General features: G+C 42.1%; 1 protein-coding gene across 1 annotated transcript; it reads left to right on the forward strand.

Moving 5' to 3' along the window:
• The first annotated feature begins 11,273 nt into the window (after window positions 1–11,273).
• LOC124711804 (collagen alpha-1(III) chain-like) lies at window positions 11,274–74,037 on the forward strand. The gene is made up of 12 exons (XM_047242026.1): window positions 11,274–11,358; window positions 18,952–19,238; window positions 23,440–23,604; window positions 26,860–27,110; window positions 48,500–50,556; window positions 50,781–51,003; window positions 53,378–53,557; window positions 55,580–56,383; window positions 60,856–61,001; window positions 62,986–63,251; window positions 67,449–67,615; window positions 72,508–74,037. The coding sequence occupies exons 2-12, from the start codon at window positions 18,953–18,955 to the stop codon at window positions 72,781–72,783; spliced, it is 4,821 nt and encodes a 1,606-aa protein (XP_047097982.1). The 5' UTR covers window positions 11,274–11,358; window position 18,952; the 3' UTR covers window positions 72,784–74,037.
• The last annotated feature ends 70,142 nt before the right edge of the window (window positions 74,038–144,179 follow it).

Raw genomic sequence — 144,179 nt, forward strand, 5'->3', positions numbered from 1 at the left:
CGTATCTAATGCACTATACCTCAAAGAATCTAGTCCATGTGCACTATATATCGAATCACATCGTAAAACAAACATTTCAAGAACATGCAAGGAGAGGTAACCCTGTATAAGAAAAACTACGATCATACAAAGTGTCATGCATGTGCGCCGAGTATACATGGTCGACAGCTGAATGAGGACTGAGACTCGCGAGTAAACGTTACAGATGTTATGATCAGTCATCAGGTTTCTCTCTAATAGTAACGAAAAGGAATACATCGTATCGTATAAAGCATAAGTACAAATATACGTCGATGAAATTGGTTACTGTGCAATATATACAATTTTGCTATACAAGGAGTGATCCAAATAAGAGAAATTAAAAAGAACTTATAAATTTTTTAAATTAAAAAAATTGAAATATTTTAATTATTTGTAAAACATAAAAGAATATTTGTCATATAACGTATTTCTAATAATGAAGCTGTCCGCCTCGGTAGCTGAGTGGTCAGTGTGACGGAATGTTATGTCAAGGGGCCCGGGTTCGATTCCCGGCTGGGTGGCACATTTTATCCACTCAGGGACTGGGTGTTGTGTTGCCTGAATCATCATCACCTCATTCTCGTCGACACGCAAGTCGCCGAAGTGGCCTCAATTCAAAAGACTTGCACCAGGCGAACGGTCTACCCAACGGGACATTTCATTTCATTTCAATAATGAAGCTCAACATGTGGCATGTTCAAACTAAATACGAGGGTTGTCCAGGAAGTAAGTTCCGATCGGTCGCGAAATGGAAACCACAGTAATAACCAGAAAAATTTTATTTCCAACAGTAGGGTACACTTTCACCTACGTTTCTAAATAGTCGCCGCTCCAGCTTCGAGTTTTGTCGTAGTGTTGTGTCAACTTTCTAGTATCCTCGTCATAGAAAGCAGCAGGCCTGTGCTTTCGGCCAGTTATCTGCACTGGTCTGCAGCTCGTAGTCAGTGGAAAAATTGTGTCTTGATAGACAGCGGCTCTTGTGAGCAGAGATGAGAGTCAGGGGGAGCCAATTACGGACTGTACTGTGGGTGATCAAACACTTCTCATCTGAAACGCTGCAGGAGCGTCTTCATTGCCCCTGCAGTGTGCAGCCGAGAATTGTCAGGAAGAAGGAACTGCTCGACAGTTGTGTTATGTGGGCTGCATGTCACAGACGAAATCTCTAACTAAGCCCTCATACTTGACGGGAGACGCTATTCCCTACCCATCTTTACGTGCTCACTGCTCACTCAGAACTGAAAAGAGCGACGCGACACGATCGATGGGCATACTGGAGACATTGCCCAACACAACTGTGCATAGCTCTACCGGATTTTCCCAGTGGTTTCCATTTCGCGACCGATATCAACTTACTTTCTGGACAACCCTCGTATATCGACCAACAAGTTTCAAAATCACTTAAGGTTTAAAAGACAAGGAATGGATACAATATAGATGAATCACTTATTTTTATATACTTTTTTGGAAAGGCAACATAAAAAGAATCGACTGCTGTATTTCTAACGAACATATGTGAGTAATTTACATTACTTGCTACCGAGAGTGCAGTATGAAATCGAGATACAACGGAAATTATGTCAAGGTGAATTTATTAGGATGTAGACGCCGAAAGGGAAACAAAAAACTGTTCCACTTTTTGATACACGTACAAATCATTTTATCACTACTTTTACAAATGGAACCATACAAGCTGATACACACATCGTTCAATACCGAGCTCATAAGATACACCGAGATAAAAAAAAGTCATGGAATAACGAAATAAACGTGTACAGATGGCAGTAGTATCGCTTAAATACGGTATAAAAGGGCCACACAATGGCGGGCCTGTCATTTGTACTCAGATGACTTTCGCCGTGGTTATGGCCGCACGATGGCAAATAACAGATTTTAAACGTGGAATTGAGTTCGAGGTAGACGCATGGGACATTCCATTTTGGAAATCGTTAGGGAATTCAGTATTCCGAGATCCATAATGTCACGAGTTTACCGATAATACCAAATTTTAGGCATTACTTCTCACCACGGGCAAGGCAGCGGCCGACGACCTTCACCTAACGAGAGAGAACAGCGCCGTTGTCGGTGTTAACAGACAAGCAACATTACGTGAAATAACCTCAGAAGTCAATGTGAGACGTACAATGAACATAACAGCGTTGATAAATTTGGCATTAATGGGCTATGGCAGCAGACGACCGACGCAACGGCCTTTGGTAACAGCACGACATCCCCTACACTTCCTCTCCTGATCTCGTGACCATATCGGTTGGACCCTGGACGACTGGAACGCGTGATCTGGTCGATGAGTTCCGATTTCAGTTGGTAAGAGCTGATGGTGGGGTTCGAGTGTAGCGCAGGCGCCGCGAAACCAAGTTGTCAACAAGGGACTACGCAAGCATAATGGTGTGGGTTGTGTTCACGTGCAATAGACTAGGTCCTCTGGGAAAACTGAACCGTTCATTGACTGTAAATGGTTATCTTTCGTTACTTGGAGACCATTCGCAGCCATTCGTGGACTTTATGTTCCCAAATAACGATGGAATTTTTGTTGATGACAGTGCAAAATGTCATGGTTTCACAATTGTTCGCGATTGGTTTGAGAACATTCAGGCCAATTTGAGCGAATGATTTGTCCACCCAGATCGTCCGACCTGAATCCCATGGAACGTTTATGGGATGTGATCGAGAGGTCAATATGTGCACAAAATCTTTCACCGGCAGCACTTTCACAATTATGGACGGTCATACAGGCATAACGCTCATTGTTTCTGCAGGGGACTTTCAACGGCTTGTTGACTCAACGTCACATCAAGCTGTTCCACTATTCCGGGCAAAAGGAGGTCCGACACGATATTAAGAGCTATCCCATCACTTTTATCACCTGAGTCTACGGCTCGATGTTTAGGTACGAGCTTGGTAAACGAGGTCTATGTGCAATCAGAGCAAATAAACGGTAAAGAATATTTTAAGGAAGATATTAGAATCGAAAGCATAATACACACTAAAGCGTAAGTGCTGTATCATATACAGGCGAATTTTATATTAACTAGTAGTTTCCAGAAGCTCACCTAAGGAATAGGAGCAAGGATACATATACAATATGGACGGTATTGTGAAGTATAGGAACCGCCGTGATGAAAATTAACTGCTATATTCTCGACCACTATATGCAATCATTTATATTATATTCCACAAATAGCTTTGAGACCCGCTGGTCAAGGGAAGTCAGTATTCGGTTACGATTGTGGACGAGGCCGTAATCAGTTACTACTGGTTGCCTTTTACAATTACACACAATTTATTTTAAATCAGTAATTCCAGACTCAACAATAAATTTAAAAAATACTACACGTTATTAATGAAGTAATAAACAAGTGTAAATAATAGTGTTTTCAGTAAGTTACAATTTAGCAAATTACGATTAATTTCAGATGCAACAGATAATGTTTTAAAAGCAAGCCACTGTGATCTGGACAGAAGGCCTTACACGCCAGGAATAGCAATAAATTAAGAATTGTTTAAAACTCGCTGCAACTTACAAACTACAAGTATTGAAATATTAAGGGCAAGTCACCACAAACACCGCAGAAGGCATAAGACGCCAGGAACGGCAATAAACAAGGTTTTAAGGCTTACTGCTAAAATAAACATACCAAATAGGATTTTAAAGTAAATGATCACAATCGCGGCTGAAGGTCTTACACGCCAGGAACGGCAATAAAACAAAAAAATTTTGAAACCTGCTGTAAAACAGCAAATACAATAGCAAAAATTGATTAAAAAAAAAACAAGCAAATGATCCAGACGGTGCTCCAGGAATCGAGCTCTGAGAGGGTCCAGGAACAAAGTTTTCGCGAGCAATGAGATAGGCAGCCAAGAGTTGCATTCACTTCACAAGATGGTTACTCAGACTAGTGGCAGTCTAATGAACGACTAATGATAATCTGCTGAAGCTACTTGACGTCCGATCAACCAAATGCAACGATGGAACAATACGCCAAAGCAGAAACCGGTGGTCTGCACTACGTCCCCAGAAAATACTGTGTATAGAGCGCTCGGAACGAGAAGAGAACCACTACCAGATTTCCATCCGATTCCACAAACCCGAAAATCTGAACAAACAAGTCACAGTACAGAACACTAGACAAACTAACAGTAACTAAAACCCCACTCGATTTGAGTGCGAGGCAAAATCGAAATGTAACCAACCAGAATCAGCAACCACATGTCATTACGGAAACAATCGCAAGAAGAGCCAAAAAAAAGTGAGTTACATCAAATTCATTAGGCACACAAACCCTGTGACAACTCAGATGACGGATGGCAGAATGAAACAAATCTCTTCACTGCTTTATTAATTCACAGTTGAGTAACCGCACCGACTAATCACTGAGCCAAGTGCTTTTAACACAGTAGGGTCTTCAAGTACTAAGCGGTACACAGATTCATCAAACTGCACATGACGGCGCGATGATAATCTCTCACATCACATATGTACTACAGGCGCACACAGGTGACTGACTCCGCTCTACTTGGATTGAAATGCACTCGTCTTAAAGCTTGCTGGATCCGGTTTACGAGGTCGTGCACCCTCATGACCACAGCCATTCCATCCAGCAGTCGATGCATGCCGCCAGCCGTCCCGGCGTGTTCTCGCACTGCACGGACCTGGCTCATCCTGAGTCCCCAACCGAACTGCCACTCTCACACGACCCGGAAAAACAACGACGTCGCCCCAAAGATAGGGCAACAGTTACTACATGTCGATAACCGCCGCTGCTGCCACTAGCGGACAGGCAACGCTTGCGAAACAGAGTGGCGCCAGTCAACACGTGAATAAGACAACCAATCACAACCAAGCCAGATAAATGATACCGTCTGGCCTCCAACAGAGGGCGGAAACCTACAAACAGCCCCAATGCGAGCCACAGCACGGTTCAAGTTTACCATGAAATCCGGGTACTTCATAAAACTGTCGTTCGATGTCCAGGTACAGTTTAGTGAAAATTTAGACCTCTATGCTTTACAGATCCGAAGATGGCAACATAGTTTACCGAAATCTGTAATCTAAATAAATTGTCCACAAACTGATCATGGCTGTTTCAAGATTTTTGCTTCAGTTTTCATACTAATCCACCCGCACACTGACGCAATGGCAAATACGAACATATACAGGTGTCTCTCCAAAGATTCGTCACGCACATTCTCTCTGGCGCCACTGCAGATACTTGCAGTTTCGTTTTTGCAACGTGTAGCTGCAGTCAGCCGAAACAAATACTGCTCCAATCTTTAATGCGACGGACAGTGCCTATGGAAAGCGACAGTTTGTTTCCTGTTACAAGCAAATGATTTTTAAAGGGGAATTTTACGTGCCAATGCGACAGAGCTGTCCCACGTTTGTCTGGTGCGATATTCATCTTATCGACGGATAATAACAGGGAAAATAAAGAAGCAGGAACAGCCAGTACTCCAGAAGCGACGACACCGCCTTGGTCAGCGCTGAATGCTACCGCCATGCAAGAGCGCTGCTCATTCGTTGCTGGGGTACTGATTATTCTTCGTGTTTTACTGTTCTACTTAACAAATACCAGTAAAACGAAGCCGCGCGGGATTAGCCGAGGGGTTTAAGACGCTGCAGTCGTGGACTGTGCGGCTGATCCCGGCGGAGGTTCGAGTCCTCCCTCGGGCATGGGTGTGTGTCTTTGTCCTTCGGATAATTTAGGTTAAGTAGCGTGTAAGCTTAGGGACTGATGACCTTAGCAGTCAAGTCCTATAAGATTTCACACGCATTTGAACAGTAAAACGAATACCGCACTAGGCTAATCTGGCGGCGCTCTACTGAATAGGCCTGCAAAATTCCTATTTAAAAAACATTTTGTTTGTAACGGAAAACAAACCGACGCTTTCCGTCGAAGCTGGGCGTCGTATGAAAGACGTAAGCAGCAGGATTTGTTTGGGCTGATTCGAGCTACACATTAAAAAAACGAAATTGCAAGCATCTGCTGAAATACCAGAGAAAATTAGTCTGACGATCCCAGGAGAGACATCCGGTGTGCCGGCGGCGGTGGTCTCGCGGTTCTAGGCGCTCAGTCCGGAGCCGCGCGACTGCTACGATCGCAGGTTCGAATCCTGCCTCGGGCATGGATGTGTGTGATGTCCTTAGGTTACTTAGGTTTAAGTAGTTCTAAGTTCTAGGGGACTGATGACCACAGATGTTAAGTCCCATAGTGCTCAGAGCCATTTGAACATCCGGTGTAACATTGTAACTGCATAATCCCCACGGACGAGGGCCGCGTGTATTTCTGTGACCTAAAGGCAGATGAGCTAAGCAAGTAGTGGAAGCTTCTGGAATCACCACCGCCAAAAATTGGAAAACAGAACTATCACTGGACAAGATGATGCTGTGTGGTTTTTGGGAGTGCCATGTTGATCTGTTAACAGATGATGCTCGCAACGGGGAAACCGTCTTAGGAGTATACGACTGAAATATGGAAGGCTGTCAAGACGGAGCGCCCCGAGAAGCTGTCCAGCGGTGTGTTCTTCCTCCACGACAGAGACACAGCTCATTCTGATCAGAACCCAGTGACACATGCTGCTTCTTTGGGCTGTCAAATTTTGCCTCAACTCCATATTCTCCTGACATGGCACCCAGTGGCTTCTTCTTCTTTCCTCGGATGAAGACTTTACCGTTTGGCAGCTACGAGGCTATTCGTTTATTAAGTTCCGATCGGTCGCGAAATGGAAACCACAGTGAGAACCCGATGAATCTTTGCACTTACGTATTGGGCAGTGCCTCTAGTACGGCCGTCGATTCCATCACGCCGCTCTTTTCCTTTCAGAGCGCACTGTGAGCACATAAATACACCTAGAAATTAGGGTCTACCGAGAGGTATGGGTGTTTCCTGAGAGATTTCGCCTGATTCCAGGCACATAACGTCACTGCCTCCTGAAAATTCTCGGCCGCACACTGCAGGGGTAATTAAGACGTTCCTGCAGCATTGGCGGAAAGCACGGGCGGCTGTCTTCTATGACGAGGGTATTGGAAAATTAGTACGACGATACGACAAATCTCTAAGTCGGGACGGCGATTATGTAGAGAAGTTGCTGGAAGGTGTAGCTAATTGTTGCAAATAAAACATTTTTGATTTTCTCTGAGATTTCCATTTCGTGATCGGTCGGCCTTTAATAAACAAAGAGGCGTCGTATTCACAGAATGATGACGAGGTGAGCGAATCAGCACGTTTCCTGAACAGCCTAATGCAGACTTCTACAATTAAGGGTTGTTCCAAGTCATCCCGTGTTGGGAAATACAATGTGGGAAAAAATGAGTACACCCTTTTACAAGCTTTTAATTCACTTAAGATTTATTGTATCAACAGTGCATCCGGTGTCTATGAAATGATTACATTTCCAGATCAATAGAACAAGCTGTTTTGAGGTACCAGGTATCGGCTCATGCTGAAACATCCATATTAATAAATGGTGTAGCCTCCATGGGAGGCAACGCCGGCGCTGACTCTGGCATCAAGTCGATCATTCAGATGGCGAATACTGTCCTGGGATACGTTATTCCACGTCTGCTCGACCTGTTCACGTGTTTCTGTAGGAGTTGTTAGTTGACTAGTCGTACCTATCATTTCTCGACCCATCATATCCCACACGTGTTCCATCGGAGACTAGTCGGGAGATAGTGCTGAGCAGGGAAATTGCTGCACGTCTAGCAAAGCATGTTGTGTTTCACCGGCAGTAATATCAGAAATTGAGTTCGCCTTGATGCAAAACACCTTGTTATTCTTTTATTTCCTTATTATGCTAAACAAGTTTCGGTGACAAATATCACCATCATCAGTGGGGTTTTTTAATCTAAAACATGCAGAAAATAGCATGATTACACAAACACAGTAAAACATTATTACATTTTTACTATTTGTCTTTTGAAATATAGTTTTCTATGGATACTTTCATACTACCTTATTTACTGTATGTTACAGCATGTTTTAAGCCATTATTGGCGCTGTTTGCGGCATATTTTCTGTGCTCTTTTTTTTGTTACCGTTTTTTACTTAGCGAATATCATGTCATCTGCAACCATGTGAGTGGCTGTTAGTAAACAAATACTAAAACGTGAACTTCGTATGTCAGCAATATATACTTGGGGTTGTGGTAGTGTTGTGGAAACCGCCAAATAACTGATGATGGTGATATTTGTCGCCGAAACTCGTTTGGGATAATAAAGAAATAAACGCATAACAAGGTGTTTTGCATGAAGGCTGACTCAATTTCTGATATTACTGTTTCTCTATGCAAACATGGACCAAATGGAAGAGTTCCAAGATAAAATCATTGTTCACGATCAGTATATGGGTGAGCGTTATACTGTTGAAATAAGACATCATCTTTCCTGTAGCAAGAAAGGAAAAGGAACGGGTCTAACAACGTCCTGCACGTACCGAACGTTGGCTTGCGTTCCCTCCGGGCCGGCCGTGGTGGCTGAGCGGTTCTAGGCGCTTCAGTCCGGAACAGCGCGACTGCTACGGTCGCAGGTTCGAATCCTGCCTCTGGCATGGATGTGTGTGATGTCCTTAGGTTAGTTAGGTTTAAGTAGTTATAAGTTCTAGGGGACTGATGATCTCCGATGTTAAGTCCCATAGTGCTCAGAGCCATTTGAACCAGTTTTGTTCCCTCCGGAAACACCAAAAGCGAACGAGAGGTGTAGCTTATCGAACCCCAGGTCATAAAGCCTGGGATGGGGCTACTGTGTGTTGGATAAATGTGCCCTACGAGACAGCGCTCACCAATTCTACTCCGTATGTCCAAACGAAAACCATTTGTGTGCAGATAGAACCTGCTCTCATCTCTGAAGACCTGGCGCGCCATTCCATCTTCTAAGTGACCCTCTGACTGCACCAGACGAGCCGTGGACGTCCATGCTGTGGCGTGAGTGAAGATGGGCTAGAGGTGTGCGTGCCTGTATCCCCACTGCTAATAACCGGTTTTCAGCATTTAGTACTGACCTGTGCTGTGGTAACTGTACGATCTTCCACTGCCGCCTGTACAACACGACGCTCCTCGCGGGAGTATGTCCTGCGTGGACATCCAGAACCTGTGCTGTGGTAGCTGTACGATCTTCCACTGCCGCCTGTACAACACGACGCTCCTCGCGGGAGTATGTCTTGCGTGGACATCCAGAACCACGTCTATGGGTGTGAGAATGTTCGCATGACCTCTGATACCAGCATCGTTACACAACTAACACGACACCTCCAATTTGTGTGGCAGTTCTCCGAAAGGACCATCCTGCCACACCAAAAAAAAAAAAAAAAAAAAAAAAAAAAGGTTCAAATGGCTCTGAGCACTATGGGACTTAACATCTGACGTCCTCAGTCCCCTAGGACTTATAACTACTTAAACCTAACTAACCTAAGGACATCACACACATCCATGCCCAAGGCAGGATTCGAACCTGTGACCGTAGAGGTCGCGCGGTTGCGGACTGAAGCGCCTAGAACCGCTCGGCCACACCGGCCGGCCCTGCCACTCCGAAGGGCACAATCTGACCCCTTTCAAACTCGCTCAGTTGGCTGTAGAAAGTTCGAATGTGTCTCTGCAGCAAAGTTGCCCGCTTGCTTCATACTTTTGCACTGCACTGAGACGTCTGGCTGTGAGCATTCCCTATTAAAGGATAGACACAGATGGCACTCTGGTAGCTAAATCACTGCGCTATCCGTTGGTGGACGACGTTTAATCCATTACCAGTACACCTACATCCAGATGGAATATGCCGTCATCAGATCTACATTTATACTCCGCAAGCCACCCAACGGTGTGTGGCGGAGGGCACTTTACGTGCCACTGCCATTACCTCCCTTTCCTGTTCCAGTCGCGTGTGGTTCGCGGGAAGAACGACTTCCGGAAAGCCTCCGTGCGAGCTCGAATCTCTCTAATTTTACATTCGTGATCTCCTCGGGAGGTATAAGTAGGGGGAAGCAATATATTCGATACCTCATCCAGAAACGCACCCTCTCGAAACCTGAACAGCAAGCTACACCACGATTCAGAGCGCCTCTCTTGCAGAGTCTGCCACTTGAGTTTGCTAAACATCTCCGTAACGCTATCACGCTTACCAAATAACCATGTGGCGAAACGCGCCGCTCTTCTTTGGATCTTCTCTATCTCCTCCGTCAACCCGACCTGGTACGGATCCCACACTGATGAGCAATACTCAAGTATAGGTCGAACGAGTGTTTTGTAAGCCACCTCCTTTGTTGATGGACTGCATTTTCTAAGGACTCTCCCAATGAATCTCAACCTGGCACCCGCCTTACCAACAATTAATTTTATATGATCATTCCACTTCAAATCGTTCCGCACGCATACTCCCAGATATTTTACAGAAGTAACTGCTACCAGTGTTTGTTCCGCTATCATATAATCATACAATAAAGGATCCTTCTTTCTATGTATTCGGAATGCGTTACATTTGTCTATGTTAAGGGTCAGTTGCCACTCCCTGCACCAAGTGCCTATCCGCTGCAGATCTTCCTGCATTTCACCACACTTTTCTAATGCTGCAACTTCTCTGTGTACTACAGCATCATCCGCGAAAAGCCGCATGGAACTTGCGACACTATCTACTAGGTTATTTATACATATTGTGAAAAGCAACGGTCCCATAACACTCCCCTGTGGCTCGCCAGAGGTAACTTCAACGTCTGTAGACGTCTCTCCATTGAGAACAACATGCCGTTCACTGTTCAACAAGATGGTGGACAACACACACGCCCAGCAGTGATTTGGGAATCAAAATCGACATCCTGTTTCCAGATGTATTAACTTTTTCCCGGTAGTGTCTGTACCACATTCTAAGGTGAATATGTGGAGAAGGATACTTGCAAGTTACATAGTCGCAGTTTGATTTATTGAGATGGTAATTAAAAACTTATGATCTTGCCACATGGTGTATCTGCAACACACACCACACCTGCAAAGTGGTTCTGGACTACGTTGCTCAATTGTCAAGCAGTTCCAACACAGCGGGATGGCCCACAGTCCAGCTGAAGGAGGTCAGCCGTGAGTAAGACACAGCAGCAGCAGCAGCGGGCCTGGTCCTGGAGCTGGAACGTGCACGGGGGCGGCCGCAGGATTCCCGCGGGCCGCGGATGAGCGAGCGACGCTACGCGCTGCGGACGAGGCGGATCTTCGCCAAGGACGGCCGGCCGCGGGCCGCGCCGTATAAAAGCACGGCTCCGCCGGCGCCGCCTCAGTCGCTCTCGCACCGGAGCGGACAACACATACGTCCAGCAGTGCCAACGGACGGCTCCTCAGCGCGAGACACAGGTACGTGCCCAGGGACGTCCACTCCCATGCGCTGAGTGATCTTCTGCTTCGTGATCCACTTCATAACAGTTACTCTCACGAAGTAATGAGTGCTATCGACAGGGGACGTTATACTGACTCCATATTTTTAGATTTCCAGAATGCTATTGACACCGTTCCTCACAAGCGACTTCTAATTAAATTGCATGCCTATGGACTATCGTCTCGGTTATGTGACAGGATTCGTAATTTTCTGCCAGAAAGGTCACAGTTCGCAGTGACTGACGGAAACAGAGTAAAACAGAAGTAGTATCTGTTGTTCTCCAAGGAAATGTTATAGGCCCTCTCTTGTTCCTGATCTACAAAAACGATTTAGGAGACAATCTGACTAATCTTTTAGATTTTTTGCGGATGGTACCGTCATGTAAGGTCATCAAATGATCATAATAAATTGCAAAATGATTCGGAAAAGACATCTATATGGTGCAAAAAGTGGCAACTGACTCTAAAAAATTAAAAGAGTGAATTCATCCACATGAGCATTAAAAGGAATCCCCTAAATTTCAGTTACAGGATAAATCATACAAATCTAAAGGCTGTACACTCAGCTAAATACTTAGGGGTTACAATTACGAATAACTTAAATTGGAACGATCACATACACAACATTTTGGGCAAAGCTAACTAAAGATTGCGATTTATTGCCAGAATACTTGGAAAATGTAACAGGCCTACTAAACAGACTGCTTACACTACGCTTGTCCTCCCTCCTCTGGAATATTGCTGTGCGTGTGGGATCCACATCAGATAGAATTGACGGAGGGCATCGAAAAAGTTCATAAAAGGGCAGCTCGTACTGTACTGTCGCGAAATAAGATAGAGAGTGCCACAAATACGAAACACGAATTTGAGTGGTACTCATTAAAACGAAGGTTTTTTTCGCTGCGGCTAGACCTTCTCATGAAATTTCAATCATCAAATTTCTCCTCAGAGTGTGAAAATATTTTGCTGGCGGCCACCTACAGAGGGAGAAATGATCATCATGATAAAATAAGAGAAATTAGAGCTGGCACGGAAAGATTTAAGTGTTAGTTTTTGCCGCGCGCTGTACGAGAGTGGAACGATGGAGAAGTGGCTTAAAGGTGGTTCGATAAACCTCTGCCAGGCACTTAATTGTGAATTGCAGAGTAATCATGTCGATGTAGATGAAGCACGAAATGGTTAGTCACAACTGGCAACGGTAACTTTGAGCATCCTCTCTCATATCTGTTCTGTAATGGCTTCTAATCAACTTAGGCTTTCCGGAAAAAAATCTAGGAGAAACATTATGATTTTGGATACGCTTTTCACGAGTGTTCGAAAGAGCTACGAAAAATTCTGCACGACGGGGATTAATTGGAAATACCAATATTTAATATTTTCAGCCGCACAGAAAACAAACAATTTCTTTCGTGTGTGTATGCGTGCGCGCGTGTATGTGTGTGTGTGTGTGTGTGTGTGTGTGTGTGTGTGGGTGAGGGTGGGTGGGTGGGTGAGTGGGTGGGTGTATGTGTGTGTGTGCATAGCCATATTGTTATGGTGAATCTGCAATGATGAAAGACGAAGATAATCTCAACTACGAAAAAAGTTGCAGACGAATGAATGACTGAACTTAAGTCTAAACGGAAGACATCAGTTACATGAATGTGTGCTAAATTTTCTGAGACTTGATCGCTGTCATCACTCTGTTACCGGTTTCGTCTTTTACTTACCCGTTATTGATTTGCATATGAAAGACTGACAATCCCAGTTAATAGATATCTTACAGGTGTAACTGCTAAGGAGTTGGATCATTGCGACAAGTCGATCGCACAGAAATGTCACTTTTTTTCCCTTTTTGTATTAGCGATAACACAATACTTTCTGTCAATTGCTTTACACTATACTGTACGAAGCGGCAATACTCCAGATGTATGTTGCTTTCTGTGTTGCTTGATCTCCTGACCAGATGTATCAAACAGTACATCAACTCCAAAATGGTCCTCTGGCATTGGTTTCCAGTATGATACGTCACCATTTCCCGTAGTTTCAGTCTGAGGCGGTCTGTCTCTTCTTATTCATCATAGGAACGTATTGGATACACTCAGCTAGCTACGTCCATCACGTAGTCTTCTTTTTTCCTGTTTCACATTCATTCATCTACGATTATTTCACTGGGTTGTGTTTAGCGCCAGAGACGATAACACTCCGGAACACCTTTGCTTCGGAACGTAGTCCTACACTATACCATCCTCTGACATTAGTATGGTACCTTAGTGTTATTTCTGGTTAAAAGGAAGAATTACGGGGATTAAACGTACACATAAGTAAATATTCTTAAGCTTTACGAGAAATACTTAATTTGCAATTGCATACTAGCGTCTTCTTGTGCTTGCTACACGACAAGAAAGCTACGGAGCACGAGAAACTACGAAAATGTGTTGTTTTGCGTATAAATTAATATGCTATAATATTTGTGAAGCTAATAACATTCACGCGCCGTCAGCAGTAATATCCTATAAAACTAAAATATTTTACAATTTTCCTCAAAAAAATACTCCACGTACCAGTTTTTGGAGATAAAAAGCAATTTAATGTTGGAGAACAAGGATGCCAAACACATCCCATGAAAGATTAAATTAATTATGAATTGGAACGCGGCGTACCACCCTGAGAGGCAGATCTAATACAATTCGTTTTGGCATCTACTGGCGGTAGATGATCGGTAGATATCGTTACCTTATCGAAGACAGACTGCAAGAGCAACCGAAACAATGGATTTTTTGCACCATGACATTACGGTAACAATATATACTTTTCGTCAGAAATGATGGTGGAATTTTGTGCAAATATTCTAGCCCTGTTAACTACCTGACTTGTATGAAAACAGGGGATTTTGAGGTTTTCTGTCTCAACATTTTGTATTGGGTATCTATGTTTACATCTCTTCGCACTCTAGGCCAATGGGTGGTATAGATAACTACATAATAGGTCCTGTTAGTTGGGAAATAGTTTAATCTGTCTCATAGTTTTAGCTTCATATAACAGTAAAACGGCAAGATGTCTTTCAGTTGCGATGAAGCAGTTAATTTTCAAACAACATTGTTCGCTTTAGTGCCAGATAATTTACTGTACTGGACTCAATACGACATTTTACTGTATCTGCAAATGACTATTACTAAAAATGTTAAGCTACGTTCGAATCAGAGTGTTCAAGCCCGTATGACTCAGAAACACGGCCGAAATGCTATAGTTTCTGTATTAGCCTTCAGTTGCTTGTACCACTGGCCACCTCTGCCGTATTCTTCACAGTACGTGCAGTCATTGCAAACCGGAAATATGACGCTGGGATGACAGTCTGTCACTTCTTTACGAAGATTCGGATGGGAGCCATCACTGTTCCCAACACAGTTACTATACGCTTATACCTTGGCTTCTATCACCCACTGTCCCGACGTACGGGAATCTGACCGTAAATCTCTTGCCTGTCCGTTTCGCACCGTTGCTTTCTAGGACAGAAGTCAGCTGTTAGCATCTCTACAGTCTCTGGTTTCTAAAACTTGTTGCTACGCTTCATCAAGCTGGTTGTATCAGCGATTGATTCATTTGTATTGCAACGAATATGTGGAAACTACTCGCAACACACTAATTCTGCATTACCTCAGGTGTTAGGAAAACTTACATCTCCTCTTTGTCTATGGGCAAGTTACATGTACTCTGTTACGATAAATTTTGGTAACATGAACTTTTTATCGTATTAAGAATGCAATAATACAAAATTTGTAAGCCTAATTCTATATCTATTAGATAATTTTTCCCGAACGTCATACATAAATATCTACAAGGCTTTCAGTATTTCACTCTAACTGTTACTTAGAGACAACGCTTTTCAGTACTACTAAATATAATAAACTACTTGAAACAACAGACTAAAATCGACATTCTTAGGCCAACAGCTCTTACAGAGCTCTACATAATGTCTTCTTGATGCTCCCGAAGCTATTGTGCATTGGGAGGACAAGCATCACCCCGATACAGCAAAACATCCAACACTGTTTAAGAATGTTGTCAATGTGTCGCTGTCCTGGTAGGTGAAAGAGTTCGTTTGTGTTCACCTGTGGTAGAAACAGTACCCACTTGAAAAAACGTGCTATATTTACACAACGCTAATGTGATGAAGATGCAGGCTAATGGGAAACTAATAGAATCTTCAGGTCGATGGATTTGACTAACACCGTCAATTTCGACGACTCATTTCTCTTCGGCGATTCCGTGTTCGAGTTTTGCAATAGCTGAATGATCGATCTCATTATGATGAGAAATCAGCTTCTATTTGTCAACGACTTAACGAATTATCTAAATAATACGCGGATTGCTAGACTGGGTTTTGGACCAAGGCCTCTTTTCGATTTTTTTGAAGCTACAGGCGTTGAAACTTCCCGGTAGATTAAAACTGTGCTGTAACGAGACTCGAACTCACGGCCTTTGTCGTTCGCGGGCAAGTGCTCTGAGGACAAAGCTACTCAATCACAATCCCTCCTCACAGCTTTGCATATGCCAGTACCTCAGCTCATACCTTACTGAGGTACTGGCGGTAGTAAAGCTGTGAGGACGAGATCTGAGTTGTGCTTGGCTAGCTCAGTCGGTAGAGTATCTGCCTGTAAAAAGCAAAGGTCCCGAATTCGAGTGTCGGTCTGGCACACAGGTTTAACACAGGAAGAGTCATATAAGCGCACGCTCCGCTTCAAAATGAAAAATTTCAGTCTATAGACATTTTTCTGTAATCAGAAAGTGACATTTTTGAAAACGTATCCGCTGTGTGCAGCTGGTGCTAAACACGGTTGTTCAGTTATGACGTTTTTGCCTGACTTCATTCCGAAGTCATCTCGTATTACCACTATACTTCAGTTACTGAACGATGACATGAAGTCCAAAACGATTTTCCAAAGAGTCGAATGTAAATTTTTATTGCTTTAAACAACTATTGAGAGAATAAACAACTGTAATGCCACCCATTATCTACTGGTATCGCCTTTCCCATTTTTTTCTTTACGTCAGAGAATCCACAGTACAGCTTTCATTATTGCAGATGCACCGAATGGATTTCTGTAACGTAACGTGTCATACAACTATTTTCTAGATACAAGAAACATAAGAGCACAAATAAACGTGTTGCTGAAATTGTATGGGTCGTTTTATGACATAGCAAAACGAGAATAGCTCTTTCGCTACGAGATAAGAATCAATCGGCAAAGACTTATCAGTGGTTAGAATTATCACTCGAACTTCTGGTCTCTCCATTCTGAAATGTAACTTCGATCTGAGACTTCTACTTGGAATAGGCACGAAATATTTTATTTAGTTCACTGGCATTACACTTCAGATCAGTCATCGAAATGCTGCCTTTAAAGCTTGTCTATTCGTTTGTAATATGGAATGCAGAAGTTATTGCTGGATTCCTTTTCCTCGCAAGCCCAAACAACAGTCTGAGGTTACAGATTACTTCAGAACAGTATCAGGTAATCAAAACTTCGGGTCAGTAACCTTATGTGTTAGTTAGTTCGTCACAATTTCATGAAGACATGTTTGTGATATCGAAAATAGCACACACAGACGATTACTCAGTGCTAATGGAGTTCAGACCATACATCGGGCGAAGAAAGCACGGAGTGCTTCATGCAATCAAAACACGGGAGACATTAGTGCATGAAAAAATGCTTACCTGAAGAAGGAATTGATTATTGGGGCTTTTGCTTTGAAGCTCACTATTTACACCCATGTTTGTTTAGTAGTAAAATAGTATAAGGATGTCGCTCTTACCAGAAGACATGTTCATTGTTTTCCACTTTGGGGTTGGGATATTTCAGTTATGCATTAACATCAGTGGTTTTGTTTTATTTGCTTGGCAACAACTGGTTGTTTGCGTAGTTGTTTTCGTTGGGTGGAATAGATGTATTTTCTCTACAGTTAGTCATGTGAAGTTTCTTGTTAAATTGCTTTCGGACGTGCGTATATGTCGAAGTTTCCGCGGTCATTCTTGGGATTGTTCTCTTTCTGCTACAGTTGTCGGTGATTCTGTCGTGGTGACAGGCCTGCATGTTTCGTTATATACTACTTCATCATACACAGACATGCACTTTTCTGATATTCTCACAATGAAAACAACGATTACTTCAGAAATGCTTGACTTGGCATAGAAAGAAGTAGTACAAGTGGAAAACAACAGGGATGCACTAAAACTACAATATTTCCAAAAAATTATTCAAGTTGTTTCATGTAATCACTATGAAAAAACAACAAGTTAGCACCAGAGCTATTCGTTTTTTTAGGTCCGATCGGTCGCGAAATGGAAACGACAATGAAAATGAAAAATGTTTATTCGCAACAGTTACCTTCCAAATGCTTTTCTAGATACTCGCCGCTCCGACTTAGACAACTGTCCAGGTGTTGTATAGACTTTCCAATACCATCGTCATAGAAGGTTGCCGCCTGTGAATTCCGCCAATTCTCTACGCTGATTTACAGCTCTTTGTCTGTACCAGAATGTTGTCTTAATAGCCAGCGGTTCATGTGAACACAGCAAGCCAACTCCGAGCTTTATGACGGGGATCAAACACTTTCCCTCGACAACTCTGGAGGAGCATCTTTGTTGCCCGCTGTGATAAACCTTTTGCATCTCCTTTATGTTTTCGTCTTCTTTAAAGGCAAAGAGAGAAGATGTGTGTGGCCCAGAATTGTGATGAAGAAAGGAATGCATTACAGTTATGTTATGGGGGCTGCATGAAATCAGGGAAACTTCTCGACAGACACTAATACTTGGCAGGAGACATTATTTTCTAGGCATCTTTAATGGCTCACTGTGGACTCAGAAATGAAAAGACCGATGTGATGCTGTCGACGAGCATACAAGACACACTGCCCAATACATCTGTGCAAACCTTCATCCGATTTCCACTGCGGTTTTCATTTCGTGATCGATCGGACCTTAATAAACGAATAGCCCTCGTATATTACAGTTGAACAACAGAGAGAGAAAAACTCATTCCGGAAACAACCACTAGGGGTTGGCTAAGCCATTTCTCAGTGATATCCGTTCTTTCAGAGGTGCTTGCTCAGCTGGGGATATAGAAGAGTTTCTGTGAAGTTTGAAAAGTAAGAGAAAGGTACCGGTAGAACTGAAGCTGTGAGAGCGGTACGTGATTTTCACTTTGAGATTTTGGTTAGTAAAAACATTCTCCATGAAAGGCAAGTTCAGAGTTACAGTCTCCGGTAGGCACACAGCTTCAGCCGTCCAGAAAGTTTCAGAACAAAGTACACTACATTGCAGAGTGAAAATTACTTCTTAAGTCTTAAGACTAAAAAAGTGCGTACAAAATGCAATACCTTTTTTCCGAAAATAAGCGTTTTATATTATATATTTGTTGTGGTGGGTGAGACTGTTTTCAGGACTTCACTTCAGGATTATACTTCAGTTGCGTGTGTTCTAAATGTCCCATATAGAAAGCCAGTTTAAAATGTTAATTTCATTAAGCATTCAAGTACGTTAATGTAGGCGAGTAGTGTTTCGTGTTCTACAGCGTTGTATGTGTTTGGCAGGATGCGCGCTCTGCTACCCTTGCTGGTGGCAGTGGCCCTAGCGGCGGCCGCGGTGTCGGGGCAAGGCTACGGGCCGCCTCGCAAGTCGCACAAGAAGCCGGTCAGCAGCACCACGCCCGCGCCGCTGCCCTCCAGCCCTGCCCCCGTGCAGCCTCCTAGCGAGGACGAGCTCCAGCAGAACTTGCTGCCCTCTGACTTCGGCCTCAGCAGTAACAATGGTCGCTTCTGGTGGCAACAGGGGGCCTTCAGTGGCGCCACCGCCTCCTCTAATTCTGGATCCATAGCTGGTGAGCACTGTTACCCTTATGCAACCCTAGCACATCTGAACGTCCTAGAAGGCGCTACAATATGATGAGCATTGTAGGCTGACTTAATAATGTGGATGTACGTTACCCAACCCTGTTCGACTGGGAGACTTCAATGCTCGGTAGGAACAGAAACTCTGTACCGAGTGAGATGGAGGTTTCGATACTGACTCTCATTCGGGAGGAGAATGAACCAAATCCCCATCCGGCCATCCACATTTATGTTTTCTATGGTTTCGTGAAACCTCTAGAGGCAAATACTTGGATGGATCTTGCAAAGGGGCCACAGTCGATTCCCTCACTCGGTACTGACAGTTTACGCTCAACAACTTTGCGGTTAAAAGGCAAATTCGGGTAAATCAAATGAAGCTCGTAACCAATAATGAAAACTGAAATAGAATATTTTAATAACCATAACATATGAATGGAAGTATTCCACGTGATAAAATTCACGCTAGACAATAGCGACAATTTGACAGTAATGTGTGGGCTCAAACTGTAGGTGTCGTTTTCTCTAGCAGCACATATTACAGGCCCTATTAGAAGACCTTTATTCGTAACATCCTTCCAGACATGCTGCTGAATTATTTCTACAGACAGTAGGAAGCATGAGGTTTCTCCACAATAAGACTCCAGTACATTTCAATCACATTGTTCGAGGCGGATGATTGCTACCATGATAAATGGACGGGTGGGGTAGGGACAGTTCTATAGCCTGCACGTTTCCTCAAAAAAAAAATGGTTCAAATGGCTCTGAGCACTATGGGACTCAACTGCTGTGGTCATAAGTCCCCTAGAACTTAGAACTACTTAAACCTAACTAACCTAAGGACAGCACACAACACCCAGCCATCACGAGGCAGAGAAAATCCCTGACCCCGCCGGGAATCGAACCCGGGAACCCGGGCGTGGGAAGCGAGAACGCACGTTTCCTCGATCTGTCCTTTGGCGGGTAGGAGCATCTAAACAATTGGTTTATGCATTGGAAATTTCTACATGAGAAACATTTCGTTAACATATTATGAAAGTCTGTGAAACCATGCGATACCAAACCGTTTCATGTCAACGATTTTACACATACGATCGAAGACAGTTCTACAATCAAATCACAAGTAAAGCACGTCTTTGGCAGTTAGGTCTTCAATAGCGTTCGTAGCAGAAGGATATGTGGCGTCTGAATTTTATTAATGACAGAGGTTTACGAATGGGAGACAAGATCCTTTTTGTTAAATAGCGGCAAGAGGAAAATGTAATACATATAAATAATGAAAATATATTAAGCCATAGACCATTCATCAATCACTTGTGAAAACGTAAATATGTGCAGTTATATTTAGTTTAAGGACAACAGATTCCTATTACATAATATAAGTAGTTGCCACTTTTTACTCTAAAAGGATGATTGGAGAAGGTAGGAGGGGCAAGGGAAGAGACTAAAAAAGAGGAAGCAGGCTAGATACTTAACACACTTCTAATGTAACTGCCAGTGTTGCGCAGTACTGGAGAATATGATACACACAACAAATAAAGAACAGAATACGTACATCATGTTCGTAATTTAGCTTGTAATGGCTCTATGGGCTTTTAGTTTTGGATTGGTATTTTTCAGTTTAGATTATTTATCTATATTTTTTTCATTCATTTATACTCACGATTGAATAATAATGTCCATCAATGATGAGTATGCGTAGAGCAACATACTGTTAACGTCACTTACTTCACGCGCTTTTCATAAAAAAGGCACCAGTTTCGTAAAAGTCGTATTTACTGAGAGATGATCACACTAATTAAATGTTCAAATATTCGTGGGCGAGTGTTGAATGAAGTCCTTAGCGAGGAAGAAAAATGGAGAGAAATGAGATGTAAGTGTGGAAGGCTTGAGATTTCATCAGAAAAGGGAAATGTTGATAACATGTCGTCATTGTCATTATTTTAATTTAAATTGTCTAAGATTTAATGGACAATAATACGCCATTTTGATTGTAAAAGGTTATAAAGGGGAAAGCGGCTGGGACTGGCGGGATCAGCTGAATCGGTTCAGTTCAGATTTTTGTTGGTAATTTTCGTTCCATTACGTTCCTGGATTAGAATTTGTATGAAAACTGGAAATGATGAGCTTCAAAAGTTCTGAATGTATCTGTCTCTCCTGGAATGAATAAATGGGTAGTTTTACAAATTCTGAGTCAGATTATTTTCTTCAATTAAGGATCCAGGGTATATTAATTCAGCATTAAATTTAGATACATGTTTTTATTATAATCCTAACAATATACGTCTCATCGATGGCATGTAATGATATGATACATTTTGTATATAGATTGAAGCGGCGAGTGCAAATTTGTACCAAAGCGGGGAATCGAACCCCGATCTCGTGCCTACTAGGAAGGTGCGTTAGCCATTAAGTCACTTTAACACAGCTGTTCACACAGCTGCACGGATTACCCTGGCACGCCTCCCTCCTCGATCCAAATTCCCACTGCAGCACCAGTCTACTCTAAATTCCCCCTTACGCTCGAACAGAATTGCCGAGGCTCTCCATGTTCTGGCATGGCAACTCAGTATCGACCGTAAATGGGGGACCCAGCCTGAAACCCAGGTGCAGCAGGTACGAATACAAATGAAACGTCACAATATCAGCTTCTCTCGTACAGATTTGAGTATGAGAACTGCAAAGTGTCTGAGATTGTATCATTTCGTGTGATGGTATGTTTTCGGTTGTGTTGTCAACAAAATCACGACAGAATTAACAATATTTTAAAATTGAGTTGTGAGTAGGTTGGACGCAAAAATCGATCGAAAGTTATTTAGAAATTTCTTATTCCGCGGCCCAATCTGAATGAGTGTGACTTCTTGTACACTACTGGCCATTAAAATTGCTACACCACGAAGATGACGTGCTACAGACACGAAATTTAACCGACAGGAAGAAGATGCTGTGATACGCAAATGATTAGCTTTTCAGAGCATTCACACAAGGTTGGCGCCGGTGGCGACACCTACAACGTGCCGACATGAGGAAAGTTTCCAGCCGATTTCTCATACACAAACAGCAGTTGACCGGCGTTGCCTGGTCAAACGTTGTTGTGATGCCTCGTGTAAGGAGGAGAAATGCGTACCATCACGTTTCCGATTTTGACAAAGGTCGGATTGTAGCCTATCGCAATTGCGGTTTATCGTATCGCGACATTTCTGCTCGCATTGGTCGGGATCCTATGACTGTTAGCAGAATACGGAATTGGTGGGTTTAGGAGGGTAACGGATCGTGCAGCCACGTATCGATCCCTGAGTTAACAGATAGGGACGTTTGCAAGATAACAACCATCTTCACGAACAGTTCGACGACGTTTGCAGCAGCATGGACTATCAGCTCGGTGACCATTGCTGCGGTTACCCTTGACGCTGCAGCACAGACAGGAGCGCCTGCGATGTTGTACTCCAGGTTCTGTTTACAGCATCATGATGGTCGCATCCGTGTTTGGCGACATCGCGGTGAACGCACAATGGAAGCGTGTATTCGTCATCGCCATACTGGCGTATCACCCGGCGTGATGGTATGGGGTGCCATTGGTTACACGTCTCAGTCAGCTCTTGTTCGCGTTGTCGGAACTTTGTACAGTGAACGCTACATTTCAGATGTGTTACGACCCGTGGCTCTACCCGTCATTCGATCCCAGCAAAACCCTACATTTCAGCAGGATATTGCACGACCGCATGTTGCAGGTCCTGTACGGGCCTTTCTGGATACAGAAAATGCTCGACTGCTGCCTTGGCCAGCACATTCTCCAGACCTCTCACCAATTGAATACGTCTGGTCAATGGTGGCCGAGCAACTGTCTCGTCACAATACGCCAGTGACTACTCTTGATGAACTGTGGTATCGTGTTGAAGGTGCATGGGCAGCTGTACGTATACACGGCTTCCCAGCTCTGTTTGAATCAATGCCCGGGCGTATCAAGGCCGTTATTACGGCCAGAGGTGATTGTTATGTGTACTGATTTCTGTGGATCTATGTACCCAAATTGCGTGAAAATGTAATCACATGTCAATTCTAGTATAATATATTTGCCCAATGAATACCCGTTTTTCATCTGCATTTCTTCTTGGTGTAGCAATTTTAATGGCCAGTAGTGTAATAAGGAGATCGCCACAGACTGCTTACTGACGGCGCACCTTTCCTCTGCAGGACCAGGATGTGGGCCGGGCTCGGCGTGCTCGCGGCCAGGGCCGGCAGGCACCACGGGCCAGTACGGCGAGTCCTCGCTGCTGCTGCCGGGGTCGCGGCCAGCCTCCGGCTGCGGCGGTGCGTCGGGCGGCGCCTGCGCTCAACCCGGCTTCCCAGGTGCCCCAGGTCAGTACTCAGCGTCACACACAAAAACGAACACACACACACACCCCACCGCGAAGTTGGACGCCGCTTGCTGGCGTTGCGAGCATGTGACGCAGTGACGAAAGCGGAGCAGAGACGGAGGGGGGGTCACCCTAGCGAAGATATGGACCGCAAATGGGAAAATCGATTGAGATGAGCGATTTTGACAAAGGGCACAATATTGTTACGCAGAGCCTGTGAACGAGAATCTCAAAAACGGTGAAGCTGGTCGAATGTTCAAGTGGTACTGTTGTGAGAAAAGTAGAAGAACAGGTGCTAAATGGTTGGAAGTCCACGAATTTTCACATAATGTCGGGTTCGCAGGCTTGTCTGCTCTGTTAAGTAGGATAGATGGTGATCTGTGGCATGTCTGCCGAAATAACACAATGGTGGTGCACGCACGAGTGTTTCGGAGCACACCGTTCGTTGTAATTGTTGTACATGGAGCTCCGCAGGAGACCTACGTTTTCAAGTCGACCCAACGATATCGTCAATTACTATTGCAGTGAGCACGGGGCCATCGGATTCGACCGCCGATGAAGCCAAACGTGTCGGCTTTTCGGGTGAATCACCTATTTGCTACACTAGGGTGATGGTCGTCTCCACAAACGCCCCCATCGAAATGAACGGCGGGTCGAGATGTGCAGCGCTCCACATACGCAGGCTGCAGGGGGCAGTATTATAGTATGGGAGACATTCTCCTGCTCTTGGGTGGGACCTGTGATAGTAATCGAAGACACGCTTGTAGCTGAAAACCACCTACATCCCTTCATACTTGACGTCGCCGAAGGGGCAGTATAATTGTTCTTGTCTCGCAGCCAGAACCGTGCTACAGTGGTTTCAAGAGCATTGTAATGAACTCACGTTGATGACTCGACGACCAAACTCGCCTAGCCTTAGCGCCATGGAACCCATCTAGACCTCTAACGGTAACCATCAGCTCGTACGAAAATCAACAGCCCGTTATTTACGCAAATTACATGACCTGTGCGTAGACATCTAACGCCACATACCTCCACAAACCTACCAATAAAGTGTCTCATCCCTTATACGCAGAAACAACGATGCATTTCGTTCCAAAGACTGTCTCACAAGCTATTAAGCAGGTGCTCATAATGTTTTAGATCATCTATGCATATATTCATCACTGGAGACCCCTGCCTATAAAAATGCAATATCGACAACCCATTGAAACCACATTACCTACCTAAAACCGGTATTAATGGCATTTGTCAATCACTACGATAAACACGTTAGATGTCGCTGTTTCCACTTACACAGCCTAGGAAAACTCCAGGCAGTAGATACAAAGATGAGATGTGCTGGTTACTTGTTAACTGTCACGGCTCATCAATGACGGAATCCCAGACCAATTATAACACTTCGTCTCAGCTGAACAAAACAGAAGAGATGATGTGGTGCCAATCACATCGTCATAAATATTCCTCACAACTTGTCAAGAGTTGTTATCCTGTTGGAAACGGATCCACGAATGATTTGTGCCCAAGTTGTCACCTAGCGGCGTCTCCGTCAGTCATGAGATATCGACTGCTCCTTCGCCACGCATTATAGTCATACGAGTCGTCCCTTATTTTTTTGTAATATGATTTACCATACTTCTATTAGGTCGAATTCTCGGTCTTTTCTTATCACTTGGATTTCAGGAACGAATTTCTTTGATCCAACTCTATCCTGGCCGAGCGGTTCTAGGTGCTACAGTCTGGAACCGCGAGACCGCTATGGTAGCAGGTTCGAATCCTGCCTCGGGCATGGATGTGTGTGATGTCCTTAGGCGCGTTAGGTTTAAGTAGTTGTTAGTTCTAGGGGACTGATGACCTGAGAAGTTAAGTTCAAAATGTTCAAATGTGTGTGAAATCTTATGGGACTTAACTGCTTAGCACACTGGACTCGCATTCGGGAGGCCGACGGTTAAATCCCGTCTCCAGCCATCCTGATTTAGGTTTTCCGTGATTTCCCTAAATCGTTTCAGGCAAATGCCGGGATGGTTCCTTTGAAAGGGCACGGCCGATTTCCTTCCCAATCCTTCCCTAACCCGAGCTTGCGCTCCGTCTCTAATGACCTCGTTGTCGACGGGACGTTAAACACTAACCACCACCACCACCACCACTTAACTGCTAAGGTCATCAGTCCCTAAGCTTACACACTACTTAACCTAAAGTATCCTAAGGACGAACACACACACCCATGCCCAAGGGAGGACTCGAAGCTCCGCCGGGACCAGCCACACAGACCATGGCTGCAGCGCTTTAGACCGCTCGGCTAATCCCTCAGAAGTTAAGTCCCATAGTGCTCAGAGCCATTTGAACCAACTCTATCCACTGGCTTCATTACATACCATGACGATTTCAACTTCATTTTCATTCCAACCGTAATTACGGCTTCAACTCCACCCTGTTTCCTCATAAGTTTCTTTGATAAGTTGGTAACACGGCGTATACGTGGTAACATATACCTACTGTTATTGGACAAACCATCCATATTACGTAATGACTAATCTGTTTCGCGGTTTTAGTTACAGGCTGCCTATCTAATGGCTTCCAGCGGTAACAAATTGATTTCAAATATTCATTCAGCTGCTCACCAAATTTAAAATACTCCCATAATCTACTCATTAGGAGAGATAGTCTTGTTATAGATGAACAACGCAGTAAGACAACCATTATATTACGAATTGTGCGTATGTCTCGGTGCTCGAGTTACCCAGATTATATTCATGCTGTATTTGAGAATGAGAGCACTTCGCGACTTCCAGCAAAATTTGCAGATAATTTCAAATCTTTACGATACACTCAACAAAATCTAGTGAAAGTTACAAGTTTGTGTTACAAGTTATACTGTATTATCACTGTTCATGCAGTAAACCTTCATCAGACATGACGTTTTAATTTATGACGTCTTTGCTAGTAACTCCATCCGCAGCACATTTTGCAGACATTATCCACATTATCACTGAATGTACCTGCTGAACTATAACATCGTACTATACATGGTTCAGGAGATATGACGTCATAAACCTTGAGATGCGTCAAAAAATAGCTATTTCTTAAAACGGAGTGCAAATTTCCCAGATGGTACTCAGGAAGGCCATTGAGGCTGTTTTACACATGGAATTTCGATTCTTTAAAGGTTCTGAGGTTTGCTGGTGTTACTCTGTACAAATCAAGTACATATTGGAGCTACGCCGCCGCAGTACAACAGTTTTTCTTTGTTTATTAGGCACGACGGGAGCGTTTGGCGAGACGGGCCTTGGAGGCTACCCGCTGCCTGGCGCCCCCGGCACCACGGGGGCGCTGGGGGAGACCAGCCTGCAGGGCAACCCCTTCCTGAGCGGTCTCCTGCCAGGGGGCGGCTCTGCAGTCGGCGGCGGCACAGTCCCCTGCAAGACCAGGAGCGGACACGCCTGCGTCCAGAAGACCCTCTGCAGCAACGGCAAGGTGCTGCCTGGCGTCAAGATCAACAGCTACACGGTGAGTGCTTGCCACCATCTCAGTCTGCCCAGTCTCTTCCTCCATTATTCTCAGTCTTTACCCTTTCTGGCCCGACAGCTTGCCTCATTACTTCAAGAGGGAAAAGAGGAAAGAGCACTAAGTTTTAACTTCCAGCCGACGACGAGATCATTGGAGACGGAGCATTAACTCGAAAGGTGTGGGGGTTGTGAAAGAAATAGGCTGTGTCTTTTCCAAAGGAACCATCCTGGTTACCTTAAGACAAATAGGGAAACCACCACCCGCCAGGGTAACCGAGAGCGCTAACGCGCTGCTTCCTGGACTCGGCTAGGCGCGCCGGCCCCGGATCGAATCCGCCCGGCGGATTAACGACGACGGCCGGTGTGCCGGCCAGCCTGGATGTGGCTTTTAGGCGGTTTTCCACATCCTACTAGGTGAATATCGGACTGGTCCCCACGTCCCGCCTCATTTCCACCTCGCAGACAACTGAAACACATTCACACTTTTTCACGATTTACGCTAGATGCAGACAGCTGGGGTACACTACTTCCATCCCAGGGGGTATGGGGTGGCGGCGGAAAGGGCATCCAGCCACCCCTTAAAATTAACCATGGCAATTCCGTACTTCACCCTGCCGACCCTGTGCACAATGCGGGATAAAGGCGATAGCGAAAGAAAGAAATAGGGAAACCACCGAAAATCTGACGGGATTATGAGCTCCCAAATTCGAGTCGTGTGCCACCCATCTCAGTCAGGAACTGAAGGCGCTTCCTTTGTGTTCGTACTGTTCACTGCCGTTCACGGAATAGATATCCGTCACTGGTGTACTAAAGCGCCGCCAACACTGCATCGGCTGGCACTATACAGGGGCTGATGTCTGGCTCCACCTCTCTATGAAAAGCCTCGACTAGACTGCTGCGTTCCACGAGTCTCTGACAGATCTTCGACTTGCTTCCACACTGGGCGACATACTTACCTCAATCAGATGCCTGGTCGAATAAGGGAAGGTAAAAAAGGAAAGCGATACTTCTTAGTCTTCAGTACAACTTTTCCTGAGTTTGTGACCGCCCCTCCATGTAAAGCAACCTGACAACATGAATTGCATCGTCTCGACTGCCGACAGTAGCCGGCCTACAAGCCGACAGCGCTCTAGACGCTGCCACACCACATACCTGTCGAAGGCCCACACGCATTCTGTTGTTCCAACCGGCATCGAACACCGCGGTAGCAAAATACTACGTCACTGTGTTATTTTGGTCCACATTCGCCGAAACCATCCAACAGGATCATGCCACCCAATACGAAAATAGACGTCTCCGACAATTTGACTCTAGAAGCAGGGTCTAATAAGACCACGCAAGTTCTCATCACGGCACTAGCACAGTAGTAAATACATGCCCTGAGAAAGACCACTTGCAGCCGGGGCACAAACGTCGGTCTACATGACATGACGCCATCACATATCCAGAATAGGACGTCGAAAAATTATCTTTAAAACTTTAGACGGTAATAACTATAAAACAATATTGCATAGTAACAGCAGTTTTTCAACATGTGACAAAATAACTCGCAAACAAATAAAACTGTATGTGTCCAGAGAAGTTTTAAAGTCACAGACATCTAAAATGTACATATGCTGACTAAATCGACGAATGAAAATTTGTACCAAGGCCAGGATTCGAAGCCAGCTCTCCTCCTCACCAGCCTCATGCGCTAACCCGTACGCCAGACTGGCACAGTGGCTTATGCACAATTGCACGGATTACCCTAACATTTCTCCCTCCTCAGTCCAAATTCCCATTCACTCCTCGGCCAACTTGGTATTCCATCAAATTCGAACTGCATTGCAGAGGCTTTCCAACCGTATTGAAACAGCACTTCAGCAGCGAACGAAATGGAGGATCCTTCCTGAAACTCAGGCACAGCGCTTCAGACTGCATATATACTTCGATGTCTGAGACTTCGAAGAGTCTCTGGAACCATATAATTTCATTTGATTAAAATACTATGCCTGTGTTTCAGGCAGGATCCACAGTTTCTTTCGATGTTGAGGTGCTACATCAATACAGTTGGAGAGTCTCTGCAATGCAGTTCGAGTTTAGAGGGTATAACAAGTGGGATGAGAGGTGAATGGAAATTTGGATTGAGTAGGGAGGCGTGCTAGGGTAGTCCATAAAATATTGCAAAGCCACTGTGCCAGGGTGGCGTAATGGATAGCGCATCCGCTAATGAGCTGGAGATCTGGGTTCGAATCCCAGGCTTGGTACAAATTTTCATTCGTCGTTTCAACCTGCATATATGCATCAAAACTCATAAAGTTTTGTTTCCTTTTCCATACGTCAATGTGTGCACTGCTAATGACACGGACACCGTCCACTCTGTATTCCATTTCCCTCCATGCATGCTCCAGGAACGCCAAGGCAATATGTTCAAACGCAATCCGAATGTGTACCTTGAAGCCCGGTAGGTCCGTAGCTTGGTTGGCTACATCTGATCCTTTAGAAAACGCCACAGAAAGAAGTCTCTCGTGAGAGGCTATCGGGGCTGACCCGAGTGGGACTATCTCGTCCAGTCCATCGATCTGAAAACTTATCATTCATAAACTGGCAGAAAATTAGGGACCAGCAAAGTGGTGACCCATCCTGCTGAAACATGACGTCAGCTTGCAGGTGTTCCAAACGTAGCTCTGTAAACACTGGTGGAAAATAGTGGACTAATGATGCAATTGTCCATTACTTCGCACCACACACTGACCTTAGAACAGTCTCTTTCCATTTCACAAGTAATATGAGGACACTGTAATCACCATATGCGAACGGTATGATGATTCAGTTTGCGAAATACACAAAGAGTTCACTCATCGGAGAAACGAATGTTTTCCGAAAATTCGTAGATTCCGTAATCGTGACTGGCATGTCCACTGCATTCTGTTGGCGCCGATGTCTATCCATAGACTTTAATGCCAGAAGCAGCTGCACATTGTAGGTATAAAGACATAACATCTTATGCAAGACTGTGCACTGTCGATTATGGCATTTCCAACTCACTGGCAGGACTCCTTGAAAATGGAGTCTGAAAGATGTGTGTTCCCCGTTTATGGGGAACACGACCTGTTTACACAAATGACGTACGCCAAGCCCAAATAGGTGATTGGAATGGTGGTCCGAAAGTATCCTTGCACTTCTACATCTACATCTATACTACGCAAACTCTATTGAATTCATTTGGGTATAGAGCTTCGTCTCTAAGGACGAGGCTACACTCTGACATTTCTTCTGGGGCTTTTACATTTTCGTCAGAACTGTGGTACCTGGAAAGTAAATAAAAATACTTAATTAGTTATTTTGTCACATGTTGAAAACCAGTTCTTACTGTATAGTATCGTTTTGAAGTTATTTAAGATGTACATTTATGAAGCTAATGTATGGACACTCTGTATTACTGAAGTACTGGAAAGGACAACAGTCGCGGAAGCCTAGGATCACACGTAGATTCTCAGTTTTCACGAGACGTCGTAGTGAGACGCTGTAAGAGCTTCCGCGCATAGATAATGTAATGTGACCTTCACCGTTGGAAAGGGAAGAGCGAATACACTGGTGGCAGTCAGTGTGCCTTATCGCAGGCGCGAACAGCGTCGGCGTGCATCCAAACGGGCGCGTCAGATGCAAAACACGGCGGCTCGTTAGTCGGACTTAGCATTTGGGCTCCGTGCCGCGGGCTCCTTAATGAGGAAGCGCCGGGCCCTTGGCCGTGGCGGCACCTCTGGGAAACCCGGGCGACGCGGCGGGGCTCATTTGCCCCGCTCGGCACGCACGCGGCGCGCTTGGAGACTCACAACCAGCCAGCGCCGAGGTCAGGCCGTAATAACTGCCCGATGATACGGCTCCTCACCTGCAGCCAGCCAACTCCCCAGCTTGCGTAACGAGCAGCCAAGTCTTCCGCAGTTCCGCGCCGGAAGCAAAGTTGCCAGAAACTCCTCTAAGGACACATTAGTAATGTCTTTCACTTTGATAAAAAGTTCTAAATCCAAAACCATGTCGCGCGGGATTAGCCGAGTGGTCTTCGCCACTGCAGTCATGGACTGTGCGGCTCATCCCGGCGAAGGTTCGAGTCCTCCCTCGGGCATGGGTGTGTGTGTGTATGTTCAAAATGGCTCTGAGCACTATGGGACTTAACTTCTGAGGTCATCAGTCCCTAGAACGTAGAAATAATTAAACCTAACTAACCTAAGGACACCACACACATCCATGGGCGAGGCAGGATTCGAACCTGCGACCGCAGCGGTCGCGCGGTTCCATACTGTAGCACCTATAACCTCTCGGCCAAACCGGCCGGCTGTGTGTGTTTGTCCTTATGATAATTTAGGTTAAGTAGTGTGTAAGCTTAGGGACTAATGACCTTAGCAGTTAAGTCCCATAAGATTTCACACACATTTGAACATTTTTTTCCAAAACCATCGCCAGCACTAGAGCAGATATTGTGGTGCACTGATGCCAACATCGTTAAATCCCAAATATCTCTTCTGTGGGCCATGGAAAGAGTGCTTGTGATGCTACTGTTGGCTTTCCGTTGGTCGAGTGGGATCGTTTAGGTCAGTGACCCTCTTGGTGCTAGTCGAGAGAAGCAGGCTATATAGCAGCACCAAAATTCACCTTCTCTCTTCCTTTACATAATCGCTCATAACACAGCAGTACAGCGTGCAGTGATTCGCACGAAGCATATATGCGCTTGAAACACGTCGCATAAACTACTCTAATATTTCATTATGGTCCATGAACACTTTTGATATCGAAATCACAGGGAAATAATACTTTGAGGAGTCGCTGATGAGATCTTATGAGCCGTAGCACAACCTCATGTTGAGGAAGTATTGAAGAGGAATACAAATACGTCCTTTTCAAAGAAACCATCCCAAAATATGCCTTAAGTGGTTTTCGGACACTTTGGATCTCACTCCGGATGACCAGACGAGGATTTGAATCCCCCTAATCCCGAATGCGGGATCGATCTCTTACCCGCTTCACCACTACGCTCGATGAATGCTGATTACATCATCCGTGTTTGAACTATTGATTATCTGCCGTATGTTTCTTCTCTTGCGGCTAGAACACTGGAATCAGTATTAGCTATAAAATATTGCAAACGTGTTTTGTAATACACTGTACTGCACTTCCTGGCCATGAAAGGATTTCCTGACCTTGATCAAATAAGACATGTGCATTAACGTAATAGCTTGTTTACTAACTTCCAAAATGGTTCAAATCTCTCTGAGCACTATGGGACTTAACTTCTGAGGTCATCAGTCCCCTAGAACTTAGAACTACTTAAACCCAACTAACCTAAGGACATCACACACATCCATGCCCGAGGGAGGATTCGAACTGCGACCGTAGCGGTCGCGTGGTTCCAGACTGAAGCGCCTAGAACCGCTCGGCCACTCGGCACTAACTTCCAGCTTGCTGGAGTAGCTTGGGTCAGCAACTTCTGCGTGCACTAGAAATGTTCATTGCACATTTTTGACATCTCCGGAAATGTCATTTTCGACTATGTTATGATTATTTAAAAATGGGTCTCAGCCCGAAACTACTCAGCGAATAAATAAAAAGTAAAAATTTGCAACTTTGACTGGTTTTTCGTTCTAATGTAATAGCTTGTATTCACTAGTTGCGTCGTGTTACAGTTACGATTATAGCCGGCCTGTGTGGCCGTGCGGTTCTAGGCGCTTCAGTCTGGAACCGCGTGACCGCGACGGTCGCAGGTTCAATCCTGCATCGGGCATGGATGTCTGTGATGTCCTTAGGTTAGTTACGTTTAAGTAGTTCTAAGTTCTAGGGGACTGATGACCACAGATGTTAAGTCCTATAGTGCTCAGAGCTATTTGAACCATTTGAACAGTTACGATTATAGTTTTGATCAAACAGCACAGGGACGTTTTCCTTACACTCTTCAATCACGAAAAAGAATGATTCTCTGCTCTTCAAGCTTTGGTATCAGACCGCTCATTAAACTATGTAAACAAATTATAAAGCCAGTGACTGAGCATTTGCTGTAACAAATCTATTCTGATATCTGTCTACAGTAAAATTAACAATAGAAGAAACCTATTTTGCGCCACATAGAAAGATGCTACTTCTTCCTGCGAGATGGAGTTTGGGATTGGAGGGAGAATTCATCGCTAGTCACAGAACTATGCGAATCTTCATTTGGTGGAAGTCACAACAGTGGCATGCTTTCCAGCTACTAGGACAGGTCCTTTAGACCGACTTGAGGCACAACACTTGTGGAAGGCCGATGGTGGCTCACAAACGCCACAGCACTCAGGCAGATATTACCTTCGATTCCCCTTTCTCCACAAATAATTGCAAACCCTCGTTTACCAACTGATCTTACCTCAATATCATAGCTTCTCCAAAGCGCACGTTGTCTTCTAATGACCGGTCCGTTGTTAAAAAGAGAATGGTAATGCATTTACTGGAGAAGTACTGATAACTCCGAGTCATCGTGGCTCTAGAGTGCTACCATTAAATCTTCTAGCGATGTATGAAGGCCAGGATGTGTCAGTCTCAGACTGTAATTATCCCCAGCAATTGTCGATGGCTCACGGGCTTGAAGTGGAACTAATTTTAAATCATACCTCTCTTATAAAAACTTAGCTCCGTGGGCACGAAGACGTTCAGTACATTGTAACTCTAAACCTTAGTAAAATACGTTGAATGTTCTTCACCTCCGGATTGCTTGGATAGCACTTGATAAATTCCGCTTTGGGTAGCAATAATGTTGATAATTGTTTCGTTTAGCGTGTCTCCCGTGTTACATTATTGCATTTCTACTCCGTGTTTAATAGTTCCAGTCTGCAGTGAGTTTTCTATTGGACGGTTAGTTGGTGCGGATTCCATTTAAGTTTTTGATCGCTCGGTAGCCCAAGGCACTTGAGTATTTCAGTTATGTGAATCGAACGGTTTTCTATTGTGATGTCATCTTGTTAATTCGAAAATTTAGATTAATAAACTGATTGTATTTACGCAAATTAAATATTTCATTGCGGCAGATAAAACCTTAGTTCTATTGGCAGCACCACCGTAGAAATACTACTTTTGTAAATCACTTTCGGCATTAGTGAATAGTTATGATGGTTATTTCATAGAAATACGGCAAGACACATCTTCCTTAAGTTTATTTATGTCAAGAAGCGTTTAGAGTTTTCACCAGTCTTCAACTGATGCAGTACAGAACAAAAGGCTGGTTGCAGTAGTTTTTCAAGTCGTTTAGTACGCCTCAATAAAGCTTAGTCAACATTATTACCGATATATTAAGTATGATGGCTTCTCCGCCTTCTAATTCTAATACAACGTAATTGCTCAACGTCTATAGCTGCTTACACTTGTAGATAGACAGGAAAACAGTCACGCATTCTATTTACGATTCATAATGCACGCCGACAGTACATCTCCTGCAGGAGCGGAGCTGAAATGCCAAGGTTGCACGACAGGAGACGTTTATGTACGTCGTCATGTGTGGTCACTGCTTAAGGTAGCAGCGCACACTCACATGACCGCCAAGCTTGGCTTCCTCATATTTCTTCGTATTACCTTTTTGCAAGGACGTGTTGTTGAATCATCAGTTCACAGGCCATATCCACCAATACAGTAACTGCTTATGGCTATAAGTGATCAACGTTGCAGTTTTTCCTGGAGTGTCTACAAGCGGTTGGAGGCGACTGCAACTCCCAGAGTACTAACCCGGTAGAAGGTGTGTGAGACCACCTCGATCATCGTTTTCTACATGACTATCTGTACTCGATCTGTTGTGCCGTGTATTAGGCTTTCTTCCAGTTCCTTTTATAGATGTGGCGTGGGAAGATGAGTGTTTATACGAGACTGTCGGAGTTATTATTTGCATGGATTTATCTGCACGGTCAGATGGCTGAAGAATATTTTCTCTTCCGAAAGATTTCTTGAAGTTTTCTGGGTAGGTTCTAGTGCCGATGTGTGGTGCATTTGTTACAATGTCTGCCAGTCATACTTTCTAACATTTCTGTTACCCTCCCTCGCCAGTCAAACAAGCTTGTGACTATTTACACAGGCCTTTTTTGATGATGATGATGTTTGGTTTGTGGGGCGCCCAACTGCGCGGTCATCAGCGCCCATACCAAGTCCCAAGATTTTCACAATCCAATTTTTTACACAGCCACTGTCACGAATGATGATGATGATGATATGATGAAGACAACACAAACACCCAGTCGCCGGGCAGAGAAAATCCCCAACCCGGCCGGGAATCGCACCCAGGACACCGTGAGTCCTTGTTTGTATACTCTCAATGTCCACACAGGAATCCATACGCTTGAGGAGCATTCAACTACAGGCATTTCAAATGTTTGGTGTGCAATAACTGTTTTAGACTCACGGCAATTTCGCAGCATTTCGTCAGTGACTCAAAGCTAGCTGTTTGCTTTAACTACAGCTGAGCGTACGTGGTCTCTACAGTTCATACCGGGTGGTTATAATTAAAGTGCAGCTATTCACGGAGGTCCAGTGTGGACTGTAACTATCCACCGAAACTTGGTAGATATGATAATGCGTTAACGTGCAACCGATGGAAAAAATTAGCCAATTGTGGCCACCAGTTGCACATCGGGCACTATATAGCATCTTGTCGACGTCTCCATTGCTCCTATTGAACAAATAGTATAAGTGGCAGTTAATAATAATATCAATATTATGCCTTTCTCACTAATTTAACCTTTTCTTCCCACGTCCCGATCTAATGCCCTACATATGGAAGAATTTCTATACGTCTTTCTCGCATTCACAGCGCCAGATTTGCAGCTAGTAGCCAAAATTTGGACAATTTTTTTTTCCAGCGTAAATCCGTTCCGCGTTGACACATTAGAGTATCTACCAAGATTCACTGTCATGCGATAATTACAGCCCACACTACACCTCTGTGAGTGGCTTCACTCTAATTGTAACCACCAGGTGTAATAATAAATATTCCAATTGTAGTTGGTTTGCTGTTGGCTTCCTTCGACTGTTAAGAAGTGTCAAATGTGTTCCCGTGTCAGGTGGATGACCGTGATGAGAGCATACGCAGCCTAGTGTTGAGTTTTTGTTGGTATGGATGAATGGAAGGGAGAGGATGAAACCCCGTGCCAGCACATAGTCTACTCCTGTGGAAGGAAACTAGGGGCGTCACCGAACCTAACGTCCACATCCGACAGGAGGATCACCCTCAAGAGTGTCACATGCCCTCACTTGATGAGACACTGCAGAGAGGTTTGCAGTTTAATTCAGGACATTGGCGCAAATACTGGTGATTCGAAACTTTACCACCTCTCCTCCACTTCATCGAAATGAAAATTTCATTCAGTAGCAGAATTCGAACCGTCTTATCTCCAAGATACAGGCATGCATTAGTGACCGTTAATTTGTTTTTCTTTTATCTCATTTTGTTCGTTATTGTTCGTTGCATTTGTTCGGGGTGGACGTCTCCTGACGCCCTTTGAAGTTCAGTGTTTATCCATTCACTCAGTTTTTTTGTTACGTAGGGCAGCTAACCCTCTAACCGAATACCCTGAGCTACCGTGCTAACGCGACTTGGGCTACGGAAGCGGATTCTACTGCCCACATCTGCTCACTATATTTGTATGACATGACAGAGTGTAGCTGTGACTAATTAATCCTGTAATCAAATACGAGGGCTGGAACTTAAATAGTGGCAACTATTTATTCGCAACCGGGACAAAAGAGTTACATGTTTGCACCTGTTACTGTCCTTCAAAGTAGTCAACAGCGTTGTGTAGAACCCGTTGCCAGCGATGTGGAAGGCGTAGTATACCGCTATCAGAGCCTGTTCTGTTGATGGCACGAATGGAGCGGTCTGCAGCCTGTCGAATCTCTTGAACAGTTCTGAAGCGAATGCCACGAAGTGGTTGCTTCATCTCTGGAATGAAATCAAGGTCACAGGGACTTAAGTCCGGGGAGTATGGTGGGTGGTACAGTACTTCCCAGTCCCATCGACGGACCAGAGAAGCCACAGCTTGCGCTGTATGTGCCCGGGCATTGTCGTGCAAAATGACGGGTGGGTTGCGCAGAAAATGTCGCCGCTTCTTTCGCAAAGCTGGTCGCAGGTGATGCTCCAAAAACGAACAGTAGTACTGTGCATTGACGGTCTGCCGTGGAGGAACGTAATGCATTAGGATAACACCATCACAGTCGTACACGAGAATCACCATAACTTTAGACCGCTCGATTCGCACCATCCTGGCAAAGGGTTCTACACAACGCTGGTGACTACTTTGAACGGTAGTAACAGGTGAAAACTTGTAACACTATTTAAGTTCCAACCCACGTAATACTCCGCTTTAAAGCTCGACTTTACATGTCTCGACATTAAGAGATATTTGGAAGTTTTTGCACCAAGCTGAAATGGCTTTTCGAAATTTAACTGGATATTACGAAAATTTTTCCTGCGCGGATTCTGTGAAAAGTATAACGCTGCATCTATCTCTACCCACTAAGTCAGTAATGTATGCCAGACATATGGTGAACAGTAATGGTGCTGCTATACTTCCCCGCGTCACATCAGATTTTAATTCAAAATCTACAGATGAGCCTCCATCCAGCATAGCGCGCTATGTCCTGTCCGCCAAAACATTTTCGGTCCAGTACCAGATGTTCTCAGATATTCCATAGCAACGTGGTAGTTGCGAGAACTTCTGTCACCCATTCAACAGGCGTGATAGCACTGCAGACATCCGTGGCTCAAGATATTCGTGAAGACTTATCGGTATCTAAGACCAGCTAGCCTAGCTGTCGTTCAACAACACAAGCACAGTAAGTCGTCAGGGTATTTGGCAAGTCTTCTACGATGTTCAACGTGCAAAGCTGCGTGAGAATATAAAACCGCCAGGAAAGAAGGAAAACGAGACGACAGAAGATGGGAGCCGCTAGGTGAGTGGGAGGTGGGCGCCGCAGGAGTTGCCTCTGCGGTTGCTGGTCTTGGGCGTGTCGTGTGTGCAGAGGACAGGTCATCCTCTCGCAGACACATCCGGTTCGCCTACGCCGGCAGAGCTTCGCGCGAGCTCTGATGGCCCAACATAAAAACCGGATTGCCTCAAGAGCGCGGCGCCCCGCTCTGGGAAGATCCGCGTGCAAGGACGCCTCCCGCGACCCCACACCGGGCCAAGCGTGACGTCACCGCCGCCGTCGGGCTATTAGCGCCCCACGTAACAGCCTGACCGGTACCCGGTGCCCACACAGTCAACATCCGCGCCGCGACATCGACGCTATCCGCACCCATCCACAAACACCTCCATTCGTCTGCCGAATACGCATTTGGCCTAGCGTACTGTAAAGTGCATGCAGCACTGCTTGCGTCCTCGTGTCTTTATTTAGTGATACACAGACCATGAAGTTCTGTCATCTTTTCAAAAACTCATAAGTTGGAAACAATTAGAGATAGGGAATCGTGCAGGTGACGCCTGTATATAAGAAGGGTAGAAGGACGGATCCTCAAAATTACAGACCAATATCCTTAACATCGGTTTGTTGCAGGATTCTCGAACATATTCTCAGTTCGAATATAATGAATTTCCTTGAGACAGAGAAGTTGCTGTCCATGCATCAGCACGGCTTTAGAAAGCATCGCTCCTGCGAAACGCAACTAGCCCTTTTTTCACATGATGTCTTGCGAACCATGGATGAAGGGTATCAGACGGATGCCATATTCCTTGACCCCCGGAAAGCGTTTGACTCGGTGCCCCACTGCAGACTCCTAACTAAGGTACGTGCATATGGGATTGGTTCCCAAATATGTGAGTGGCTCGAAGACTTCTTAAGTAATAGAACCCAGTACGTTGTCCTCGATGGTGAGTGTTCATCGGAGGTGAGGGTATCATCTGGAGTGCCCCCAGGGAAGTGTGGTAGGTCCGCTGTTGTTTTCTATCTACATAAATGATCTTTTGGATAGGGTGGATAGCAATGTGCGGCTGTTTACTGATGATGCTGTGGTGTACGGGAAGGTGTCGTCGTTGAGTGACTATAGGAGGATACAAGATGACTTGGACAGGATTTCTGATTGGTGTAAAGAATGGCAGCTAACTCTAAATATAGATAAATGTAAATTAATGCAGATGAATAAAAAAAAGAAACCCGTAATGTTTGAATACTCCATTAGTAGTGTAGCGCATGACACAGTCACGTCGATTAAATATTTGGGGTAACATTGCAGAGCGATATGAAATGGGACAAGCATGTAATGGCAGTTGTGGGGAAGGCGGATAGTCGTCTTCGGTTCATTGGTAGAATTTTGGGAAGATGTGGTTCATCTGTAAAGGAGACCGCTTATAAAACACTAATACGACCTATTCTTGAGTGCTGCTCGAGCGTTTGGGATCCCTATCAGGTCGGATTGAGGGAGGACATAGAAGCAATTCAAGGGCGGCCTGCTAGATTTGTTACTGGTAGGTTTTATAATCACGCGAGTGTTACGGAAATGCTTCAGGAACTAGGGTGGGAGTCTCTGGAGGAAAGGAGGCGTTCTTTTAGTGAATCGCTACTGAGGAAATTTAGAGAACCAGCATTTGAGGCTTACTGCAGTACAATTTTACTGCCGCCAACTTATATTTCGCGGAAAGACCACGAAGATAAGAGAGATTAGGCCTCGTACAGAGGCATATAGGCAGTCATTTTTCCCTCGTTCTGTTTGGGAGTGGAACAGGAAGAGAAGATGCTAGTTGTGGTACGAGGTACCCTGCGCCACGCACCGTATGGTGGTTTGCGGAGTATGTATGTAGATGTAGATCGTGGTTTGCTGTAAAATATTTAGCAGCTCCCATAGTCTTTTTTTTCCGTTAGGCCAGAATTTCAGTATGCGCCCCATTCGACACTTCTCGAACATCAAGGCGATATTCGAATTCTGCCCTTGTACAGATCAGTATCAACAGCTCTGATTGCTTCACTGATTCGTTTACGTATGATAACAATGCCGTTGACTCGCGATGTCTACATACAATACTTAATGTAGCCTCACGAAAAGAAGTCTAATGGTATGACATCAGAAGAGCTTGGGGGCCATACGATGGGACTGTCACGACACAGCATGTCTCTTTCAAATTTTTGAACCACTTTATAATGCTTGTTTATGTCAGTGCTGCCCTCCCATACTAAAAATGGTTCAAATGGCTCTAGGGGACTTAACATCTGAGGTCATCAGTCATCTAGAACTCAGAACTACTTAAACCTAACTAACCTAAGGACATCACACACATCCATGCCCGAGGCAGGATTCAAACCTGCGACCGTAGCAGTCAAGCGGTTCTGGACTGAAGCGCCTAGAACCGCTCGGCCACCGCGACCGGACCTCCCAAACTAGTGTCGATACTTCTTCACTACCATCATCACAAATTTGGATTCTGCACACTATATGAAACATTGCGCATGCCCCTGGTCTGTCGTTATTTTGTTGCACTCCATATCAAATGTGCAACAAAAGGACAAAGGAAAAACACTTTGAGAGCTTTTACATGATTCACAACAGAATCACGATTCCCTATCACTAATAGTTCCCAAGATAAGACTGTTCGTAGTGATAATAGGCATTTTGGAGAACCTATACTACGTTCCTGACCACACCCGCTTTCTTCATGTAGCATACAATGAGGTAAAAAAGTCATGGGAAATCAGCTACTATTGTGTCGGACCTCGTTTTGCTAGGCGTAGTGAAGCAGCTCTTTGTGACATGGATTAGCAAGTCGTTGCAAGTCCCCTGCAGAAATACTGAGCTATGTTGCCTTATAGCTGTCCAGAATCGCGAAATTATTGCGGTGCTGGATTTTGTGCACGAACTAACCTCTAGATTGTGTCCCATTAACGTTCAGTGGGATTCATGTAGAGCGATGTGGGTGGTCGAACCATTGGCTCCAATTGTCCAGAATTTTCTTCAGACAACTGCGGCCTTGTGACATTGTGTTTTCGTCCACAAAATTTCCACTGTCTTTTGCTGCGAATAGTCTCGAAGTAGCCAAACGTATCAATTTACAGTCAATGATCGGTTCAGTTGGACCAGAGGACCCAGTCCATTCCGTGTAAACATAGTCCACCGCCAGCTTGCACAGTGCCTTCTTGACAACTTGGGTCCATGCCTTCGTGGGGTCTGCGCTACACTAGTATCCAACCATCGGCTCTTACCAAGTGAAATCGGGACGTCACCTAAGAGTATGTAGTGTGTGCTAGCTGCAACGTACTGTCAGCGCTCCGCAACCGCACTGCACAGTCTTTTGCGGAAAATTAGTTAGAAATCTTCAACTGAAAATGTTAATATTTTTAGGATAATGTACGCATGACTATTCATCGCTGGAAATGACAGAGAATTTGCATCAAATTTCGTGTATGTTAGTGCGCTTAAAGAACACAGTCGTTGTAACTCTCCTTTATTCAAGTACGTTCTGCGTGTTTTATTTACATGTCCTGTTCTATTCTTGTCTGCTGTGTGTTATTAGGAGCTTGTGCATAGTACTGTTGACATATAGTATTTACTATACGTTGTTAACAACTTCTTCTTTGTCTTGTGTGCAACCATGGGGTCGCCATGTCTTGTCAATTTTGATAATATTAGTGGCCAAATGCAATTCCTCACGCTACCACTTCCTCCAAGGCGGAATGTGTACCACATTTGTCAGCGACAAGAGTAAATCTCACGTGCAAGTATGGAAATGTTTTCTGAATGTTCGCGTAGGGCGTATTTGTGTCGGGACGTGGGCATGACTACGGCATTGACCTAGTGGGATAGGAAAACCACCTGAAAACCACATCCAGGCTGGCCGACACACCGGCTCTTGTCGCTAATCAACAGGCTGGATTCCATCCGGAGCCGGCGAGCCTCCCCGTGTGCCAGAAGCGGACGTTTTAACGCTCTCATCTATCCTAGTGGCGTCTACATTGTTAACAACGCTCGCTTAAAAATCGTTCGTTGATATATTCTCATTCCAAGCGACGTGGACCTCAAAGTGAAACAGTGATGATCATGTTAGACAGTTTTCCGCCTCTTTCAGCAATCTGAAGTACGAACGACGTGTCTTTACAGTACGTTTATCTACTGCATTTGAGCGCATTTCTGTGAAGTTTCTGTAATTTAATGTTCAACACGTTCAGATACGCCATTATGCTTATCGTCCCTCATCGAATGTCAGGCCTAAGCGTCCACCACAAAGTACAGCGTAGATCACATCAGGTTGCTCCCAAATGAGTGTCTTAATGTTTTACTGTATTGCGTAATCCTTTGGAACGTGTCGAAAAATTTGGTACTGGATGTGTTTCGTTATAAACTTGTAATACAACGAAATTTATTTTGTAATGTAAGCTGTAAGAGTTTACAAGCGATTTCGAGACAGTCTGCTCAAGCCAACGCTTCCAATGGGAGGCAACTTACAGTTCTACTTGTCGGTAAACCCTTGAGCTTCTCAACTAATAAAAACAAGAACACACTGGTCACTTGGTCACTGTCAGTGCATGGATAGGCTACATAAGTAATAATCCAAAACTTTAATTTCAGTTGTATGATTATCTTATCATTCATTAAAGGCAGGCTTGTGTTTAAATCAGTGAAACAAAATTTTATTAGACGTTATCTTCACATTTTATATGGAAGTAAAATAATGTGCTTAAAGAATATGAGTAGATATGGCTGAGTACTGGCCACACAGTTCATAAGTACTACGCGTGAGTTCCTATCCGTCCTGTTCCTGACTGCTACTTCTATGCATCATATTTAACATGTTCATTCTCCATTTTAGCTAGTCTCTCGTTATCGTAGTGCTAGTGCTGCCTGAGTACGCTACACAGACCGACTAAAATAGTTAAATTACCTTCGGAGGTCTGTAGAGGATTTAATGATAACTGTTCACAGTGCATCAGAGTGGCGGAGGGGAAGTCGAGACGAACAATTTGATCCAGGACACTTGTGGTCTACTAAGCCGGGAAACAACCTAAAACTGGACTACAAAAGCAACCTAAGTTACAGCGCATGGGTGCCACGTGAGCTGTTGAATATTCTCACTACATCATCACTTTTCGTTAACGTTAGTAAATTGACCTTTCCTGTGAACGTTAGTGAAAGAAAAATGACTTTTGAACACGTTATGCAAAGACGAATTACGTTTAGAATTCGATCTAAACTTAACCCTTACAGACGTAGTAAGAAAAAAAAAAGATTTAAGCGCTAGTTTTACGCTGTTAAAATTTACAAAATCGTGAGATAAAATATTCACAAACGTCAGTTATACAATTTGTAAGGGTACAGCTAAGATGGTGGCGTTAGAGGGCGTGAGGAAACTAAAAATATGTGTCGGCCCGCATGAGCTGTAGGTCAGGTAGATTTTGAAGGACAATTTTAGGTTGTCTCCTGGCGTGGTAGACCACATTGTTCGTGTCGAGTTCTTCGACACCACTGTGCTGTTCTGTTAACAGTTGCCGTCTACACTCTGTGTAGTCTACTCGTGACTGCTGGTAGTCAGTTTTTTCCTGTCGGACGGCGGTCGCTGGACAGCTATGTGGCAGGCAAGCATGCATTAGACTTGCTCGCTGACAATACACAGGAGCCGAAACTGGCCAATATCAAATACAAATAGCACTCACTGCGTTGGGCGGAATGATGTCCTTTCGTACATTTTATACGGGTGTGGTAACTAACAGAAGGAAGTACTCGAACTACTCATTTCAGGATCCTCTAGCGTGCAAAAAATTTCCACTGTATAGGGTTGGGATACCCTATACATGGTGCATTTTGGACTTGCGTTAAGGTAGAAATTGCTATGACATTATTGGTGGAGTGATTTGATTTCAGTATTCAGCTGATGTAATTTAGCGGTTATGGAAATTTAAATTAGGATACCTGAAGGGGTATTTCAACTCAGTCCTTCTGCAACATGAGTCTAGTGACCATTTCGACATCTCGCTCTGCAGAGTGCTGAAAGAAGGCTCTTTACCCTACTGAAGTCGGGTCTGCTTCCGCCCATTCGCTCGTGGTTTTTGCAGAGCCTCGCTAGCTTTCACCAGGGACTTTCTTGCGGCTTGAGTATTGTGCTGCTGCCTGCACGTGGTCGACGACCCGGCAGTACTATATCTGAAGCCTGCAGCGGACAGAAGGTGCAGCTTTTTCTGCGGGACACGTTTCTTCTCCCGCCGCAGTTTCGCGACAACGCCGCGCCCCTCAGCTGACCGCACGGGACGGCGGTTTTCTTGCCACAGCGACGTGTGCCGGCCGCTTCCGCCTGAGGGCCTCGCGGTCGGATGACTCGCAGGCACCTCCGTGACGTCACGTGCGTCCGGCCTGGCCTTCCGAGGCGCCGCCACCACAATGCGGCCGTAACCTTCAACGCACCGAACACGAGACTTCGTTTCCAATTTTAGCTTTTTACATTGTGCACCCGAGGTAGTGACCATCTACGAGGTGCGACAATAAAGTAGTGAGACTGATGTGAAAAAAAAAAAAATGTTGCTTACCGTTTTAGTCAAGTTTAGACCTGTCTCCTTCAAAGTAGTTCTCTTCTGATTGCACACACTTTTTCCAGCGCTTCTGCCATTGATGGTAACATTTCTGGAACTCATATTCTGTAATATCGTCCAAGACCCTCGTCACAGATTTTTGGACATCTTGTGTTAGTTGAAAATGCGGTCCCTTGACCGCCGTTTTGACTTTTGGAAAAAGAAAAAACTCGCACGGAGCGATATGTGGTAAATAAGGTGGCTGTGGTAGTACTGAAATTTGTTTTGAGGTTAAAAATTTATGTACTGACAGAGCAGTATGGGATGGAACATTACCGTGATGCAGAATCCAATTATTACTAGACGAACTGTTTCTCGATTGATGTTCATCTGCAATCATTTTCACGGATAATCTTCGATCAGACTGTACGAGTTCACGCACCCTGGACAAGTTGGCATTCGTCCGTGAGGTTGATGGTCGTCCACTGCGGTCTTCATCTTCAACATTCGTTCTGCCTTCGCTAAACAGTTTATGCCAACGAAAAACTTGAGCTCCTGACATAACCTCCTATCCAAAAGCCTTCTGAAGCTTACCGTAAGTTGTCGTCGCGTTTTCACCCAATTTCACACAAAAAGAAATGGCATACCGTTGCGCAATATTATGCGGTTCCATTTTCGTGACGAGAGACAGAAACACGTGTTAACTTATTACAGCACAACTCACAGCTGAGCAGTTGCATCGATGTGCCGCTTGGATTAGAAGCAGGTTATAGACCAAGGTCAAAGATATTGTGCATACGCAAGCCTGCAGGGTTGCCACATCTTGAAAAAAAAAATCAGTCTCATTACTTTATTGTCGCACCTCGTATGCAGTGATATTTATTTATGGTACAGCAAACAATTAAAGAATGTTCACACACAATTAGGCGTATTCACTAACATCTTCTCATTATCTGGCTGGCTCTTTTTAGATCATCAGTCAGAAGTACTTCAGCAAGGAAGGTAAAGGTAAGATGTAGTTGCGCGTCGGGCCCGAACGCTCGCTGTGTCGTCCTCGCCAATGGCGCCTTCGGAGGGGTCTCAAGTCAACACACCACTATCCCAGTCGTTGAGAAGTTTCTTGACCTCAGAACCGCTACTAATCGGTCGAGTAGCTCTTCCGTTGACCTCGAGAGACTGAATCCCACCAGGAAAAACACTGGTAGCACCGGAAATCGAACCCAGGTCCCCGCAGTGCAGACAGTCACGCTGACCAGTCAATTATGGGGGTGGACAATATGCAAAATAGCATTCATAAATTGAAGTCATTTGGATGAATTGTTCTCTTTAGAGGTGAGCAATGAGCTACGTATACTCGGTTCAAACTCGTTAGCAAGTCCTGTGACGCTGTATCGGACTCGCTGTCTCTGCGTGCCCATGGACTCGTGAGTCTCTGTCGCTGTCCACTCATAACCTGAGTTACGGGCGCAGATGGACTTCACTCACTCAGAAAAGAGAGCGAGTACACTGGTTCGCAAGTATAGTAGCGGACTCGCGACATTTCCGCTACATACGCAACCGTTCTGAAAAAAATTCCGCCATTAAACTGGAAATTACTATTCACTTATTTTATACCATCATTATTTCGGCTTTGCAGCCATCCTCAAGTGCAGGTTGAAATGTTACAAAATGTCCGACCTGTCTAAATGACAGAAGCAAGTTGTATGTCAAAACAACGACTCATTGGTTAGCAGTCAATGTTGATCTGTTTGTACATAAATTTATGTAGGTAAAACTGTTTCGAGTACTACTGTAAAATATATTTTAATATTTAATACCTATACAGAGAAGTCGAACAACTACGTTGACATATGCGCTCTTTCGAGGCGTTACCGAGTCTAAGACGACAGTGCCAGAAAACATGTCATGAGGACAAAGTGCAATCTCTCAGTGGTGATTAGCCCGTAAACACCAGTTGCCACGACCAAATGAATACAGAAATAACGCGCTTTTTGTGGTAGAAATACAACAGTGACGTTGCTCTGTGCCCAGTTTTCCCTTAACGCAGCACATACGTTTTCTCAATCTCGACGGGGAGCAATCGAGAATACAACCATTTTGTTGCCATTGGACGAAATTTGTATGGTTTTCGTCTGAAGCGTGCACTACAGCGTGAAACTTATTCGAGGAATCCCTCCTCTAATGGGACACATTTGCAGTCGAGTACTTCGCATCAATTACTTTCCGTCTTATACCCTCCATAGTCTTCCTAAACACAGCTACTTTACAGGTCGTCCGATCTGGACAATCGGTCATTTCACCTTGTCTGTGCTACTTTGCAGCAGCAAGATCTTGTACTCATCTTTCGCACTACCTATAATTCGCGACTAGCCTTACACTCCTGCATGCTTCAGTAAGACGCAACGAGTTGACGAGTCTGAAGCGATCGCAGCGCCACAGTTCTCATCCTCGTCAGACTCGTGGAACTACAGCGGGAACGAAGGAAGCACTGATGTAACAGCGCCGCCTAGATTTGTGAAGTATGCAACCCGAACAGTAGACTCATACTGCGATCTCTAAACCTTGTCTATGTTTAAAATCGTCAACTCGCATCGCTCTGTACCGTAAAGTAACACTTTCTCCGTCCATCTGCCTTCTCTGGCAGCGGCTGACATCTAGTACAACCAGTAAACCTCGACCCAGGGGTCTTTAAAGAATCGAACTCCGTTGTATAAAACTTCATAGCTGCCGAACTGTACATCGCACAGTGATATAATTTTGCAGCTACGTTTAGTGGTATGTGCGGATACTATCTGCAAAATCTGTTGCGAATAGAGTCTGTACTAAAGAAGTGATGCCTGATGCTGCAGTCCTACTGCATAAACAGCGAAAATAGTAAGCTATAATTTTTTTTCGTTTCATTATTTTGTTGTTTGGAGGACGGGGATGGGGGTGAGGAGGGGAGGCTGTCGGCGAGTAGAAGTTTCGTCAAGATTTGAAATCATGTGTAAAACCTGTTGGAAGTCGCTAAGAGCTCTTATTCTCAACTACTGCAAGAATATAACTGCGTAATTTGCGCTCTATGAGTTACACTGGCACACATAGATACTAACAGTAATACTTAGCGCAGATTGAAGTTGCCGTTTCTAATGATTGCCGGTCGAGGTCTCTGTAGCAATGAACACTGGTAAAAGGTAACTGAAAACACTGATCGTAAACGTAATTGGAAAAGGCGTGTTGAGATTGTAGTACATGCATGTTAAACATATACCCTTGTAAAATAGGATGGTTCTTACCAAAATAACGACGTTGTTCTCCTTTTTGTAAGTTAATATCCATCCCAAGTTTGCGTCTTCATTCATGTAAAAATATAGTCTTGCCTGAAACCAGATGAAACTTGTTGAAACATCCTATGTAATAGGAAATTATATCTGGAAATATACTGTTCCTATGTTACAGGTATAAATATGTAAAGTTATGTTTTCCACTCTCCCGCGTCTACTAGATAATAAACCAATAGTAATTCGTTGTGTCTTTGAGAAATACAACCAGTACTGATTACAATGCAACACAAAATGTTTGAAAATCTAAATTCACAGTTAATTCTTCTGGACTCTTATTTCCGTTCCTTGCCTTGATATTAAACCTAAATATAACAGTGGTTAAACACTGGACTCGCATTCGGAAGGACGACGGTTCAATCCCGCGTCCGGCCATCCTGATTTCGGTTTTCCGTGATTTCCCTATATCGCTCCAGGCAAATGCCGGGATGGTTCCTTTGAAAGGGCACGGCCGACTTCCTTCCCCGCCCTTCCCTAATCCGATGAGACCGATGACCTCGCTGTCCGGTCTCCGTCCCCAAACCAAACCAACCAACCAACCAAATATAACACTGCCTATCCCTTAATAATTCCGTACGTGTCCTGCACAAATATTCTGTTGTTGCAGATCCGTGACTGTAACGCCGCAACAGAAGTCTGCTGCCAGCTCCAGACGGAAGTATCAGGCGCAGGCACTGGTGGCACCTTCGTTGTAACAACGCCGCGACCTGGAGTTACGGCGACAACACCGGGCCTTGTTCACATACCGCCATCCACTCCCGGCGGCCTCGTCCACATTACACCTTCTCCTTTCCCTTCAGGTTCCACAGCCGTCCCAGAACATGGTCTGGTACACATTGCGCCTGGCCAGTACGGACCAATAAGCCCAGGCACTGGACATCCAGGTCAACCTGGTAAACCTGGCACCCCTGGAACTCCTGGACAACCTGGGCAGCCTGGTCTTCCTGGACACATTGGTTACCAGCCTGGGCAGCCAGGACAGCCTGGACAACCAGGAAAACCTGGGCTACCAGGTCAGCCTGGGCAACCTGGATACCCTGGTCAGCCAGGACAGCCTGGTCAGCCTGGGACGCATGGACAACCAGGACAACCTGGCCAGCCTGGATACCCAGCACAACCTGGACAGCCAGGATACCCTGGACAGCCTGGACAACCTGGGCAGCCAGGATACCCTGCACAACCTGGACAGCCAGGATACCCTGGACAACCTGGACAACCTGGAAAACCAGGGTACCCTGGACAACCTGGACAGCCTGGGCAGCCAGGATACCCTGCACAACCTGGACAACCAGGATACCCTGGGCAACCTGGACAACCTGGTCAACCTGGACAACCTGGACAACCTGGAAAACCAGGATACCCTGGACAAGCTGGACAACCAGGATACCCTGGTCAACCTGGACAGCCTGGACAACCTGGACAACCAGGATACCCTGCACAACCTGGACAGCCAGGATACCCTGGACAACCTGGGCAACCTGGAAAACCAGGATACCCTGCACAGCCTGGGCAGCCAGGATACCCTGGACAGCCTGGACAACCTGGTAAACCAGGATACCCTGGACAGCCTGGACAACCTGGACAACCAGGATACCCTGCACAACCTGGACAGCCAGGATACCCTGGACAGCCTGGACAACCTGGGCAGCCAGGATACCCTGCACAACCTGGACAGCCAGGATACCCTGGACAACCTGGAAAACCAGGGTACCCTGGACAACCTGGACAGCCTGGGCAGCCAGGATACCCTGCACAACCTGGACAACCAGGATACCCTGGGCAACCTGGACAACCTGGGCAACCTGGACAACCTGGAAAACCAGGATACCCTGGACAACCTGGACAACCAGGATACCCTGGTCAACCTGGACAGCCTGGACAACCTGGACAACCAGGATACCCTGCACAACCTGGACAGCCAGGATACCCTGGTCAACCTGGACAGCCTGGGCAACCTGGAAAACCAGGATACCCTGGACAGCCTGGACAACCTGGACAGCCAGGATACCCTGGTCAACCTGGACAGCCTGGGCAACCTGGAAAACCAGGATACCCTGGACAGCCCGGACAACCTGGACAGCCAGGATACCCTGCACAACCTGGACAGCCAGGATATCCTGGACAACCTGGGCAACCTGGACAGCCAGGCCAAACTGGCCACTCTGGATACTATCCAGGGCAGCCTGGAAAGCCTGGGCAACCTGGGACCCCTGGCCAGCCAGGTCTGCCTGGACAACCTGGATTACCTGGGACACCAGGGCAACCTGGGCAACCTGGACAGCCTGGCCAACCTGGCCACTCTGGATACTACCCAGGACAGCCTGGAAAGCCTGGACAACCTGGAACACCTGGCCAGCCTGGGCTTCCTGGACAGCCTGGACAACCTGGACAGCCTGGGAAACCTGGTCAGCCAGGCTACACCCCTGGTAAACCAGGCAGTGTGACCCCTGGAGGAATCCCCACTGGGCGTCCTGGACAACCTGTTGGAGTAGCTCCTGGCCAGCCTGGCTACATCCCTGGCCAGCCAGGCCAGTTTGGATTCATCACTGGCCCCACTGCCCAGCCGTCACAGCCCACCTATGTGTATGGTCAGCAGCCACAGCAACCTGGACAGGTTCTCGTCCCCGTCAGACCAACAGGGACCATAAACCGTCCCACTACCGGGTAAGTGATTTATGTTTTGACACAAGATGATGTAACAAGGAATAAGCTATTTTTAAAACATTTATAAAGGGCTTGAATCAGTACTAAATACGGAACTGAGTTTTGCGAAGAGTATCATTATTGCAATAAGAAGCAAAACTTTCATTCTTACTGAATTCAGTTAAGTCACCTCAGTAATACTGAACTAGCTGCGTGACACGTAATGACAGATAAAATTTTTGTAGGTCTGGCTACTATGGAGTGCCCATCGGTGGGTCCATCTACGACACAGTGACGCCCGCAGGTGCCCAGAAGCCGTATACTGGTCCACTGAACACCACGCCGCACCCAGGCTGCGCTGCCGCCCTCAAGTGCGTCTCCATCAGCTACTGCACTGCTGAAGGCGTCATGTCCAACACACCAGTCGTACTCACTCGCGACCAGGAGGAGAATCGTGTACCACTTACGGTAAGCCGGCCGGAGTGGCCTAGCGGTTCCACGCGCTACAGTCTGGAACCGCGCCTCCGCTACAGTCGCAGGTTAGAATCCTGCCTCGGGCACGGATGTGTGTGATGTCCTTAGATTAGTTATGTTTAGGTAGTTCTAAGTTCTAGGGGACTGATGACTTCAGTAGTTAAGCCCCATAGAGCTCAGAGCCATTTTTGAACTTACGGTAACACCTTGCTTCCATCTTTTGTCTCTACTTCAGCATCATCGTCATACTCTCCTTCCCCTACCCTCCACAGTTCTTCACCCACGTTTGACGTGCAAAGAAACAGGAATATTCATAGAGCACAAGTATGATTTCAACCTGTTTCTTTTCTATCCTGTCTCGATAGAAGGCCGAATTTTCTGTTTTTACTGGCAAGTTGATTTTATTAATATTTAGATTAGATCATATAGATTATTAATATGTAGATTACAGAAGAAAGTAATTGGTACACTGGACCAAAAATTAGTCCTCCCAAAGAGACAGCACGCTAACGCTTTGTAACACCACATCTACCCTTGAGGATGGTCTCATTCGGCACGGAAGAGCATCCACAAGTTTCTTCAGGTTGCCCCTCATTGGTAATTACATCCCATAGAGCTAACAAATTGTGGCGATGTTGAATGGAACGTTTCGTCCGCTGCTCCAGTTACTCCCTGATACCTTGTATGGGGTCGGATGATTTACTCCGTCAGTAGATGTGCGAAAATGTCTGAGTACTTATACAGGGTGTTACAAAAAGGTACGACCAAACTTACAGGAACCATTCCTCACACATAAATAAAGAAAAGATGTTATGTGGACATGTGTCCGGAAACGCATAATTTCCATGTTAGAGCTAATTTTAGTTTCGTCAGTATGTACTGTACTTCATCGATTCACCGCCATGATTTCATACGGGATACTCTACCTGTGCTGCTAGAACATGTGCCTTTACAAGTACGACACAACATGTGGTTCATGCACGATGGAGCTCCTGCACATATCAGTCGAAGTGTTCGTACGCTTCTCAACAACCGATTCGGTGACCTTTGGATTGGTAGAGGCGGACCAATTCCATGGCCTCCACGCTCTCCTGACCTCAACCCTCTTGACTTTCATTTATGGGGGCATTTGAAAGCTCTTGTCTACGCAACCCCGGTACCAAATGTAGAGACTCTTCGTGCTCGTATTGTGGACGGCTGTGGTACAATACGCCATTCTCCAGGGCTGTATCATCGCATCAGGGATTCCAGGCGACGGGGGGGTGGATGCATGTATCCTCGCTAACGGAGGACATTTTGTACATTTCCTGTAACAAAGTGTTTGAAGTCACGCTGGTACTTTCTGTTGCTGTGTTTCCATTCCATGATTAATGTGATTTGAAGAGAAGTAATAAAATGAGCTCTAACATGGAAAGTAAGCGTTTCCGGACACATGTCCATACAACATATTTTCTTTCTTTGTGTGTGAGGTATGTTTCCAGAAAGTTTGGCAGTACCTTTTTGTAATACCCTGTAGAACCAGCAACATATGCGTAAGGCACTGTAAACACGGCTATTTTCATATAGGAAGACAGGATTTTCAACAGTCCATTCATCATGGAGATGTAGACGAAAGGGCAACACTGGTCACAGAGAATGTGAAACAAACACTCTAGTTGATTTTTCACGGTTACGTGAAAGAGTGGGCACAAAAATGATAAAGCTAGCTCAAAAGTTCCATACACCGCGAGTTAAACACCTCATTTGGTAGTCGATGCATTTGGAAAGAGGCTATCTGACGTCTAGACGGACAACACTACTCAGCTCCGGTCAGCTACTGACATGTGTTGTTTAGTCACTTAAAACGAGCAGCTGCGTGTGCTGCTGCTGCCATTTGCTTGAGTCCATATTTCCATAGCATATACTTCTGCTCGTAATGATCGTTCAGAAACTGGAGGTTATGATACTGTATTTACTGACAACAAGAATTCCTTTATGATCACGTCGTATTACATTGCTGCGACTAGTACTGAATTCTTTTGAACGTGTTGGAATCTCTACTTTGACAGGGCAACAAACCGGGCAGCTTCAATCACGGCATCGTCATGGACACGTCCAAACAGTACAGCTCCTTTCTGCCATTCTGTCACATCTCTAGTCAACCCACCTTACTTCGCTGAATCGATACAATCGATTGGCCAGTACACTCCACTTTACTGCCACGACTTGCGCCAGTGGTGGAAGGTCGTATGATCGAGTCGTACCTGTTCTACACTATTTGACGCGTTCCAAATTGTCCTATGTGCTGTTGTGAAGGAATGACGAGTATTTTGCCTCATCAGCTTGCTTTTCATCTATCCTGATGGCACTGTGTTTGCACTCCACGCAGGATTGCCAGGATCCAGACACGGGCATCATCGGCAAGTGCTGCCGCGACCCCAACTATAAGGACCCCTGGCCTGGCGGTATGATGATGAAGACTCCCCAGCCGGACGAGTGCGCGCCGCTCGGGGCCACCTGCCAGCCCAGTTACCAGTGTGGGGCATCCGCACGAGTGCAGCCCGTCAAGGTACGTAGCCAAAACACGATGCAACTTACTAACTAGTTGCAACAATGCCAGTATTCTTACCGACTTGAGCTATCCCTCACAATCGCATCCCACAGTTTCATTTCCGCCTGTACCCATCTCCTACTTTCCAGACAATTACGGAAGCTCTCCTGGATAGCTCAGCCGGTACTGATAAAACATAAAATAATGCACCAAATTTTCTAGTAACAGACACAGGTAAAACCTCGCAAGATTAAACAGTTCAAGTATCTAGGAGAGATAATCCAAGATAACAGGTTAATAAACAAGTCATAGATGAAATGATACAGAAGATGGAAAGAGGGGATGAAAAAACGAGAAATATTTACAATAACAAGTGTATTTCAAGAAATTAAGGAACAGAATATTGCAATACAACAGTAGAAACAGAATGCCTCAAAATAATCGACTGCTTACAAATGAATTACAGATCAGGTTGTAAGTAGGCTGCTTAGGTTTTTATGTTGGTAACGCCACGTAGCGCTCTGTATGAAAATCACTGACTGTGCTGTGTGCAGTCTGTGGCTGGTTTGCATTGTTGGAATATTTACTATTGTAGTGTTGGGCTGTCGGATGTGAACACTGCGTAGCGTTGCGCAGTTGGAGGTAAGCCGCCAACAGTGTTGGATGTGGGGAGAGAGATGGCGGAGTTTTGAGAGCAGATGATCTGGACGTGTGTCCATCAGAGACAGAAAATTTGCAAGACTGGATGTCATGAACTGATATATATATATATATATATATATATATATATATATATATATATATATATATATATATAATGCCTTTTGAACACTATTAAGGTAAATACATTGTTTGGTCTCTATCAAAATCTTTCATTTGCTAAGTATGCATATCAGTAGTTAGTGCCTTCAGTAGTTTCAATCTTTTATTTAGCTGGCAGTAGTGGCGCTCGCTGTATTGCAGTAGTTCGAGTAACGAATATTTTTGTGAGGTAAGTGATTTGTGAAAGGTATAGGTTAATGTTAGTCGGGGCCGTTCTTTTGTAGGGATTATTGGAAGTCAGATTGCGTTGCGCTTAAAATATTGTGTGTCAGTTTAGTGTTGATCAGAATACGTAAAGAGCGAAATGTCTGAGTACGTTCAGTTCTGCTCAGCTGCTTGAAAATCAAATAACGTAAGGCGTTTATCAGCACAGTAATTGATAAATTTTTCTAAGGGGAAGTTTCAAAGTGAACTAAAATTACTTGAAAGATGAATAATGAGAAATATTATAATCCAATAAGACGCACTCGAGCCCAGAAATTAAGAAGCGATGTCACAACAAATAAAAAAAATCAGAAACAACAAGGAAAAGTTGTCTGATTCCAATAGGTAAGAAAAGACCTGAGTGTCGACCTAAAGGAAGGTGGATAGGTGACATTAGAAAACGTGCAAGAGCAACATAGATCGTGTGGCTAACCACAGCACACGAAAAACTCTAAATGAGATTTCGCACTGATGTCTTTCGATGATAGTGACCAAACGAAGAGAATATTTTGTATATAGCTGACAAGTGATTACAGTCAGCGAGATTGGAACACCATGTTAGACTACAAGAAAAGTCATAGTCGTTTGACATTACAGACTGAGAGGGGAAAGGCTTCTACAGTTCTTCCATTGGTTTTTGATTATTGCGTCAAATATACTCTTCAGAAATCACAAAGAGAGAAGGTACATTTGGCAGGGAGTGGAAGGTATGGAAAAATATCTACTGGAGTAAGTCATGGTTAGATAAGATTCAAGATCAAAACGTTTCCTACGAGGGAAACCTGAAACCTTAATCAGATATCTTGGGAATAAATTGCATATCAAGCACAGTAAGTCAACAGTTGTTATGTTCCGAAGTAGTTCAGATTTCTTGCTTTTCTGAGATGAATGAATGTAAATAATGTCCATAAAGATAAGATATTTTTTGTGTGCTATGCAAGTTGTAAAGTAGTTGGCACACAAATGGCACTCCATGTTCACTTTGCTGTGATGTACGCTCTTTGTTTATTTCAGAACTGCAGAGTCGGCCTCGATGGATCGTCTGGCGTGTGTTGTCGGTTCCAGCCTAGTTCGGGCAACCCCTTCCTTCCTGGTGGTGTGTTCACTGGCAGTACCAAGAAGCCAGAATATGGGTACGGACCATCGTCTCCATCTCCTGGCAAGCCACTAAAGACTCCAGGCCCCAACGTAATTGTCCCTGGAGGTACCACTGCCGTTGGATTTCCAGTCACAACGACGCATTCTCCATTTGGACAGCCAGGTTTCTCCACAACACCCTCCCCAGGTTCCTACAGACCTGGCTATACCGTTACTTACCAGCCAGGGGCTTCCTCCACTCCAGGTGTGTACCAGCCTTCTGGTACTGCTGTCTACCCTGGTAGCTCGACCCCTGGTGTGTATCAGCCAGGCTACTCCACTCCAGGAGTGTACCAACCATCATCTACACCATCACCATTCCAGCCATCTGGCACACCTGGATATTCAAGTGGCACTACGCTGTCGCCTTACCAGCCATCATCTCAACCTGGCTACAGTACAACTCCAGCACCCTTTCAGCCTGCAGGTGGCACCAGGTTCCCCTCAGGTTCGAGACCCGGGGTATTCCCATCAGGCTCTACGCCAGGTGGCACTGTGTACCCTGGATCGACCCCATCATCGTACCAGCCAGGTGGCGTGACTGGTTATCCTACAGGTACCTATGTACCAGGCAGCCAGGGAACACTGCCTGGTTTCCAAGGCCGCCAACCATCTGGTACCAGCCTCGTAGTAGCCTACAGCAAGATCAGCCCACCTACCTGCGGCATTGGCACCAAACAGGTAATACATTAACACACTGTCATCCAATTGAGCTTAACACTAGTTGATAGCAGTGAATGTTGATTATCAGTAAAACGATCAATGGCGTAAATTAAATTGACAAACCACTAATGAAAAGTTGGTCTTAGTTCTTCGTTTCTGAAATAGACGGAAGGGGAGGGCATAGGGGGAGTTACCCGATTTCCAATCCAATGGAAAGTCACAGAGGCAAAATATGATAGAAGGTAACTATTAGAGGAACAAGTTTGCAGTAAGAACGACTAAGAAAGAGATGACTGTAACTGAAATGGGAACAGGCTGCATAACATGTGTTACGTGTGATGGGATCCTAAGATGTATAAATAAATTAATCAGCCTGTGGCTACAGTAGTTTTCTCAGTAATGCTAATCGCACATCGGGACATAGCAGGGGTGTCATGTGATCAGATGGTGTACATAACCAGACTGCAGACTTTCGAAGAACAAACACAAGTGACAAATGCAAAATTTGCGGCATACAAGAGTACGAACACGGATCTCCTGCTTATTGCGCTTAAACAGTCTGCTCGGTCTATGTGTCTACATCGACTAAAACTTTCACTGTAGTACCTCATCAAACTTTTTCAGTAATTTGTTGTATGTATTGTAACCTCCATGTTACCGCATGATGTTTGTCCTCTACTGTTCGCCCGAGTAGCATGGACGTAATTCCTTGACGTCTTAACATATTTCCTACTATTTTATCCGTGTCCCACGTACTGTATGGGGCAGGGAAATGAAAACGAGACAGATGGAAAAAAGCAAATAAATTGTTTATTATTTCAAAAATAGTCGCCCGCCCACATGTTGCCAAATTCGTTTCGACTACGGTGCATAAGTGTCCTGGGAAGCCCTTGCACATGCTCTGTACAGTCATGATCTCTCCAAATGTTATTTGCACATTTTTTGGAACCCTGAAGATAGACATTCGTGGTCGTCGATTTGCTACGGACGAAGACGCGCACGCCTGGGTGCAATCATGTTCCGTGATACAACCACAAACATTTTTCATTAAATCATTGACCGTCATGTTTCACATTGGGATAAATGTATTAATAGCTATGGCGATTACTTTTTAAACAATAAGCAGTTTATTTACTTTCACCATCTGTCTCGTTTTCCTCGCTACTTCACGGAAAGCCTCCTTCTTTCTTCGCTCAGCAGCCTAATTTCACCACCCTTCTATATCACCACATATCAAACGGTTCTATTCTCAACTTTTCCGGTTTTGCCACAGTCCATGATTCACTTCCATAGAATACTGTGCCCCAAACTTATTTTGGCAGAAATTTCTTCCCCACATTCAGGTTTATGTTTAATGCTAGTAGCCTTCGTTTCCCAGTGCTAGTCTGCTTCATACGTTCTCCTAGCTTCCTGTTTTCAAGACAGCATAATTTCGTCACTTGGTCTACAACGTAATCCCCAATTTTGATGCTAATCTCATTTCTGCTCCTGCTTGACATTATCTTTCTTTTGATTCTCAATCCGCTTTCTATGCTCGGTAGATTGTTCATTCAATTCAACAGATATCGCAATTCCATCTCACTTTCGCAGAAGATGGCAAATGTCATGAATTAATCTTATCGTTGACATCCCTTCACCTTGAATTTATATTCCACTTTCGAAACTTTCCTTCATTTGCTTCATTGGTTCTTCGATATGCAGACTGGACAGTAAAATACAAGCACTACCTGACCTTCTTACTCCGAGCATTTCAATCCTGGTCTTCTATTCTCATTGCTCCCTCTTGGTTCTTGTATTTATCCGTGTTTCCATATAATGGAGGATTCCTAGCATTTTGCTCCACTTTACAATACCAAACCATTTTTTTAGGTCAACAGATCCCAATAAAGCGTCTTAATTCTTCTTAAATCTTGCTTCCTTTAACAAGGATTACCCCTTTATTACTTGCAAACACTAAAATCAGATGTTCTCGCACTAGGAATAACGCCTACAAAGGTATGGATACGATGTAGAACCGTAGCTTTCCAGCCACTGTAATGCACACTCTGAACCCGAACTCTACCAACACACTTTTCAGGTCGTTCAGAGATATTTTAGGAGGATTTTGGTGTGAGATGGCCATAGTCTCCAATGGCCCGTTATAGAGTAATTTCAGTTCATTTGATTTCTTATGTCCATTTGTACGGTATCTTCAAAGTTATTACACTAAAAATATTTCCACAACAGTGCAGATGTCGACTGTGCGTGCTGTGTGTATTGTTTGCAAACAAATTTGCCCCAGAATGAAATTTTCACTCTGCAGCGGAGTGTACGGTGATATGAAACTTCCTGGGAGATTAAAACTGTGTGCCGGACCGAGACTTGAACTCCGGACCTTTGCCTTTCGCGGGCAAGTGCCCTGCCAACCAAACTACCCGAGCACAACTCATGACCCGTCCGCGCAACTTTAATTCCGCCAGTACCTCGTCTCCTACCTTCCAAACGTCACAGAAACTCTCCTGCGAACCTTGCAGCACTAGCTTTCCTGGATGAAAAGATATTGCGGGGACATGGATTTGCCACAGCCTGGGGGATGTTTCCAGAGTCAAATTTTCAGTCTGAAGCGGATTTTGCGCAGATACGAAACTTCCTGGCAGCTTAAAACTGAGTGCCGAACTGTGACTCGAACTTGGGACCTTTGTCTTTCGCGGGAAAGTGTTCTACCGAGCAGAAGAGCCTCTGTGAAGTTTAGAAGGGAGGAAACGGGGTACTGGCGGAATTAAAGCTGTGGGGAGGAGTCGGGAGTCGTACTTGCCCGCAAAGTTCCCCAGTTCGAGTCTCGGTGCAACACACTGTTTTAATCTGCCAGGAAGTCCCAAACTTACCCCATTCGCTCGCAGTACTTAATGATAGCAATCGTAATAGGCAGTTTACTATTTGCCCTCAAGCTTTCCTTCAGTATTGTTCGGTTCTGTCTTAGATTTACTTTTCCGATAAAATTTGTTACACTTTAACATTGATACCCAGCAATGTGACTTGGTTTACTAATAAAGAGCTGGCTGATACGGACAAGTGTATTGGTTCACTGAATGCAATCGGAGAACGGGTCGACGACGCCATGCGGAGCTGTCTCCGCAATGAGACGGAAACCTCGTCACAATATTTTTCCAGCTGAGGGTTCTTACATGAGTCTGAGTTTTGTGTCGTTCGATTTGGTGACTACATGTTACAGGCTTCGTCACTGTTGTGAAGATACGTTCACACAGACAAAGGGAGCTGAGGTAGCGAACAGATTTAATTACGCTTGCATTAATACTTTGTAAAGAGCCACTGAAGCCCCCGGGAAGCTTACCCTGAAACTGCTAAACCGCCCCCCCCCCCCCCCCCGTCCACCGCGATTCTTAAGAGAATAGAACTGTACATAAAACAGCTTCAGACGTCTGATTGCTTTACGTGTGAGCTAATGTGTTTGACGCTAAGCGTACTAAAATTTTATGGTTGAATACGCAAAACAGTAATTACGTTAGTTTCATTATTTTCGATTATTTGCCCACAGGCTAATCAAACATTTACACTTTCCTGGTTTTTCTTCTAAAGTATGTATCGTACAATGATATAAGTTTGTAAGTATCTTCGTGGTATATGTGGATACTGTCTGCAAAATGGGTAGCGAATGGAGTAAAGAGTAAAGAAATATAGCCGGCCGCGGTGGCCGTGCGGTTCTGGCGCTGCAGTCCGGAACCGCGGGACTGTTACGGTCGCAGGTTCGAATCCTGCCTCGGGCATGGATGTGTGTGATGTCCTTAGGTTAGTTACGTTTAAGTAGTTCTAAGTTCTAGGGGACTGATGACCTAAGATGTTAAGTCCCATAGTGCTCAGAGCCAGTAAAGAAATAAGAAATTAAAACGTCACGTTTGATGCTGGAGTTTTACCTAATGAAAAACGAATATTCAGTAAGCGATAAATTGATTCCTTTCTTTATTTTGTGCGGCAGTTATCGAGAAAAGTTTGTAAAAGATATGAAATTATGTTTAAAGTTTTTTGGAAGTCACTAAGTGTCCTCCTTATCAAATACTGGATGAATATGATCTGGGTAAGTTATGCACTGCTTCAAGGAAAATACACTGTTTATAACGTTAATACTTGATTTAGTTTGTTAAACCTTAAACGTAAGATTATACTCCTCAGAGAGTAGATTATGACAGCGTTTTAAACTTTAGAATACGGCCAGTAATTATACGAAATATTGAAAATCAAATTTTTGTTGTTCCTGAAAGCTGTTAGAGAGACAAACTGCAACATGGCCGTGGTGACAATTTTAGACGTTTAGTAATGTAACTACTCAGACAAATCCCCGAAATGTTGTTGGTGGAGTACATAGAATGAATTCATTTCGGTGAGTGTGGTTCAGTTGACATCTGAAGAGCTTGCGCAGGAGTCTTCAACGTCAGCTGTCTCCTGTCTGCATGTCCCTGCTCTGGCCTAAATTTTGTTCGCTGTGTGTGTCACAGAGGCAGGGCGTGCCGGAGAACGACGCGGCTCCCGGCGAGTTCCCGTGGGATGTGGTCATCTTCTCTGACGAGCTGCAGTCGGCGCTCTGTGCAGGAGTCATCGTCACCGAGAAGGCCATCCTCACCACCGCCCGCTGTGTCGAGGGGTAAGCATCTGCCACCGTGATGGGACCGTGCCACCCTGTAGTCGGTTGTTGCTCTACTCCTTAAAGCCGTCGTCACACAGACCGTGCACTCGAACGTCAACGTTCAGCTTGACGAGTTTCTGACGTCATGACGTGGAAAAGCACGCTACAGAGTCTTTCCCAATGACCAGAGCAATATCAAGCAGGGCAGATATTGTGAACGCGCATTTGAAGATAGACTAGACAAATGGAAGAATACTACCTTCGTCACGTGCAAGCCATCTCTCTCTTTTCAGTGCAGAGTTGGAAAACGTCATATTTGTTTTCAGTTGCAGCCCATATTTGGTGGGTGTCGTATTACAAGTAGCCTTTCCACCACAGCTTTGCTGACATATGTTGTCCACTTCTTCCACTCCCTCTCTCTAACCATATTTTCCTCCTCACTCCCTCTGACCATACCCTCTTCCTTTTCCACCTGTCCGCTGTCCGCTATCCCTCTACAACTTCTACCTACCTCATGCATCTCTCCATACTCCCTTCTCTCTGTCCATTTCCTTCTCTCCTCACTCTGCCCATCCCCTCCTCTGTCTATCTCAACCTGTCCCCAGCCATTGGCATGTGTAGCTCACGGAATATAGTTAAGTAAAGCAGGCCAATACCCTGTCGTGCAGGCCAAGCTACACACCAGCTGTTGGAGAAAAACAAGTTTTTGCATCACTGCTCCCATTGGAGCTAGGAGGTTCTAAACCACACAGTGCTGATACTTGTGGGGCTTGTTGTTTCTGTGCCAAATTTGGTTCAAACCGATCAAGGACTTTGGGAGGAGATGCCAGACATACATACGTACACACAAACGCTCTGCTTCACATATATAATAGGTGACATCCTATGACGATACGCCATTTCATAGCATCAGCACATTGAGAATCTCTCAAAAATGTGTCGTTGTTGGTAAAATTTGTTGTTCGAAACAGGTGGGAAACGTCATATTGGTGGGTAAAGAGTTTTTATATTAGTACCTCCGTGTTACTAAAATATGCTGTTTCAAGGCATTGGCACACTGAAGATCTTTCAAAAATGTATTGTCTTGGTATGATCTGTTCCAATTAAATGTCAGTTCATCAATTTGTTATTCCTTTATTTACCCTTCCGTCTGAGTCTGACTTTAATAGACTACCCATCTAGAGCATAAGCTCTTTGCACCACATTGTGGAAGTTCCAATAAACATTCTGCATTCCTTTGCTCAATGATGACTGGCTTTTTGCCTTTTTCAATGGTGGTGAATGCACATGTTTCCCTTGTTTGTTTTGCTCTTTTACCGTGAGCTCATAATGATATATCAACAACAACTCGGTCATGTTGACAAGGTGGCTAAAGAAGTCACAAGAAATTGGCTTGCAATATTTCGGCTACTACCTCGGTCTGGGTGTGAGCAATCGAAAAATCTAGCTAGTGGCAACCTTTGTCAAAGTTAATATGTTGTGTAAGATGAAAACTGATCCATGATTGGTTTTCACTTTTCCCACTACCGCTTCGATTGTGATTTGCTGATCTTCGGACACCAGGCCCCCCCCACTTGTCTTGCAATTCCCAGAGGGATGGCCTGTCACTTGATAGAAGCGTCTGCACCACCCAGCGACTGTATCATTTATGATAGTACACTGCTGTGAAGGGGCATTGCACCTCTATAATTCAGCACGGATTGTTGCAGCGTTGTTCCCTTTCAAATTCAGAGAATGAAAACGAGCTCGACTCTCCAATTTATCAATGGGTTGTGCTGTTTTGCTTCAGCTCCCGTGGAGGCATGCTCTGGTACAGTGGCGCTAAGATTTCAATGCATATCAAGACTGCAGCCGTGTAACTTCTAGTAAACAACAAAATCCTTACGTCACTTTATTTTTTCGAGGTGACAATTATAACTTTATGGCCTCCCCTCGTAGTGATTAGACACGTTCCTGTTGACCCAGTCCGTCTAGTGAGCGTCGGTGGATGGTCGCATTACAGACGCGAGAGCTCCGACCTGACGGTGAAGGCGGGCCTGCAGTCGGTGGGCGGGCAGCCTGTGGCGCAGTCCCAGGTGGCCGCCACCATCCGCCACCCCAACTTCGACCCCAACACGCAGTTCGACGACCTGGCGCTGCTCGTGCTGGCGGCGCCACTGCCGCTGGGCGGCGCCGGCCGACTCTCCGCCGTCTGCCTGCCGCTCTCCAGGGCCTCCGGGCCTTCCAACGGCTGCGTCGCCAGCGGCTGGACCAAGGCCGCCATACAAGGTAACACACGTCTCAAGTCCCCTTCCGTTCGGGACTTGGTTGTTTGTTTATTTTCCTGCTGTTTTATCAATGCTAGCGATTTCCTCTTCAGACGGTATTATAAAGAGCTGGAGCTGTGACCTCTACATTGGCAGGACAATGTGAAGCAGAGTGGGGCGATGAGGATCTGTCGAACGCCCACAGGCGCTAATGAGACAGTGTTATCAGAATATACATTATTATTCACACGTGTGCAGTTGTCTTCCTTCACGGCTGTCAGTAGCCAGGCGAGCAGAAGGGCGCTGGCCGAGCGGTATTATATCAATCCCTCTCTTCAGGCTTTCATTTCAGATATTTCTGCAGCATCTGTGTGCTGAAAGCCGTTCTTGTGTACGACTTATGCGTTATTGCCTCACTGTGCATGGTCAATGGAATGATGTTATGCTCCCTTCTCCACGAAGTCACTCTGCTGCATCGGCGAACTGGTCCTCCAGCTCTGGTGGTGTGTGGCAGTTTAGCTCGGAGGTGGGCTCATGCTACATACACTGAAGAGCCAAAGAAACTGGTACACTTGCCTAATATCGTATAGGGCACCCGCTAGCACGCAAAAGTGGTGCAACACGACATGGCATGGACTCGACTGAAGTAGTGCTGCCGGCCGTGGTGGCCAAGCGGTTAAAGGCGCTACAGTCTGGAACCGCGCGGCCGCTACGGTCGCAGGTTCGAATCCTGCCTCGCGCATGGATGTGTGTGATGTCCTTAGTTTAGGTTTAAGTCGTTCTAAGTTCTAGGGGATTGATGACCTTAGAAGTTAAGTCCCATAGTGCTCAGAGCCATTTGAACCATTTTTTTGAAGTAGTGCTGGAAGGAACTGACACCACGAATCCTGCACGGCTGTCCATAAATCCGTAAGAGTATAACGGGGTGGAGATCTCTTCTAAACAGCACATTGCAAGGAATCCCAGATATACTCAATAATAACAATGTCTGGGGAGTTTGGTGGCCAGCGGAAGTGTTTACACTCAGAAGAGTGTTCCTGAAGCCACTCTGTAGGAATTCTGGACGTGTGGGGTGTCGTGTTGTCCTGCTGGAATTGCCCAAGTCTGTTGGAATGTGCAATGGACGTGAATGGATGTAGGCGACCAGACAGGATCCTTATATACATTTCACCTGTCAGAGACGTATCCAGACGTATCAGGAGTCCCATATCGGTCCAACTGCATACACCATTACAGAGCCTCCACCAGCTTAAACAGTCCCCTGCTGATATGCAGGGTCCATGGATTCATGAGGTTGTCTCCATACCCGCACACGTCCATTTGCTCAATACAATTTGAAAGGAGACCAGTCCGACCAGGTAACATGTTTCCAGTCGTCAACAGTGCAATGTCGGTGTTGATGGGTCCAGGCTAGGCGTAAAGCCTTGTGTCGTGCAGTCACCAAGGGTACACTAGTGGGTCTTCGGCTCTGAAAGCCCATATCGATGATGTTTCAAAAAATGGTTCAAATGGCTCTGAGCACTATGGGACTTAACATCTGTGGTCATCAGTCCCCTAGAACTTAGAACTACTTAAACCTAACTAACCTACGGACAGCACACACATCCATGCCCGAGGCAGGATTCGAACCTGCGACCGTAGCGATCACGCGGTTCCAGACTGAAGCGCCTAGAACCGCACAGCTACACCGACTGGCGATGATTTTTCGTTGAATGGTTCGCACACTGATACTTGTTGATGGCCCAACATTGAAATCTGCAGCAATTTTCGGAAGGGTTGCACTTCTGTCAAATTGAACGATTCTCTTCAGTCGTAAGTCCCGTTCTTGCAGGATCTTTTTCTGGCCGCAGCGATGTCGGAGATTTTATGTTTTACCGGATTCCTGATATTCGTGGTACACTCGTGAAATGGACGTACGGGAAATTCCCTAGTTCATCGTCACCTCGGGGATGCTGTGTCCCATCCGTCTTGCGCCTGCTATAACACCACTTTCAAACTCACTTAAATCTTGATAACCTCTCATTGTAGCAGCAGTAACCGATCTAACAACTACGACAGACACTTGTTGTCTAATATAGGAGTTGCCGACCGCAGCGCCGTATTCTGCCTGTTTACATACCTCGGTTTTTGGATACGCATGCATATACCAGTTTCTTTGCACTTCGATGTATGTCAGCTATTCTTCCGGGTTGCCATTCCAGTCTAGATGTTGCACACTAGCCTGCCTTGACTTCCGCTCCGGCTCTGCCGTTGGCTGGAGCAAAACTTAAAAATTTTCGGACCTGCCTGGGATATCATTGAGGGGCATAACAATAATTATAACTTGCCACTTTTCTAGCAGTGTAGGAATCTGAGGACCAACTTCAGGCCTTCAGGCCAATATAAACTGCTTCCACACATTGCCAATATATAAAAAATTGTACAATAACGTGCGCTGTAAAAATATAGCTTTGTAGTTGTCGTAGCAATTGCAATGTTGATTCCAACGCGCAGTCAGTTGTGCGGGAAGGTAGGTCGTCGAACATTCATCCTCCACTGCCGCCACGGAAGCAAATATCCATCGATCATCTCGAACGGAACGCAAACAGGTACCTTGGCAAGATATGAAATAAAATGATCACATAGGCTCAGTGCATTGGTCATGTAATGAGAAAATTCAGTCAGTCTACAAAGGAGATTTCTTACAAAACAATCGTGCTACCCATCCTAAAATACTACTCAAGTGTATGGAGTCCATATCATATAGGACCATCAGGAGTCGTAGAACTGGTGCAAAGAAACTCAGCGCGTGTGGTCGCAGATTCGACCCGCGGGAGAGCGTCGCGGAGATATTGAAAAATCTGAACTGGCAGACGCTTGAGAATGGATACTATCCCTTATAGCATTTCAAGAACTAGTATTAAATGAGGAATACATTACAAATCCCTATGTATCGCTTCCCTATGGCCAGCAAAGATAAGCTTAGAGTAGCTGCAGCACACAAAAAGAAATTTAAGCATTCTTCCCACGCATCATACGCAGATGGAACGGGAAGAAGTCATAATAAGTGATACAATGGGAAGTAACCACTGCCACGATCGGAACAACGAATTGCGGAGTGTAGATGCAGACTTAGATGACAGGAAGGAAAATTCAGGTCTTACGTTCCGTCTACGACATGGACATTAGAGACCGTGTTCAGACTCGGGATGGGGGACGAAACCGGCCACATTCCTCACAAAGGAACTATTCCAGCATTTAGGGGAACCACAGAAATCCTAAGTCTGGATGACTACAGGAGTATTTGAACTGGACCCCTCACGAAAGGGAATGCAATGTCTTACCACTGTGTCTTCTTGCTCGGTTGCAGTGACGAGATCTGAGGTCAAGGTCATCAGAGATGGAACTCTAGTTTGGGTTCGCTAAGACTGGGAATGAAAATCAACAGTGACATTTTTTTAAAAATCATTCAGTTCTTCGCATCAAGTTCTTCAGAGACTACCGAAAACCTCGAATAATGCCAGTGTCTTAATGTTGGAACCGTATCATCCGGACAGAAATACTAAAACTTGGAATGCACTTTGATTGGTGACAATGAGGCAAGAAGACTCCTGCTTCAGAGGACAGATGAGCGTTCCAGTGTCCAGCAAGAAACGGCACAATCATGGCTGGAAGTTCATAAGCCTTTAAGAATAACGTTATGACTTGAGGTACATTATCGTTTCATTCTCTTAGACCATAAATCCAGGTGGTAGGGTGTATTGACCAATTTTGTTACACTTTCATCCTCAGACGTCATAGTTATCATACGGTATGACTGTTTTTCGTAGGCAGACTCTCTCAGCGGAGATACCCTGCTACTCAACTCGAAGTGATTCTAACTAGTATGATCAGAACTTCAAAGTTGTAACCCAACCTCTTCGAATCTTAACCCAATCGACCCTTTAATGGGTTCATTCGAGCGTTGTGTTCGCTTACTGAACTGTCCACCAACAGTGGAGACATTCAGCATCTGAATCGCATAGCTGTTGTGTGTACGGTGCGGTGCGGTGCGGTGCGGTACGGTATCAGATGATAGCACAGCAACCCGAAGGATGGTTTGAATAAGAGACTGGGGTCTTAAAACATTGCACCACCTTGCTCGACAAGCAGACGACAAAAATCTGTACTTACATATAAGAGAGCTATTTTTAAAAAGGTGAGAGGAAGTCGGTACAGGGTTGAATGGTGGCTGTTACAGGCAAGGTTCGTGGAGCTGACGCCACGATGCACCGGGTACCGGTGAACCTGATCGAGCCGGCAACGTGCCAGGACCTGCTGAGGAAGACCTACCTCGGCAAGTACTTCGTCCTCAACAAGAGCTTCGGCTGCGCACTGCCGGCGACCTCCACCGCCAGCTTCTGTATGGTGAGTTCTTGCAGCGCGACTTTCAGCTCCACTTGTAAGACGATTGACATCGATCTTAAATTCACATTGACTCGTGCAAATTTTCCGTCTTTATCGCTTTTTAGTTTTATAATCTATTCATCTTAATGCATATCGGCTGAAGCTATCATCGGGATCTGTCAGTTAAGAATGAAACAAAGGTAGGTTTGTATGTTAGTATCTTACGGGATACTGTGTATCGATGCCTTTCAACGTGTTATGTTTCGTGTTACATATATGTACATATGTAAAACTTGCGTTTGGTGCATACTGCTTCTCATTTGTTTCTTTCTTATCTGATAGAGTCTGCTGCTGGAATAACCAGAAATGCGTTAAGGCCTGCCTATAAATATTATAAATTAAGGTTCCACACCGCATTTTTCTGCTTCTATGTGAAAGCTACTCTCAGGAACTACTTTACGCATTTTGATAAGGTTTTCACAAATGGACTGATTCTCGAGGAAGGTTTGTGTATATAACCTATTACCTCTGCGTCATACAGTTTGTCCGGCAGTAGACACTTACAGAAACCGAAGCGTATCGCTGTTAGTCTATAAAATAAAAAATCGGTAAAGACAGAAATTATACTGACACGATTATCATTTACTCGCTTTGACTCAATTAATATCCCAAGAGGTAAATCTCAGAAGCAAGCACTAGAAAATTTCGCAAGAAATGTAAATAAAAATATATTGTGGGATCCACCCAAAGGTAGATAGACTTTTTGTTCCTTTTTGTTCATGGCCACTGTTTTAACCCCAAGTATCTGTGTTGCGGCTAGAAAGAGCTTTTTAGAATTCTGACACACAGGAGCGTATCCAGGACCAGAGCTACGGGGCAGCTCGTATTAGTTCCACGGTGAATGGCGGAATAGGAACACTTGCTACTAGCTGGAACCCATCACATGTTTCTCCTTTCTTCAAACTGTTACAATCAACTGATACCTCTCTCTGAGTGGCAGGGCAGAATGAGAGTTGACTTACGAAGATAATTTTTCTTTTTTCTAGAAGGGAGGGCGGGGGGGGGGGGGGAGGTGGCTGCGTCCTGCCCTCCTTCTCTCCCCTCCCTGTCTTTCCCATCGCTGGGTTCGCACTTGCCGCCACCTGCCATTTCACAGACGATCCAGAACAGGATTTTTCTACAATTTAGTATCTTCAAAATGTTAAACAGCAACCTCTTTCTTGGACCGTAGGTAGAATACGGGAACACGGTTTTTAGGGTTCGAGACGATGTTCAAAAATTTTACATTCGAATTTTCGAATCGGAATCAGTTGGATAGTGTGAGGAGGTACGGGGGGAGCGGCAGGAAAACCGGATTTTGACCATATACTGAAACTAATCAAGATTTCCAAATACTCATTTCTGAATCGAACGTCTCTGTTTGTTAAAGTTTGACAGTACACACGAGATGTCATTGAAGTTCCCAGGTCGAAGTAATTTACGAAGGACATAGCTTATTCATCCACAAGCCGTTGTCATGATTTATAGTGCGAATTGCGTTTCTTTGAATTTTTTTGGCGTTTATTAGCTTGAATTATGACACTGCGTGTTTAAATTCGCGAATCGATTGCGGGCAGTTTGTTCCACTCCAATTGCTGCTGTTTCTGCAGATGTGCCGTAAAGTCTGATTATTTTTGTAAACTTGAAATGTAGGAAGGGAAATGAAAGGGAAAGAATGGGTGGGAAATGGTGACTGTTAGCCGCACAGGACGTTGTGGTAATGCAGTGGCGAAAGTTGAAAATTTATGCCTGCCCAAGACTCGTGAGAGGTTGCCTTAACTGCGTCTGCCATCCGAACATGATCTCTGGCTGACTCAGATTTTCAACTTACCGCACGCTGTAATGCAGCATCCATCGTCCAATAAACTCCCTACTCGCAAATTCCGATTGCAGTAGGAGATCGGACGATATTTGTGCATCCACAATGAAACAAACGTCTAGGAGCCATTATCCTCTTTTTTAATCCCCGACGCAAACAAACGGGTGTTATAAGTTTAACGTGTGTATCTGTCGGTGACATCATAGCTGCCAAATGAAAGGTCCGATTTCAATGCAGCTTTTTTTTCACAACTGTATATATCTGAGTGGTGTCTCTTCTGTCTGACATGCCCGACAGAACAATCGCCACTCAGATATATATATTTCTGATTATTTTGTCTATCGAGTACATTTTCTGTGCTGTCAACTAAAGTCCCTTTCGAATAACTTACGGTGATTCAGCTGGGTGTTTCGTCAACAACCGTCAATGTTTCGACAGGTGGCCATACTGTCATTTCCGAGGCAAAACTGCACCAAGTAGCCGCTGCAGTTTTGCTAAGTGCTGCAGTTTTGCCTTGAAAATAACAGGGTTGTCACCTGTCGAAAAATCGGCCCTTGTCGACGACGTCACCCGGCTGTATCCCCATAAGTTATTCGAATCTTGTATACGCCGGAAGAAACTTAGGTCTCAAAGGGTCCCGTTCTTTAGCAGGCTTCCGGTTTCATCTCAAAATGTCCAACAGTAACGCTTTCTCATTCTGACTACTGCCTTGCTGGACCATAGTTGCTGAATCACACCATGAACATTTATAAGCATGCTGGTTGCTGGACGCATTATTTGCAATATTGACGGCCTAAGGCCCATTCTTGGATTTGCGACTTCACCTTTCTGCAAGTGGATCTCCCTCATCACAGCAGTTCAGAGCCACAGCTGTAGAGAACATTTATTGAACTGACAGCCAAAATATCGATCCTGATTGAATATCCAAGTTACCCTTTCCATTCTCTATGTAAGCAGTTGGTTCGTCTTGATCACTACCATGTCAGTATACAAGAGTCGATGAATGTCCTGAAAATCAAAAGTGAGCAGTTTGGTCACTACAGCCAACCTCAGTCTCGTTCTTTCACTACTTCCCAAAATCAACATCTACTTCAACATTTGCATACGTACTCCGCAGACCTACACACGACACGTGGCAGAGGGTACTTTGTACCACTGCTAGTCATTTCTCTTCCTGTTCCACACGAAAATAGAGCGAGGGAAAAAACAATTACACTACTGGCCATTAAAATTGCTACACCACAAGGATGACGTGCTGGAGACGGGAAATTTAACCGACAAGAAGAAGATACTGTGATATGCAAATGATTAGATTTTCAGAGCATTCACACAAGGTTGGCGCCGGTGGCGACACCTACAACGTGCTGACATGAGGAAAGTTTCCAACCGATTTCTCATACACAAACTGCTGTTGACCGGCGTTGCCTGGTCAAACGTTGTTGTGATGCCTCGTGTAAGGAGGAGGAATGCGTACCATGACGTTTCCGACTTTGATAAAGGTCGGATTGTAGCGTATCGCGATTGCGGTTTATCGTATCGCGACATTGCTGCTCGCGTTGGTCGAGATCCAATGACTGTTACCAGAATATGGAATCGGTGGGTTCACGAGGGTAATACGGAACGCCGTTCTGGATCCCAACGGCCTCGTATCACTAGCAATCGAGATGACAGGCATCTTATCCGCATGGCTGTAACGGATCGTACAGCCACGTCTCGATCCCTGAGTCAACAGATGGGGTCGGTTGCAATACAACCATCTGCACGAACAGTTCGACGACGTTTGCAGCAGCACGGACTATCAGCTCGGAGACCATGGCTGCGGTTACCTTTGACGCTGCATCACAGACAGGAGCGCCTGCGATGGTGTACTCAACGACGAACCTGGGTGCACGAATGGCAAAACGTCATTTTTTCGGCTGAATCCAGGTTCTGTTTACAGCATCATGATTGTCGCATCCGTGTTTGGCGACATCGCGATGAACACACATTGGAAGCGTGTATTCGTCATCGCCATACTGGCGTACCACCCGGCGTGACGGTATGGGGTGCCATTGGTTACACGTCTGCGTCACCTCTTGTTCGCATTGACGGCACTTTGAACAGTGGACGTTACATTTGAGATGTGTTACGACCCGTGGTTCTACCCTTCATTCGATCCCTGCGAAACCCTACATTTCAGCGGGATAATGCACGACCGCATGTTGCAGGTCCTGTACGGGCCTTTCTGGATACAGAAAACGTTCGACTGCTGCCCTGGCCAGCACATTCTCCAGACCTCTCACCAACTGAAAACGTCTGGTCAATGGTGGCCGAGCAACTGGCTCGTCGCAATACGGCAGTCACTACTCTTGATGAATTGTGGTACCCTGTTGAAGCTGCATGGACAGCTGTACCTGTACACGCCATCCAAGCTTTGTTTGACTCAATGTCCAGGCGTATCAAGGCCGCTATTACGGCCAGAGGTGGTTGTTCTGGGAACTGATTTCTCAGGATCTATGCACCCAAATTGCGTGAAAATGTAATCAGATGTCAGTTCTAGTATAATATATTTGTCCAATGAATACCCGTTTATCACCTGCATTGCTTCTTGGTGTAGCAATTTTAACGGCCAGTAGTGTATCTATATACCTGCGAACGAGTCCTAACTTCTCTTACATTCATGGTCGTTAAGCGAAATGTATGTTGGTGACAGCAGGACCGTTCTTTAGCCAGCTTCAAATGCCGGTCCTCTAAATTTGCTCAATAGCATTCTGTGCAGGGATTTCCATTTTAGTTCCCCAACCATGTCTGTAATACTTGCGTGTTGATCCAACCTACTGGTAACCATCTGGCAGTCCAGCTCTGAATTGCTTACATGTCTCCCTTTAATCAACCTGGTGGGGATCCCAAACACTCAAGCAGTACTCAAAATTGGTCTCATCAGTGTTCTACACTAGATGTTCTTCACACATGAAAAACACTTTCCTAAAATTCTCCCAATAAACCGAAGCCCATTGAATCGCTACCCAAACTGAAGATTTGACTCTTTGTTATCGCTGCCTCGCCTGCTCCACAGGTTGACGCAGGTTCTCCAGTGACGTGCGAAGACGCGGCGGGCCACCAGGTCCTCCGCGGACTGTACAGCTGGGACGTGGGCTGCGCCGCTCCTTCGGCGCCCGCGTCTCTGTCCTCCGTGGACACCGCGTGGATCGAGTCGGTGCTGGCCATTCCCACCGACGAGCTGGTGCGCCAGGAGCTCAACGAGATCCTGCGGCGCCAGCAGCTGGAGGAGCAGCAGCAGCAACTGGACACCGAGGGCAAGCCGGGCTTCGCACAGGGCTACGGCAAGTAGGCGGACCTCGGCGCCGCGAGGCAGCGTGCGGGGGAGGGCGCTTCAGCGCTTCGTCGGTGGCCACCGCTTTCCAGAGTCGAACAGTGCAAACGGCTTCCACTAGTCCTCTTCAGAGGACTCCCCATTCCTCATAATACTGACTGCGATCTGTGATGTTTTCATATCTTCGCGCAAACTCATTCAAATGTTATCAGTTCCATTTTACATGAAACCGTCGACACTGCAACTACTGGCAGCTTGATGCACTCATTTGGAAATTTAGGGGATACTATCGCTTTGCAAGGGTATTGCTTGTATGTAATTTTTGGGACCCTCTGGACTTGCACGCTTGCCAAGTGTGGATTTACACTCGAAAAGGAACGTCGGAGCGTCGATAGCTCTTGTACAGCTTCTTCGCATTGACGCTCCAGACGTTCCCCTTTGAAATTCCTTAATGGAATGGCCAGTGGACAAAGAAAGTGTGGTGTGCTTTCTTTCTAATCCTGCCAATTAATTTTTTTAAATAAAACGTTTTGTAAACACGTTTTCGTAATTTATTTCCAGCAGCGATTTCATAAATGTTTACTAAACTGACAAACGCTGATGGAACACATTTTGCTGAGACTGACTCATAATGGTTTGACTACTCCCCATGTAGGGCGATTGACTGAGGAGGAATCTTTCACCTGTAAAGCAGAAAAAGGAAGCACGAAATGAAGATGAGAGATTAGCTACAACTGTTAGTTTGACGACGATGTGACACTTGTTTCGTTTTACTGAAAGCAACAGTTAATTACATTTTTATTACAAACAATGGCCAGTTTACGGATATTCTATGTTTTATGCTACAAACTTTGTGTGCAACAACCAAAAGAAACACTGCTGTGTGATTGAGTCATATGATTCACTTATTTTCTAATAAATTTACTGCTCAAACAAAAATACTGCCTTATAAAAATCTCGATAATTTGTAACGATTTTTTGTAAAAATGAACTGTATTTTGCAGAGTACATCTAAAGATGATATGATCTGATTTTGTTACTGTAATGCTTAAGCAATATTTACAAATAAAGTATGCGAAACAGTAAATAAAATGTCCTATAATATTTGGCCAGTGTTTCAATTACATCCGGCACAAAAAAAACAACAGACAGTCCTACAGATGTTCAACATGAAATCTTCAACAGATGCGCAGTTCCAACACAACGCAGGAAAGAAACTGAACCCACACTCACTTATGTACTCACAAATGCGAATAAAAGTTGTTTCTTTGACATGCCCTGCACTAATTTTCTACTTAAATTACATCGTATTAGACACAATGTCCTGATATGAGACCAGTAACTGAATATCTTTGTGTAGAAATTTGGTGCCTGTGGTGATAACATATACCCAATAGGTTCTGTGACGTCGTTGCAGTGATAAAAATGCCGTACTATGAGGAAATGTTTCAGTTCTTAAAACAGGTGTAAGCAGCTTGCACTCAGTTAAGAGCAGCGGGGAGTGTCAGGAGTCTCCTCCAAAGAAATTTCATCAACAGGATGGTCAGCCATTGTCTGGTGACGATAGTATACAGTGAGCACTATTTTCAGTCAGAAATACATCCATGGTAAACGTGTCTCGCCATCCATTCGGTGCTGTTACAACAGTATATTACAATACACCTTAACATTGTAAGGAGCATTAACTTCACTAGCAACATTCCTTGCGTGCCTCTCTGAACACCACGTGACCACTGACATAGATACGTTAAGTCTTACAGTATTAAGATGCTGTGCCATTTATTTTGGTGCAGTTGTCATAGCGTCTTACTTCTCTAGAGCTGGCATGGAGAAAAGTTGTCATATTCATCAGAAATTGCCATACATTACAGTACTGATATTAATAAAGTTTATTTACAGCGTCAACTGAAATAACATAGCACAGAAACAGACTTTCAGTACATCAGTCACCAGCAGGAAATAATCTATTCATAAATCGCCTTTAAGCTCTATTGGCTCACATAACAGAAAAAAAACCAAAGAAATAATGGTGGCTACCGATTTTAATATACATTGCTGCCCATCAGAATTGTGACACCATGGAGACGGCATGCAACAAACACCTTATTAGCATGAAGTGCACCACTTGCTAGCATATACAAATGATTCGCATTTCAGCTTAGCCACCTACTTTCTGTATGTAAGGCAACTTTAAGAGGCGCGTTTCTCATTCAGAAATCAGTACTGAATGACGGTCATTGATAAGACAGTTGCGTCATGCCTCGTGTAGCAAGGAGAAACGTCTACTATTACAGTCCCACAATACTGATGCTTCTGTTGGTCAGGATCCCATGATTGTCATGGAGATACGAAATCAATTCATTCAGGAGGGCGTACTCATTGTCATGCATGTACTCAATGGCCCTAAACGAGAGGACAGACAAAGTTAGTTAGTTACATGTCCAATAGATCATGTGAACGATTTTTTTAACGATACGATGTGGAACGAAACAATTTACAGCAGCCATTGACGACCTTTGGTGTTCCACGGGTCTGATTCAGATACTTACATATGCTCGCAGACTGCATCATCACGACGCGACAGCAACAGAGTCCGCTGCTTTAATGTTTATAGGATAACGCACCAATATAGCTGGCACTTTTTCCCGACATGGCACACCATGCAAAAAAATTATGCCTCAAAACTCGTGTTTTTGAGAAAACGTTCATTTTAGGTTCACTCGGAATTTCCTCTGTGGGCTGGATTGAAACCAATCGTGGGCTGGATGTGACCCACAGACTGATGATTGCTCACCAGTGGTTTGTGGATATGTACCCACTGATCAGCCAGAACATTATGACCACCTACCTAATAGCTGGGCCGGCCAAAGTGGCCGTGCGGTTCTAGGCGCTGCAGTTTGGAACCGCGAGACCACTACGGTCGCAGGTTCGAATCCTGCCTCGGGCATGGCTGTGTGTGATGTCCTTAGGTTAGTTAGGTTTACCTAGTTCTAAGTTCTAGGGGACTAATGACCTCAGTAGTTGAGTCCCATAGTGCTCTAGCCAGCCTAATAGCTGGTATGTTCACCTTTGGCACGGATAACTGCGGCAACGCAACGTGGCGTGGAAGCAATGAAGCCTTGGTAGGTATCTGGAGAGAGTTGACACCACATCTGCACACAAGTCACCTAATTCCCGTAAATTCCGGGGAGGTGGGCGACGAGCTCAGATGTGTTCGATCGTGTCGAGATCTGGCGAGCTTGGGGGCCAGCACATCAACTGGAATCGCCACTGTGTTCCTCGAACCACTCTATCACACTCCTGGTCTTGCGACGTGGCGCACCATCTTGTTGACAAATACCACTGCCGTTGGGAAACACGGTGGTCATAGAGGGGTTAAGCATAATGAAGCCACCGCTAGCTTGTCTCCATCCAGCAGTAAAAGTGTCAAGCAGCTGTTCCCCTGGAAGACGGCGGATTCGAGCCCCTCTCATCGTTATAACGAAGAAGATATCGGGATTCATCGGCCCATGCAGTGCTCTGCCTCTGCACCGACGTCGAGTACCGATGGTCACGTGACCTTTTCAATCGTAGTTGCCGATGTCGTGGTGTTAACATTGGCACATTCATGGGTCGTCGGCTTTGGAGGTGTTCAGACACACTTGTAATCTGCCCAGCATTAAAGTCTGATGTTAGTTCCTCCACAGTTCGCTGCCTGTCCTGTTTTACCAGCCTTCTCAGCCTACAAGTCCGACGTCTGTAATGAGGGGTGGTCGCCCAAGCCCACGGCGTCTGGACGTAGTTTCACCTTGCTTTCGCCACACGTTGAAGACACTCACTACGGCATTCCTCGAACACCCGACGAGTCGTGCAGTTGTCAAAATACTCGGGCCATTACAGTCTGCCCTCAATCAAACTCAGATAGATCGCGCGCCTTTCCCATTCTACACACGGAGAGCACACTCGCTGATACCATATGCACTGTGTGTGTGCCTGACAGTCATTCCTCGCCAGGTGACTTTGCTTTCGCCAGGATTGCTTTATGTCAATGGTGGGTCGTTGGTTATAATGTTCTGGATGATCAGTGTACATTTCTGGTGTTAACATTAATGCACGCATTATTTTTTAGACCTACCCGTGCAACTACAACAAAAAATAATGTTTTAGGCTTACAGTTTTTAAACACAAATTCGTCGATGGAATACAAAAAGTTGCCGGGAGAAAATATTTTTGGTTAGATTTAAAACTTGATTTTCTACCTGTCAGACACTTTATGGGCAAATCATCAAAAATTTTTGTTTCTGCGTACAGAACTCCTTTTTTGAACCACTTACTGCTTTAATAACGGATGATAAGGTAATTTTTTCCTCTAGTGTTGTACATGTGGACGTAGCTATTCTTCTTAAATTGTGAAGTGTTATTTATGACGAATTTCATTGACGATGCAGTTAAAATGCCAAACTCCTGGAAGAGATACCCAAATGGCGGCCACAGGTGAACACCACATACAATATTATTCTTACTGCTCGCTTTTGTGTAATCAGTACTTAGTGATGAGTTACACCTGAAAATGATTGCGTAAGTCATTATTCAATGGAAATACGCAAAATATGTCAGAAGCTCAATTCGTTTGTTTGGAAAATTAGCAGTTACATGAAGAGCAAAAGTGCCTGAACTTAATTGTCTGGGTATCTTAGTTATATGCTTCTTCTAGTTCAGCCTTTCGTCAATATGAAACCCAAAAATATGGAGAGCTCCACACTATTTAGGGACTCCTATTCATGCGCCGTATCAGTCACTGATATGACTCTGTTGCACAGAACTGAAAATAGCATGTTTTCCAAAAATTAATGAAGATTCCATTTTCAGAGAACCAATCTCTTATGTAGATTTCTCTCTAATGGGATCCACTGTAACACTAGTATCGTCCGCAAAAAGTACCTATTATGCTTGTTGAATGTTAAGAGCAAGGTCATTCACATATACACGGTGGATTACCTAAAACTTGCGCCATAAATATTACCGGAAATGGAAAGTACTATTGAAGTCCGGTTTTCAAGAATAGATTGGTAGTCAGGGGTCATATTGTTAGCCAATCAACAAATTGTAATAATACTTATAAAGTGTATTTTTTATGCTTTTAAATGGAACAATGCCTATTGACATTAACAGATCAAAAGTAGGGCAAATTAGAATGTCAGTGGTCTTTATTGCAGGATTATAGTGCAATTCTTTTATGAGATATCATATTTTGAAAAGTTTCCACACTGACACTTGTACAGTCCCTCTTGTAGCATACACTAAATAACAACCAATTTCATACGTTAGTTATGTTGATGCTGACCAGTAGTGGGATAGCTGACCATCACAGATTGAGTTCAAAATGACCACCGGTAGCAGCAATACAAGCTTCCAGTCTGCTATGCAACGACTACTGCACATGTGCTGGTATTTCAGCGAATATGTCTGAGCAGGGTCCAGTAACACATCGTTGGGTATAATTGGGTGTAGTTCTTATGTCCTTGTAGACGGCGTCTCTCAGCTTTCACCAAAGAAAAAGTTTACAGGCGTCAAATCCAGGAAACGAACCAATGAAGGTCCCGCCCCCCTGCATCAAATCCAATGATATGGAAACAATTCGTGAAGGCATGCTGTAGTACCTCATGTACTATGTGCTATACAGCCATCATGTTGGTACTATAGGTTCCTCCTAGTCTGGAGAGGAACGTCTTCCACCACAGACTTAGCAAACAGGGCAGTGGCAAATCCAAAGAGTTCAAGGTATACTATAAAAATTACAAAAACACATACAGGAGAGTTATCAAATGGGCTAAAAAAGCTCATAATGATAAAACAATTAGGTGCTCTTCCAAAAATGTAAGACCATCTGGGGTATAGTAAATGAACGGACTGGTAGAAAGTTAAGGATAGAGGATAAAATCACACTAAATATAGAAGGACAAAAGACTGAAAATGCACATAAAACCGTCAATAAATTCAACAGATATTTTTCAGAAATTTACACAAATCTCCTAACCAACTCTTCGAATACTGTTCACTCTCCTCCCACAAATATCCTGACTAACTCTTCAAACACTGCACACTCTTGTCTCAAAAATAATACTCCTCTGAACTCCTACAACACCGTATGAAATTGAAGATATTATTAAAAAAAGAGTCAAAAAGATTTATTCTGCAGGGTATGATCTGATACCCTGCTTCTTACTTCATAAGTGTTCAAATTACATCAGTGGACCCCTGTCAAATATCATAAATACCTCATTTCTAGAGGGAACATTTCCAAACCAACTAAAACTTCCTAAAATTATACCTCTCTACAAGAAGGGAGAGAAAACAGACAAGACAAACTATAGGCCAATTGCTATATTATCTGCCTTCTCAAAAATATTTGAATACTGTATGTTAAATAGATTAGAAACACGTTTAAATTCTAACAACATAATCACATCTTCCCGATACAGATTTAGGAAAAATAGGTCCACTATACATGCTCTGTATGCATTTCTAGAAAAGTGCTCAAGTTTCGTTGACCATAAACAACCTGCTGTGGGTATATTTCTTGATCAGTCCAAGGGCTTTGACATGGTCGGCCACAAGCTGCTGCTTATGAAACTCCGTAAGTATGAGTTTAGAGGTGTAGCCCACAATTGGTTCCATAGCCACCTTAGTCAAAGAAAGCAATATGTAGAAATAAGAAAATCGGAGACATTCAGGCACTGCAGGTCACATATACTACATACAACAAATGGCGTCCCTCAGGGATCTGTCCTTGGCCCAGTTCTTTTCATATTGTTCATAAATGATCTCCCAGAACACATACCAAATGCCAGCTCCTTTCTGTATGCGGACGACACAAATACCTTGATAACCAGTAGAGGTGACACATTGCAAGATGCAGTTAATGAAACTACTTGTCATTTACAATTATAGTTTGAAGCAGATAGACTACTCATAAATACTCAATAAACTGTAAGTATGAACTTCCATACTAGACAAAATCTAACCCCCTTCAATGCAGTTATAGTTATCAGCAAAGATGACATTACGAACAGGCAGGACACCAAATGTGTTGGATTTACCATCAGCAACACACTAAATTGGAAACCATATATTGAGGCATTGTCACAAAAGCTTAGTGAAACCTGCTATCTATTGTGATCATTAAAAGACACAGCCAGTGTAGATACCTTGAAGCTGGTGTACCATTCCCTGTTTGAGTCTGTCTTGAACTATAGCCTAATCTTCTGGGGAAAGAGCTCTGATTCTCTCACAATTTTCAAGTTACAAAAACAAGTAGTAAGAATAATGAAATGTAAAAAAAGAACTGAACACTGTAAACCACTATTTCAGCAACAAAAAATCCTGCCACTGCCATGCCTCTATATATTAGAACTAGCTTGTTTTACAGTACACCACTTGGACGCCCTCGATAGAAATGCAGACCGCCACACACATGACACCAGAAACAAAACACAGTTACAAATTATAGCCCACAACACAAAATTATATGTGAATGGGATTAAATGTATGGGCATTAAAATATACAACCACCTCCCAACAGACATAAAAACAAGCAAAAACCCAAAAATAATGAGAATTAAATTAAAGGAATTGCTACTAAATCAATGTTTCTATTCCGTACATGAATTTCTTGAAACAAAATTTTAAATACTTGCAATAAGCTGTGTATTTGTAGATGTTTCTACTTAGTTTTTTTTTTAAGTCCTCAGTCTACTGACTGGTTTGTTCATCTCAGAGTAGCACTTGCAACCTACGTCCTCAATTATTTGCTTGACGTGTTCCAATCTCTGTCTTCCTCTACAGTTTTTGCCCTCTACAGCTCCCTCTAGTACCATGGAAGTCATTCCCTCATGTCTTAGCAGATGTCCTATCATCCTCTCCCTTCTCCTTATCAGTGTTTTCCACATATTCCTTTCCTCTCCGATTCTGCGTAGAACCTCCTCATTCCTTACCTTATCAGTCCACCTAATTTTCAACATTCGTCTATAGCACCACATCTCAAATGCTTCGATTCTCTTCTGTTCCAGTTTTCCCACAGTCCATGTTTTACTACCATACAATGCTGTACTCCAGACATACATCCTCAGGAATTTCTTCCTCAAATTAAGGCCGGTATTTGATATTAGTAGACTTCTCTTGGCCAGAAATTTCCTTTTTTGCCATAGCGAGTCTGCTTTTGATGTCCTCCTTGCTGCTCCATCCGTCATTGGTTATTTTACTGCCTAGGTAGCAGAATTCCTTAACTTCATTGACTTCGTGACCATCAATCCTGATGTTAAGTTTCTCACTGTTCTCATTTCTACTACTTGTCATTACCTTCGTCTTTCTCCGATTTACTCTCAAACCATACTGTGTACTCATTAGACTGTTCATTCCGTTCAGCAGATCATTTAATTCTTCTTCACTTTCACTCAGGATAGCAATGTCATCAACGAATCGTATCATTGATATGCTTTCACCTTGTATTTTAATTCCACTCCTGAACCTTTCTTTTATTTCCATCATTGCTTCCTCGATGTACAGGTTGAAGAGTAGGGGTGAAAGGCTACAGCCTTGTCTTACACCCTTCTTAATACGAGCACTTCGTTCTTGATCGTATACTCTTATTATTCCCTCTTGGTTGTTGTACATGTTGTATATGACCCGTCTCTCCCTATAGCTTACCCCTACTTTTTTCAGAATCTCGAACAGCTTGCACCATTTTATATTGTCGAACGTTTTTTCCAGGTCGACAAATCCTATGAAAGTGTCTTGATTTTTCTTTAGCCTTGCTTCCATTACTAGTCGTAACATCAGAATTGCCTCTCGTCACTTTACTTTTCCTAAAGCCAAACTGATCGTCACCTAGCGCATTCTCAATTTTCTGTTCCATTCTTCTGTATATCATTCTTGTAAGCAGCTTCAATGCATGAGCTGTTAAGCTGATTGTGCGATAATTCTCGCACTTGTCAGCTCTTGCAGTCTTCGGAATTGTGTGGATGATGCTTTTCCGAAAGTCAGATGGTATGTCACCAGACTCATATATTCTACACACCAACATGAATAGTCATTTTGTTGCCACTTCCCCCAATGATTTTAGAAATTCTGATGGAAAGTTATCTATCCCTTCTGCTTTATTTGACCGCAAGTCCTCCAAAGCTCTTTTAAATTCCGATTCTAATACTGGATCCCCTATCTCTTCTAAATCGACTCCTCTTCACCCTCACAGAGGCTTTCAATGTATTCTTTCTGATTCTTTCCACCTATCTGCTCTCTCCTCTGCATTTAACAGTGGACTTCCCGTTGCACTCTTAATGTTACCACTGTTGCTTTTAATGTCACCAAAGGTTGTTTTGACTTTCCTGTATGCTGAGTCTGTCCTTCCAACAATCATATCTTTTTCGATGTCTTCACATTTTTCCTGCAGCCATTTCGTCTTAGCTTCCCTGCACTTCCTATTTATTTCATTCCTCAGCAACTTGGATTTCTGTATTCCTGATTTTCCTGGAACATATTTGTACTTTCTCCTTTCATCAATCAACTGAAGTATTTCTTCTGTTACCCATGGTTTCTTGGCAGTACCTTCTTTGTACCTATATTTTCCTTCCCAACTTCTGTGATGGCCCTTTTTAGAGACGTCCATTCCTCTTCAACTGTACTGCCTACTGCACTATTCCTTATTGCAGTATCTATAGCGTTAGAGAACTTCAAACGTATCTTGTTGTTCCTTAGTACTTCCGTATCCCACTTCTTTGCGTATTGATTCTTCCTGACTAATGTCTTGAATTTCAGCCTACTCTTCATCACTACTATATTGTGATCTGAGTCTATATCTGCTCTTGGGTACGTCTTACAATCCAGTATCTGATTTCGGAATCTCTGTCTGACCATGATGTAATTTAATTGAAATCTTCCCGTATCTCGCGGCCTTTTCCAAGTATACCTCCTCCTCTTGTGATTCTTGAACAGGGTATTCGCTATTACTAGCTGAAACTTGTTACAGAACTCAATTAGTCTTTCTCCTCTTTCATTCCTTGTCCCAAGCCCATATTCTCCTGTAACCTTTTCTTCTACTCCTTCCCCTACAACTGCATTCCAGTCGCCCATAACTATTAGATTTTCGGCCCCTTTACATACTGCATTACCCTTTCAATATCCTCATACACTTTCTCTATCTGTTCATCTTCAGCTTGCGACGTCGGCATGTATACCTGAACTATTGTTGTCGGTGTTGGTCTGCTGTCGATTCTGATTAGAACAACCCGGTCACTGAACTGTTCACAGTAACACACCCTCTGCCCTACCTTCCAATTCATAACGAATCCTACACCTGTTATACCATTTTCTGCTGCTGTTGATATTACCCGATACTCATCTGACCAGAAATCCTTGTCTTCCTTCCACTTCACTTCACTGACCCCTACTATATCTAGATTGAGCCTTTGCATTTCCCTTTTCAGATTTTCTAGTTTCCCTACCACATTCAAGCTTCTGACATTCCACACCCCGACTCGTAGAACGTTATCCTTTCATTGATTATTCAATCTTTTTCTGATGGTAACCTCCCCCTTGGCAGTCCCTTCCCGGAGATCCAAATGGGGGACTATTCCAGAATCTTTTGCCAATGGAGAGATCTGTCTGTATCTCATATATGTATTCTGCTATGTGAACTATGTACCACAATATTTTAATTACTTGTAATAAGCTGTATATTCACTTGTAGATATTACTGTCATCTCTCGTCATATACCATCTTACCACAATTTTTCAAATTGACTTGTCCTATATCATGATGTGCTTTGCTGTACAAATTGTATGATCTACAGGACCAATAATAAATCAAATCAAATCAAATCCATGGAAGATGGTCTGCTAATAGGCTGCGATACTTGTGCATTAGAACCTATTTTGATGGAGAATGCTTAAGACACTTTCCTGACTCATGCCACTGTGCAATTGCACAGGAGTTAATGTATCGATCAACTGCACCAGCAGCATGAATGTTAATCTACCCCTCTGCCACTTGTTTCGTTCTGTTACGTTGTCAGGGTGTTACAGTACCATTTTCATGTAACTGGTTGAAGAAAATGATAAAAAAACTGTGAGGTGGTTGATGTCTATTGGGATATGTCACTGCATACACTGTACAAGAGTGAACTACATTCTTCCGATACTCTCTCCATACACTATGTCTACTTTTACTGCATTGGTAAATCTCATTGTCCACTCATGACCTACTGCTTAGACTGTCACAAACTAACTGACTAGCAAGTCGCTATGCACTCAGGGAACACACACACACACACACACACACACACACACACACACACACACACACACTGTAAGCAAACAAAAAAGATCATACCTAAGAACTATGCAGGTTGAGTTGCACAAACAAGTGTCAGTGTGGGAATGTTTCAAAATACGATATATCATAACTGACTCATGCTAGAGTCATGTAACAAACATCACTGACATTCTAATTTATCATACTTTTAATTTCTTAGTATGAATATCAAGAGCTCAGATGAAAACCCTGTTCTAAGCAAAGAAGGGAAAGCAAAAAGGTGGAAGGAGTATATAGAGAGTCTATAGAAGGGCGGTGTACTTGAGGACAATATTATGGAAATGGGAGAGGATGTAGATGAAGATGAAATGGGAGATATGATACTTCGTGAAGAGTTTGACAGAGCACTGAAAGACTTAAGTCAAAACAAGGCCCCGAGAGTGGACAACATTCCTTTAGAACTACTGATGGCCTTGGGAGAGCCAGTCCTGACAAAACTCTACCATCTGGTAAGCAAGATGTATGAGACAGGCGAAATAACATCAGACTTCAAGAAGAATATAATAATTCCAATCCCAAATAAAGCAGGTGTTGACAGGTGTGAAAATTACTGAACTATCAGTTTAATAAGTCATGGCTGCAAAATACTAACGTGAATGGGAAACTGGTAGAAGCCAACCTTGGGGAAGATCAGTTTGGATTCCATAGAAACGTTGGAACATGTGAGGCAATACTGACCCTACGACTTATCTTAGAAAACAGATTAAGAAAAGGCAAACCTACGTTTATAGCATTTGTAGACGTAGAGAAAGCTTTTGACAATGTTGACTGGAATACTCTCTTTCAAATTCTGAAGATGGCAGGGGTAAAATACAGGGAGCGAAAGGCTATTTATAATTTGTACAGAAACCAGGTGGCAGTTATAAGAGTCGAGGAACATGAAAGGGAAGCAGTGGTTGGGAAAGGAGTTAGACAAGGTTGTAGCCTCTCCCCAATGTTATTCGATCTGTATACTGAGCAAGCAGTAAAGGAAACAAAAGAAAAATTTGGAGTAGGTATTAAAATCCATGGAGGAGAAATAAAAACTTTGAGATTCCCCGATGACATTATAATTCTGTCAGAGACAGCAAAGGACTAGGAAGAGCAGTTGAACGGAATGGACAGTGTCTTGAAAGGAGGATATAAGATGAACATCAACAAAAGCAAAATGATGATAATGGAATGTAGTCGAATTAAGTCAGATGATGCTGAAGGAATTAGATTAGGAAATGAGACACTTAAAGTAGTGAAGGAGGTTTGCTAGTTGGGGAGCAAAATAACTGAGGATGGTCGAAGTAGAGAGGATATAAAATGTAGACTGCAATCACAAGGAAAGAGTTTCTCAAGAAGAGAAATTTGTTAACATCGAGCATAGATTTAAGTGTCAGGAAGTCATTTCTGAAAGTATTTGTATGGAGTGTAGCCACGTATGGAAGTGAAACATGGACGATAAATAGTTTGGACAAGAAGAGAATAGAAGGTTTTGAAATGTGGAGCTGCAGAAGAATGTCGAAGATTGGATGGGTAGATCACATAACTAATGAGGTGTTGAATAGAATTGGGGAGAAGAGGAGTTTGTGGTACAACTTGACTAGAAGGGATCAGTTGGTAGGAAATGCTCTGAGGCATCAAGGGATCACCAATTTAGTGTTGGAGGGCAGTGTGGAGGTAAAAATCGTAGAGGGAGACCAAGAGATGAATATACTAAGCAGATTCAGGACGATGAAAGTTGCAGTAGGTAATGGGAGATGAAGAAGCTTGCACAGGATAGAGTAGCATGGAGAGCTGCATCAAACCAGTCTCAGGACTGAAAACCACAACAACAACAACAGTATCAACATCAATGTTCCATTAGAAAAGTTTATGTTTGAAAAAAAAAGTACACTTCTTAAGCATTATTACAATCTGTTTATGTCTAACGGTACAAGCCCCTGACAACCAATCATTCTGTGGAAGCAGTACATTTATAGCACTTTCCATTTCCATTATTTCTGTGTTGCAAGTTTTAGTTGATTCACCTCACATAAGGAATAGGAGTGGAACCATAACTCAACCCTGTAATTTCTTTTTATCTTTCCAACATTATTTGAATTATTCACCACAGCTTTCTGCATTATGTTTGTTAAGTTGTGTGTAAATCCATCAGTTCCATAGAACTTAAGTTTTCTAAGAGTGTTGTTTGCTAGACCATGCAGGATCATGCAGCCATATCACATACCTTGAGTCATGTAATGGGCTTATTTGCAGCAAGGCAAATATCAGTGAGGGCAATGCAATAACTTCTGAAGCACATGGACTGTCAGTGCTGCCACCAATGTGGTGGCTTCTCTTGACACAGCAGAAGAGGCAGGATTACACACAGTGGTCCACCAGTCATAACAATGGATACAGTATTGGCAGCATGTCAGATGAGAGTTGGTTCTGTATACAGCATCATAACAGACATATCTGCATATGGAAGCTACAAGGAGAACAAAAATTGTCAGACTGCGTTCACCTTAGTCAGACAGGCCCAGCATCTGGTATAATGTATGGGGTGCCACTGAGTAGCTACATGATCACCACTAGTTCGCACAGCCAGTAATCTGGACTGCAGTATTATGCATCTCACCTGTCAAGGCCAATGGTTGTGCCTTACATGTGAGGTCTTCATGACATTTTTCAACAAGATAACCCAATACCACATATTTCCATGCTGTCCTCGTCTACCTTGATACAGATGGTGCTCAACTGATGACCTGGCCAGCATTTTCTCCAGACCTCTTGCCCAGTAAAAACATCCAGGCATGTTTTACCAAGAGATTAGCATGCCACCATCCAATGGCCACTACGACTGAACAGTCCTTGCACAGAGCTGAAGCAGCACGGAATGATACACCTACATCTGTCATCCAAACTCAGTTTGATTCATCCAACTGCATTAGAGCCATTGTTCCTGCCAGAGGTGGCAGTTCTATGTACTGAATTTAACATCAGGCATGCCCCAAACCACATTCAAATCTAATGATGTATACTATGCTGTATATGCACAGTAAGTAAAATTTTATTATTTTTTATCTTTCCTGATATTACACCTTTAAATGCCAGTAGTGTAGATTTTAGAAGTTCTTTCAGCAAGCATTTTTTACAGTCTTTAATATCATCATTCAATTTAATTCATGTGGTAAATTTACCAACTAGTGCAGCTACATGTGTCAAAATAGCTATTGATGTTATCATTCCAAACAAATTTAATGCACATAACCATGTCATAAAACCAGTAGTCAATAGCCTCTCAAATTATTACATAAAGTTTAGTTTTCAATACTGAACAGGATAAAAAATCTACTAAATCTGGGATCAGAAGGGAGGAATGGGTCAAAAGTTGAATATTTTAGGAAACTACTCAATGAAATAAAATGAAAAGAAGTTTGTAGTGCTTATGATATGAATGTGCACTACTTCCCATTTATTGTCTATGTTTTCCTCTTATTTGAAAACCAGTTTTCCCCAAAGGTAATTCAGGTCAGATCAAAGTTTACAAAAAATGGACAAAGGTATCTGAGAAATAAAGATATGTTCTACAACAATAATGCAACTGTTCTGTAGGTCCGGAACAGCTCTGGTGTTCATACTGACCTCATAACAAGAACTACTGAAGACTGTCAAAGGAAGTAATCCATATATCAAAGTAAATGCACTATAAAAAAAGAGGCAACAAAATAAAGCCAATACAAAATACGATGAAGGAAGGAACTGGATGAGATGGAGATGAAAAGGAGCCTATAGCATTATAGCTTTATTTTGGAACAATAATAGGTATGATAGGTATGAAGTGTTGCCAAGCTCTTTAAGGAGGACACTATAATAATATCTGTAAAGTGGGTTTGTCATTGTATGTAAATTCTACCTCTGAATACCTGAGACCAACCTTTACAAATAAACTTCAGAACATTATTATGACACTAAACCAGAAGAAGTAATCACTAGCACAAACCTTTAAAACCAAAAAATGTAGTGTTGGTGAACAACGAAGTTAACTGACAGGGCTCTTATGACTTTAGTGACATCTTAAGTTATTCATGTAACCAACCATTTATCAGTGGAGTTTCTCCTGATTGGCTGAGATATACTTGAGTAAAAGTTATTGTGTAAGAAAGGAGACAAAAAAATATCATAAAACTCCTGACCATTATCACTTTTTTCCAGTATTTTCTGATATAAAAGGAAATTTACACATATATTGACTATGTGTTTACTTCATCTGACAATAAAATATAGGCTATAGTATGAATACATCATGTGATCTATCAGAGGCATTTGACTGCATGAATCACATAATTTCAGTTCTATTCCTCTCCTTGGAAAGGCAACATACATATATGCCCTTATGGTCATGACGACCTGGCTGGTATTTAGGGGCATAATACTAAAAAATTATTGAAAGTTATTATAATTTTAAATTTAGGTTATATTTGTCCCTATACAGTAACATTTGTGCCAGGGTTTTATAATTTTGAAACGTTTCCCCTCATTTTGCCCGCAGAATGCCTGTGGGTGCTGACATGTTATTTATTATTTGTGCTCTTTCCTTAGACTTGTCATGAAAGTGGAACACACATGAGATGCAGTGGAATTGTTTCTATGATTTTATGGCAGGAACAATGACTCTACCTGTTTCTGGAAGCAACAAATTCCTTGTTGATTCATCATACAATGTCTACAGACCAGTCAGTGATAACAAACCAATATTAGCTCCAAGTGTAATTTGATGTCATTCTGTCCAGCTGTCACTGAAATGGACCAGGCATTTCAGTATTTAGCTGATGATTTGCCACACAAATGTTCATTGGTGTGACTCAGGGTGATATACAATAATTTCTACTGTAAATCATACCTGTTACTCAATTTGCATTATTAGTATATCTGTTCAGCACATTAACAACAAATAAACATAGACAATACACTGTAGATAGATCTTAACAATTTATTACAGCATCAAGATTCTGAAAACAACATACAGAGAGTTGATATGACTAAAATTGAACCAGGACTGAGCTAACTCTGCTATGGCTTTAAGCACATGCCTTATAGAAACTTGTAGTGCTACAGTATGTGGAATGTACAAAGATGTGACCAGAGTTCAATATACCATACTCTTTATTTTCACTACAGCTGTACAAGTGAGATACAACTGCACACTCTGAAGCCATTAAGCGAACTGCCATTCAAAGATAGTGCACATGATCTGGGCTGATCACCAGCAGTGTTCTTTATTGTCATAGCATTCCCACAGAAATGCCCACCCATAGTATGGAGTAATGTGAGGAGTGCATGGAGTGTGGGGCCTTGAGGCAATGTGGAGATGGAGTGGTCATCCAGCTGCCATGTGGATGCAGCAGGTGTCTTGTCATCAGCTGCACAGTCGACACAGGGAGATGATGTGTGCCACAAGGCATACAGCTGATAATCATGGAGGCAGGCCAGCACATGGTGGGAGCGGCCAAAGCATGAGTGCACGGTGGGATCAGAGAGGGAAGTTGGGACCATTGCCAGAGCCAGTTGGTGCCTGTGACGATGCGTCAACCAGAGGGAGCAGGTGTGAGGCTACAATGGTGAGGATACTGTCAGTGGAAAGTGGGAGGTAAGAAAGGTGCTATAAATGCTGTGTGGTAACTTAGCTGTTTTGCATAAGTGATAGGGAATGGAGCTGTCTGCAATCTGATGATCTGAGTGCTGTGCCTTGACAAAGAGGTTGTTGTCAATAAACTTCATGTTGAGGTTTTCAGGGAAGAAGTCATGGACATCAGTTTGCATCCCAAGAACTGGAGGTAAGTCACCAGCCATGAGAGTGTCATTGGAAGAAGAAGATGGAAGAGCTTGGCAGGAATTATTGTCCAACAAACCTTCTTGCAGAGTACATGCTGGCTTCAGACAGTCAAAAGACACTGTTGTAGGTTTCCCGTTTAACAATATATCAAAGGTACAGCCCTCCCTTCTAAGTACGTTGTGGGGAGCCAAGAATGGGGGCTGTAAAGCTGGTTGTACTGTGACATAATGTAACATCATGAATTCACAAGCTCTTAGTGACTTGTGGAGGGAAACTTCAGATGACAAGCTCTGAGGAGGTTGAAGTACATCGAGGTGTCAAAGTAGTGGCTTGGATGCTTAATGCATTCAAAAGCAAATTGCACCTCTGATATCCATGTGAGTTTGCATTTTCTGGTTGTGTTCTTGTCAGTGAGGGCTTGAGGTGAGCAATGTGTCAGTTAACTTATAAGACCAGATCAAGCAAGTGTGGAAGTGTAACTGAAGGTTCTTGGAGCACAAAGTTTGCCATCTAGGATAGCACTTTACCATACAGAATTTTAGAGAATAAGACTCCAAGATCATGTTTATGGGGTGTATGGCCTCCCAGAAGTACCCACAGTAATGTCCCTATCCAGAGTCTGGCATGGCACATGAGAGGTGCAGTACCATTGCTCAGTGATGTACTGTCATTATGAATCACTGGGTCCAACCATATGGCACAGATCGAATAAGACAGTGCATCTGGACTGCCAACCCTGCACAATATGAAATAACAGAAGTGTGAAAACCAGATGTCAGTAAAGGCTTTGGCAGTAGACTCAGTCATTACATCCTTATGCTGTACAGCTTCTACCCATCAAATGATGCAGTTGATTACCAAAAGCATGTACCAATAGCCATCAGAGTTGGGTAGTTGTCCCATGAGGTCAACATGTACATGCTGAATGCATCTTTTTACAATTTCAAAGAGACCCATGGGTGGCTGAGCATAGAGTGAAACTTTGCTCTTTAGGCATGGGATGTACTTATGAGTCCGTAGTATACAATTCTCTTCACATTGGACCATATGACTCAGTTCATCACTAGGCATGTAGTTGAACGTATGGCAGGATGTGGCAATTCACGTAACTGGTCAGAGAAGACAGAGCAGAATGGACAGGGAACAAGAGGGCATCATGGTTTTTGTGAAACATCACAGAGGACTCGACAGACCATCAATAAAGTGCTGCCATGTTTTAGCAGCATTCTTAAGTCAGTATGGCAGAAACATAAATTCAAACAAGCTGAAAGGTGAGATGATCACCATTTTGTGAATAACATCTGGGCAAGCAGGGATTTGCAGGTATGCTATCTTGCAGTCAGTGACACTATACAGTAAATCTGTTGGTAGACTACATGGTCTGTATGCACCTGAGACTGAGTATAGCGATAATCTTATGAATTGTTCCATTTTTAATGGTGCACTACACAAACCAGTCTTGTGGAGAAGGGCCTATAGACACAGTATGTGGTGAGTGGGGAAAGGCACAATATTGTTGGAAATGGTGCCATGGGTGTATCTATAGATGACGAAGAGGCTGCAAGGTTGACTTGGTGTGGAGAGACTGATGGGATAGCAGAATTCGATGATCTTCATATCTGGTCAAGGTGCCATGGTGCTGCATGGAGTTCCTTATTGATGTCATGAATTCTGTGTTGGATAACATCATTGTCATGTTGCAGATGGTGGTTCATCACACCTGTGTCAAAGTAGAACTGTAGCACTTGCTAAATACAATCTTTGGTGTGGAGGCAGTCCAAAAGGAACTGAAGGGTGTCAGGAATTTCCATGAGTGGCAGGAGTTGCTGCATAAAGTGGGCCATGCACTTGTGCTGGAGCACCATAACTATAGCCACTGAGTCCAGTTGTAAAGTGGCCACTAGCCATGTGGGTCAACATGCCACCATACAGTTCAAGAACTGAACAGAAGTGGTCGAGGAAATATAGTATTGGTTCTCACACTTCCTTGATTATAAATGTCCATGTGAAAACATTGTGAAAACCCAGGTCCAGCATTCTGGTCTGAGATCTGTAGACTCTAATTATTGAGTTGTCAGTTACACAAATCTGCATGACTGAGCAGCCTGGCAGGGGGGATGATGGTAATGGTGGCAAAGTAGTGGCTGTGGAGGCTGAGTTGACCAAGTAGTGTTGGCTGCTGGTGTGGCTTGACAAGAGAGCAATGCAGGTAAGGGTTGACATTGTGGGTGGTGGTAGCTTATGTTCTCTGTCCAGTTGGTTGCTAGGGTGACATTCATACAGCAAGAACAGCAGTGCAATTAGAATCTCCATAAGGCATGACCTGACACACAGTGGGTGGGATAGAAGACAATGTAGCCAGTTGTATGAGGCCTGGAGTAATGATTTCATGTGCAGTGTGGAGGGTGCCCAATCAAAAGCAAACAAAAGCAAATTCGACTGACTGGACCGATGTGGCTTGGAAATAGCAAGTTTGTAAGCATAGCAGAGTTCATTGCAAAAAATCACAGAGTAGAATGTGTAATCCTCGCCATTATTCAGCACCATTTTTCACAATCACAGTACTTTCATGAAGAGTGTCATCAATTTTCATAACTTGAAATGCATAGCTGGCCGCTGTGGCTGAGCGGTTCTAGGTGCTTCAGTCCGGAACCGCGCTGCTGCTACGGTCGCGGGTTCGAATCCTGCCTTGGACATGGATGTGTGTGATGTCCTTAGGTTAGTCAGGTTTAAGTAGTTCTAAGTCTAGGGGACTGATGACCTCAGATGTTAAGTCCCATAGTGCTTTGAGCTATTTGAACCATTTTGAGATGCATAGTGGGTGTCGTCCACAGGACCTCATACTGTGCTCCCAGAACTGTTGTCTGAATGCATGACTTTCACAGCACCATGGGGTACAACCACACCTTTGTAGTTGTGCAATGAGTGTAAATGTGCAAATTCAGAGGAAACACAGTTGTTATAGTCACCAGTATAATCCTACACTGTGTGGACAATATGTGGGATGTATAGTAATATGACCTGAGTCTGATGTAGCACACTATTCATTTTCACTAGAGCTGTGGTCTGAAACCCTTAAGTGAACTGCCAGTCAAAGATCATGCACGTTGTCTCAGTCAACCACCAGCAATGTTCTTTGTTGTTGGAGAGTTGCCACAAGCTTCTAAGACAGGAAGTTCAAGACATGCATTGTTGATTATCTAAATCTTATCGATTACAATTAATGTTTCACATATCTGGCAGTTTAGTGAGGAATTAAGTTTGCTTCTGATTCAAATTTCCACACAAATTCATAGTTTTACCAATTTACAAAGATTAACTCCTGCGAATGTAAAATTCCAATTGAGCAAACAATGTACTACATAAAAGTGTTAACTAGTTTTAAATTAAGCAGATTGAGGAGTTACTGACATATTTTTGACAATATTCTACATATACATCTTCATCTATACTCTGTAAACCACCATGAGGAGCATAGTAGAGGGTACATTACATTGGGCCAGTTATTAGGGTTTCTTTTTGTTCCATTAATGTATGGAGCATGAGAAGAATGATTGCTTGAATGCCTCTGTGCATGCAGTAATTATTCTAATCTTATCCCCACAATCACTATGTGAGCAACATATAGGGAGTTGCACTATATTCCTACAGTAATCATTTAAAGCTGGTTCTTGAAGCTTCATTAATAGACTTTATCGGGATAGTTTATGTCTATCTACAAGAGTATTCCAGTTCAGTTTCTTCACTATTTCTGTGACACTCTCCCATGTACCAAAGAAACCTTTGACCATTTGTGGTGCCATTCTCTGTATACATTCAATATCCTCTGTTAATCCTATCTGGTATGGGTGCAACACACTTGAGCAAGCTGCATGATGGTTTGTAAGGAATCTCCTTTGCAGATTGATTGCCTTTCCCAGTATTCTACCTATAAATCAAAGATTACCACCTGCTTTACCCATGACTGAACTTATGTCATCACGCCATTTTATTTTCCTACAAATACCTACAGGTATTTGTATGGGCTGGCCAGTTCCAATAGTGACTCATCAATATTATAGTCAAAGGATACTAATTTTTTTGTGAAGTGCTCTATTTTACATTTCTGAACATTTACAGCAAATTTCCAGTCTCTGCACCACTTTCAAATCTAATCAAGATTTGACTGAATATTTATGCAGTACTTCATTATAGATAACTGCATCATCTACAAAAAGTGTGATTTTACTATTAATGTTGTTTGGAAGGTCATTAATATAAAACATGAACAGCAAAGATCCCAACACACTTCCCAGGGCACACCCGAAGTTACTTCTACATCTGACAATGACTCTCCATCCATGATAACATGCTGGTCCTCCCTACCAAAAAGTCCTCAATACAGTCACATATTTCACTTGATATCACATATGATCATACTTTTGACCATAAGTACAGGTGCGGTACTGAGTCAAATGGTTTTTGGAAGTCAAGAAATGCAGCATCTACCTGATTGCCTTGATCCAAAGATTTCAGTATGTCATGTGAGGAAAGTGCAAGTTGCATTTCATACGTTCAATGCTTTCGAAATCCATGCTGGTTGGGATTGAGGATGGCTTTCTCTTCAAGATATCTCATTATGTTTGATCTTAGAATATGTTCTGCAATTCTGCAACAATGATATTGGATGGTAGTTTTGTGGATCACTTCTATTACCCTATGCCTTTTTCCAAGAACAGGGCATTGTTTTTTCTTCAAGGGATCTAAAATGGATTATAGTCAGAAGAGTGGCTAACTCAGCCAGAAAATCAATATACAATATGACAGAGGTTCCATTGAGCCCTGGAGCTTTGTTCAATTTTAATGATTTCAGCTGTTTCTCAACACCACTAAACTGATACTTACTTCATTCACCTTTTCAGAGGTACAAAGATTAAACTGGATCAATTCTCCTGGTTTTTTCTTTGTAAAGCAACATCTGAAAACAGACTTAAGCATTTCACCTATTGCTTTATTACTCTCAGTTTCAGTTCCTGTCTCTTTCACTAGGAACATTTGTCAAAAAGTCAAAATGTTTGTGTATGTTTGTATTCCAAATATGGCGATGAGCTCTAACAAATAGTATGTGTTGAAATTAGGATGTAAATCACATATCTAAACTTCAAAGTGTTTGTTTTGTATGGAGAAACTGATATGTAAAATAGATAACTGATTGTAATGAACATACACAGTGACCAATGTGGCTAATGTAATTCACTATTGACATGGCATTGATGTATTCCAAATACTTTCTCCAATTCTGCCACATACTGCCCCAGAGTATTGCACACAAAACTAACATACGAGACTCTGCCCGATCATTCATGTAGCAAAACTCTCAGATTTGTTACAAAAATCTGAAGTTCAGGTGTTTCTGGTAGTGTGATTGTTGTTGTTGTGGTCTTCAGTCCTGAGACTGGTTTGATGCAGCTCTCCATGCTACTCTATCCTGTGCAAGCTTCTTCATCTCCCAGTACCCACGGCAACCTACATCCTTCTGAATCTGCTTAGTGTATTGATCTCTTGGTCTCCCTCTACGATTTTTACCCTCCACACTGCCCTCCAATGCTAAATTTGTGATCCCTTGATGCCTCAGAACATGTCCTACCAACCGATCCCTTCTTCTAGTCAAGTTGTGCCACAAACTTCTCTTCTCCCCAATCCTATTCAATACCTCCTCATTAGTTACGTGATCTACCCACCTCATCTTCAGCATTCTTCTGTAGCACCACATTTAGAAAGCTTCTATTCTCTTCTTGTCCAAACTGGTTATCGTCCATGTTTCACTTCCATACATGGCTACACTCCATACAAATACTTTCAGAAACGGCTTCCTGACACTTAAATCTATACTCGATGTTAACAAATTTCTCTTCTTCAGAAACGATTTCTTTGCCATTGCCAGTCTACATTTTATATCCTCTCTACTTCGACCATCATCAGTTATTTTGCTCCCTAAATAGCAAAACTCCTTTACTACTTTAAGTGTCTCATTTCCTAATCTAATCCCCTCAGCATCGCCCGATTTAATTTGATTACATTCCATTATCCTCGTTTTGCTTTTGTTGATGTTCATCTTATATTCTCCTTTCAAGACACTGTTCATTCCGTTCAACTGCTCTTCCAAGACCTTTGCTGTCTCTGACAGAATTACAATGTCATCGGCGAACCTCAAAGTTTTTACTTCTTCTCCATGAATTTTAATACCTACTCCAAATTTTTCTTTTGTTTCCTTTACTGCTTGCTCAGTATACAGATTGAATAACATCGTGGAGAGGCTACAACCCTGTCTCACTCCTTTCCCAACCACTGCTTCCCTTTCATGCCTCTCGACTCTTATAACTGCCATCTGGTTTCTGTACAAATTGTAAATAGCCTTTCGCTCCCTGTATTTTACCCCTGCCACCTTCAGAATTTGAAAGAGAGTATTCCAGTTAAAGTTGTCAAAAGCTTTCTCTAAGTCTACAAATTCTAGAAACGTAGGTTTGCCTTTTCTTAATCTTTCTTCTAAGATAAGTCGTAAGGTTAGTATTGCCTCACGTGTTCCAACATTTCTACGGAATCCAAACTGATCTTCCCCGAGGTCCGCTTCTACCAGTTTTTCCTTTCGTCTGTAAAGAATTCGCGTAGTGTGATTAATAGTGACAATTAGTAACCTAACTATCAAGTTATACACATCAAGAACAGGGTCAAGCATTAAATATCAGTGTGAGGTTTTGAAGAAAAGTATTTTCATCTTAAATAATGTAAAACAAATTGAGTTGAATAAGAGTAATAAGTGTATATATCATGAACAAACTAAGACAAATATGATACTGCAATCAGTATTAATGAAATTTTATTATGAATATTAATCGCTATACATACGTTGCTGTGTATGTGATTCAACAGTTTTTTAATAGTTATTGTAATACAACTTGGTATATGTTTTCATAAGTGAATCATTGCTTGGTTATAGCTATTTGTTTTAATACACAAAATGTTTTGTAAATGCTTCACAGACGCCCTCTTTTCATTGTGAAACTTTGCAATTACGTCCTAGGCTAAAATACCTGAAGGGTCACCATCTAGTGTCACTCTTATCACTAATTTAGACAGACACTTCATACCTCAACTCATCAGGTAATCTCTGAAATAACAAACTGTCCTCATTACCAAACTGCCTAATGAGATCACAATTAAAAGTCTGTCTAACAATTGATGCTCAAGGGTGGTAGTAGTAGTAGTAGTAGTAGTAGTAGTAGTAGTAGTAGCAACAGCTTTATTCATCTGTAGATTTCTTTTTACAGGAATATAGGACATGTCAAAGTATTTACAAGTTAAGACCAATTTAAAATAAGCTAATATGTATACATATCTAAAAACAAAGATGATGTGACTCACCAAATGAAAGTGCTGGCAGGTCGACAGACACACAAACGAACACAAACATACACACAAAATTCAAGCTTTCGCAACAAACTGTTGCCTCATCAGGAAAGAGGGGAAAGATGAAAGGATGTGGGTTTTAAGGGAGAGGGTAAGGAGTCATTCCAATCCCGGGAGCGAAAAGACTTACCTTAGGGGGAAAAAAGGACGGGTATACACTCACACACACACACATATCCATCCACACATATACAGACACAAGCAGACATATCATATGTTTAAATTGTAAGAGGTCTGTCACTTATTCTGCCTTGGAAGTAATGCACAGATTCATAGACAGCAAGGTGTTCTCAGCCACAGGTTGACCATTTATGCTGTGTGTTTGACTTTATATGTGAAAAACTGTAGAGGCTGAGGATGCCAGCTGTCTCTTGTGTAGTACAGTGCTGATAGTGTGGTCGCTTGCATCCAATGTTATGGTAAGGTGAATGTTGAGAGATGGATGAGCAAGTGTATTTGCATGAGTAATTTGTCCTAGGCCTTATCAGAGGCATTTTGCAAGGATTGTATCCAATCGAGGTGATGTTTGCCTGATATATTCTTCCCACACAGAACCTGTGATGAGGGAAGGAGGGTCTCAGCTGTGTGTGGGATGTGTCCTCTGTAAAGGTTAATGACACCTAAAGACCTGTGCAATTCTTGATAATTAGTGGGTGGTGGCAAGAATCATATCTGGTCACTCTTTTCAGGTGTTGGGCAGATGCCTGAAGAATCTATGTGGTGGGTGATGAATGTCAATCATGTTTGTCATAATTAACATTTGCCTTCATTAATAACAGCCCCATGGGCAGCTAGTCTGTTGTGAACTTGTTGTAGATGTGAATCATGCTCTTCTACTGAAGGTGAGAAAATAATGACATCATCTAAATAGACATAACAAAATGGTAAACTGAACATGGCATTGTCAATAAAATATTACCATGTTTGTGTGGCATTTTTAATCCACTAGGCATGTACAAAAATTCAAAGAGTCTGAAAGGTGTAATGATTTCTGTCTTTGGTATGTGCTCTTCTCCATGGTAATCTGGAAATACATGTTTTTATAGTTTACTAAATTGAAAATTGTGGCACCTGCTACTATGTGTGAAAAGTTCTGTAGCTTGGAAATCGGATAATTGTCTATGATAGTTCAAGACTGAGAACTTGGTAGTTGCCACAAAGGTGCCATAAGCCATCTTTTTTTATCTAGTTTTATAGGTGATGCCCAAGTGCTGAAACATGAATGATCCCTGCTTTTAATAGTTTGTCCATAATGGCCATCACAACCCTCAGTTTGTTGGGGGAGGGGGGGACGTGTTGATGTCTGTGTCAAATGAATGGGTCTGGTGTAGTAGTGACATGATGGACACTACCATCACAAATGGCACAAATCATGTGTGGCCTATCACTAGGGAGTACATCAGGTGCTCAGAGCACAGCACATTGCACTACAGTCAGACACAACCCTTCACTAATCTGTTAATAGTCCTTGCAGATGGGATTCAGTAATGTGTTGGCAGTGCCTGAGGTGGTGGATGAATGACACAGCTGTTGTGAAAGTTATAGGACAGATAGATGTTGCTTGTCTGCATGTAGTGTTGCAGCAGTGTCCACAATGCATTGCTTGGAGGTCTATGTTGTCATGTCTCGTAATGTTGTTTGCAGTGCATAGCAAGGAGTAGTCCAACATCATGAAGTGAAGTTCATTGAAGGGTGCAGGACACTTAAGGAGAAAGCCTAGTGGCGTATCTTCCAGTGATGATGATGTATGTGGCAGTGAAGCTTTCTCAGGGAGAACATCACTGATAACTATACCAATGGGATGCTGACCATCTTGGTGTAATAACAAACCTTGGGTGAGGTCAGGAAGTAGCTGGTAATGATGTAGGAAGCCCTCTTCCTGGACTGGCTTGACAGTGTCAGTGATGAGGAAGGTCCAAGGCAAGTGTTTTTCAGCCCCCAAGCCTAAGGTAGTGGACACAATGCTGGCGACAGCTATGACAGTGTCAGCTGCACGTAATTGAAGGGTCAGAGTAGGTGGCACTTGAGATGGTGGAAAGTGCTTATGTCAGCTCCAATGTCAATGAGGAAATAAGTATGTTTGAGACAATAATAAAAATATAAGTGGGAGCCATCAGAGGGTCAATGAGAGGTGACAGAGCTGTGCAGGTGCAGTTGGTTAAGGTATCTTATGGTGGTAGAGCATCCTGGTGCACCTATGGCAGGCCACTGTGCATGTTTGGGTAAGCACAAGGCATCTTGCAGTTGCATGTCTCCTATCCCAATCTGCTATGGAATCAACGGTATTGCTTAGCTGCTGAAAGGGTGGAGACAAGCAATACTATGTATTATCATGGCGTTTGTTTTTAAGCAGTGCTGAAGGGTAGCAGACTGGGGAGGGGGGAAGGTTGGGGGCAAGTGTACTCACTGCAGCATTCAACATTTATTAGCTGTCTGTTAAGGAGACATGGGGAAGCAGCTGGTGGGAGCTCAGGCCAGCTCAGACGGAGTCAGCTATCTTTGATCAAACTGTAGCTGAGTGGGGCAATGGCCTTGATGACATCAGACTGGCTGTTAATGAGATGACAACAGCGCACCAGGGCATGGATTCAGTCTGCAAGGTGAAGTCTAGAATCAACGGCGCCTTCTATGAGATGCAGTATTGCAGTATGGATGTGTGTGGGAAGTTTAAGAAGCCAAAATATCCAGAGCATGTGATCAGCCGACAGCATAGGATTGATCTGCATGTGGCAGCAGCACCGGAGTGAGGAAGGCAAACTGTCTCTGAGAATTTCTTCATGTATAACCAGATGTAGCTACTCCTGCAGGGATTGTGAGAGGTGCTGGTGCAACAGGGCCTTGGCTGCCTCGTACTTATTGTGAGTGAGTGCTGCCAGGAAGAGGTCACTGATTACATCTGCTTTGTCACCAAGATGGCTGAGTTAAGTGACAAATCTCAGGTCATTGTTGATGGTGCCATGGGAGGGCAGACATCAGGCACTAATATAAAGTGAACTGTACTACTGGGAAATCAGTCTGGAATGGGGGCAGCTTAAAATGAGACATGCATGGAAGTGCGTGTCAGGCAGGAGCATGAAGGTGCATGATGCAGATGGTGTGGATGTTACATCATGTGGAGTAAAGAGCTTGGCTGATGTACAATATTGCTGTGGCGTTCAGAGAAGTGTGGTGGAATGTGTCTCAAAGGCTCAAAAACCAGCATGGCAAGCAATTTGATGGATGCATCTCAGTTCTGTGGCTGGTGTATGAGAGGTCGAAGGTGTGGCATGGCTGGTGTGAATGTGACATTAGACATATGTTGGCCCTGCAGAGGCAAAACTTGAAGTGATGAGGGTTCCAACACCTCAACTTGTGGAGCATCTTTGCACTGTACACAGAATGCACCTGAGAGGCCTGAGATGTGAGGTGTGTGGTGATCATGAGGTTGAAAGCAATGGGTGGCACAAAAGGCACTGCTGGAATGAGGATGATGTCATTGTTAGTTGCACCAGGAACACTTCTGAGCAGAATAGAAGATGTGGAAATATATACAATATGTGACTCAGACACCATGGAGAGATGAACAATCAGAATTTGCTGTCCATAAACTGAAGAGGTAGACAAGATAAAAGCAGGATTGTTTGACAGAGTCCATTGTTGATGTGTGGTAAAGGCAATATTAGGTGCATCCATATAGCAATGTGGTCTGAGATTTTCACTCAAAAGTGACTGGAATGGTTTGGAAGGCCAAGAATAGACATGGGAGTTGATTCACTGGAAAACCTAGGAGTACAGTAGATGGCAATTGCAGGATAAACAGGGTGCCATTGTTTGTATGGTTCAAATTGCTCTGAGCACTATGGGACTTAACATCTGAGGCCATCAGTCCCCTAGAACTTAGAACCACTTAAACCTAACTAACGTAAGGACACCACACACATACATGCCTGAGGCAGTATTCGAACCTGCGACCGTAGCGGTCGCGTGGTTCCAGACTGAAGTGCCTATAACCGCTCAGCCACACTGGCTGGCCATTGTTTGTAATTCCACTCAGCATTGTTCCTTTACAAATCACGGCACTGAATTTCACTTACTCCAGGTTGTAGGTTGTTTTGCAGAATGTCACACAGAATGTTCGTAAATACATCCACTTCCATGATGGCACCATGGAAGTGATCAAGTGAAATAGCAGGTAAAAGCAGAATTGCTGTATACACAACCGGCAAGGTAGATTTGCACAAAATCATGACACACCATGGTAGATGGGGTCACCAGTGTAGCAAATGTGGTACTGGTATGTGCATATACAGAATAATATACACAGGTACTGAATAGGCAATTCCATACTTTATTAACGCAGTAGACAGTACACGATGATACTCAAGTCAGAAACACATCTACATCTACATCCACCATGAGGTGCATGGCAGTGGGTGCATCCCATTGTAGCAGTTATTAGGCTCTCTTCCTGTTTCATTCTCACATGGAGTGCAGAAAGAATGATTGTTTGAAAGCCTCTGTGTGTGCAGTAATTATTCTAATCTTATCCTCATTATCCTTATTTGAGCAATAAGTAGGGAGTTGTAGTATATTTCTGGAGTAATCATTTAAAACTGGTTCTTGAAATTTTGTTAATAGACTTTATCAGGATAGTTTATGTCTGTCTTCATGAGCCACCCAGTACAGTTTCTTCACTGTCTCTGTAACATTCTCCCATGGATTAAACAAACATGTCACCATTCATGGTGCATTATCTATATATGTTCAATATCCTGTGATAGTCCTATATGGTAGGAGTCCAATACATTTGAGCAGAATGAAATTTCCTTCTGCAATGGATTGTGCACTGATATGAAACTTCCTGGCAGATTAAAACTGTGTGCTGGACTGAGACTCAAACTCAGGACCTTTGCCTTTCATGGGCAAGTGCTCTACCAACTGAGCTACCCAAGCACAATTCACGACACATCCTCAGAGTACTTGCTCATGAAAGGCAAAGGTCCCAAGTTCGAGTCTCCATCCGGCACACAGTTTTCATCTGCCAGGAAGTTACATTTAAGCAATATTCTAGAATGGGCCACACGAGTGATTTGTAAGCAATCTGCTTTCTAGATTGATTGCACTTCCCTAGTATTCTACTAATAAACCAAAATATACCACCTGCTTTACCCATGACTGAACCTATGTGATTATTCAATTTCATATCCCTACAAAGTGTTACACCCATGTATTTCTATGAGTTGGCCTATCCAACAGTGACTCACTGATTTTATAGCCATAGGATACTCAATTGTTTTCGTTTTGTGATGAACTAGCTTTGCATCTTCATTAATATAGAGTGGCAAGTCATTAATATACAGGGTGAAGCAAAATTCATGCACTCTCACTTCGCAGCACCACACCTCACATGCCAGCAATAAAAAAATGTCTGTCGCAAAAAAAATTACATCTGACGAATACATCTGGCAGAAAAAGGACACTAAAGAGTGACAATCTGGCAACATTGTAACCACATGTATAGTAACTAGCTCTGTCAAAACATATAAGTTGTGCTGTACAGTTGGTGCAGTGGATAGAGTTTTGGGTTAGCATGCAGGAGGTCAAGGGTTTGATCCTGGGTTGAAGAATATGTTTTTTATTTGTTAAAGTAGTCCAAGTGGTACGGTATCTGGCATCTTAATCATCAACAGCGATTCCAGCAGATCCTCTGGAAAACATTTGCACTTATAATACATATGACAATCACAGAAATGGAACATTGGTCAGCTCTTAAAGATGCCCTTTCTATGTCGTGGGCTCAAATTTATTCACACCATTTCCTCCACTAGAAGACAAACCTGTTTTCTTTGTACCCTCCTCTAATGATCACATAGATTAGTTCCAACTATTATTCTTGCAGCCAGCCGCAGTGGCCAAGCGGTTCTAGGTGCTTCAGTCCAGAACTGCGCTGCTGCTATGGTCACAGGTTTGAATCCTGCCTCGGGCATGGATGTGCATGATGTCCTTAGGTTAGTTAGGTTTATGTAGTTCTAAGTCTAGGGGACTGATGACCTCAGATGTTAAGTCCCATAATGCTCAGAGCCATTATTCTTGCCTCGTTCAGGTCCATTACATTTCACTAGGGCCTTATGTTACCAGTAGGACTAGTAATGTGCTTTGTGAATAATGTCCAAACCTGGTTACTATTTGTATGTGTTATCACCATGATCCCATTAATTGTTTCAACTGTGTATTTCTTATTTGTCTAACAATGCATTTGTTGTGTTCAGCATTACAAAATGTTGTAAATTTAGGATGTGACATAAGAAATGGTATATATTACAGTATAAAATGTCAGAATGAAATTAGCAAACAAAGAAAATGCACCCCCACCCGCGATTGAACCCTCGATCTCCTGCATGCCAACCCAAAACTCTATCCACTGTGTCAACTGTGCAGCATGATTAAAATATGCTGTCAGAGGTAGTTACCATATGTGTTGTTACAGTGTTGTCAGATTGGCACTCTCTAACGTCCTTTTTCTGCCAGGAATACTCGCTAGACGAAATTTTGTAAGAGACATTTGTTTATCACTGGCATGTGAGGAGCAGCACTGCGAAGCCCGAGTGCACGAATTTCGCTTCGCCCTGTGTATTAAGAACAACAAGGGACCCAAGACTGAACCCTGTGGGACACTATTCTTATATTCTGCAGACTACCTGTACTGTTAATTTCAACCTTCTGCATTCTTCCAATTAAATATGAATTAAACCATTTGTGCACTGTCCCACTAATTCCACAATACTTAAGCTTATCTAGAATGCCCTGTTTCAGTGAGCTACTAGATATGTGGCTGAGAATCCTATTTATTTGTTGGGAACAAGCTTTTAGTACTTTGTTGGAAATGCCATCAATCATAATTCATACAATCAAAAGCCTTTGAGAGATCACAAAATATCCCAATTGGTGATGTTCAGTTATTCAATGCATTTAATATTTGATCAGTGAAAGCATACATAATATTTTCTGTTGAAAAGCCTCTCTGAAAACGAAATTGACATTTTATTAGTACTTCATTTTTACAAATATGTGATGCTAGTCTTGGAAAAATGACCTTTTGAAGAACTTTGGATAAAGCTGTCAGAAGTGAGATTGGGTGTATTTGTTGGAATCAGACCTATCCCCTTTTTTATGCAGTTGTTTAACAATAGCATATTTCAGTCTATCTGTAAAAGTGCCTTGTTTCAGTGAGCTACCAGATATGCAGTTGAGAATCCTACTTATTTTTTGGGAACAAGCTTTTAGTATTCTATTGGAAATGCCATCAATTCCATGTTAGTTTTTACTTTTGAGTGAATTTAGTATTTTCCTAATTTCAGTGGAAGAGGTGGGTTGAATTTCAATTTTATCAAATTGCATAGGCATTGCCTCGTCTATATGCTGCCTTGCAATTTCTAATGAGTAGTTGGATTGTGTTTCTCTAGAACACTTAAAAATGATTATTAAAAATGTTTTCTACTTCTGACTTCTTGTTAACAAACATTTCATTGAGTTTTATAGAAATACAATCTTCCTGTGCTCTCAGTTGCCCTTTTTCCCTTTTAATAATATTCCAAATTGTTTTTATTTTATTATAAAATGTGCTAATCTTAGACATAATGCACATACTTCTGGATTTCTTAATAACTTTTCTTAATACAGTGCAGTAGTTTTTATAATGTTTCACTGTTTTGGGATCATTACTCCTCCTAGTTATAAGATACATTTCTGTTTTCTGTTTACAAGATATTTTTATCCTTTTAGTAAGCCGCAGCTTTTTACATGGTTTCTTACAATTATGATTCACTGTTTTCTTTGGGATACTGTTTCCAAATATACTCACAAAGGTATCATGAAATAAATTAAATTTTAAATTAGCATCAGGTTCCCTGTGCACCTCATCCCACTCTAGCTATTGCAAGGTTTCTCTAAAATTTTCAGTTGCTGAATTGTTGGTAGAACCCACTATTTTGGAGGACTGTTTTGCATTACTGCATGGAGCAATGTCATATGCTGTAACTAGTTGTGAATCATGATCAGACAGACCATTCTTAACAGGAAAAGTTTTTACTTGATTAAATTTATCTTGGTCTATAAAAACATTATCTATCAGTGTGTTGCTTTACTATACCACCCAAGTAGGAAAATCAATAACTGATGTCAGATTGAAAGAACCAAGTAATACTTCAAGGTCAAGCTTTCTATCAGACTCTTTCAGAAAATCTGTGTTGAAATCCCCACAAACAATAATTTGCTTCCCTCTGTCTCACAAATAGCACAACAAAGAATCCAAGTTAAAAAAAAATTGTTGAAAATTTCCCAATGGGTACCAATATGCAGCTACAATTATGAAAATGCTATTATTTAGTTTAAGCTCACATGCTCATACTTCTATATGTTGCTCTACACAATTTTTTTTAGTTTCCAGATTTTTCACACTATGACAGATTTTTAACATATCAGGCAACTCCTCCTCTCTCCATAGTGTCTCTACATACATGCACTGAAAGCTTAAACCCACCTACATTGACCATTTCCATACCTGTGAGTATATGATGTTCAGACAGGCATATTACATCTATTCCACTCTCAGTTCCTAAATCTTCTAAACAAACAAGAAGCTCATCTACTTTGTTTCTTTATCTCCTGATATTCTGATGCAATATACTAACATTATTTTTCATGGTGCTTTTATGAGAATCTTGTGACATACTAACATTATTTTTCACTGTACTGTTATGAGAATCTTGTGATATTTTAAAATCTCTAGTAGCTGCCTGTCTGAACTTCTCATTAAGCTTAATTTCAATAGATGTTGGATGATTAGACACTGATCTTAGCCTAAAAAAGAAGTACTTCCATGAGTTTCAGTGCTCCTCCTTAAAGATTTTGCTGTCATTCCAGCCAGTTTACCCTTCCCTTTTCTACTGAGATGCAGGCCATGTCTTGTGAATTCCCACCTACCAATACCATCAACAGGAACCAAACCTATGCCTGACAAAGTAGCTGCCCAAAGTAGCTGATCTAGCTCCATATTGATGCTCCTGACAGAGCTGTTCAATTGGGACCAATCATAATGCATGAAAGCAGGAACCTAACCAACATTTGTGTGGTTCATTGCAGATGCTATTTATATCAGGTCACACTCAATATTGTAGCCCTGATCCATATCAAAACTGTTGCCTGCTCCACCCACTACCACAACATGACTTAAACTAATTTGCAGAATTTCCTGTGACACCAAAAAATTCCTATTTTCTTAACCTGCTGACCTCATTGAGTCAGTATGACCTGGAAATGAGTTTGTTCTTCCATAACACTCTTGTATTTAAGCACTAGCACTCGAAAGTTCATGTTTTCATGGTAACATAATGACTATTTATCATCTCCGACTGTAAATATTGATATCACTGCCCTCGGCAGCAGGCAATAGTAACATCTTTGACTCTTACTTTCAGTTCACTTTGTACAAAGCTCACAATTTGCAGCATTGTCCCCAGGATTGATCATGGCCCTTTGGTTCTGAGTCGAGTGGAATGACTGAACTAGAGACTTTGAAAGTTCCGTGACAAGATAGGTTGTGATTTCCTGGACTTGCACCATAGGGTAGAGAACTGTAGGATCCCCCTAAATGGGTCGCATGAACTGTGCACATCAAAGGGTGCTGCTCAGATAGCTGACTGTGTGTGGGATGCACACAAGGTTCTTTTAGATTAAGGGACACTCTGTCCAATCCAGATAATGATAGCTGTAGGAAACCCAGAAGTGTCAGTGTAAGATTGAAAGAAATGCCTCCTGCAGGGGAGAGTATTAAAATGCTAATGGCAAACTGCCAAAGCATTCACAACAAAATGCCAGTGTTTGGAGTGCTCATGAAAGCAGTGAGGCTCACATAATACTAGATACAGAAAGCTGGTTGAAACATGAAATTGACAGCAGTGAGATTTTCTGGTAAGATTTAAGTGTATATAAAAAGGACAGGCAAATTGGAAATTGAAGTAGTGTATTTGTCACAGCAGACAAGAAACTAGAGTGGTCTGAGGTGCTGCAGTCATGGACTGTGCGGCTGGTCCCGGCGGAGGTTCGAGTCCTCCCTCGGGCATGTGTGTGTGTGTGTGTGTGTGTGTGTGTGTGTGTGTGTGTGTGTGTGTGTGTGTGTGTGTCTTTAGGATAATTTAGGTTAAGTAGTGTGTAAGATTAGGGACTGATGCCTTAGCAGTTAAGTCCCATAAGATTTCACACACATTTGAACATTTTTGAACAAGAAACTAAAATCCACTGAGGTAGAAGTTGCAGCTGCACATGAGATTGGCTGGGCAACACTCAGTATCACGGGTGGGCATAAAATGATAATTGGAGCCTTCTGTCATCAACCACACTCAGCTCCTGATGTAACCAAAAGCTTTAGGGAAAACCTTGGTTCACTTGTTGGTAAGTTCCCCAGTCATACTGTAATCACTGGTGGAGACATTAATCCTAAAACAACTAATAGGGGAAAATAACAGTTTTGTTAGTGGTGAGTGTGATAAAACATCCTATGAAACTTTACAAGATGCCTCCTCTGAAAACCCTTTAGAACAGATAGTTGGGAACACCACTCATGGTGGAAATATATTGGATCTAATGACAACAAATAGACCTGACCTTTTTGAGGATGTCCACATCAAAACTGGCATCAGTGACCATCATGTGATTGTGGCAACAATGAATACCAAAGTACAAAGGATAACTAAAACAAGGAGAAATATATGTATGTTCAGTAAACTAGTTTAAAAAAATATCAGGAGAGTCATATCTCAATGGCTAACATGAAACATTCAGAACAGGATCTCTGGCTCAAGTTTAAAAGAACAGTTACCCAGGCAATGAGCAGATAATGTACCCAGCAGAACAGTTCATAATGTGAGGGAACCTCCATGGTATACAGTCACAGTAAAGAAACTTAGAAAATAGAGATTACTGCATAATAGGTGTAAAAAAAAGCATAGGACTATCAACAGAGAGATGCTGAATGAAACACATTTGGCTCTCAAGAGAGCAATGTGTGATGCCCTCATTGACCACCATAGCAGAATACTGTAGTGATCTTTAACAGAATCCTAAGAAATTTTGGTCCAATGTGAATGCTGTTAGTGGCATCAAAGTTAGTGTTGTGTCCCTAGTGAATGAGACATGAACTGAACTTGAGGGTAGTAAAGCAAAAGCTGAAATGCTTAACTCTCATTTCAAATGTTCCTTTACAAAGGAAAACACAGGAGAATCGCCCCATTTTAATCCTCATTCCACTGAAAAAATGAATGAAACAAGCATTAGTGTCAGTGGTGTTGAGAAATAGCTAAAATTGTTAAATTTGAAAAAAGCTCCAGGGTCTGATGGAATCCCAGTCAGACTATATACTGAATTTCTGCCTGAGATAGCTCCTCTTCTAACTATAATCTATCGTAGATCTCTTGAAGAAAAACTGGTGCACAGTTCTTGGAAAATGGAATAGGTCACACCTGTCTACAAGAAGTGTAATAGAAGTAATCTACAAAACTAGCATACAATACCCATGACATCAATTTGTTTTAGAATCTTAGAACATATTCTGACCTCAAACATAATGAGGTATCTTGAACAGAATGACCTCCTCAATGCCAACCACCATGGATTTCAAAAACATCGATCATGTGAGATCCGGATCACACTTTTGTCACATGACACACTGAAAGCAATCAGGTAGATGCTGTATTTCTTGATTTTTGAAAGGCATTTGACTCAGTACCATACCTATACTTATTGTCAAAAGTATGATCTTATGGGGTATCAAGTGAAATTTGTGACTGGATTGAAGACTTTTTGGTAGTGAGGACACAGCATGTTGTCTCGGATGGAGAGTCACTGTCAGATACACAAGTAACTTCAGGTGTGCCCAGGGATGTGTGTTGGGACCTTTGCTGTTCATGTTGTATATTAATGACCTTGCAGACAATATTAATAGTAAAATCAGGATTTTTGGCAATGATGCACTTATCTGTAATAAAATATTATCTGAAAGAAGCTGCATAAATATTCAGTCAGATCTTGATAAGATTTCAAAGTGGTGCAGAGATTCACAACTCGCTTTAAATGTACAGAACTGTAATTTAATACAAGGATTGAAGACCAAATAACTGGACTTACAACAATAATGTGATCATATCTCATCTAACAAAAGGGAACAAGGCAAAATACATACAATTTACAAATTAATAATGTAGTGACTAATCTAGTATAATAACCAAAGCAATTACAATGCACAGTAATAAAGTTCTGGTCCATATCTGAACTAATCTAACAGCATTTGGATGTCATCTCTAACGATTGCACATGTATTGCCCAACAGTACTGTCAGAGGGCAGCACTGGCAAGGCAGTGGTCCATAATGTAGCCACTTCCATCAGTAGTGACTATAGCTGTTGGTGGTCTTGGCTAACTGTGACCATGTGTGTTGTGGCACAGCTTGCACCCCCACACTGTTGAGAAGACTGTGGGTTGGGAATGTAATGGCAGTGACCCACTGTCCCTGAGCCAATGCCCTGCAAACTGCTTTCCAAGGCTGGTGCTGGCCTGTTGTAGCAATAGCTCCAGGTTCTACAGTCTCGGGGTGGACTGCCATGACACAGAGCTGAGATGTGGTTCACAAACAGCATTCCAGACCATGGCCAAGTGACACAGTATTGTTCAGAACATATAATCTGTGTGGAATGTTAACAAGAACGGGAAGTTGCATCCTGGTTTCCATGTATTTTCAATTTAATGATGAGATCAATGAACATCTGCTAGGATGAACTAAGTCTCTTGTGTACTCCACTGATGCAGATGCAAAGTCAGTATTGTGGCCTGACTGATGACTGTGGAAGACAGCTGGAAGAAGCCATTAGGAAATACAACCTACAAGTGTTGAATGCACATCGCAATCTGCCACCTATGAAGGGAGGGTCACAACAACATCAAATATAGTGGTAAATGCCATAAGCCTTTCTACTCTAGTGGTTTCTGAAATATTTAGCAAATGTGCTGCAAGAAAGCAAATCCCAAACAAGTGCAGCTTGGAAGTATATAAATACTTAGTCTTTTATACTAAAGTCACTATTGCTAGCATCACAGCTCTGTCACCACAGGGCTGTGTCACTTGGCCACCTTCTGGGACTGCAGTTTGTGGACCACAGTTCAACTCTGCGTCAGGGCAGTCCACCTGGAGATTGTGGAACGTGGAGCCACTGCAACATATGGCCAGCACAAGCTCTAGGAAGCAGCTTACAGGCCACTGACACGTAGGCAGTGGGTGACTACCATTACATCGGCAGCCTGCTACAAGCTGTGAATCCAAACATGTGGTCACAGCTACACAAGGCCACACAGAGTTGGAGTTACCATTGACAGAAGCAGTTGTGTCATGGACCACTGTCCATCTGATGCTGTGATCTGCCAGCATTGTGGGGAGACAACACACAGGAGGCAGCTGAATGCCACTGCCAAGCTGCTGCTTCCTGTACTGAGCTATGGCAAGGTGCTGTGTTAAAGCATTTGGAACTACAGGCTGTTTAATTGATACTCCATGGCATTCTCCAACCCATCTCCACCAGCTCACTTACACAGACACAAATCATGTACTATGAACAAAAATATCAAAAATTGCAAGGACAATCTGGAGCGTGAAATGTATAAGCTCATTAAAGGAAATCATTTAGCTTCTGGTAATAGTATCAGTCTGATAGGTATTAAATTCAAACCACTGCCAAATAAATTCACTGAATAATTTCTAACAGTTCCTGAAAACACAGAGAGAAAAACATCTTTCTTAGTGACCACAGATGTCATTAGTCCTGTAATCCTGCTGGACATATTGATTGATCACTCGACATAGTTATGCACATGTTCTGTGAGATCATTATGCACAGTGCAGAAAGGTGTATCTGCTGGTATCAGGTCGTTTGGAAAATGATCTGCAACAGATTTAAGGGCTACTTTGGACCACCATGGTCTCATTTATCATCCAGCCAATTTTTACAGCAAGCTTTCTGGTGTACTTATTGATGACAACCCTGTGCATTGCAGTTTTCTCCTGGACTGTTATTTGGACTTAGTTGTTACCTGCCAACAATGTTTGGCTAGGATATAGATTTGTCTGTCTATCTGATGGGTGTGCTAAAGGCATGGTTTACAATAAAGAGCTTCCCAGTTGATCCTACAACAGTGTTCTCCAGCAGAGCTGTGTGATTTATTCAACAAACATTCAAAGTACTGTTCTGACCATGAGGTATCTGCCTCCAGACGTCTTTCACTTTGTGTATTTTCAGAAGGCTCAGGAACTATTACTTTCTGTGATTTTATTGTAAATAAGTTATGCTGAATAAAATGTGTGTTGTTGAAGAAGCAGACTTTGTCATAATTCAGCCACTAAAAAAAGTAAAATTCTGGTTATGACGAGATTTCAAGGAAATTGTGCTAGTTTGGAATCTCCCCTCCTTCTGCCAAGTTACCTTGGTAACCAGTTGATGAGTCAAGGATATTTCCTGAAGTATCCCTTTACAAATGCACTTGTAAAACTGGAGATAAGATACTGATCCATCTCCCTCACTCCTGTGATAAAAGAAAATTTTGAGAGGAAGCTTATAACAGAATATTAGACTATCTTTCTAGCTCAGTTTGACTTCCACAATGGCCCTCTCTGTTAGCATTAATGATCTAAGAAAAACCAGTCCTGGTAGAAGAAAAAAAAAACAATGTTGGCATTTCCTGTGATCTTGTCAATGACTTTGATTGTATAGATAAAGAAATACTACTAGAGAAAGTAAAACAGTATGGCATTTAAGGCATGACTCATGCCTCTTATGTAGATAGAGTATTAGCTCAACACTCTAAAACATTAGCAAATGATACAACATATGTAAAACTAAATTCAGAGAAAACCTCTGCCATGTGTTTCACAGTGGTTTGCAGAGTATAGACGTAGATGTAGATGTAAATGTAGGTAAAATATTTTTTTTTTTATGGTGAGGCTTGGCTACAGTAACTCAGAATTATTTTAAGTGTGTTCTCATGTCTACATCGAACTGTTTATAGCAAGGTTTTTAATTAAATGGAATTGAAAAATGTATGATAGGAAAGAAATACACATATCAAAAAAGTTTTGCATCACTTCAGTTCTGAGAGTTCTGCAAGCTGTACAGAAAATTGGAATAGAGATCAGCATAAACATCGTTTCTGACCTTTTTATTCTCCCGAAAACCACACATTGCATGTTGTACCATCATACAGTAAAACCTTCAGAGGTGGTGGTCCGGATTGCTGTACACACCAGTACCTCTAACACCCAGTAGTATGTCCTCTTGCATTGATGCATGCCTGTATTCATCATGGCATACTATCCGCAAGTTCATCAAGGCACTATTGGTCCAGATTGTCCCCCTCCTCAACAGCAATTTGGCATAGATCCCTCAGAGTGGTTGGTGGGTCATGTCATCCATGAACAGCCCTTTTCAATCTGTCCCAGGCATGTTCAATAGGGTTCATGTCTGGAGAACACGCTGGCCACTCCAGTTGAGCGATGTTGTATTCGTGAAGGAACTCATTCACAAGATGTGCATGATGGGGGCGTGAATTGTCATTCATGAAGATGAATGCCTCACCAATATGCTGCTGATATGGTTGCACTGTTGGTTGGAGGATGGCATTCATGTATCGTACAGGTGTTACGGCACCTTCCATGACCACCAGTAGCATATGTCAGCCCCACATAATGCCACCTCAAAACAGCAGGGAACCTCCACCTTGCTGCACTTGCTGGACAGTGTGTCTAAGGTGTTCAGTCTGACCAGGTTGCCTCCAAACACGTCTCCAACGATTGTCTGCTTGAAGCCATATGCAACACTCATAAATGAAGAGAACGTGATGCCAATCCTGAGCAGTCCATTTGGCATGTTGTTGGGCCCATCTGTACTGCATTGCATGGTGCTGTGGTTCCTAAGATGGACCTCACCATGGACATTGGTAGTGAAGTTGCGAATCATGCAGCACATTGCACAGTTTGTGTCATAACACGATGTCCTGTGGCTGCGTGAAAAGCATTATTCAACATGGTGGCATTGCTGTCAGGGTTCCTCTGAGCCACAATCCATAGGTAGCAGCCATCCATTGTAGTAGCAGACCTTGGGTGGCCTGAGCGAGGCATGTCATCAACATTTCCTGTCTTCCTGTATCCCCTTCATGTCCGAACAACACCACTTTACCACTCTGGTTCACTCCAAGACACTTGGACCCTTCCCTTGTAGGGAGCCCTTCCAGGCACAAAGTAACAATTTGGACATGATCAAACTGTGGTACTGACTGTCTAGGCATGGTTGAACTACAGACAACATGAGCTGTGTACCTTCTTCCTGGTGGAATGACTGGAACTGATCAACTGTTAGACCCCCTCCATCTAAAGGGCACTGTTCCTGAATTTACATCTTTGGGCAGTTTTAGTGACATCCCTGAACAGTCAAAGGGACTGTGTCTATGATACAATATCCACAGTCAACATCTGTCTTCAGGAGTCATTTAACCAGAAAAGAAGATAATTAAAGAATATGAAATGTGGTACTGTAGAAGGATGAAAATTAATAGACTGATAAGATGAGAAATGAGGAGGTTCTCCAACGGAGTGGGTGATGAGAGGAAGATATAAAAAACATTGGCATGGGGAAGGGACAGGATGATACGACATATGTTAAGGCATGAAGGAACAAATTCCATTGTACTTGAGTGAGCTCTAGAGGGTAAAAACTGCAAGAGAAGACAGAAATTGTAAAACATCCAATGAATAATTTGGGACACTGAGTCAAAGTGCTACTCTGAGACAAAAAAGTTGGCACAGGGCAGGAAGCTGGAGTGGGCCACACCAAACCAGTCAGAAGCAACAGCTCCCTTTTTGCTGTCAGCACAGATCAGGACTATACTTTAGCCTGACAGCCACAATTTTTTCAAAGATCCATTGGTTACAGGACAGTCTCAGCTTCCATATTCTTCTTGCTACATTCCAGTGTACTCTCAGGAGGCTTCCTCTCTTATATTCTTCAAATCATTGTACTTTTGGCACTGAAATGTAGTTTTTGTTGTAATCTTCCATAACAAGAGTATACTGTATTTTTTGTTGTGACTTCTTCCATTGGTTCTCACTGGCTGTTATTGGTCCAGTTTATTCGTTTTCTAACCCACCTCCAGTTGGATGCCACATGAAGACAGGTACAGGTGGCATCACCTGACATAAACATGTGAATACAAATTTCCATGAGTTGACTGTGAGCTGAAGTGTTAACATTGCTTATCTGCTGTGGTGAATGTGTTATTTTTTGTTGGGGAGTTAGGAAGCATGCTCCAGGCAATCTGGAACCATCTTCTCTGGTGAATTTTATTCCAGTAATGTAATTTTCTTGGTTTCTCTGTCTTTCCTCTTCTAAATGCTGGATTTACTTGCAGGTACTCATAGGTTATTAAATGTGACAACCTGTCCACATCATAATGTTATACTGAGACTGGTAACCTTCTAAGTAATTGATAGTGGAGATCTGATTTCCCTATCTTGCCACCAATTTATATTACCTGTTCTAGGAAAGATATGATTCATTGTTCCTGGGGAGAATAGGAAACTCTCATTTTATAAGATAATGTAGCAGTGTAAAACATACAACAAAGGGAAGAATGACTCACAAAAACATTCAGACATTCGTGCAAATCATTTGGAAGAAGATTTTTGTGGATGAAATAGTATTATTTCAAACAAGGAAAATCCAGAGTGGAATGTAGCAATTATACTCACCAAAGAAGGGAGATGCTGAGATGCAGAAAGGCACAATGTGCATAACTGCTTCCCGCCATTCTGCAGTCATATTCGAAAGTTACTTACAGCATTCTTAATCTTGAATTTTCTCAGGTCCTGAATGAACGTTCAGATTTGGCGTTGAACTGTTCATTCACTCAGTATGATTTTTGTGCTTTAGTGTTTACCAAAAGAAACAGTTTGATAATATTTTTATTGTCTTTTAGTGTATTTAGTGAGTAATATATTGAAAGTTTACATGTACACTGAATTTCCAATTGTTATTACATGTAACTGACTTTTGTTAACATACTAAACTAACACAAGCAGTGAATTGTTCACAGCAATGCATATTTTACATTTTGCTGTGAATATCTGCAATAGTGTCTTTTTTCTTGTCACACAAGTGAAGATTTGGCTTTCCTGCAGTGTTGTTTTGAATTTCTGCTAGGTGCACCTTCAGTCTAATGTTTTGTTCATGTATATCTGAAATCACCAAGGCTCTTCGAGACCTCAGCACATTATCGTGAAGTTAGAGATTCTTATAGTGAAATAAATCTAATACTTCTCATAATATTAATTGAGTTTCAAATACTTGGGGTTCCTTTTACTTTAGAATCAATATTTTATTTGAGTACAAGTGGAAACTGGGGGCAGTTAGTGTCAGATAGTAAGTGGAGGGACACACTATAAGAGCTATAGCAAATTATTTCACTGTATGGAATGTAATGGGGAAAACTCTGGGTAGGTCACTGAGGCTCTCTTTGAAACAGCGAAATATGCAGAAGGAACAAATTCATAGGCAGTTGTGGCAGAGAGAAGCCTCGAGATGATGTAGGAGTAGGAAAAGTGCAGCAAACACTGCCCATGAGTAGAACTGTTCCGCAGAGGGAGACTGCACAATAGTATATCCCTTAAACTGTTGGATGAATGACAAAATGACAGATATAAAAAATAAGTGATTTTTGGAGAGGAAAGCAACTGAAATCATGCAACAGAGAAAAAACCGCTAGAACTGACTGAATACAAGTATGATGCCATATAGAGTACATCAACAAACTTGCCCCTTTTCGAACAGCAGTGTACTGGTACTGTGCACCTCTGGAGAAGCAATGCATTCCTAATGAGTGAAAAAAAATCACAGGTCATTTCCATCTTCAAGAAGGACAGTCAGACTGAAGTTACTTGTTTGAAACTTGCTTTACGGTTGGGTATTATGACATATGTGGAGACTGAAAATCTCCTCTGTAGGAACCAATACAGATACCAAACAACAACTGTGTGAAACGCAGCACACCCTTTTTTGTCAGTGAGACCCAGAAAGAAATAGATGCAGGCACCCAAGTAGATGCCATATTCCTTGACTTCCAGAAGGCATTCAATACTCTTCTGCCCTGCTGCCTACTGGACAAAATATAAACGGACAGACTATCAGAGCAATTCTGTGATTGGATTGAAGAGTTTCTAGCAAACAGAACACATTATGTCCTTCTCAACAGAGAGAGCTATTCAGACATAATAGTCACTTCAGGTGCACCCCAAGGGAGTGTAATAGGGCCTTTACTTTTCACAAAACTTCAGAGAAAACCTAAGTTCACTTGTATGTAAGTCAGTTGGTAGAGACTTCAATTATCCATCATTAATTTGGGAAAATAATTTTTTTAATGGTGGGCATGACATCCTGTGAAACATCACTAAATGACTTCTCTGAAAACTACTTATAAGAGATAGTTCATAACCCCCCTCATGATGTAAATATATTATATCTAATGATGAAAAATAGACCTGATCTCTTTGACTACATAAAAACTGGTATCAGTTACATGACGCGGTTGTGGAAAAAATGATTACCAAACTACAAAGGACAACTAAAACAAGCAGAAAGATATATATGTTCAGTAAACTAGTTAAAAAATCAACAGTGTCATGTCTCAATGACGAACTTGAAACTTTCAGAACAGGCTCAAGTTTAAAAGAACAGTTGACCATGCAATGGATAGATAAGTACCAAGTAGAACAGTTCATAATGGGGAGACATTTCATGGTACACAATCACTGAAAATAAACTTCTAAAGAAATGGAAACTAGTGCATGACAGGTGTAAAACAAAACATAGGAATGCAGATAGATAGATGCTGAATAAAATGTGTTTGGCTGTCAAGAGAGCAATGTGTGATGCCCTCAGTGACCACCATAGCAGAATATTGTAGTGATCTTTCACAGAATCATAAGAAATCCTGGTCCTATGTGTATACTGTTAGTGGCACCAAAGTTAGTGTCCAGTCCCTGGCATATCAGACATGAACTGAAACTAAGGGTAGCAAAGCAAAAGCTGAAATGCTTAACCATGTTTTCAAATTATTCTTTACAAAGAAAAATGCAGGAGCATTGCCTCAATTTAATCCTTATATTGCAGAAAAGGTGAGTTAAATAAGTATTAGTGTCAGTGATACTGAGAAACAGCTGAAATTGTTAAAAGTGAACAAATCTGTAGGTCCCGATGGAATCCATATGAGATTCTATCTGAATTGTGGCTCAGTTAGCCCCTCTTCTAACTCTTATCTATCATAGATCCCTTGAAAACAAAAATCATGCCCAGTAATTGAAAGAAAGCACAGGTCACCCCTCTCTACAAGAAGCATAGTAGAAGTGATACACAAAACTACCATCCAGTATCCTTGCCATTGATTTGTTGTAGAATCTTAGAACATACACTGAGGGACAAAAGTCATAGAATACGTCCTAATATCGTGTTAGACCACCTTTTGACTTGTGTTGTGCATTAGTATGATGTGGCATGGGCTCAACAAGTCATTGGAAGTCTGCTCAACAAGTAATTGGAAGTCCCCTGCTGAAATACTAAACCAACCTGCCTCCATACTCATCCAAAATTGCAGATGCAGGATTTTGTGCATCAACTGAGCTCTTGATTATGTCCCATAAATGTTCAATGGGACTCATGTCACCAGTCTGGTTGACCAAATTATTCACTCAAATTGTCCAGGATGTTCCTCAAACCAATCATGAACAATTGTGACCCTGTGACACGGTGCATTGTCATCCGTAAAAATACCATCGTTGTTTGGGAACATGAAGTCCATGAATCATTACAAATGGTCTCCAAGAATCTGAACATAGAGGACCCATTACATTCCATGTAAACACACCCCACACCATTATGCAGCCACCACCAGCTTGCACAGTGCCTTGTTGGTAACTTGGGTCCATAGTTTTGTAGGGTCTGCACCACACTCAAACCCTACCATCAGCTCTTACCAACTGAAATTGAGGCTTATCTGATTAGGCCATGGTTTTCCAGTCATATAGTGTTCAACCAATATGGGAAGGAGCCTAGGAGAGGTGCTGGAGGTGAAGTGCTGTTAGCAGAGGCACTCACTTTGGTTGTCACTGCCACAGCCCATTAAGGCCAAATTTCACTGCACTGTCCTAACAAGTACATTTCTCCTAGGCCCCATATTTATTTCTGTGGTTATTTCATGCAGTGCTGCTTGTCTGTTGGCAATGAGAACTCTATGTAGGTACCACTGCTCTCAAAAATTAAATGAAGGCCGTCAGCCACAGCATCATCCAGTGTGAGATACAATGCCTGAAATTTGATATTCTCAGTTCACTCTTGACATTGTGGATCTTGGAATACTGAATTTCCTAATGATTTCTGGAATGTAATGTCTCTTGCAGCTAGCTCCAACTACCACTCCACGTTTGAAGTCTGTTAATTCCCACTGTGTGGCCATAATCACATCAGAAACCTTTTCACATGAATCACCTGAGTACAACTGACATCTCTACCAATGCACTGCCCTTTCATACCTAGTGTATGTGGTACCACCACAATCTGTATATTTGCATATTGCCATTCCTAAACGTCTGTCACCTCACTATATTCTGAGTGTAACATAATGAGGTATCTCAAACACAGTTACCTCCTCCAGTCAGCCAGCATGGATTCTAGAAACATTGATCATGTGAAACCATATTCATATCTTTTTCACATGATAGACTAAAAGCTTTGTGTCAAGGCAGCCAGGCAGATGCACTACTTCCTCATTTCTAAAAAGCATTTGACTCAGTACCAAACCTACACTTATTGTCAAAATTATGATCTTATGGTGTGACCAGATTGAGGATTTGTTGGTGGAGAGAACACAGTGTATTATCTTAGATGGACAGTCATCATCATCAGATGCAGAAGCAATTTTGAGTGTTCCCCTGGGTAATGTGTTGGGACCCTTGCTGTTGTATATTACTGAATTTGCAGATAATATTAATAGTAACCTCAGACTTTTGCAGATGAAGCAGTTATCTATAATGAAGTACTGTCTGAAATAAGATGCATAAATATTCTGTCTGACCTTGACAAGACTTCAAAGTGGTGCAAAGATTGGCAACTTTCTTTAAATGTTCATAAGGTAAAACTGTATGCTTCAAAAACTGAAAAAGCACTGTGAACTAAGACTATAATTTCAATTGGTCACAGTTGGTATCAGCCAACTCATACGAATACCTGGGTGTAACACTTTATAGAGACATGAAATGGAATGATAGCATAGCATCAGTTGTGGGTAAAGCAGGTGGTAGACTTCGGTTTATTGCTAAAATATTGGGAAAGTGTAGTCAGTCTACAAAGGAAATTGCTTGAAAATCACTCTTGTGATCCATTCTAGAATACTGTTCAAGTGTGTAGAACCAGTATCATACAGGTCCAACAGAGGATATTGAACATATACAGAGAAGAGCAGCACAAATGGTCACAGATTTGTTTGAGACATGGAAGAGTGTCACAGTGATGCTGAAGAAACTGGACACGTAGGCTCTAGAAAATCAATGTAAACCACCCAGAGAAAGTCTGCTAACAAAGTTTCAAGAACCAGCTTTAAATGATGGCTCTCAGAACATTCTAAAAACCCCTAAGTACTGCTCACATAGAGATCATGAGGACAAGATTAGAACAATTACAGCACATGCAGAGGCATTCAATCGATCATTGTTCCCACACTCCATATGTGAATGGAACAGGAAGAAACCCTAATAATTGGTACAGTGTAACATACCCTCTGCATGTATTTCACAGTGGTTTGCAGAGTATTGATGTAGATGTAGATATCTATAAATGTTCCAGGAAACAATGTTAGAAGTTCAATGAGGCTTCTCATGTATGATGCTGTTGCACACAGAAAAGTCACAATGCTATAAAATTGTAGCAAACTGTGAGAAGACGTGCAGAGGATCAACAGTTGGTAACATATTGCTTGTATATAGACAGAAAGATCCAGTGTTGTGTGATGACATGGTTTTAGAACAAGCACTGAAAACAGTTACTTCCATAGAAATGTCTAGAAGTTTGTGTCTGGAGTGATTTAAAGTGAAATGATCACATAAAACTAATTGCAGGTAAGGCACATGCCAGATTGATGTTCACTGGAAGAATCTCTAGGAAACATAGTCCATCAACAGAAAAAGCTTACAAAACACTTGTTTGGCCAATAATTGAATGTTGTTCATCAATATGGGATCCATATGAGGTAGGGCTAATAGAGGAATCACAGAAGATCTACAGAAGAGCAGTATGTTTTACAGTTTCATTTAGTAAGCATAAAAGCACAATGGAGCTGCTTAGGCAACTCCGGTTGTAGACACTGCAAAAAAGAGGTTCTGCATCACGGTGTGGCTATCATCGAAGTTCCAAGAGTTTGTGTTCCTAGAAGAGTCAAACAATATATTGCTTCACCATGTCATCTTTATGGTGAGTAGTAATCTACCTTTTCCTTACATTGTTGATATTCCAACCTAGAGTTTCCATTGTTTGATTTCACAAAAAGACTGTGTAGATAAAATCAGAGAGATTTGAGCCCACATGGAGGTTTATCAGCAAGTATTCTCCCCGTGAATTATTCATGACTGGGGGAGGAACAGGGGAAACTGACAGTATAACACAAAATACCTGCCACATATTCTGTAAGGTGACTTGCAGAGTACAGACATAGATGTAGACAAAGGTAGACAATAACACAAATGTTAGGAAGAACAGACGACTGCTCCTAGGTGGCAGTCATAGCAGAGGTGCAGTGGTATAGGCCTTCAGTTACAGGAGAAATTAGGGAGGGGGCATCAGGTCACCAGCATTTTCCAGTCAGGTGTCAGGCTGAAACAGATTGTTGAGGGTACGGCACCTATGTGTAAGGATTATATGAAAGATGAGCTGATAATGACAGTGATGGTGGATGGGATAGAGAATGGCTTGGATAGGGGCGAGGTGCACATTACAAGTGACGATCTGAGCAAAATAGCTTCTCTGTCGAATGTGAGAGTAGTCCATCTTTTCTGGCAGTGTGATTGGCCTCATATAGGCAGTGCTGTATGAGGGCTTAATGCAGAGCTGGAAATAGCTCTGATTATTGCTGACTAGTGTTCTGGTGCCAGTGGGAACTATTTGGAGATGGGGCTACACAAGGAATGGCCTGTGCCTCAACAGATCTGGGATGGTGTGACAAATTAGTTAGGTTCCTCCTTTTTAAAAAAAAAAAAAAAAAAAAAAAAAAAAAAAAAAAAAAAAAAAAAAAAAAAAAAACAACTCTTGCTAAAGTATACCTTTCTTTGACATATTTAATAGCGACAGGTAATACTTTCCTAAAAATCACAAGCTCTTAGTTAGACTCAGTTTCACTTAAATATATTATTCCAGTACTCATTTCAAGTTTTCTGTTCCCATTTATGTAATTAGTTTTCATTAGGGTACTATTAATTAGAAGTTATAGTTCATTACAGTTAACACAATAGTCAACTATATACAAGAACCAATGAGCTAATCAGAACTCCATACAGTGACCTACACCATTTGAAAGTTAAGCATTCCAGCTTTCCTGTTATGTATTTTAAATTACCAAAAGTATTATCTTCTGCAATAATTAAATGAGGAGTACTGAAACAGTACCATCTTCCATCACAGATTTTGTCACAACCACCATTAGATTCCAGACTTTAATTGATTACTTTTGTTACCTTAATTCTTTTATACTGTCTGATATACAATATTCATTAATTACCTCACTAATTAATAATTTAATGTAATTTACTAAGTTTCACTGCATGGTGCTCATTTAAATAAATGAGAGGATTCAAACTGGTGTAAGGATAACTGTTCTATGTAGCTCTTTACTTTGTATACAGTAACATTTTCTGTAATGCAAAATTATATTGAGCCTCATAGTTCATTAAAACCAGTAGATTCCAACCCAGCCAAATTTTAAAGCATTAAGTAATTTTAAAATTAGTAATATGTTCCTATGCCAGTCTCTATAAGATCATATTAGACATGGAATTGCCAGCCCATGGTCTGAAACTGAACAAGTAACATTTATATAGATGCATACTCGTCATTGACTCACGCCACAAATATTCGCAATTTATAAGTGAAAATATGTGTTCTGACAAGCTAGAAACTCAATATAACTTTAATGTGTAATTATTTTCAAGTGATAACTGTAATCTAAATTAAGAGACGTTTTTTAATTGAACTGTGTTGTGATCAAAAGTATTATGAACTGCCATTGTCATTGGACTGAGATACTGTTACACTCGATGATTAATGTTCTGGAGTGTCTTAAATGAAACATTGAAGTATAGCAATCTTTAAGAAATGACTAAGGGACTGAGCCAATGAGAATTCTCTTTTTTAAACAAAGGTGAACTGTTAGTCTGTGTTGCAATAGAAAACTTTCCAATATAATTGTGCATGCTGGCTTGTAGATTTGTGCTACTGATTACTCATAATGTAAAAAACTGATCACCACAGCTAATAACTGAACTTTGCATGAATAAAATGTATGTTTTAAAATCATCAAAATATGGTGTCATATACACCAGTAAACAAACACTATCCATACACAGTGTAATTGAAAGTGTATTGAGAGGAGACTACAAAATTCAGGCCGGTTCCCTCACAAAGGGGAGGTTGGCATAGTTTTATTCTCCCTTAAAAGTGTCTCATCATGTTTTGTCAATGTGTACATGGATGACAGAAAGTACCCCACAAGAGTGCACAGTCAACACAGAAATTTGCTAGGAATTATCTATTCCTCATCAAAATGTGTAGTCTCTGAAACATGCAGCACTCCAGTTTGAAACAATCACAGTTTTATGAGGTGTTTGTAAAAGGTCTTGGCCTCTCTGATCATTACTGTAGATAATAAAGCTAACAACAGGCTTGATGAAACCAACAAAACTGCTGGCCAATGAACAAAAAATTTATACTTTTTTCTAGGACATTGGCAAATCAAATACAAGATGAAGAGCACAAGGAAAACAATGTTGATGCTAAGTTCTTTAAATTCTGCACATTGTTTAAATTAATTGTTCAGGAAAATTTTGCAAAAGAAACCACTTTGATACAAGCAGCTAAGGAAAACAGATGTATAGCTGTGGACATTTGATGGTCCTCCCAGATGCATAAATTTCTCAGTTCATTACAAAGGCACTACACTAATCCACAGTTCCTAGATTATTATCATAGATACAAAAAAGATGTGCAGGAGGGTTCAGGTTGCTGGGAAAAAAAACATTTAATGTTACACTAGTATACAACACAGAAAATAAAAACAAAGTTATATTGAATTTCACCAAGCTGAAAAAGGCAAACACAAGTAAAACAAAACATACATCAAAGATGATGAAATGGAGAAAACAAGAATAATAAAAAATTCTCAATAACTGGAAAATTATGTAGATTACTCTTTCTCTGGTATTGTGCAGAAGTTGCAACAAAATTTCCCAAAAACACATGAAACTCAAGCAGTGAATTATGCAGCAATCACAATGATGATGTTTCCCAGAAGAGAGCTTAAAGTCAAGAGGATAACAGAAATTAAAGACGGGAAAAATCAGCTGGCATAAATGGGGCTCCAGTTTCTATTTTCAAGGCATGCATTGACAGCATACAAATCCCATTAACAGACATAATAAATAGTTCATATCTTTATAAGCACACAGTAGTTGTGACCTTACTAAATACAGGTAATGCAGAGAGTATAAAAAACTGTAGGCCTTGTTTCATAATGGTCAGAATTCTCAAAAATAATTGAATCAATCATGAAAGACTAATGAGTTACAATAATAAATACAACCCTTTTAGCAAAATACAGTTTGGTTTTCAAAGTGGGAGAAGTACAATATTGGCCATTACAGATTTCACAGAAATGGTACTTGAAGCTCTCTGCAAGGATGGCTGTGTTAAAGGCACATTCTCTGACCTGCCCAACGTTTTCGAAAGTGGTGACCATAAAATACTACTACATGAGCTAGAAGCACTAAGAAACACCAAATGAATAGTTCCAGTCTTACCTATAAAAGGAGGTGCAAAAAGCAAAGATAGTTCACATGCATGCTGATAACAAAATTTTATTAAAACATTTGTCAGACAAGAAACACATTAACATACATGTGCCTCAGAGTAGTGTGTTAGGCCCAGTTCTGTTCTTAATATAGATGAATAATTTTCCAGATAGTATAAGACATCAAAAAGAGTTCTCTATGCTGATGACAGTCCTATCAGAGTGACTGATAAAATACCTGATCTCATATTAGAGAAAGCAAATGAAATCCTCAACAATGGTTACAACAGAGTAGTATGTAATAAATTAACATTGACCATAAATATAACAAAGTGGATTCACTTCAGCATAAAGGGAAGAAACAACTGTGTCACCTTAAGCATAGATGATATACCTGTAGGTTGTGTAACAAAGACAAAGTTTTTAAGGATAATTGTTGATTGTCAATTAATGTGGAATGAACACACTGGTGGCAAAGATACTGTAATCAGCACATTATGTTCTTAGGGTTTGATCCTCATCAGCTTGTAACAGACAATATCATATTGTGACACTATTCTTGCATACATTCATTTCTTAGCTATGGGATTATTTTCTGAGGATCAAAAGCACAAAGCATGGACACAATTTTCTAAATGCAGAAATGGGCTGTAAGAATAATAACTAGCTGGGATCATTGTATTGTATTTGTATTTGTATTTGTATTTGTATTTCTTTATTGGTCCTGTAAATTGTGTTTAGGTACATATTTTGCACAAACGATGTAGGACAAGTCAGGTTGGTACAGTATATACATCATCATACACATTGTTATTTTGAAAGGACAAATAATTAAAAATTATTCAATACATGTTGAATATTGATGACAAATTTAATATAATAAAATAAAATGATAGACTTATTAAGAATATTTGAGCAATTACACTACACTTTTCTGGTACTCTAAAAACTCGGAAACAGAATAGAAACAGTGGTCAAGCAAGTACTCTTTCAGTTTCCCTTTAAACTTTTGTAAATTTTGCATATGTTTCGAATAGGATGTCATGTGAGTGTACAGCATTATGCCAGTATGATACACTCTTCTCTTACAAATGTTTGTACTTACTGTATTGACATGCAAGTAATGTTTCTGCCTAGTATCATGAGGGTGGTAATCACAGTTATACTTGAAGATATTTCCACCTTTTAAAATACTTCATTTTGTGAAATTTAATATTTCATACATATATAAGCAAGGAAGAGGCAGTATACTGAGATTTTTAAATATTGGTGTACAGGAGTCTCTGTACTTAGCATTTTTCTGTAGCCCAAATGTTTTGTTTGTACCAGCGGAGTTCCCCCAAAAGATAATGCCGTACATCAGCAGTGACTGAATACAGCCATGGTACATTGTGATCACAGATCTTAGGTTTTGCTGTATATGTATACCTAAAAATTTTGTGTTGCTCACAGATGAGACAGTTTTTTCCATCAATTTTAAAAATTGGTCTTGCATGATGTAGTTTCTGTGAATTGTGGAAATTGACTGTCACTGTTTTTTCATTATTTATTATTAGCTTGTTTGCTCTGAACCATTGTGTCAAATTTTGTATTATACCTGTAGCTGTTTTTGCAGGCTTTCCTCATCACATGATTTGATTAGGATATTTGTGTCATATGTAAAAAATACTGTTGTCCCTTTAGTTATCTTTCTGACAAATCATTAACATAAAGAATGAAAAGAATTGGCACAAGGACTAACCTTTGAGGAACTCCATATGTAATGTTTTGTGCATTACTGTAAAAATTACAAATTTTTTATGTTTTTATGTCTTTGTATTTTATTTGAGTGATCTGTTGACGGTCATGAAGGTAGGAATGTATCCACTTGTTTGGCAGGCCTCGTATTCCATAATTACCTAGCTTCTGCAACAGAGTATTATGATCAATTACATCGAAGGCTTTACTAAGGTCAAGAAATATGCCAGACACATGTTGCTTATTATCTACTGCAGTTAGAATTTCATTTAAGAAGGTATAAGTAGCTGACTGTGTTGATCTGCCAGTTCTGAATCCGTGTTGTGCATCAGTTATTATGTTTCCTTTATTTAGAAAGGCTGTCGGCCTTCTAAGAAATAGTTTTTCAAGAATTTTACCAAAGCCTGACAATACTGATACAGGTCTATAGTTTGCAGCTTCATGTTTGTCCCCTTCTTGTACAGTGGTGTCACTTTTGCCATTTTCAGATTTTTCGGGAATATACCACTCACGAATGATGAATTGAAAATATCCATTAGTGGTTCTATGATAGATGTTACACTTGCTTTGATGATAATATCTGGTATTTCATCAGTACCTGCTGAATACTTATTGGGTAACCTTTTTATAATGACAGATAATTCCTCAGGTGTTGTTGGAGACATGAATAGGGTTCTTGTAAGAATTTTTGTATCTGACTGGAGTGTATTGCTGTCTGGTTGTGAGTTGTAATGTTTGGTAATCAGGTGGTGTGCAACATTAGAAAAGTAGTTGTTAAATTTATTAGCCACTACTGTGGGGTTGATTATTTTATTGTTGTTTTCATGAAGTTCTATATTTTTGTGGGCTAATGATGTAGTACCTGTTTCTCTTTTTATGATAGTCCAGGTTGTTTTAGTCTTATTCCTGGATTTTTTTATCTGTTTGTCATTTTCCATTTTCTTTGCTTTCGTTATAACTTGTCTAAGTATTTGTTTATATTGCTTAAAGTAGTTGATAAATACAGGATTTGTGGTTTGCTTTGAGTATTCATATAAGTTCCTTTTATTCTGGCATGATATTTTTATTCCTCTTGTGATCCATTTATTTGGTTTGTGCACAGAATTCATAAGTGACGTTTGTTTAGGAAAGGCTATTTCAAAAAAATGTTTGTATGTGGCCATAAATTTATCAAACTTGTCATCTGTGCTGTGTGAACTGTAAACATCAGTCCAGATTTCTCTTCTCAAGAGAGAACAAAAGTAATGTATGTTTTCATTATTAAACTTCCTCACAATAGTTCTAGTTTTCTGGTCTTTCATGTTTCCTGGAATAGTGATTGTTAGTATTTGGGCATTGTGATCACTAAAACCAGTGTTTGCAGTCTGTGTGTTGCAGATATATTTATCTGTGTTTACAAACACCTGATCTATGGTTGTTGCAGAAGTAGTGGTTATACGAGTTGGGTTGGTTATAGTTGGTTTTAGGTTAAAGGACTTCAGTAAGTCTTGAACTACATGAAAAACTGCTCATAGTGAGTACCTCTACCAACCAGTTTTGCATATAATGGAAAAATTTACTAAGTATAGTAGTTCATTAATAGATCTATACACGATCAAGAAATATGAGTCTCTTTGGACTTAGGTATACCAAAGAAAAACAAACAAAAGACTAAAAACAGAATTTTTCTATTAGGGAATAAAAATGTATAATAAATTCCCATGGAGATTAAAATGATTACTAATCTACAGTCTGGTATGTTAAAAACGCAGCTAACACATACATAATAATTAATGCATAGGACACAGTTAAAATACTTAGAAGACTCAGAGCATCAGTTAATAATGAAAGAGGACAACTACAAAACCTTCCATATTACAATAAATAATAATAAAGTAATGTTTATTATGAGAAAATCATGTGTGAATTTCTATAGTGCATGCTAGTAATGCCTTGTCATTCTCCAAAGTTCATCATCTCACTCGTCATGGGAGGATGCTGACTCAGTGATGGGCTATAGAGACAACATAAAGATGTGCATGTGGCACAGTTGCTTGTTTAAGGGCCTAGAGTCAGTTTTTCTAATGGAATGGAGGAAGTGTAAGGGGCATAGCAGCATGCTGATGCTCCAGAAGTTACATGAAACTGTCCATAGGGTGTGCAGTGATAAGTTATGTATTATGAGTTATCTGATGTAAACTGTGTATGATCAAAAGAGCACTGTACAATATGAACCAACCAAATGAGGTGACACAGTTGTGTAAACTTTGATTATATAATCAAGAGGTGGCCCTCTAGGCCAGTGCAGCAAACAATTAGACACATTGTAGATAATGCCAACATTCTTTGGATGTTTAAAGCAAGGAGTCTCTGAACCTAGAATACTGAATGTCACCAATTCCTATGGGAAAAGGTGATAGACAAATGCCTCATAGGGGAAATTTCCTTCAAACCAGGGGTCAACATGCAAACAGCCAAATACAGCTGCTACTCTGTTGAAACAGGAGGTGGCACTGCAATCTATATCAAGATGTCGCTGTGGCACCACCTAGTCAAGCTGCTAGAGCCAGAACACAGAATGGAATTTTCTCTTCATCAACACCACTGGGCATCACCTCATCCATACTATACATCAAAACCTCACTGTAAACCTGGTGCCATTAACCCAACCTTCTTCCCCAGTAAAGACTTGCTGCACATGCTTGACATTGCCTTCTGATGGGCATCAGGCAATTCATGTCCATCTCATAGCAAAACATCCTGTCATCTGACTATGCCCCTGTTATCTTCAACATGGTCATAATAGGTGCAGTGCTGCCAGACAACCATCTGAGATGCACAAACTTGGATGGTGAGTGCTACCAAATGTAAGTACTCAAGCTGCTTGAAGACAGACATAGTCTTGAAGAAGTGGAGGTTTATGCAGCCCTGGACTTTCTCATCTGCAAAATACTCTGAGCAGCAGACACAGCCAGTCTGAGTTGGTCACAACAACTGTGAGAATTCTTAAGTGCCAACTACAACCCTACATATGAGAGGCAACCACTGAGAAGAACTGGCTGTTTCATGAATGGCAACTGAACTGCCAACCAGACATGAAACACTGCATTACCCACATGAGGTGAGAGATTAAGATGGCCACCAAGGAGCACAGGAACTAGGACTGGGCAGACCTAGTATCTACACTTAACATGATGACAGCAGCATCTGAGAATCACCAAAAATTTCCTTCATTGCCAGCAACAAGGCCAACATGCTGACTGATGCATTTGTGACCAACTTCATGCTGGTGACTGACATTGTGGATGAGATTCACATCTGCCAGGTCAAAGAGCACCTGCCCACCTTCCTGCCAGCCAGGGCAAAATAAGACATCATTCTACTGATCAGTGAGGAAGAAGTCATAGGCAACTCCTTTCTACAAACTTCAAGAAGGCTGGTGGCAGCAATGAAGTCAACAACTACCCACTGACAAAACTTCCACTGTGGGTCCATTGGTCATTACCTGATATCTTCAACCAGATACTTCATTAGGGGGCCTATCCCTCTGCATAGAAACCTTTGGAAGTCATGGCAATTCCAAAAACTGACAAGAACTCATGTCAGTAAGCCAGCAACTGGCACATCAGCTTGTCCCATCCCTCTCAAAGGTGTTTGAGAGGCTGTATGCAAAAAGGCTGATGCAACTCATCACTCAAGAGAGTGTCAAACCAGAAAAAACTTTGTATTTCAGAGTGGTCACTCCACCTCTCACCATCTGCTGTGTCTGGAAACAAGAAAGTACCTTGGGCCAGTGCTTCTTGATGTATCCAGTGCCTTTCACTACCTGTGGCACGATGGCCACACATGCAAACTTTTTATGCTAAGAGATATTGATGTCAAACAGGGTCCTTGTTTGACCTACCTTGCTAGGAGGACCTTCAATGTGAGGGCAGATTATGTATTACCCACAGAGAGGCAGGTACATGCAGGTGTGACACAGGGGTTGGTGCTCAACCACCACCCCCTATAGAGGAAAGCCGGCGCGCCCGCTCAGTGATGTCACGCACGTAGTCTGGTGCCGGTGCCCGCAGTCCGTTTGGCCACAGCAATAGACTGTTAAGGGAACCGCATGAGGAAAATTCGTAAAGAAATCTGATATACCTCTCTCATGAATTACAAGATTTCCTTTCTTAAATGACCCAGTTCTATTGTCTGTAACTTACAGGGTTATTACAAATGATTGAAGCGATTTCACAGCTCTACAATAACTTTATTATTTGAGATATTTTCACAATGCTTTGCACACACATACAAAAACTCAAAAAGTTGTTTTAGGCATTCACAAATGTTCGATATGTGCCCCTTTAGTGATTCAGCAGACATCAAGCCGATAATCAAGTTCATCCCACACTCGGCGCAGTATGTCCCCATCAATGAGTTCGAGAGCATCGTTGATGCGAGCTCGTAGTTCTGCACGTTTCTTGGTAGAGGAGGTTTAAACACTGAATCTTTCACATAAACCCACAGAAAGAAATCGCATGGGGTTAAGTCAGGAGAGTGTGGAGGCCATGATATGAATTGCTGATCATGATCTCCACCACGACCGATCCATCGGTTTTCCAATCTCCTGTTTAAGAAATGCCGAACATCATGATGGAAGTGCGGTGGAGCACCATCCTGTTGAAAGACGAAGTCGGCACTATCGGTCTCCAGTTGTGGCATGAACCAATTTTCCAGCATGTCCAGATACACGTGTCCTGTAATGTTTTTTTTGCAGAAGAAAAAGGGGCCGTAAACTTTAAACCGTGAGATTGCACAAAACACGTTAACTTTTGGTGAATTGCGAATTTGCTGCACGAATGCGTGAGGATTCTCTACTGCCCAGATTCGCACATTGTGTCTGTTCACTTCACCATTAAGAAAAAATGTTGCTTTATCACTGAAAACAAGTTTCGCACTGAACGCATCCTCTTCCATGAGCTGTTGCAACTGTGCCGAAAATTCAAAGCGTTTGACTTTGTCATCGGGTGTCAGGGCTTGTAGCAATTGTAAACGGTAAGGCTTCTGCTTTAGCCTTTTCCGTCAGCTGTGGTACATTTAGCTCCCTGCTTGCTTTATTCGTCGACTTCCGCGGGCTACGCGTGAAACTTGCCCGCACGCGTTCAACCGTTTCTTCGCTCACTGCAGGCCGATCGGTTGATTTCCCTTTACAGAGGCATCCAGAAGCTTTAAACTGCACATACCATCGCCGAATGGCGTTATCTTTGTTGAACTTCATCCTGAAGTGTCGTTGCACTGTTATGACTGACTGATGTGAGTGCATTTCAAGCACGACATACGCTTTCTAGGCTCCTGTCGCCATTTTGTCTCACTGCGCTCTCGAGCGCTCTGGCAGCAGAAACCTGAAGTTCAGCCGAACAAAACCTTATGAGTTTTTCTACGTATCTGTAGTGTGTCGTGACCATATGTCAATGAATGGAGCTACAGTGAATTTATGAAATCGCTTCAATCATTTGTAATAGCCCTGTATTTCTGCATACCTTTTTGCCCCGATGTAAAAAGTGGCTGTAATAACTTTTACTATCTGAGGCATCAAAACCCTTAAATGAATAGACCCATTTCATTGTAGTTTATTTTAAAGTTGCTTTAATGGGGTTTGTCACGACTTATTTGATGGCAGTCTGGTTAGCTGTTCAAAGATCGTCAGCTACAGAAAGTGCAAGTGTTTGCCACCAGTGTGCTCTTTTCCAATACCATGTAGTATAAATTGTAAATCTTGAAAAGGCCAATCTAAACGTCTGCAACGGTATACATTTATCTTTTATGGCTGACCACCATTCACCATTCTTCTGTTTTGCAGTTCCTGTGTAAGAAGATTTTTAATGACAAAAATTTTGATTGAAAGCCACCCGCGAAAGATTCTCGCATGCTCTCAAGGACTTTCTACTAGGGTTTTTGTTTTTTAAGTTAAATATTGCATCACTTTCATGCAGGTCTAATAATGTGGATGGCACTTTGCAAAGTAGCACACTGGCAGCTAACATTTTATGGACACTGTTATTGCCGCTGTTTATTCCTTATGTAGCAAAATCCATTTTAAAAACTGATTGGATGATATACCTGTGAATTAAAATAAGAAACACGAAAGTTGGGCAAATAGTGTTCGAATTATAACACCCCCTATAGAGAGGCACTGGTAATAAGCAATTGTATGAGTCGTTTTAAAAACTAACACTGCCCTGAAAGACATGCTCTACATATGTTTTAGTCCACCATTTCAGCAACCTTGTATTCATGCTTTTTTTTTAAATTTAAAGAAATTTCTCCTGTTAATAGTTTTTAAGTGAAATGCAGTTCTAATGAATGATATGATATCTCTTCTCAGTTTGTGCACCTTTCCCTAAGAAACTTTCTTTCCATTAAGAAAATCTAACTGACCTAAGATGAGTATGTAATGGTATTGCCATAAAGTTTTGGTATGCCAATACAAATTTCAATGAATTCTCTTTTCTCAGTAAGTTAACTAAATTACCATTATGTATTGAAACTACATGAGGTCTCAAAATACAGATTACCAGGTTAGAATTTTGCTGCTCTAAACTGAATACCTTTGGAGAAAGAATGTTTCTATACTAAGAAATATATACTTTGAAACAAACTGTTTGCATGCATTGCACATAAATAAATTTCAGCTATGAAGTAAACTTTCATTTCATCTGTTGAGAAGTTTTATGACGTGATGTGACCTGTAATGAAATAATTGTGAAAAATGAACTTACCTTCATTTGGCATCACATTTGGGCTGCACTCACCAGTGGCTTAGATACTTCATGCTTCCATAAGTTGGGGAAAATGGGTGGGGGTGGTGGTTTCAGCTCTATTTAGTTGCAGTACTTTAACAGATCATCATTCCAAAATATATATACTGGTAATTGTTTAGAAGTGGAACACAAGTTTCATCTACTGACCGTGCTGATATGAATGAATGCAAATGAAGTAAAAAAATTCTGTGTATGAATGAATTTATTTATTTCTTTTGTTCATCTTCCATACACTCTTGTCGATAATCACTAACACATGGAATGAGAAAAATTTTAGATTATAGTGGTTCACAATAGAAAATTACAGATGTACAGCATGAATACTATGTAGGGACAAAATAATTAAGACTTATGGACACCAAGGCCAAACATTAACAATAAGCACATTCTTGAGACTTAAGTTTCATAATTTTAGGAATAATAATGATAAATTTTGAACAACATTAATTATTAAATTGCTATTTTATAATATCCAGAGTAGTAATGGAAGGTCTTTAAGTAAGTGGGACACTAAAAGAATGCAAATAAAACACTGCACCATAAAGTTTTGTGTAGGAAGAATGCATATGAAAGCACTGTAGTAGAAAAATGGTGATGCATATAGACATTATATTAGGTCACCCCGTAAATTGCAAGTAATTACGATCTGTAAGTGTATGTTATGTGGCAAAAATGTGTCAAGTGGTGTTGGAATATGATATGGTTACATTAATTAGATTAGGTGAGTGAAAAGCAATTGTGACAGGCTTAAGCTTTTTGAATATTCTTTTATAAACAAATATATTCAAAAAGCCAACAGAAGGGCGTACCTGAGAGTCCACCTCAGAAATTTTCCTCCTCAGCAAAGATGAGCTAACAAGAAGGCACTTTATGGCACAGAGCAAGCATCTATTTAAAGAGCTCAGTAATTAGTCAACCTGAGGATTAGTGGCACTCAATAGTGCTTGTAACAGAAGTGAGAGCTGTTCCACAATTACATTACTATTAGATGAGGAGACCTGCCAATCATTATACACAAAGAAGGCCATGAAAGTACTGCAAAGCCCTCCCCTACCAGCTTCTCCGTTTGTAATGGTAGTAAAATATACACAAACATGATCTACATAAGAAAATGTTGAGAGAACAACAGTTATAACAGCTGCAGAGAACTCAGAAAAAGAGAGGTAATTGTCACAGCATGCACATCTGCACTCATAACAGTGACAGTTGTAGAAGACAGAGGAACACCACAAACACTACGTGAAATCGAAGTTTGTCTACCTAAATAATGCATAAATACTATAGTAGCTTTTTCAACAGTAACAATTAATGAATCATTACAAATTGGCAGATTTCTCACATGTATCACAAGCTAAAGTAATAACTTCAGTATACAAAGAAAAGTGTTGCAGAGAATGTAGAGAACTATAGAGCAATTTTGCTCTTGTCTTCCATTTATCACCAAAACAAACTAACGTTGTTTGCAAAAAAAAGTGGAGTCTGCTATAGCACAGTTTGTGTAAGTTTTTCTCAAAATAATAAAGGAAGGTGATCAAAATGGCATTGTCCTGTCTTTGTCAAAGGCATGTGCCATGTTGAGCCACATAACTTTATTACACAAATTAGAAATACTATGAATAAGGCGTGCAGCAAAGAAGTGGTTTAAGTCATACTCGGAAAAGCAAGTGAATTGATTTTTAGGTTTCACATACTATAAAAAGATTACTACTGGTCCTCTCTGCCTGCCACACCCCCTCCTCTCCCTCCTGTATGTATCATTCACCACCCAACTTCAACTGAGGAAGAATTAGTGTAAGATTCTTTATATTAAAGGTTAATTTCTTTGATAAAAATTTCAAGTTAGGCTATTAGTGTTGATAGCTGTTAGCAGCTGTATATTAAAATATTTATATAAACTCTCAGCCATAAGTTGCAATTTGGTAAGTTTGACTAGTTTCAGATTAACCTAATTAGTTCAGCTTAAGAGGTATTTGTTGATGTGGCAATATTACTGATGACAGGTTTTGTATTAATGATTTAAAAAGAATCTAAGATAAAGATTTCAAAATTATGTTGTAAGAGTTTGCAGTTTTCGCTGAGTGTTTTTGGAATTTTGTTTCCATTAACCTTTTTACAGTAGTTGCTTAAAAATGTATTGACAGCAACCCAAACAACACTTTTCATTATTGCCTGGGATGAATGTCCATTGCAATATACCCCATTAAACAATAAAAAGTCATTTTCATGAAGAGTAACAAGTGCTACTGCACAGGCAATAGCACGTTGATTCGTAAAGGCAGGAAAATCTCTTTCATGTTCTTTGAGAAGTTTGCTGATGACAATATAAGCGTAGACAATCATATTTAAAATAGTGTCTGATGGGTATTTTAGTCCTCCATGATCAAGTCTCTGTATCAAACTAAAATGTTCATTTATTGGCAACTCCTTTTCAATCACAATTTCATTAAGGCAACTCTCACATTTCAGCTTCTTAATCACTGCATGAGCACAGTAGCCTGCAATGAAAGTTAAAGACATTGCAATATCTTTCACTGAAAGAACATCGTCTACAGTTACACTGACTTCTATGTCTAACGTGTCTGTTTCTTCAACTTCAGAAAACATAAAATTTTTTATGGCCCCTACTGTGATATTGCCATAGGAAGGAGAACATAAAACTAAAGGCATTACACTTTGAATTCGAAGCTTCTTTTCAGCTTCATAGACTTGTGTCACTGAAACATTGTATTGGGAACCTGCAAGCTGTCTATATTTTCCAAAATGCCGCACAAGCACATCTGTTTGTAGCTTGGCTGTCAGTAAATAGCTCATACCTAGCTCTTCAGTACAGTGTCGAGCAATCTCTACAGCGGCATATGTAGTGTAAGATTCTTTATATTAAAGATTAATTTCTTTGATAAAAATTTCAAGTTAGGCTATTAGTGTTGATAGCTGTTAGCAGCTGTATATTAAAATATTTATATAAACTCTCAGCCATAAGTTGCAATTTGGTAAGTTTGACTAGTTTCAGATTAACCTAATTAGTTCAGCTTAAGAGGTATTTGTTGATGTGGCAATATTACTGATGACAGGTTTTGTATTAATGATTTAAAAAGAATCTAAGATAAAGATTTCAAAATTATGTTGTAAGAGTTTGCAGTTTTCGCTGAGTGTTTTTGGAAATTTTTTTTCCATTAACCTTTTTACAGTAGTTGCTTAAAAATATATTGACAGCAACCCAAACAACACTTTTCATTATTGCCTGGGATGAATGTCCATTGCAATATACCCCATCAAACAACAAAAAGTCATTTTCGTGAAGAGTAACAAGTGCTACTGCATAGGCAATAGCACGTTGATTCGTAAAGGCAGGAAAATCTCTTTCATGTTCTTTGAGAAGTTTGCTGATGACAATATAAGCGTAGACAATCATATTTAAAATAGCGTCTGATGGGTATTTTAGTCCTCCATGATCAAGTCTCTGTATCAAACTAAAATGTTCATTTATTGGCAACTCCTTTTCAATCACAATTTCATTAAGGCAACTCTCACATTTCAGCTTCTTAATCACTGCATGAGCACAGTAGCCTGCAATGAAAGTTAAAGACATTGCAATATCTTTCACTGAAAGAACATCGTCTACAGTTACACTGACTTCTATGTCTAACGTGTCTGTTTCTTCAACTTCAGAAAACATAAAATTTTTTATGGCCCCTACTGTGATATTGCCATAGGAAGGAGAACATAAAACTAAAGGCATTACACTTTGAACTCGAAGCTTCTTTTCAGCTTCATAGACTTGTGTCACTGAAACATTGTATTGGGAACCTGCAAGCTGTCTATACTTTCCAAAATGCCGCTCAAGCACATCTGTTTGTAGCTTGGCTGTCAGTAAATAGCTCATACCTAGCTCTTCAGTACAGTATCGAGCAATCTCTACAGCGGCACATGTTGTATGCTGAATAGAAAAAAATGTTTCTTTTGTGAGAAACCCATTTGACAAACCCTTTGCTTTCCACACATCAAGCCAGTCTAGAAATTCTAGCAAAAACTGCATAGAAACACTCTCAGTTGTCAACAGATCCATATAAGGATTCTGTTTGTGTTTCCCTTTAAACACTGATTTCACATTCATGACATCAAACCATTTTGTTATTATTCAAATGTTTTCCACTGTTGATGGTGCATGTCTCTGATTTCACATTCATGACATCAAACCATTTTGTTATTATGCAAATGTATTCCACTGTTGATGGTGCATGTCTCAAATCAAATTTATCACTAGCTACCTCAAGGCCCTCTGACACATGTCAATTGAATATCTGCAGCACTAGTTTCATGCTCTGTTTTTCTAACGATGTAGGGCAAAGTGATTTGAGAGACAATGTGTGACAATATTTTACTAAAGAACTGGAAATGTCATAAATCTGTTTCAGTGTTTTAAAAGAAGCTACAGAAAACTTATTTTCTTCCACTTCTTTTCTAACTGGAAACTGTGGATAAAACATATCTTTACCATCATTTTTTTGGCTCAGCCACACATTTCTTATGCATTTAACAATGTGTATGGCATCAATTAAAAAGAAAAGTGGGCGATTAGGATCAGATGGATGTTTAAAAACTATATTAACAGCTCTATCCAGAGAAAACATGGACATGGTTTTGCAATTGATTTTGTTGTTGTCAGTTACCACACAAAAAACCCTATAGCCTATTAGTTCAAGGCCATTTATTATGGCCAGTAGCACATTGTATAATGCATTAGATGAAATGGCTTTCACCGGTAAAATGTGAACATCATCCCTGTACAAAGACTTGACACTCTGCAACATAAATACAAACGCTGAATTTGCAGCACATTCCGAGTTATATGACATGCCCAAAACACTACCCCCTTTATATTCCAAATAAGAATTTAGATGAATTTCATCTACACTCAAAACAACATTGACATCATTGCTGTTCAAGTATTGAAATTTCTGTCTTGCATAGGACAGGAAATTACTTCCCCCAAGCCTTTCGTGAGATGGATTCACATTAAATTTGCTGCAGATCCTACGCAAAGTGCTTGGATGTGGCATTTTCATTAATGAGCTGCTACGTAAAAAAATTGTAAGCATGAGATGAAATTGAAAATAGCAAACAACACAGTATCATAAATGTAGAACTGAAACTATGATTAAATTTCTTGACATTTATGAGACTAACTTTTTCATATATAAAGTCTACCATCTCCTTTTCACTCTCCTGTAAATTGTCTTTCAGCACTCCTAGACTGTCTGTCACTATCTCTACAATACTATCTATAGAAGTTTCTGAGTGCCCACAATCTGTGTCTGAAAACTCCTGCAGTACACTGACAATTTCATGGATATTGGTTACAATTACAGGAAAAGATCTTTTTCCTAATGTCTTAATTTGTACATCTTTCTTAAACAATGAAACATTTAAATTACTATCTATAACGACAGAATGTGTGATTAATGGTGCTGGATTTCTTATTATCTTTAAAAAACAAACAAAATCACTGTGTTTTTCGATCACACTCCACTCGTTGGGCAAATCCACTTCCTTCGTATGCAACATCAACTCTTCTAAAGAACTGAAGCTGAAAGTGTTTTCATAGTCCTTCTGTGATGCTAAACTATATTGTAAAGCTGCAGCTAACTGCTCATTTTCAAGCCTTTGCTTTTTCTCTCTGGCCCTTCACATCTACTTTCTTCCTTTGAAAGGTAGGAAGGACAGTTTGGGAGTAGTGATGGAACTGCATCTGGTCTCAAACGTGGTTTGAGAAGGGGGGCTCTTAATAACTGACCAGTCCTTTCATCCACAATTTGTGTTTCCCAAATAACATCATCCTTGTGGAAGTGAACATGACATACCTGTAATTAAAAATGAATAAAAAATGAAAAATGTGCTTACAACTGAATGTGATGACAATATCAATAGTGTGAAAACAATTTATGAATATAAAGTTAGTTTCTAGTTCTAAAATACAAATAGACTCCCAACTAAAATGCAGAAGAATACTCAAGTGATAAATGTGGCCATGGCACAGTAACTCTATACAACAGTAACACTACAGTATCAAAACACATGCAGTTACATGTCATGGCAACAAGCTCTTAAAGAGATGGTGAAATGAAGAAAGTACTTGCCCCATCAATAATTACAAACATTGACTAATGTTTGTAGCATAATTCAATAACAGTGATAATTTTTTTTTTTTTATAATTTAGCCTTGAAGCTCATATATACACTATAGGGGTGGGATTTTTGCTTAATGTCTTGCTCTATTGCCCCCCTCTCCCCCCCCCCCCCCCCCCCCCCACACACACACACACACCTCGGACACAAGAAAGCGTGATGACACCAAATTCACACAGGTGTAATCGATAGAAGCAACTGTGAAACAGTAACAGAATAATACAAAGTAATTGTCACACTGTGTAACCTTTAGAACTATGAAATACTTAAAGGTAGTGCTTTTTATCAGATAGACACTGTTTTGCTTTTGTATTGCAGCTACTATTTCCTAATCAATTTATCAGTTCATAACTTACATAAAAACTGACAATATGATGAACTAATACATTGCCACTTATGTGCTACCTATTAGGCTAAACATGAGCACACAATTGCTTTGAAGTACTTTAGCTGTGTATCTATAAGACAGCTGTGTAGGCCACTGGCATGTATCTGAAATTCCAGACCCAGAAAGTAAGAATTTGTAAAATCCACAAGTATTTTTTATTTTTTAGATGTTTTCACAGTTTCTCCCTTTGCATTTTGTGATGGCCTGTTAATCCATTCATGTACTCATTCATTTTTCCTGTCTATGGTTCACTGTAAAGTCTAAAGCCTACTATATTCCCTAATAGTAACATTCCTTGCATTGACTTCAAATTCCCACCAATAATTTATTAAAAACAAGCGACTGAGACACTGTTTTTACTTCATATTCAATTTCCAGGTTCACCACATTACTTGTTTTTGAACAGGCAACTTCCTAAAGACTTTTACAGCGAAAAGAAACACTAAATACAGAAGCAGAATACATCAAAAGTAGTCTGTATCTTAAGTGCATGTACTTAATTATAAACTGACTTTTATTCCTAACAGCAGGCAGCATAAACAGTAAGTATGAAAATATACTGAGATATTTAACTACGTAAGTATGACTGTGCTTAGGCTATACTGGTTGAACTTGCAGAATACAGAATTCATATAACCTATACCAGCTAAACTGTAGAATTGCCAGGGCAAGAAAATGAAACATTATTTTCTTCAGCACTTATGCAGTTTAGAACTGATATATTAGTTAAAATGTCGCTGACCTTCCTTACTGCATAAGTGCCTATTCTTTGTTAGCACACTTAACCTCTTTTAAGAAATAAACAAAACAAATACTGACTCTTGAACTTGAAGAAGGAGTGAAGTTATCTCTGCGAATTCTTGACAACCATTTCTTCCTCGTTGCTTCATCCTCTGGAAATTTAAACACGGTTACTTTTGGTCCACCGTTGTAATTTCCTCTACAATTCTACACACAACAACAATATGGCATTTTGCAGGCAACGAAATTTTCACAGGCAAGAAAAACAGATCACCAGTTTAGTGCACAGAAACTAAACAACCAAATCACATACACTAATGCAGAAATGCCATTCACTATAATAGTAAACTGACGCAAAACTTGCCAAACGACTATTCACAAGCACTGTTCCGTGAAACTGTTGAAGAAGGGACTATGTGTGTAGCCATCTTGTGATGTCACGCACTACGTAGACAGGCTTTCTTTTACAGAGGTGCTGGCTCAACTGGTTGCTATACTCCCTGTACACTGTCAACACACTATGGGTGGTGCATGTTGAGTTGATTGGCTCTTTCCACTGATGACACAGAACTCTTCATCTGCAGCATGAGTGTCCAGTCAACAACATGCCACCTCCAACTCAAGTGTAACTTCCTGGGCTGTGGTCGATGAAGTGGCACCTCAGGTTCAATGCAACTAATAGCCAGCCAGTAGTCTCCACCTACTGGATGCTGTCACCAGATCTGACCAATGTCAATATCCTGGGAGGCCCCATCCCATGTACAAAGACTGTAAAATACTTCAGAATGACCCTCGATCAGCAGCTAACGTGGGCACCACATAAACGTGATGTCAGAAGCACAGCAGTGGGATGCCTCCAAGCCTGGTATCCATTGCTTAATCCTCAGGCATTGCTGCCTCTGCACCATAGCACAGGGTGTATCAAAAAGAATGATCTGAATTGGCATGCCTATATTTATGAAACTAATAAATATATACAATGAATTTTGTTTTTTGATGAATGGGAAACTCAGAATTTTTTTTCGTACCTTTTCACAGGTGTTCAAAATGCCACCCTTCAGATACACAGTATATGTCAATGCGGTACTCAAATTGTTCTCACACTGCAGTCAGCATGTCTTGAGTCACAGCTTCCACAGCTGCTGTTATGTGATGTCTCAGTTCATTCATTGTTGTTGGTAATGGAAGTACAAAAACAGAGTCTTTTATAAATCCCCACAAGAAATAATCATGTACAGTCAGGTCCTGTGACCTTGGAGGCCAGTAATGTAAGGCTGAATCATTAATCCTTTGATTTAAAAATTCCCACACTTCCAGATGCCAGTGCCCCATCCCATTGACAAATGAAGTTGTTTGAATCAGTTTCCAACTGTGTGAAAAGAAAGTTCTCAATCATATGGAGATATCTGCTTCCTTTAACAGTGTCCTTGCTAAATAAAAATGGACCATACACCTATACACCTTTTTCCATGAAACTGAACAAAGCACATTAAATTTTGCAGAGTCTCTCTCTTGTTGTACAACTTCAAAAATGGTTCAAATGGCTCTGAGCACTATGCGACTTAACTGCTGTGGTCAGCAGCCACCTAGAACTTAGAACTAAGTAAACCTAACTAACCTAAGGACATCACCGTAGCGGTCTCTCGGCTCCAGACTGTAGCACCTAGAACCGCACGGCCACTCCGGCCAGCTGTTGTACAACTTCATGTGGTTGTTCTGTACCTCATATTCTCACATTATGACAATTCATCTTTCCAATTAATGGAATGTTGCCTTGTCACTAAACACTAAGTGTGAAAGAAAACTGTCATCCTCCATCTTGCCAAGAAGGAAATTACAGAACTCCACACATTGTTGTTTGTCACCTTGCAGTAGCTGAATTTTGTATCGTTCCATGTGTAAATGTCAATGTAACACATGCCAGATAAACATCGGGGCATTTTGAGCTGTCGAGTTGCATGGTGAATAGATTTCTGCAGACTCCTTGTGAAACTATAGTGGATGCATTCGATGTCTGTGTCAGACACTCAGGGGTGGGCCCTATGATTTGCGTCCAAACAAACAACCTTATCTCAGAATTGTTCATGCCATCATCTAATGCTCTGTGCTGTAGGGGGATCCACACAACACCTAGTGTGAAAGTCAGTTGTTACTGACCCACACTGAGCAAAACATAGAACACAAAGCTCTTTCTGTTGTCCCAACACCATTTTCACTAGAACTGAAGTGGATAACCATGTAAAACTCGAGAGTTTGCTTTTTCCAATAGTGTGTTGTTCATGCACATATCTCAAATAACATAATAGTTATGATTTTTTAAAACTGGATGATTCTTTTTGATACACCATCTATTAGACTGTACTTAACCCTGGACAGACCCGTGTTGAAGTAAACCACCATGGTGTGGGGAAAAACTGCCAACACATGCATCATAGCACTGCAAAGGCTGCAGAATCAGGCTCTAATGCTCACTCTATGCCTCCCAAGGCTGTATTCAACAGGTTTTCTGCACAAAGATACAGGATCCTGTTGTCATGAAACAGATTCCAGCAGAAACTACTCATGTTTTGTATGACAAGGTGGATCATTCCCACAACTGGCTCGCCTTGGAGTGGGGCCACCAACAACGCAGCAGGCTAACAACACGTTGGCAGGACCTGCTGCTCCACAGCAGCATGAGCCTGAGGAGAACTCATCTTCACATCACCTGAGGCCAAAGCAAGTCAGGTATCATATTCCACACCAAGAGGAGCAGTAGGAATAACATACCCACATTTAACCCACACACATGCTGAGCAAGGACACACAAGGAATGCTGGACAAATTAGCATCAATGAGGATGGAGTTTTCTCTGCAGGCCATCCTGATTTATTTTTCCCATGATTTTCTTAAATCAGTTCAGGCAAATGCCAGTATAGTTCCTTCAATAAAATCACAGATGATCATTGCCCCATCCTCATACAAGCATACTTATTTATTCTATGCATTTTTACATTTTGAGCGATGTCTTTCCACCAAATCATAATGACAATTCCTGTATCATAGTGAGATTATCCTTGGATGAATCAATAACTAGTATCGAGTCCATCAAACTCCCAGATTCAATGGCAAACATCTGCTACCATCATTTCACATATTATCATCCATTTTAACATGTACATCATATATAAATGGATACAAAAATTCAGTAAACTGACAATCCTGTCATTTGACAGGGCACAGTTTCTCCCACTTTTAAAGTCAAAATCACATACATTAACAGGCTTGAAGGTCTTTATTGTGTAGTGAATGGCATGTAGTTTACAAAATAACTGTGGCATCTCTGGCATTAAGTGCCATATCTTTGGACTCGATCATTTTTTATTTATCTACCTGTACATTATAAAGCTAGGCATTTTAATGCTTCCAAACCATTCAGGATTTATTGGCTTCCGGTGTGCTCCGACCATCAGACAGCAACTGGTCTTCACATATCCAAATTGTTCCTAAGAAGGATGGCTCCTTAAGCATGTGTGGGGACTCCAGGTTGCTTAATTCTCTGATAATTATTGATAACTATCCAATTACTCATATCCAAGATTTCATGCAACTACTGCATTGCTCAAAGTTATTCTCAGTCTTAGATTGTTCAAAGGCATATCACCAAATTCCTATGCACCCACTGGATAATCCAAAGATGGCCATCATCACACCCTTCGAACTATTTGAATACTGTTACACGCTTATGGCTTGAAAAATTCTGCACATATGTGGCAAAGGTTCATTGATTCCATTTTGCTACCTCTGCCTTTCACTTTTGCTTATTTGGATGACATTCTGACTTTTTTCCTCCTC

Source organism: Schistocerca piceifrons, chromosome 8 (assembly GCF_021461385.2).
Source record: "Schistocerca piceifrons isolate TAMUIC-IGC-003096 chromosome 8, iqSchPice1.1, whole genome shotgun sequence".
Lineage (NCBI taxonomy): Eukaryota > Metazoa > Arthropoda > Insecta > Orthoptera > Acrididae > Schistocerca > Schistocerca piceifrons.

What these genes read in the sequence shown, in the direction of transcription:
- LOC124711804 (XM_047242026.1), top strand. Translation starts at nt 18,953, where the DNA reads ATGCGCGCTCTGCTACCCTTGCTGGTGGCAGTGGCCCTAGCGGCGGCC. An exon ending in CGGCTTCCCAGGTGCCCCAG is followed by an intron (nt 23,605 to 26,859) that starts GTCAGTACTCAG and finishes TTTGTTTATTAG; the next exon opens with GCACGACGGGAGCGTTTGGC. An exon ending in ATAAACCGTCCCACTACCGG is followed by an intron (nt 50,557 to 50,780) that starts GTAAGTGATTTA and finishes AAATTTTTGTAG; the next exon opens with GTCTGGCTACTATGGAGTGC.